Source organism: Carcharodon carcharias, chromosome 12, assembly GCF_017639515.1.
Source record: "Carcharodon carcharias isolate sCarCar2 chromosome 12, sCarCar2.pri, whole genome shotgun sequence".
NCBI classification, from domain to species: domain Eukaryota; kingdom Metazoa; phylum Chordata; class Chondrichthyes; order Lamniformes; family Lamnidae; genus Carcharodon; species Carcharodon carcharias.
The window spans coordinates 139,979,379-140,094,470 of NC_054478.1; the positions used below are offsets into that span (position 1 = coordinate 139,979,379).

The 115,092-nt window shown below is 45.3% G+C and overlaps 1 protein-coding gene across 8 annotated transcripts; it reads left to right on the forward strand.

Moving 5' to 3' along the window:
• Positions 1–15,456: 15,456 nt before the first annotated feature.
• On the forward strand, positions 15,457–100,207 carry itgb2 (integrin, beta 2). 8 transcript variants are annotated; one of them, XM_041200455.1, is made up of 16 exons: positions 15,457–15,474; positions 41,107–41,170; positions 49,524–49,609; positions 56,330–56,525; positions 58,483–58,653; positions 63,391–63,632; positions 64,811–64,969; positions 68,627–68,722; positions 70,178–70,267; positions 70,868–71,005; positions 72,217–72,407; positions 75,451–75,683; positions 77,277–77,499; positions 82,637–82,845; positions 84,319–84,485; positions 96,688–100,207. In XM_041200455.1, exons 2-16 carry the CDS (start codon positions 41,110–41,112, stop codon positions 96,751–96,753), a joined length of 2,328 nt encoding a protein of 775 aa, XP_041056389.1. In that variant the 5' UTR covers positions 15,457–15,474; positions 41,107–41,109; the 3' UTR covers positions 96,754–100,207. The 8 variants fall into 8 exon arrangements, with proteins under 8 accessions (XP_041056389.1, XP_041056386.1, XP_041056390.1 ...); XM_041200452.1 differs by lacking the exon at positions 15,457–15,474 and adding an exon at positions 15,572–15,798; XM_041200456.1 differs by lacking the exon at positions 15,457–15,474 and adding an exon at positions 31,681–31,713.
• The last annotated feature ends 14,885 nt before the right edge of the window (positions 100,208–115,092 follow it).

Consider the following 115,092-nt stretch of genomic DNA (forward strand, 5'->3'; position numbering starts at 1 on the left):
GCTCGGGCAGGTCCGTCAGCATCTGTGGAGAGAGAAAGAGAGGTAACGTTTTGAGTCTATATGACCCTTCTTCAGGGGGTTCAGAGTAAACCCAGGGGTGGATGAGAAAACAATTGAAGGATGGCAAATAAATATTTGGAGGGGTTATGCAAATGTGGAAGAAATCATGCCTCAAGCTTCAGTGCAGGATTGATTATAATTATACTTCAGCCATACAGGGCCTTGGTGAGACCACATCTGGAAATGCTAGTTTTAGTCTCCTTATTTGAAAAAAAAGATATAATTGCGTTAGAAGCAGTTCAGAGAAGGTTGATTCAAAAAATTTTTATCTTATGAAGAGAAACTGAAGAGGTTGGGCCTCTACCCATTGGAGTTTAGAAGAATGAGAGGTGATGTAAGATCCTGAGGGGACTTGATAGGGTGGATAGCCGAAGGAAGTTTTCTCTTTTGGGGAAGACTAAAACTAGGGGACACAGGACTCCATTTTAAGATGGAGATGAGGAGAATTTTTTCCTCTCAGGGGGTCGTTAGTATGTGGAATTCTCTTCCCCAGAAAGCACTGGAGGCTGGGTCATTGAATATATTCAAGGCCGAGTTAGATTTTTGATTAACAAGGGAGTCAAGGGTTATTGGGGGGGAGGTGTGGGTGTGGGCGGGTAGGGAAGTGGTGTTGAGGTCACAACCAAATCAGCCATGATCTTATCAAATGATGGAGTAGGCTCGAGGGGCCGAATGGCCTCCTCATGATCCTAAATCCAATATTCCAATTAGCTGGGCTCAGCAACTCAAAGTAGTCCAATTTTATTGCGTTCTGGTCAAACTGCACTTCGAACAATGCATCCAATTCTGGTCACCAAGCTACCAGGGACAGAAAAGCAGTGGAGATAGTGTAGAGACCTCCTGTGTCGGTGTCTTGAGTCATGAGAAAGAACCGGGGAAACTTTTTTCACCAAGGAAGGAAGTGTGACCATGTAGTTGGTAAAGCTGAGTTATTTAAAAATCCCAGAGCAAAACTTTGAATAAACTGTCATAACCTATAATTTTAAGTGTTATGTTTGGGATGCAACTTGAAATTCAGGAATCAGACCATCAGTTCTTGAGGTTTTACATTAAACTAAATGAAACATTTTATTAATTTACACAGGTTAAACTATATGTACACATGACTACAAACTACTACTATCATAACTTTGGACAAATTCCCAAACTAATCTCTATTAAGACAACAGCAACCCTGTTGGGGCAGAATTTTACGAGTCGGTGAGCGGGGGCAGGGCCCACTTGCCGACGCGTAGAATGACACGCAGTGACTTTGGGGCGAACTCCCGATGTCACTGCGCCTGATTTAAATTTTCAGGAAGGCAGGGGCACAGTAAAATCAGCTGCGTGCCTGCCGACCTGTCAATGGCCAATTGAGGCAATTAAGTCATTAAATGACCTGCCTCTTCGAACTCCTCCTTTTAACAATAAAACTCCTTTCATTGTACCAATTTTATTAGTAATAGAAATATATTGCTTGGTCTCTGCTAGCTAGGTGATAGTTTTCACCCCACCTCTTGAGTGCTCTATTCAAAAATGGCAAATGCACACTATCTCTCTCACATATCAAAACTATTACACATCAAAGCACCCAGACCAGCTGGCTTTAATCCAATTAAGACACACCAATAGACTAAACCTCTATTTCGAAGAAAAGCATTTTCCAATAATATTATATACATTAATAGCTTCATGACAGAAAGCATCTGAGAGCTGATCCTGTCGAAACATATAATATTGTTCAGGGCGTAAAGAAAGATCAGGGTATTAAGAAAAATGTGCAGAAGTAGAACTAGAAACAAGGCAACAAACAAGCAAAAGGTAATTTCTTATTAAGTTATTTGTTCATGAGATGTAGGCGTTGATGACTAGGCCAACGTTTATTGCCCATCCCTCATTTCCCTTGAGGGTGGTGGTGAGTCACTTTCTTGAACTGCTGCAGTCCATGCGGTCTGGGTACACCCACAGTGCTGGACTGATATCAGTCAGGAAATTCTTCTTCATAGAAAGATCACGCAGAATAGAACTTCCAGATATAGGATTGCAGCCAAAAACACTGCCTTTGGTTGAGAAACAATGGATGATACACTGGGAAGAGGGATGAGCGGCAGGTGCTGGGGCTTTAAGATCTCCCTGGGTGTATCCCTTAGATGGGCCAAATGGGCTTCTAATTTATCAGTGCCTTGTGATAAATCTGCTCCATCATCTTGTCTATGCAATTCCTGTTATCAGGTGAGGAAGGGCTTTCTCCTATTCCTAAAGTGTGTGTATTATACATTATAGATCAACTGCCTTCCTAATTGTGGTTTATCATGGCCCCCAGTGGACCAGGAAGCACAAGATTTCTCATTCAGTCTTTCTACACTGTGGAGCATTTATGTAATCATTTCCTCTTTCAGTGGTTTTACAGCTACTTTTCTGTAAGTTGATGAAGACACGGCAAGCTGGAAATTGCAAAGTTCCATTCTTCCTCTCCAGGGTTGACTAATCTTGAGAGACTCCCTGCAGGCAACCATCTCACAAGCAGTTCAGTGAAAACACTACGCTAGACAGAATGTAGTCTTTGAGCTCGTAACAGACAAATGACTGGAAGCTCAGGCTGGCCCAAGTAGACATGTTCCGCAGAGCGATCGCCCGATGTGCGTTTGGTCTTCCCAATGTAAAGGGCACTCCATAGTGAGCAGCAAATACTGTATACCAACTTGAAAGATCACCTCTGTTCAGTCTGCAAGCATTGGCTTGAGTTTCTAGTGGCTTGACATTTTAATTCACTGCTTCACTCCTGCTCTGACCTCTCTGTCCTTGACTTCCTACCCTATCCCAGGAACGGTGGACCTACAGAACAAGGAAATGCACCGCATCTTTCAATTAGGAAACCCTGCCAGACACATCCTTTGTCTCCTTCCTTCTCCCTTTGCCACTCGCTATTGCCTAGCAATGTGGTCGCTTTTGTCATTTCATTGCTTCTTGCCCTTCACCCAATCACAGGCCTGTGCTTTAACCTTTCCCCCTCGCCCTTTTTCCCAAGGCCAATACTTGCTTAAAACCTCTCATGCTTTATGGATAGAGGCGACGTGGGTTTGTGGAGAGATTAGGCAATGCAAGAGCTAAATGTGCTGTTCTTCAAAATGACCTGCTTTCGGCTTTCAGCTCAACTGGTGGCTGGTGTCGAGTGATGATGTTCTGAGTGCAGGCAGAGTGAGGGAGGATCAGTTTCAGACTTGAAGCCGCCTGCATGGTTATCTGTCAAAACCCTGAGCCGTAGTCACGTGTATCAGAAAGCCCCTGTTATTTGTTAAAATGTAATCTCCTTGTATTCTTTTCCAGTATTAAACCTCTGCTAGTTTGCTGTTTAATATTAAGTTTGCGAGATTGCAGTTTTAATTCTCCTGCATTGGAATTAATAAAGGGAATGATGTTCAATTTCGGGTTTCTTTGCAGCTGGTATGGTCATTCGTTTCAAGCTCTCCATTCACTGTAGAAAACTTATAGACAGTCAGAAAACAAAGGCATGTTGTTACGAATTATGGTCTGGGCCTGAATATGTAGTTGCATGGTTGGGTAGAATAGAGGGAGGGAGTATGGAAGATGTGTTTGGATGGATTTCTCCGCAGCTTGGGTATTTCTGAGAAATTTTGGGTGCCTCTCAGTGTAGAAGGGCCAAGGAGGACATGAGACAGGTGCACAAATGTATGCATAGAGGAGATAGGGATTTGGGTTGTGCTTTCTGCCTAATGATCAACTGGGTAATGTAATTCTCAATTGTTCCTTGTAAACTGCAGGTCTGGACACCAAGTGTCACTACGTGCTGAGGTTCTACCTGTCTCCAGTGTTGCGAAGGATGGGTCTGGCCACGCTGCCGTGGAACGCTCCAAGTAGTTGGACCATGCTGTATCACCTGTCCCTCGTGGAAAAATTTATGCAGAGAAACACCTTTGACCACAAGTCCATCAGGCAGTGGTTGGCACGTAATGTCTAGAGGCCCTGAGGGAAAAGGAGATGGTGGATCCTGTGGGATGGTTCCCCGAGCAGACTGTCAAAGTCATTTGGCAGAAGGCCTCATCGCCAGAACTTTCCAACAAGCACCAAGACATAGCTTGGCTGGTGGTGAGAAAGGTCCTCCCCGTCAGATCCTTCTTACACGCCAGGAGTCTCACCCCCTCCGCATGCTGCCCTCGAGGTGGCTGTGGTGGGGAAGAGACCGTTGTTCACCTCCTTGTGGATTGTGCCTTTGTAAAGAAGGTCTGGAGAGAGATGCAGTGGTTTTTGTCGATGTTCATCCCGAGCAGTGCTGTGACACAGGACTCTGTGCTCTACGGGCTGTTCCCAGGGACACACACCGAGACAAACATCAACTGCAGCTGGAGGATCATCAACTCGGTGAAAGATGCTCTTTGGTCTGCCCGAAACTTGTTGGTCTTCCAGTGCAAAGAGTTGTCCCCGACCGAGTGTTGCAGACTGGCACATTCCAAGGTCTAGGACTACGTGCTGAGGGACGCACTAAAGCTTGGGGCAGCCGCCACAAAGGCACAATGGGGAAAGGTCATTGTCTAAGACCTTTCTGCCATAGTGCACCGAGGGGCTGGGAATTGTATAGACCCCTCGGGTTGTACGGCTCACAGTAAATGTATTCAGTGAATATTATATGAACCACAATCATATTGAAGCACCTCAGAGTGCAACCAGATCTATTTTGGAAACCTTTTTGTAATGTGCTTTCAGATATTTTATGTATGAAGTATAGTTTTTGCAAAAGAAAACTGCTCGTCTTTATGCCGGACATTGAATGTACTTTGAGAATATCAAGAGTATTGAAATTGTATCGAGGCACCTCAGAAAGAAATATGAAGGAAAGCTGACTTCTATTGCACTTGCTGTGACTTTTGAATTTGAAATGTTTTGTTCCCAGGCTGCATGCCTGACATGCAGTTTATATTATAAATATTAAGAGAATTAAATTGTATCGAGGCACCTAGAAGTGGAAACACTTTGAATTTTATTGCACCTTCTCTAATTTTCATGTTGAAATGTTTTGTAATGTATTTTTACAAATTTTATGAATAAAGTATGTTTTTGGGACAAAAAACTGCTGATCAAACACATTGTGTATTAATTTTCACTTATGGTTAGCTAAAAAAATTGCACCAATATGGAGCCAGCTTTGACCACAGTCTAAAGTGACTATAAATCTTTTGCAACATCTCTTAATTTTTCCAGCTCTGATGAAAGTTCATCGACCTTAAACTCTAACTCTGTTTCTGTTCCTGTGCAAACTGCCTGACTCATTTCAGAGCACTCCGCATGTTTGGTTTCACATGAATGCCATCCAAACCTATCTTCAGGAACATAAGATAGCTGTTTAAGGGTACCGCTGAGACTGGGGCTGGAATTGTCCCCTCCTGTTAGCGGCGGGGGTCATCCGAGGTGAAATCCCAGCCGGATCATCCGAGGTGCCCGCCGTGGCGGACTGCAGATCCCGCTGGAGGCTGGAGTGAGCCCCGTTTGCATTCCGCTAATGGGGTGCAAAGTAAGGCCCGACCCGAATCGTTCCCCCTCCATTCCCCCTCCCTCCCACGCCGGATTTAACGTTACACTGGCGGGAAAACACGCTGGCTCTGGGCACAACTGGGCGAGTGTGACGTGCAGAAGTCGGGACTCACCGTTAGGGCCTTGCTCAGATCGTGGACATCCGAGGGGAAGGAGATGCTGGAGGGACACGGGCATCGCATGCTGGGTGGATTCTCATGCGCATGGCTCAGTCATAAAGCAGTTCCCTGAAGGTGGGAGGTCTACACGCAGCAGCTTTGACTCCACTGAGGCTTCACTACTTCGTGGACTTCCCCATGGGCTCGCACTATCTTCCATGGCCTCCGTCGATGCTTCGGACCTGCTTCGGGACTTTACAGATCTCGCCATGGGCTGGTACAGATGATTGGCATTGGGGAGGCGCAGTGAGACAGGAAGGTCTAGGTGTGAGTGGGAGAGGAAGGCATACGAAGGTGTACGGGGGAGGGTTGAGGTAGGAAGTGTGGGCAGGAGGAGGCAAGGGTGTCGGGGGGCTGAGGTTGGGAGGGGGAAGGACGGTGCCTTGGGGGAGGAAGGACTATGGGGGGAGGAAGGAGCATGGGAGGGTGAGGTGTAATGGGGAGAATGGTGCATGTGGGGAGGTAGGTGTAAGGGGGAAGGGAGGTGTAAGGGAGGAAGTTCAGAGGGGGAAGGTGTCGGGGGGAGGAGGGAGTACAGGGAGAGGAGGGATTTCAGAGGGGAGAGGGAGGAGGGAGTAAGGGCGGAGGAAGCAGTAAGGATGGAGAAGGGAATGAGGGAGGGGATGTCCAAGGATGCACAAGGGAGGGGTCTGTGGAGTTGATGAGTGCCTCATGGGGACCGAACCCAGGGTGGGAGTGGTAGGAGGGAATGGTGAGTGGTAGGGGGGCAGAGGGAACCAGTAGGGTGGGAGGGTGAGGGTGGTTGGTGGGGACATGGAGACAGGCACAGACCCTGGGAGTGGGAAGGAGGAGGCTAGGGAGGTCAATGTGGATGGGGGTGGTGTTCTCAGGAAGGTAGGGAACATGTACATTCACCTGGACATCCTGGAATGACAAGGCTAGGGTAATGGTGGGGAGGGGGAAGGGAACGTCGGCAGGGGGATGAACTGTGATGGGAGAAAGGAAATGGGTGAGTGGGGGAGGGGAAAGGATGGGGGAGCTAATCAAAAACTTTACTATGGCCATTTCACACAAATGGAAAGTGAGCGGAGCCTCGTGTTGGACACAGGGAGTGCGGTCAGTGGGTGGGCGGAGATGCAGGGCAGCTCAGATGGACAACTGAAAGAGGACTCTAGCAGGCAGCACTGAAACTGCTCAGGACAGTGAGATGAGTGTGATGGAGGAAGGCTCTGCGTGCCTGGGAGAGTGCTTGCATGAGGCTCCAAAAGGCCCTGCCCCCCCCCCCCACACACACACACACACACACTTCTCCCTCCAGGATCACTCGTGGTCTGGCTGCGTGAAGCTGAACTGCTGGTGGCAGGGGGCTGGATGGTGGATGTTGGGGGAGGACTCCCGAAACCTGTCAGTGAAAGTGAAAGACAATATTCCACATTATTCAGTGAAAGTGGGTATATTTTCACATTATAAAATGACAAAATGTGCTCACCCGTGCAACCACATAATCAGAACTTTTTAACTGTTCTAGGCCGACCACTTCTTCCAACATCTGCAGCAGAGGTGGAGACAGCCTGCGTAATGGTTGGCCCTGTTGCCTCTGGTCACTTAGGCATGGGTCACCTAGAGACCGAGGCCTAGACGGCCCCAGCTTGCTTTGGCTGTCCTCCTGAGGATCAGCTGCTCCCTCTGCGGTGACAGAGGGCAAGGTTGAAGGGGTCACAGGCAAGAGAGAGGACCACCTCTGAGATTCCTGAGTGGATGACCCAGGGGTGTCCAGTTGCCGCTCCTCCTCCCTTTGGGTGCCCGGGAGCCCTGGCCTGACTCCCTGAGGGGAAGGAACACCCTTGGGGAGATGTCGAGGTGCCTCGTTTCCCTCTCAGGTTGCCACTGTAGGAACTGACACATGGCTCCTGTGATGGAGGTGCAGGTCTGCGCATATCTCCATGTCCTGTTGGACCAGCGTCACCAAGGTGTCCACCATCCTTCACTTAGAGACCTCCTCACATTCACATGTGGGCACCATGTCATCAGAGACCAGGCGGACACACTCCTCCAACTCACGTGCAACTCTCTTGAGGGTTTCCAAAGCTTTGTGTGATGCTCCCCTGCTAGAGGTGTAGGAACAGAGGGACCTCAGTGTATATGTACATCATTGATTCATAAAGCCATAGTGGTCCACAGCACAGAAAAAGGCCCTTCAGCCCATCAAGTCTGCGCCGGTCAAACAAGTACCCAACTATTCTAATCCCACTTTCCAGCACTAGGCCCATAACCTTGTATGCCATGGCCTCACAAGTGCACATCCAAATACTTCTTAAATGTCATGAGGATTTCTGCCTCTACCACCCTTTCACGCAGTGAGTTCCAGATTCCCACATCCCCTCTAAACGTCCTGCCCCTTATCTTAAATCTATGCCTCCAGGTTATCGATCCCTCCACCAAGGGGAAAAGTTCCTTCCTGTCTACCCTATCTATGCCCCTCATAATTTTATACACCTCAATCAGGTCCCCCCTCAATCTCCTCTGCTCCAAGGAAAATAACCCCAGTCTATCCAATCTCTCCTCATAACTAAAACTCTCCAGCCCAGGCAACATCCTGGTAAATCTCCTCTACAAGTCATTGAAGGTGGCAGGGCATATTGAGAGAGCAGTTAATAAAGCATATAGTATCTTGGTCTTTATTAATATGGGCATTGAAAACAAGATTTAGGAGGTCATCTTGAACTTGTATAAGACACTAGTTAGGCCTCATCTGGAGTACTGCGTCTAGTTTTGGGCGCTATACTTGAAGAAGGATGTGAAGGGATTGGAGAGAGTACAGAGGAGATTCACAAGAAAGATTCCAGGGATGAGGAGCTGTAACTATGAGGGTAGATTGGAGAGATTGGGACTGCTTTCCTTGGAGAAAAGAAGGCTGAGAGGAGACTCTATAGAGGTATTCAAGATCCTGAGGGTATGGAGAGATTAAATAGTGAGAAACTGTTCCCACTCAAGAGAACATCAAGAACTAGAGGGCACAGATTCAAAATAATTGGCAAAAGGATTAAATGTGATGTGAGGAAAAAAATTTTTCACCCAGATGGTGGTTGGAGTCTGGAACAAACTTCCTGAAAGGGCGGTGGAGGCAGATTCGATCGAGGTATCGAAAAGGGAATTGGATTGCTATCTGAAAAGAGAGAATGTGCAAGGTTACAGCGATAAGGCAGGGGAGTGGGGCTAGGTGGAATGCTCTTTCAGAGAGCCAGTGCAGACTCAATGGGCCGAATGGCCTCCTTCTGCACTGTAAAGATTCTGTGATACTGTGATTCTGTTGACTCTGCACAATGAGTTGGGAGACCAAATCCAGAGACTCGTCATCCGACTCGGGCCTGACTGATGTCTCCTCCTCAGCAGCCCTACGAGTGCTAGGGAGCTGGGCTGAACCTGCCTCCCCCTGCTGTGGGCACACGTCCATGTGGTGACCATCAGGGACTGCTCTAGATCTAGGCGCCACCGAAGTGTGTGTCTCTGCCCTGGTGCAGGGTGTGGGTAAGTGCAGTGACGGGTCTTCCAAGCTGCTTATTTCCAACTCTTCAGTGGAGGAGGTTTCCTCTTGGCTGGAGGTGAGGACCTGGTTGGAGCTGAGGGACTGGCTGGCTGAGGGTGTTGGTCGCTTTGCAGAGCTCCCTGTGAGCCAAAGTACAGAGAACGAGTGCATGTCAGTAGGGACAAAAGCAGGAGAGAGAGAGCACTCACAGCTGTGCTGAGAGAGGGGTGATATGGTGCAGGATCCTCACGTGCATGTTCACCACTGACCTCACCGTCACCCCAGGCATGGTTCATGTCCTCATCAGTCAGCGCAAGGGCACGGTCCCCAAAGTGAGTGAGGGGCCTAATGTGGACCACTCCACCCCCAGTCTGGGACCTCTCCTTGCTGTTGTGAGCCAGCTTCTCCTGCATGGAAACAGGTGGAGAGAGAGTGTGAGCAGGACACATGGCACTGTGTGGAATGTCTGTGTGGTGAACGGAGCCATGGACAGGATGAGGGTGTGAGCTCCAGAGGATATAAGGATGGTGATGCTAGGGTGTGTATTTTCCCTTGAGGTGTGAGATCCCTGTGGGTGTGTGATGTGTTTGGGAGTGTGTGTGTGTGTTCAGAGTGATGAGGTGGTTGACTTACCCTGGTGGAACAGATGAGAGCATTCACCCTCACCCTGCACTGGGTGGCTGACCTCTGACCTCTGTGCTCCGGTGGTGCTGACAGCCGCTGCCACTGCCTCCCAGGCCGGATTGGTGATTCTGGTGGATCTCCTGTGGCCAGACCAGGGGTAGAGGTGTTCATGGAAGCCTTCCTCTACATCCAGCAGGCGCCTCAGAGAGAGGGCCGCCATCACCTTTGCATTTGGGGCCGTCTGTCGTCTGGAGCAGTCCTGGTCTATAGACGTGAAGTAGGCTGCGCTCTGGCACGTTTTCAACATGACGCCCGGAGCGAGGGAGAGCTGAGGTCATGGCGTGGCGGACAAGTCCGAGCCTGTCCGCCAGCGATCCAGAGTGTTTCCCGTGAATGCATCATTAATGACGTACTGGGAAGGGGACGATGCAGCAAAAATCCGCTATCACGGCCGGCAGCTCAAACGTCGTTTTTCTCACCTGTAACAGCACTCGGTGCAAATCTGGGGCGATTCTGCCCTGTATCTTCAAACATTTCAGTGGTTTTAAATGAGAATTGCCTGAAGGCAACTCTTGAGAATGAGGGTGAATCCGTCCAGAGGAGGATTTGCCAAACTATGGGTCGTGACTGTACCCCCTCCCCCACCCAGTGGGGTCACGGGACAAAGCCTCGGGGTCACAAGCTCCGAGGCAGCGATGGCTGCTGTGGAACTCAGACTGAGTGCTAACAGCCGCAAGGCCTCTTTAAATCCCCGGGCATTTTCTATGAGTGGGCGTGGCCTAATGGACAGATCTCTGAGGCATCATTGCTGTTGCAAAAAAAGCCGCTGACACTGTTTTCAGATTTTATCTACACTCTTGAGTGTTGTGTGGCACGACTGCACCAATTGGGCAAGGTGTTGTGCCCACCTGGCCACGAATGAGCAGAAGTTTGGGTCAAAGTGTATCTCCAGCAGTCCGACCTAACTGGGCATGAATAGCGTCAACTGCACACAGATGACCTTTCTATCTTCTGCCTTGGTGACCATAAAATAATAAACAATCAACTTCCCTACAAGATATGATCAGCGAAACTGTGTTGCAGACAAAAAGAATACTGTCACCGTATTTTCCCTCATGCGTGGCAATTAACTTTCCACAAATTATACCACAACATCAATGTCCAAACATCCCTTCCCCCCTCCCCTTCTGGATCATTCTTCCACCAACCTGCCTTTGAGCTGCTCTCCTAAGCCTAATCCCGGCTATCACTAATTTTTGTAATTTTATTTCTGCTTCACTTTTGATTTTTAAGTGGGTCTTTATTGAATCTTACTTTGATTTAAACCTGGGTGTGATTGTGCTTTGTTCATTGATCAGTTATACTCCTTTTTTTGTTAAACAAAAGGCTCAATAGCTTAAGGAAAAATCAAGAGAGAGGGTGGTAGCCCCTGACGGGGCTCTGTTACTAAAGCAAAAATGTGAAAGGCAACTTAACTAATTAAACCACTGGGGGTGATGATGTACTCCAGCCCCTGCAGTGCCCACCAGTTGTGGAAGTCCTCTAGTGTACTGTTGGGCGTCACGTGCTCCCTCTCTAAGGCCAGTTGGTCATTTATATAATCGGTAATATTATTAGCTGTGGACCTGGACCTTTTACCAAGGATTTTTCTTGCACTTCATGTTCATAGCTGCTGCTTTGACTGAACATTTGCTTTTATTTTCCAGGCGCATGGCTATAAAACAAATTTGTCTTTCCTTTGCTTAAAAAGGGGGAAGGTTCTTACTCTATTGACCCCGATGACCTTTGAACTACAAGCCAGGGCTGACGCTTGGGTTGGTGAATGAGATGGAATTTGACTGACGGACAGTGTATATGTGGGAGTCACCATCAAGGATGTGCAAAGCGCTTGAGTTCCATGAAGTCTGCAGATTTCGTCAAGTCTAAGAGGACAGTTGATAAAGACTCATGGTTCTATTTTTCATACTGGGTTGACAATCTATCCGAATAATGAGTGACTAATGTTTTTCAGCCTGATGCTTCCCACTGGAGAATTTTGCATCAAGTTTTAGTTTGAAAGGGCAAGGTTATTGCTTTGGACAACATGAAAAGGTCATGAGCTTGTTCAGTTTTCACCGTGTGAGTAAGATATTGTACATTGGTGGTGTTGAAGCATTAATTGTACTGGCTGTAATGTTGTTTATAAAATTGGAATTGTTATTGGCTCCACTAATGTTATGATGTGGCAGGTGATGTGTGTCAGGCAGACCAAACCCACGGTCACACTATCACAACGGTTTTGCAATTTGTATTTATTTTGAGATGCATGCACCGATTTCAGAAGTAATAAGTCCACCAAGACTTCTGGAGATTTTTTAAAAATTAAAATAAAAATATTTATTAATAAAACAAAAAGATTCCAAGCACATACATAGGACGACAAATTACGACTATAATAATTCTTAAAATTCCTAATTAACCTGACTCCCAGTTACACATCTTTTAAGGCAATGCTCCAAAAATAGATTTTAGATTTTAAACAGGCACAGCAAATTAACACAATACCCTGGACAGTGGAATTCAAAATGGCTTTTTCCCCAGCTTCAGTTTCTGTAGACAGCAGGCTTATGCGCAAAAGCTGGAGGCTTCATTAAGGTTATTTCACACACTTCTGTTGGATCTCACAGGGCCTTCTAATGACACATTGCCTCATTCTCTTTTATGTATGTTTCTCTCTTTTAATATGTAAATTCTATCATTTCATATGTCTTTGAAACTGTATCTTCCTCAAAATATAAAAACTTTCATGTTGCTATTTATTGTCAGTAACCTTTGGGAAAAATAAACACATTCCATAGCCTTGCTTATCTGGATAGCTGTAAACGGACTAAAATCCCTTTGAAATCCAAATCTCCCTTCACCTTCCTAAAAATGAAAATCCCTTTCGCACATTACATGCTAAGCCATCATCCATGTTTACTCATTAGCAAGTCAAGCACCTAGCTTCTTTTGATGAGTTAAAGCTTGCAGTCTACTTGACTCCAAATGTGATTAAATCACACACAGACAGACCCAACTATACTTACCCCATAAACCTACATCACAATAAACCAGAAAAATATTATGAAAATTATTATACTTTCATGACACTAATAATTGTGCCTTTTGTTTTAGTTATCTTGCTGGTGTTAATGCTACTGATATTAGCAATGGTATTAATAATGACTATTGTTATGACACAGCAGTTGATAAAAGCTGAGTTGTTTAAATCCCAGAGGGAAACTTGAACAACTGTCATAAACTATATTATCAATTGGTATGTTTGAGATGCAACTCTGAATTCAGGAATAAAACCACCAAGCCTCAAGACGTTCTTTATATAAATTAAATTAAACATTTATTAATTTAACAAGAAATTAAACATATACACATGTCTACAAATTACTACCATAATAACCTTTAAACAAATCCCCAAATTACTCACTCCCAGGTAAATCTTCCCAAGGCAACAATAATCCATAGACTTGAACAGACACCAGGCAAAGCACATTTTATCTTATCAATTCAAAATAAGGTTCCTTTCAAGTTGGTTCCTTTACACAGTTGTAAGGCTTAGAGGCTGCTTAGATTTTACATGTCTCTGACCTGTACATATAAAACTCCTTTCTGTTTGTACCTAACCTTTCCTTTGAATGCAAATTCTCATTGTATTACCAAGCACTTTGAATTCCACCTCTTCTAACTTTCATAGTACCAATTTTATCAGTAATATAAACACATTGCTTGGTATCCCTAGCTAGGTGCAAGATTTTACTCCCTTCTTTTGAATGGTTTATTCAACAAATGCAAATGTCCTCTTTACCTTCAAGCCTTACGTTTATCTAATTAACATTTCAAACTACTTTACATCAAAGCACCCAGACTGGCTGGCTTTAATCCAATTAAGCCACACACAGACACAGACCCTGCTACAAGTCCAATTTTAAAATAATTTCCAATAACATTATACACATTAATATCTCTTCATGACACTGTACTGATGATATTGATAATGATGGAGTGTTGAACTACACTGCTTAAATTAACCAATGCTGAGTTAGTTCCTAATGCTGAAGCCTTGCAGTGCTCTGGTTGTCCACTTCTCCAGTACTATGTCCAGTAAGACATTCAAGCCATGGAGATTGTGCAGGGAACCAAATGTCAGGGAATTGGGCAAAGTCAGGAGAAACTTGGGCCCGTCAACCTGGGAAGTTGGTGACTGAGAGGGGACTTTGTGAGTAAAGTGGAATATAAGATAGTAAATGTTACAGAGGAGGAGAATCTTCAGTAGCACTTGAAGTTAAACATGGACAGGCAGTCAAGGGGACACAGGTCCAAACTGGTGAAAGGCAAACTTAAGGTTGACATCAGGGAGTTTTTCACATTGGCTATTGGAATAGAGGATTGTGGAGGGAAAACCTTGTGGCCACTTACGTTGGCCAGTGGGCACTGGAGGTTTTCTTTAAAAAGTATGAATTAGCTAAGATAGTGCAATGGCCCTTCTCACCCCTATTTACATTGTGATCTTGGGAAACCATATTGGAAGTTCTCCACTGGGGAACAGCTTGATGTTTATACAAGTTAATCTTGACCATCATCACAACTGGAAACAGCTCCCCGAATAGAGAATCCTGCCAACTTGGGAACGTTTCTTGGGATTTGGGAGTGACGATTGCCAAGCCGGGATTGGTTAATACAACTGATGGTGTCGGTAATTTTTTTCTCCCCCCAGGTGGCACAGAGTTAGAATTTGAATATACTGAGGTCGATTATCAGCAAGAGGTGTAAGTGTTGGCAGTGGGAATGGTATGGCTTGTGGCTTTGGCGCTGGCATTCGTACTGTCAGTTGGGGCTGTTGGACTGCCACCCTTGCTACCGGATTTGGAGAATCTTGCAAAGGCACTACTAGTGGTACTTCTCCAGTTCTTTGAGGTGACCACTGTAGGTTGTCCATGTCTCCGAAGCACACAGGAACAGGGAAAAGGTGGTCCAGCAGCATTGCCCTCTCCCAAGCCAACATGCCCAGCATCCAGCCCTAGTCACTCAAAACCAGCTCCACAGGGCAGGACATGTCATTCCTAGGCCTGACGCCAGACTTCCAAAGCAACTGCTCGACACAGAACTCCGTCGTGGCAGGATTCTCCCAGAAGGACAGTGGAAATACGTTTGGGATGCCCTCAAGGAATCCCTGAAGAGATCAACCATTCCCGGCGACTCACGGGAGACCCTAGTTGGTGGCCGATCAAAATGGAGGTTTCTTCAGAAAACCACCAAACACATCGCACGCCTTCATTGGGAAGATGCCGAGGGCAAAGGTGAGGCATGGGAGGAAGCGCAAAAAGCTCCCATCAAACTCATCTCCCCGACCCTTCAGGCACCACCCTCTCCTGCGTGGGGCAGAGCTTACAGATGGTGCATTGGGCACATTGCCCTTTCTCAGAACCCATGAGGGCAGCGTGGAAGCAAGTCACCCCCAATCCCGAGGAACTGCCTATGAGGGAAGGTGCTGAAGGGCGTTATCTCTGTCTAAATAGTGCCATGTCATGGATGTAAACAAAACAATTAAGAAATGCTCTGTCAAATGAAGTTCTGCCAAGATAGGTAGGTAGCCACTCGGGATGTTGGAAAGGAATAGAAAGATCCCACTGATCCTATTCCTGATCCAACACACACCAAAACCATTCGGCGCCCACACGGAGAGACCGTCACTTCTCTTTGGCTTCTTGCCATGGACGGGTTCCTCTCCGTTTTCCAACATGTTCATATCTGCAAGTGGAGCGGGTGTTCTCCACACTTCACTTCCTCTCGGCAGGGGGAAGTGGTTGCTTTCAGGCTGAAAGCGGAGTCAAAGAGAGAGAGAAAGAGAGAGAGAGGGTTGTGTTGGGGCTCAGCGTTTGCGATCACAGGGCGAAGAGTTCCAGTATAGTAAGTAACTCGATCTTCATTGCAGTGAATACAGCCCATCGCTTGTGTGTGTGTGTGTGTGTGTGTATATATGTGTGTGTGTGTGTGACCAAATGTTTGCACTGACTCTCATGGTGGTACTAGCTTCACTTGCTGTCAGTCCCCACTCTCTGCTCTTGGGGTGGGTGCTGTCTAACTTCTACCCTCTCAACGCCACGAGTGATCTGGCATCGTTTCGTACCTTTCCTGCTGCCTATTCAGTTTCTGTGAACCCCTTCCTAACCTCCCCCCAACCCCCCAACATTTTCATCTTCTGCCTTCTGTCAGGTGCAATCCATATGTACTCCAACTGCGCGTTAGTCAGGTCTCAAACATTGAGCACGAAGCAACTTATTGGTTCAAAAACATGCACCATTTCTGATGCACCTTGCTCGGAAATGAAGACTGTATCCGAAAGAGCCTGAGGCGCGTCTCATCACCTTGCTTGATCCTAAGATAATCACTCGTACAATTTCCCTCACTGACTTAGTGCAGGTGCTGGATCTTATTTGTGATAACTCCAATCGCCAGTGTCTGTGTGGAAACTTTGGCGCAGTTTGGGTGCCAGCTTCACAGTGGGGCACAGCTCAAGGGACGGGTGAATTGGGCAGTAGTGTGCCACGCCCTCCCATTGAGCTCTCAGTTATTCTTGGCACCCAAATGACAGCAAACTGTTTCAATGTCTCGCCTCGCCTCCAGCCCCTCTGTAAACTTGAGCTCATCCAAAACTCCGCTGCCTGGACCCTAGCTTGCCCCAAGGTCTGTCCGTCCCCGTGTCCACTGACTATCTCTGTCCAGCAATGCCTCACTTCTAAATTCTCAGCTCGGTGCTCACATCTGCCCAGGGTCTTGCCTCTCCCTATCTCCTAGAGCCCTACAGCCTCCTGAGATCTCTGCACTCCTCCAATTCTCGCCTCTTGCACATCCTCAATTTTAATCACTGACAGTGAGGCTCTAAGCTCTGGGTCCCTCTCTCCGCTGCCTCATCCTCCTCCTTCAAATTCCTCCTTAAAACCTACCTTGTCAACCAGGCTTTTGGTCATTTGTCTTAACATCTTCATGTGTTGCACAGTATGCTCCTGTGAAGAGGCTTGGGACGTTAAAGGCAATATATAAAGAGCCTTTAGTTAAGAGCCATTTATCTTGTAATATTTCTAATGAACATTATTATGAATTTTAAGAGAAACATTCAATGATCAACCTGGGGTTTAATTTTTAAGCAGTGCACGACTGTGCTCACCAGATACAGAATGTCACGTGCAGATTCAATTGAAGTTATCCTGCATGGTTTCCATTTTTAATATTGCAAACTTGAAGTTGCTTGAGAACGAACCAAAATCTGTGATGTAACTATTCAAAATTTCTTGGCTCGTATCTCTGGGAGTGAACATACGAACATTTGAAAAGGAGCAGTAGGCCATTCGGCCCCTTGAGCCTGTTCCACCATTCAATAAGATCACGGCTGATCTGTTTGTGTTTTGAGTTCTACATTCCCATCTACTCCAAGTAACATAGAGTCATAAAGTTATTCGGCACAGAAACAGGCCCTTCGGTCCATCATGTCCATGCCGGCCATCAAGCACCTGTCTATTCTAAACCCATTTTTCAGCACTTGACCCGTAGCCCTGTATGCTATGGCATTTCAAGTGCTCATCAAAATGCTTCTTAAATGTTGTGAGGGTTCCTGCCTCTACCACCCTCTCAGGCAGTGCGTTCCAGGTTCCAACCACCCTCTGGGTTAAAAGATTTTTCCTCAAATCCCCTTTAAACCTCCTGCCCCTTTCCTTAAATCTATATGCCCTGGTTATTGACATCTCCGCTAAGGGGAAAAGTGTCTTCCTATCTACCCTGTCTATGCCCCTCATAATTTTGTATACCTGCATCAGGTCCCTCCTTAGCCTTCTCTGCTCTAAGGAAAACAGCCCTAGTCTATCCAGTCCCCCTTCATAGCTGAAACGCTCCAGCCCAGGCAACATCCTGATGAATCTTCTTTGATTCCCTTGCCTAGCAAGAATCTATCTATCTCTGCCTTAAAAATATTCAGTGACCCCGCCTTCATTGCCTCCTGAGGCAGAGAGTTCCAAAGTCCCCAACCCTCTGAGAGAAAAAAATTCTCCTCATCTCTGTCCTAAAAGGGCGACCCCTAATTTTAAAACAGTGCCCCCTAGTTCTGGACTCATCCACAAGAGGAAGTATCCTTTCCACATCCACCTTGTCAATACCATTCAGGATCTTATATACCTCAATCAAGTCACCCTTCACTCTTCTAAACTCCAGTAGAAACAAGCCCCTTCTGTCCAACCTTTCCTCACAAGACAAGTGCTTTTTGGCAAGCCGGTTTCCATCTTTGTGAATATTTGGTTCTGGCTCAGAAATCCAAGGTACTCTGTCCGTGCTGTCTCTTAGTCTTGGTGGTATATGGTGCCTCAAACATAGAAGGACCTCCTAAAGCACCTCATCAAAACATGAGGAAAATGGTCATTGAGCTAAAAGACTGATTAGGAGGGGTGACCTAAAGCTTGGTAAATGAGTTGAGTTTTGTGGAGGGTTTTAAAGCAGGAGGGAGGTGTAGAGGCAAAAGGGATTAGTGAGGGGAATTCCAGGGAGTAGGAGCTAAGTGGCTGAAGGTAAGGTCGCCAAGGCAAGTGTGAGAAGGAAGCCTCAACTAAGAGACCTGAGTCAGAGAAGCAGAGAGTTCTGCAAAGGGAGGGGTTTTGTTGAGCTGGAAGTGGTTAGTGAGAAAGAGAAGAATGCTAGCATGGTTGTACTTTTAAACAGGGGTGAGAATTGTTTATTTGAGGTGCTGGGTGTTAGGAATCAATGTACATCTGTGGTAGTGGATACGAATGGTGAGCGCTAATCGATGTGAAACAGGATATGGGCTGCAGAGTTTTGGATGCATTTAAATTTGCCAACATTGAGAAAAGGGAGACGGTCCAAGAGAGAAATGGAGTATTTGATTCTGGAGGTGAAGAAAAGCTCCAACGAGGGTTTAGGCTGCTTAAAACAGAGATAGACGCAGCTAATGTGATGGAGGGAGTAGACAGTTTTGGGGATAGAGAGCATATAAGGCAGGAACTTCAGCTTGGCTTCAAACACAGCTCCAAGATTCTGAATGATCTGAATCAGCCTGAAACATTGGCCAGGGATTTGAAGGTTCAGAGTCTGTGCGGGGCTGGGGGGGGAATGGTGGTTGGGGGCAGAAATCAATGGTTTCAGTCTTTGTCCTGTTTTTTACAGAAAGCTTTGTCTCATCCAAGACTGGCTGTCAGTCAAGCAGTTTGACATAGGGGCAATAGAAGAGTTCAGAAGTAGGTTAGAGAGGTCAAGCTGGGTGTCATCATTTGCATGTAGATGAGCAAAAGCGGGAGGAGAGGATCGATCGTTGCGGGTTTCAGGTGATGATACTCTGGTGGCAAGAGAAGGAATTGCTGTAACTGTTCTGGTTACAGTTGGATACTGATCAAGAGACTAGGGGTTCTGGGCACTTTCTGAAAAATGTGCTATGAGAATTTTTTTATGCCCGTTTCAACTGGCCTCAGTTTAGCGTTTGATCCAAAGTATGGTATTTTCCATAACATAGCACCCCCAACGACAACTGGGCCAGAGTGTTAACATTAATTAAATGTTGAAGTCCTGGAATGGACCCAAAATCCACTGATTCAGACAAGAGCACCATCACGGAACTATGCAGGCAACGAAAGCACAAAGATTGATGGAAATTAACATTATTATTCCAAATGTACTGAAATTAACATGAGAAAACATTGAATAATTGATCTTGTTTGATAATTTTCGGCGGTGAGTAGATTTTTATCACATGAAGTAACAGCTTATGGTGACAAACTGCAACAGCAGCTCTTCATCAGCATGAATTGGTTTTGCAAAGGCTCCCATGATCAGTGGCAAAAGGAGTGAGTGTAAGGCATCAGGACAGGTTATCACTGTCATGTTGGAGGATACTTGAACTGCAGAGGGTGTGAGGTGATGCGTTAAAAATTAGCTGTGGGACAGAATCTCTGTAAAATGCCATCATCGCTGATGTTAAACTATGTGAGAAGCTTTAGGAATTCCGATGGAATACTTTGCCAGCCAGGAAGTGGGTTCACTTAGGAACAGAATACCTGTGAGCTTTATGATTTGACAATGGCATATCTTCAACTATTATTTTTAAAAGGTTACTTTTTCAACAGTTAAGCAAATGTCTCAAGGAGATTGTGTTCAGCAATAGGCTTATCAATGTGGCTGATCAATGGAAGCACTCTGGGGTGAATTTGCACTTATGATAGCATTTTTGATTCTCAAGATGTGTAAGTGTGTTTCACAGCTTATTAATCACTTCTGAATTGTATGCGCATGGTAGCCAATTTGCAAACAGCGAGACTGCACAAATGATAAGTTAATTGGCTCAAAATTGGCTCTTCAAGTTGTGTGAGCTTTCATATCACTGAAACAGGCCACTGGGCACTCAGGTTAACCCCATTATATTGAAAAGAGAGCACCACTAAGAGAACAGCAAAGGTACGGTATCTCAAATCCTGCTATCCGAAAACGGGAGAGGTCCAAAAACCGGGCATTGCCACAAGCTGCCATGCATGAATTTTAACGCTGATTAAATGAGTAAAATAACTTACTGGCTTGTTTGGCTAGGTGCCGCATTGGTGCAACGGTGGGCCAGACTAGTTATCGGCTACGCGCGCTGGTCTTTTCCCATGCCCCCGAGCGGTCCTACCTGTCAATGTGTAAATAATCGCACTGCACGGCAGACACTTTGTTAAAGACAGTTGCTAGTTAAACAGGCGATGGGTATTGATTGTCCCACCTAAATGGAATAGGAAAGTACAGCTGGAACATTTCTTTATGGAAGCTACTTGGAAGTCAGTAGCACTGAGGAGTTGTCTTAAATAAACAACCAAGAGACCAGCCTGGATTCATTCTTCCACCACACCCTCTTGTTGTGAGTAATGCTACCGACCCTTGAGCCGAACCACCCAAGCCAACCCGATCTAAACTGAACCGCCCGAGACAAAGAACCGGCAAGGTCCGAAATCTGGCACGGGCTGGGCCCCGTGGTTGCTGGTTTTGAGACACCATGCCTCTACTGTCTCGGAGAGGCAATGAATTGCAACCTAGGCTATGACTCCCATCTTTGAGCTGGGCTTAAACTCACAACTTACTGACACCGGGACCCCAAGCTGAGAAACACTGACATCCGAGTGCTGTGCCTGCTTGGCAGAAAGCTCCTTTTTTTTCCCCATTTGGAAAATTTGATTTAACAGCTAACGCCATTTACAACTGAAAATTATGAGCGAGCAAACTGATTTAGGAACTTGGTATAAAAATGACTGGTTTTGAATTCCTGTATATCATCGCTGTCAGAGCTATATCCTCTTTCACTGCTGATTGAAAATAATGCAAGTCAATGTTGATTTCAGCAACATTGTTTGTTGGCATAAAAGCAAAATACTGCGGATGCTGGAAATGTGAAACCCAAACAGAAAAAGCTGAAAAAACTCAGCAGGTGTAGCAGCATCTGTGGAGAGAGAAACAGAGTTAACGTTTCTTCAGAGCCCTGAAGGAGGGTCATATGGACTCAAACCGTTAACTCTGCTTCTCTCTCCACCGATGCTGACCAGACCTGCTGAGTTTTTCCAGCATTTTCTGTTATTGTTTGTTGCAACATGTGGTACAAAACCAAATAGGGAGGGCAATGTTAGGGAGAGGCAGGGACCAACCAAGCATAGATCGAGAGTTAAGGGAACAGAGTTGGAGGTTGACAGAGAGAAAGTAAGAGAGAAAGACTTGTATTTCAAAAGCTCCTTTCATGACTTCCCAAAGCGTTTTCCATTCCCAAATGGAGTGCTTCTGAAGCACAGGTTCTGTTGCTTAGGAAATGTGGCAGCCAATTTATACACAGCAAGGCCCCACAAGCAGCAATGTGATAATGAGCAAATAATCTATTTTAGTTATGGGGCAGAACGTTGCCGTCAGTGAGCAGGGGGCGGGGCCTGCTCGCCGACGCATAAAGTGATGTGGGATGATGTTGGGCGGAACCCCTGATATCACCCCGCCCCATTTAAATTTTCAGGAAGGTGGGGGCGCAGCAAAATCAGCTGTAGGCCTGCCGACCTGTCAATGGCCAATTGAGGCTATTGACACGATCACTGAAACAATTAAAGGACCTGCCCGTCCAACCTTAAGGTTGGTGGGTCGGCCAGGAGCCCCGGCGGGGAATAGAGAAAATGTGAAACCTCATCCAGTGGCTGGATGAGGTTTCGTGCAGGGTTTTAAAAATTGTAATAAAGTTATTGTGTAAATTATGAACACATCCCAACTCATGTGACATTGTCACATGACAGGGACATGTTAGGGAATTTTTTTTTCTATTTTTCAACGTGGAAGCGATCTCCCTGAGGCAGCACTTAGCCTCAGGGAGATGAGTGTGCTCTTTCGTGCGCACGTGTGAAAGAGCGCATTCTTGCTTTTAGGGAACCACCCCACCCCCCGCATAGCGCTTCCTGCCGGACGTCATGCTGGGTGGGCCTTAGTTGCCCGCCCAAGCAAAATGGCGGCACGGCTCACTTGCCCGGCGGGGATTGGCTCCCTGCCCGACAGAGATTGGGTCAGCCCACCCGCCCGACAGGCAGAAAATTCTGCCGGTGGTGACCAGGACAAGGGGAAGAAGACCTCAATTCTTCTTCAACATGGTGTCAGGAGATCTTTTAAGTGGGGGGAGGTGGAGGTGCAGTGGTATTGTCATGGCACTAGTAATCCAGAGGCCCAGGGTAATGCTCTGGGGACCTGGATTTGAAACCCACCAGGGCAGCTGGTGAAATTTGAATTCAATTGAAATAAGGCCTGGACTTCCAAGTCTGATGATGACTGAAACCATTGCCGATTGTCATAAAAACCCATCTGGTTCACTAATGCCCTTCGGGGAAGGCAATCTGCTGTCCTTACCTGGTCTGGCCTACATGTGACTCCAGACCCACAGCAATGTGGTTGACTCTTAAAAGCCCTCTGAAATGGCCTAGCAGGCCACTCAGTTCTCATGGGCAATTAGGGATGGGCAATAAATGCCAGCCTAGCCAGTGATGCCCACATCCCGTGAACGAATTTAAAAGAAAACCTGAAAAGGGCCAATGTATCCTCAGCTTAACGGCTCATCTGAAAGATGGCACCTCTGACAGTGCAGCACTCCCTCAATGCTGCACTGGACTGCCAGCCTAGACTTTTGTGCCCAAAATCGAATGGGACTTGAACCCACAATCTTTTAGCTCAGGTGTCACTGCTGAGCCAGGGCTGACACTGCTACACGAAGACTGAGAAGAAGCAGAACTGGGAAGAAATAGGCGAAATATTGGCCTGTGTTACATAGTTAGGGGGAAAGCTTTAAATGCATGAAACAATACATGGTTTTGTTGTGACAAAGGTTACAGAAAGAAGTGTATGCTGGGAGCAGCCAGCCAACCAGTTTTAGAGCACAGGAGTCTGTTTCTTCACTGGGCCATCTGGAAACATATGGAAACATCTGGGATGGAAAATCATAGCCATGGAAAGAAACACGAGCCACTCGGATTACTTCCACTGCGGCAGAGGTGGTCATAACTGGAGTTAATAGACACTTTTGAAAGCATGAAGGTCTCAGAAGGATAAATAAGGAAAGACTATTTCCTCTGGTTGAGAAATCATTAATGAGTGATTATCTGTTTAAACTTTTCATAAAGAGAATGAGGATAGAGCGAGGAGAAATTCCTTTGTACAGAGTTGATGGAACATTGAATACTTTACTGCAGGAAGCAGTTGAGGGAAAGTGTTCCATCCTTTAAGGGGATAATGGATTAATACCCGAAGCAGAGGAGGATACAGGGCCACAGGAATAGAGCAGGGCACTGGGATTAGTTTTAGGTTGCCCGAGCAAAGTGTCAGTGGAGACATGGTCAGCCATGATCTTATTGAATGGCGGAGCAGGCTCGAGGGGCCTACTCCTGCTCCTAATTCATGTGTTCGTATGATAGATCGAATGGCATCCTTTGGCATTGTTAAGGGCTCATGATTCTAAATCATACACTAAAGGGGAACTTTAACTTTCCCTGATTCATGGGAAAGGAGTGGAGGAGCAATCAAAGTGAAGCAGTTTCATTTCCTTCTGATTTTTCCATTATAACACCAATGGTTTTGGCAGCAGATGAGTCTGGAGTGAGGCAGGAGCCTCATGAATAAACGCAAATGTGGGTTCCATGACATGGGAGTCCTGAGGGAATTTTAACCTGCTTCTGAGGACACACCTCCGGGTGAAACTGTTGGGAAGCCAGCAGAAAGGCTCAGTCCTCAGCCCTTTGGTTTTTCTAAAAGGAAGGCTTTGGACTCAGCCAAGCTGGGCTCCCTCAACCCCACCAGCCAAGGGAACCTCGCAACACTGCCACTCCATGCCACCTCCTCCAGGGGCACAGATTTAAGGTTTTAGGCAAGAGGTGCAGGGTGGATGCAAGGAAGAACTTTTTTTACACAACATGTGGTAATAGCCTGGTAATGTGGGTGATGCCTATGAGGGTGGTGGAAGTGGACAGGATCACTCATTCCAGCAGGAAATTGGATGGGCGCTTGAGGGAAACAAACTTACAGGAGTGAACGGGGTGATTGGGGACGGTGTGGATTTTTCTACAGAGAGCTGGCATCGACTCGATGGGCTGAATGGCCTCCCTCTGGGCCACAATGACCCCATGACTTGATGACTCATGTTGTGCTGTGGCTTCTACATGCACCAGCAGTTCTCCGGTAGCTCTTGCAAAAATGGTCACTCTTCATGTGTGAAACTTGGCAGTAGGTGTTTAACCATCATAGCTGAACCTCATCCTGCACTCGCTTGATATTCACACTTGTAAGATCTCCACCAGGCATTTTTGGGTCAACTTCACCTTCTTAGCCTCTGGGTGCTTAATCTAATTGTAGCCCCATACAGCTGTTCCAGCTGAGATGGAAATACCCTGAGTTGCCCTGGTCCATATACCTCAGTGCCACAGCAGGGTGATGCATTTAGCATAGAACTATGAAAGTAACTTCGATTGTTTTGAACACTTAGGTATTGCAACATTTAAAATGGTTACAATGTGTTTAGTTGTGTTCCGTCTCACTTTACTATGTAACAACCATGTGATTTTCCGGTAACTGAGTGTACAAGAGTACTTTACAAGGGTACAACTTTGAATATTGGAATGACTCCACGAAATATTGATAATGGTCCCTGCTAATGAGTCTGAGACTTGTTGCACTGTCGCATTTGTTTGTCCAGGATATTTGCAGGTTAAATATTACTTCTATAACATGCCCAATCGTTCCACGAGGCTCTTTTCCAACTCTAATTCAGACAAATCTGTTTTCGTTCCCAAATGCTTCCTGATAAAAACTGGAAGATATCACTGTTACTGCCTGTCATGGGGAGGTTTTGCAAGTTGCTAGGCAACCTGTTTGGCCACGTTATGAATGCACTTTCCACGACCATCAAGTCTTAGAGTGGGATTTAAACCCAGAGCATCTGCCTCAGAGGCAGGGACACTACCCAAAAGGCCACAAGACCTTCTCCCACCATTGTTTGGATTAATTAGAAATAATTTAAGGCATAGTTTCACCTGTAATTCTAATTGACAGAAGAAGGAAGCATCATCTTTCACGCACTGTAACTGGTGTTTGTCATGCAATGACATTCCTTCCCCCGTTTAGGAAACTGTATTAGCTGTATTGGTTGGATTTGTTAGCACAGTGGTGCCAGGCAGTGGTGGATGCCAGGCATATTCCTGAAGGGAAATACAAGGTGGAGATTTGGGTCAACCAGCAACCTTCTGATCCACTGTATCACGTCATGGGGTGCAATACATGGTGAGCCTCTGGCCCGACTGTCCCAGCGCGTAGAGTCGCAAAGATTTTGTTCAATTCTTTTGTAGGGTGCGGGCATCGCTGGCAAAGCCGAGCATTTATTGCCCATCCCTAATTGCCCTTGAACTGAGCGGCTTGCTGGGCCATTGCAGAGGGCAGCCAAGAGTCAACCACGTTGCTGTGGATCTGGAGTCACCTGTAGGCCTTGCCCAGCAAGGGCGGCCAATTTCCTTCCCTAAAGGACATTAGTGAACCGGTTGGGCTTTTACAACAATCAATGCTGGTTGTCATGGTCACCACCACTGAAAATTTTATTGATTTAAGTTAAATTTCACCAGCAGCTATGGTGGGATTTGAACCCATGCACCCAGAGGATTAGCCTGGATGATAAGCACAGCAATATGACCATGAAACCACCAGCACCTCACAAGGGTTAGGATAGGTTCAGGTTCCCTGTCATCCTCTCAGAGAGATCAGGCCTGTGGCTGGGAGATGGAGAACAGGAACATAACTTACTGTGAGGGTGGGCCAAGAAAAGAGTAAAGTCTCTCTCTTTCTGTTTTAGGATAAAATTCCTCTCCCTCGCGGAGAATATGTTAATAACAGGGGAAGGATAGATATGGGGCAGGTGATTGTTTGAATTCTGATGTTTTCTTTCATGTTGATGAAACCAATAACTTTAATAATTAAATCCTTCATATAACGAGACCACAGAACCATACAAAAGGAAACTGACTTTGTTTGAACGGATTGGCTTTTGCTGCAGGGTTTCCATTTTTTGAAATTGTTGGGCAGCCCACACAAAAAGTGTACCGTTTACTCCAAAACAGGAAGGGCAGATCTTCAGGTTCCCACATTCCCATGTATCACCTTATTATAGTCTTTATTTCTTTTCTGATGCCTTTCGTTCTTTGTAACTGTCCTCTGCACTTCTCTTTTCCAATCGACTGTTTTCAGTATCCAATTTCCTGGCCTCTCTGAGTCAAACCCTCAGTTCCTGCATATACCGACCCCCACCCAGGCCTCAAACACTTGCAACAATTAGGACTCCAATCAGCTCTGAGATAAGGCTGCCAAATCCAGGTCTTCCTCTTGTCACCTCTAAACTAAGATAGTTCCCAAGTGCAAGCTTCTTTGATCCTGATGTGGTGAGGGTTCCGTCCAACCTCCCACTGCAACCCTATGCTCAACAATTTAAAGGGATGTCTGATTCACTGGTGGACTGCTTTCAATGGCTGGAGGGCTGAGAACCAGGGGACACAGTCTCAGGACAAGGGGCAGGCCATTTAGGACTGAGATGAGGAGGAATTTCTTCACTCAGAGGGTGGTGAATTTTTGGAATTCTCTGCCCCAGTTGACAGTGGAGACTCAGTCACTGAGTATGTTCAAGACAGAAATAGATAGATTTCTGGAAATTGAAGACATCAAAGGTATGGGGTTAGTGTAGGAAAATAGTGCTAAGAATGAATATCAGCCATGATCTAGTTGAATGGCAGAGTAGGCTTGAGGGGCAGAATGGCCTACTCCTCCTGTTTTCTTGTTCCTATATAAAGACTGGGCACACCATTCTGACCTGCCCTTGTCCCAAGTGAAATTATATTTGGAGCCCCCGAGGGGATTTCAGATCATTGAACAACTCTTTGAACTGCTCCGTCCTTAGTGTTAACAAGTTTGCAATGAAAGAATCGCCAGTGCACAGAATCAATGAGAGGCATGGGCTGCATTTCCACAAATACTATGCCACTGATGGGTTTGATCCATACTTCATCTTAATCAATGAAATGAACAGCAAAACCAAACCTAAAAATTGAGTTGCGTCTGGCAAATGCTTGTGTTAGTTTCCATTGTGCTTCAGGCTGCTTATGTGACCAGCGTGTGTTACCTGAGCCACACAAGATGTCTGCCATCATTCATTGGAAAGGGTTTTTCATCCTGTGGATCCCTGCGCCATACGCGTGAACAGACTGTTAACACCTAACTAATTGGCGATGAGTATAAATGCACATGTTCACAAATTGTTGCTAATTATTACCGTTCTTGTTTGTGTCTCACCTTTGGTCAGGTAGGCCATGGCAGTTTAGTTGATCAGAATGTTCCATGGGGACCAGCTCTTCATACTTCACCACAAAGTGCTCACAAACTTAGCAGTGACCTTAAAATGACAGCTGAACTAAGCTTAGACAAAGCTTTCAGAAAGAACATTGACAAGACCTCCATCAAAGTGGTGGTTGCTTTAGGCTTTCACACATTAACTTTTGATAATTTGTATGTGAGCCTCTCTTTCCCTGTGCTGGTGCGTATGTCTGTACATAACTGTACAGGCTGCAGATCCCATGCCTTCAATAGGACAGGGGACATTTCTGAACTTGCTTTATCTCCTGCAGTTGTGTGAAGGTGAACTAACCGTCTGACTCTGGCCATTCTGTTCTCTTGTTGAATCCTGCTGGATTGCCAAGTGCTGGTGTGCAGGGTCAGGCCTAAGCTTGCAGCAGGTCGGGTATTTAGAGCAGCAGTGAGAGTAAATGGGAAGCTATTGCCACATTTCCAGCCGTCAGAATGAAGTTGAGTAAGTGGTGAAATGCGTATTGTGTCATTGTATGTCCAATAAGATAACATCGATTGCTGCATAAATCCATCCAGTTCACTAATGTCCCTCCAGGGAAGGAAATCTGCCATCCTTACACGGTCTGGCCTACATGTGACTCCAGACCCACTTCAAGTGGCTGACTCTTAACTGCCCTCTGAAATGGCCGAGCAAGCCACTCAGCTCAGGGGCAGTTAGGGGTGGGCAGCAAATGTTGGCCTTGCCAGTGACGCCTGCGTCCCATGAAAGAATGAAAAAAGATACGGCTGACTTTTTCCAATCGACTGGATTTTTATTTTCAGGCAAGGAAGTGATGGAGATAATAGTGACAATTAGTCTTTTATTTACTGTTATTGGTAAATTAACAAATGTTAATACATGGCACAATGTTAAATGATATCTTGCAGTTTCTTTCTTGTACTGAAGCCAATGATTTACAGGAAATTATAATTTCACAAGTACTTAGCATGCTTCTGACAGCCTGACCCAAGTGACAGTTTTCAGTTTTCAGTCACACACACAGTGAGTGTGAGTACTGGAGTATATTTTACTTTGGAATTGAATTCTGCCCTTGCTTTATATCTATGCATGTACCATCGAGCAGATCTCATTGAATTACTACCAGGACAGAAAGAGCAGCTTGCCTTTATGTTGCATCCTCCTTGACCTCAGGCTGTGCCAAAATGCATCACAGCTAATGAGGCCAATTAGCAATCGGCAACAAATGCTTGGTCTTGCCAGTGGCATTCACATCCGATGGATGAATAAAAGAAAAATGTACTTTTGAAGTGTTGACAATGTAGGAAACCCCGAAACCAAGTTGCACAAAGGATGATCCCACAAACTGCAGTGAATTAAATGACCAGATGATGTGCTTTTTTTTTAGTGATCTTGGTTTTAAGGGTTAAATGGTTAGACAGGAAACCAGGGTGAACTCCTAGGAATACAGGAGTATGAATAGGCCATTTGACCCTTCAAGCTTTCTCCACCATTCAGTAAGATCATGGCTGATCTGGTTGTGGTCTCAGCTCCTCTGTTTTTCTTCAGATAGTGCCAAGGCAGACAGAGCTTTGGTTTAACCTCGAATCTGAAAGACAGCACCTCCAACTGTGCAACACACCCTCGGCACTACACTGAAGCTTCAGCTTAGGTCATACGCTCAAGTCTCTGAAGTGGGACTCAAACCTATGGCTACCTGCCTCAGAGACAAGGTGCTAGCTTTAAGCCAAAATGCTCAGAGGTTAGCACATTGGGTTCCCCTGCGGCCTAACTCAAGTACATGCAACCATATTGTAATATTCCAATCAGTGCCCTAACCTAGATCCCCACCGACCAGGAATCAAACCTGGGACAATCCCTAACACACCCTGTGATGCATCCACACAGGAAACTTTCGGTGAACCTGTTGAGACTATTTTTAAGTGGAGCTGTTGCAGACCGTATGATTATCGCCACATTAGTGGTAAGGCCCTGAGGCATTTTCATCACAGTATGATTAACACAGCCTGTTTTAAGTCAGAAGAAATGCAAAATAAGATACCTTTGAAACATTGCCCAACCTAGTGGAATTGTGAAAGGCTGCATAAGAATGTAGGAATCGATTGTTGAGCCTCTCGAGCCTGTTCCACCAATGAGTTCATGGTTGACCTGCGACCTTACCCATATACCCACCTTCACCTCATATCCCTTAATACTTCTGGGGAACAAAAATCTATCGATCTCTGATTTAAAATGAGAGCCAGGGCTTTTGGGAGTGAAATTAGGAAGTGCTGCTTCATGCAAATGGGAAGGAGATGCTTGGAATTCTCTTTGGCAAAACGTAATAAATGCTAGATCCCAATGTTGGGCTGTGTATGGGTTCAAATGCTAGGTCTAAACTTCTACCACCCTTTGCATGAAGCAGCACTTCCTAATTTCACTCCTGAAAGGTCTGGCTCTAATTTTTAGCCTATGTCCACTCATCCGAGACCCCCCCCCCCCCGCCACCCCCAACCAGTGGAAATAGTTTCTCCCTATCTATTCCCCTTAATATCTTGAAAATGTCAGTCAAATTACCCCTTAATCTCTTGTTATCTTATCTAATGTAGATCAAATGATAATATCTTACCTATGATATTGTTAAGGGTTGTTTATCTCGTTGTTAAGGTTAGGAGAAACAGGTGATGGATATTAGTTGTCTTTGAGCACATATAAATAGGGGGCAGTTAGGGGCTGTGCCTGATTTATCCCAATTTTGTTAATTTAGCTTAATTGTTTTGACTCTATAAGAGTTATAAATAGGGGGCAGCATGGACACTGGGTTGTGTGGGAGGATAGCTGTGAGTCGGAACAAGTCAATGAACTCTCTCATTGAAGAAAAGCTCTGTGTCTTGGTTTTGGCTTCACCAATCAGCTTGAGTCCTGTTAACGTCAAAGTTTTCTGATTCTTGTCAAATTGCATTTCTTCTGTCCTTTGTCTCCAGTTTATACAGCCCAGTTTAAATGTCAGTAATGTGCCAAGAAAGGAACTTTTTGTAACACATTGTTTGTGGTGGTCTCCAATCTCTGAAATTCCACACCTATGATGTGTCATTACCTATCCTATCCTCATTGGTGTTTACATTTTAAACCCATACACAGCCATTGCTCAACATTGGGAATTCTGAAATAGATACAAAGGGGAAGTAATTGGGTTCACTGCAATGCTGAATAATGAGATGCAGCTGCTCCATTGGAAAAATATAGTGTTTCACTCTGTGTAAGGTTTGAAGAGGTTATGGAACTGCATTTAATTTGTAATCAATGATAGTCTAATAAAATATTTTAAGCAACAAAGTAAAAAGATATCTCAATGTATTGGCAGTGACCTAAAGACGCAACATCATATTGGACTTCTCTGTGCTAGAAATTGTACTATTTGGGATTCCATATCCTGACAATTCTAGTGAGGAAGTGACTGGGACGGAACTTAACTCAATAAAAATCCCACCATGTTGAGTTCTATTTTTAAGTTTGACTGCCTTCGCTATTTATCAATAAAGCTTGAACACCAATGCAGACACCGCGTTCTTCCCTCACATTCTCAAACCCTGTTGATTCTGAAGCTAATGAGGTTTGCTCTTGTGCCTTTAAAACAACACCGAATGAAATCATGGAGCACGAGACAAACTGAGACTCATTTCATGAGAACTTGGGTTAAAAGGACATTAGGTGAAGTTGTTCAAAGTTCTGAAAAGTTTTAATGAGGTTAATAGGGAATAGACTAATTCCATTGGTCAATGTTTGAATAGCTAGAGGGTATAATTTTAAGATCATAATCAAACGAATGGAGGAAGAGGGTTTTTTAATTTGTTCACAGAATGTGGGTGTCGCTGGCTAGGCCAGCATTTATTGTCCATCTCCACTTGCCTTTGAGAAGGTGGTGGTGAACTGCCTTCTTGAACTGCTGCAGTCCATATGGTGTAGGTACACCCACAGTGCCGTTAGGGAGGGGGTTCCAGGATTTTGACTCAGCGACAGTGAAGGAACGGCGATATATTTCTAAGTCAGGATGTTGAGTGACTTGGAGGAGAACTTCCAGGTGGTGGTGTTCCCATGTATCTGCTGCCCTTGTCCTTCTAGATGGTAGAGGTCGTGGGTTTGGAAGGTGCTGTCGAAGGAGCCTTGGTGAGTTGCTGCAGTGCATCTTGTAGATGGTACACACTGCTGCTATTGTACATTGGTGGAGTGAGTGAGAAGTTAAGGTGGCGGAAGGGGTGCCAGTCAAGCGGGCTGCTTTGTCCTGGATGGTGTCAAGCTTCTTGAATGTTGTGGGAGCTGCACTCAACCAGGCAAGTGGAGAGTATTCCATCACACTCCTGACTTGTGCCTTGTAGATGGACAGGCTCTGGGAAGTCAGGAGATGAGTTACTCTCTGCAGAATTCTTAGCCTTTGACCTGCTCCTGTAGCCACAGTATTTATATGGCTAGTCCAGTTCAGTTTCTGGTCAATGGTAACCCCCAGGATGTTGTTAGTGGGGGATTCAGTGATGGTAATGCCACTGAATGTCAAGGGGTGATGGTTAGATTCTCTCTTGTTGGAGGTGGTCATTGCCTGGCGCTTGTGTGGCACGAATGTGACTTGCCGCTTATCAGTCCAGGGTTGATTCAAATTGTGTTAAATGCAAAGGGCTGTTAGGACACACCTGCCAACAACTGCATTGGAAGTGATAGCTTTTGGAATACATACTTTTTAAAAAGGCAAGTGACTGAATACTTTGGAATAATTTTTGTAGACTGTGAGAAACAGAACTAAGTGGGAACTGTTTGGCTCAAGCCTTTGCTGAATTACCTCCTTTGGGGCTCTGAAATTCTCTGATTCCAGAAAGAGGAATTGACCTTATTTAAGTCTGGGTAAAAATGTGTGATGCTGTGGCTCACTCCAGTGCTGCTTGTTTGCTTATCAATTGGTTATGAAAGCAAAATGCGTGAAGCTTTTCTGCAAATGAAGTAACCCATGTACATTTTAAGTGAAAACAGGAAATGAGCAGTTCGTGATGTGTTTGTATTGCAGTTTATATTAAAACCCTCGTCCATATGACTCGGTGCATAAAGTACACTATTTTTAAAGTGAAAATCCTGCCCGTGAGAAACGTTAAAGCTACTTCTCAAATTTTGTGGTTATTGGGCACAATATACAGAAAGAAAGAGAAGCTTGCATTCATATCTTGCCTCTCAGATGTCACAAAGTACTCTGCAGCTAATCAAGTATTTTGAAACCTACTCGCTTTGGTCATGTGGAAAACGCTGCAGCTAATCTGCACACAGCAAGATTTCACGAACAGAAATGAAATACTGACCAGTGATTTGAGTCATTTTCTTTGCGATAAGTCACCTGTTCCTGTTTGAAATAGCACTGGATTTTGTTCCCCATTCACCAAAAGGGCAGATGGGGCCTTGTTTTAATGTCTCATCCAATAAACAGAGGCAACCTGACAAAGTGGGAACTGTCCAGTTAGACCCTGTCCATAAAAGGCAAGGCAAATTCAATTCGTCTAAAAACCACCCTGTCAGCTTGCTCTCAATCATCAGCTGAGTGAAGATAGGTATTGTTTCTATCAAGCGGGACTTACTCACCAGTAACCCGTTCATTGATGCTCAGTTTGGGTTCCGCCAGGGCCACTCAGCTCTAGACCTCATTGCAGCCTTGGTTCAAACAAGGACAAAATAGTTGAATCCCAGAGGTGAGGTGGGAGTGACTGCTCCTGACATCAAGGCAGGATTTGACCGAGTAAGGGGCCCCAGTAAAATTTGAAGCCAATGGAATCAGGGGAAACACTCTCCATTGGTTGAAGTCATACTTAGCACACAGGCTGTGATTGCTGAAGGTCAGTCATCTCAGCCCCAGGACACTGTTGCAGGAGTTCCTCAGGGTAGGCTCCTAGGTCCAACCATCTTTAGCTGCTTCATCAAAGATCTTCTCTCCATCATAAAAGAGGATGTTCACTGATTATTGCACTGTGTTCAGTTCCATTTGCTACAACTCAGATAACGAAGCAGTCTGTGCCACCCACATCAAAATCTGGACAACATTCAAGCTCAGGCTGATAAAGGGCAAGTAACAATCATGCCACACAAGTGTTATTCTTGAGTGTTGTGGGAGCTGCACTCATCCAGGCAAGTGGGGAGTATTCCATCACACTCCTGACTTGTGCCTTGTAGATGGTGGACTGGCTTTGGAGGAGTCGGGAGGTGAGTTACTCACCGCAGGATTCCCAGCCTCTGACCTGTTCTTGTTGCCACAGTATTTATGTGGCTGATCCAGTTCAGTTTTTTTCAATTGTATCTCCCAAGATGTTAATAGCGGATGGTTCAGTGATGGTAATGCCATTGAATGTCAAGGTGGGGGGGGATGGATTGATTCTCTCTTGTTGGAGATGGTCAGTGCCTGACGCTTATGTGGCATGAATACCACTTATCATCCCAAGTCTGCATGTTGTCCGGGAGTTGCTGCATATGGGCACAGGCTATTTCCGTCAATATCTGAGGCGTTGCAAATCTGTAGCTGCTACCATGTTGAAGGATATGAGCGGCAGGTGCATGGTATCGTCAGCGCCTGCAAATCACACACCACCCTGACTTGGAACTAAACCATTCCTTCACTGTCACTGGGTCAAAAACCCGGAACTCCCTCCCTAACAGCAGTGTGGGAGTACCTGCACCAGATGGACTGCAACGGTTCAAGAAAGTGGCTCACCAGCAGCTTCTGGTGGGCTATTAGGGGTGGGCAAATAAATGCTGGAGCTGCATTTATTACGTGAATGAATTTAAGAAAAACCCTCTGACAGTGCAGCACTCCCTCAGTACTTTGGTGTCAGCTTGGAGTTTGTGCTCGAGTCCTTGAAGTGGAACTGGAACCCACAGCCTTTCTGGCTCAGAAAAGCTAATATCCTGTGTTAAAACATTGGCCTTCTGTGACACCTCCAGTACTTCAGAGGATAAATGAACCACTTAGATCAGGGATTTTATTTCTGGTGTGTGTGTGTGTGCAGAGATGGTCTTTGTTGTAGGGTATCATTGTTGTGGTCACTTTTCTGAATCAAATGTATGATATACAGTATCCTGGGCTTCATTAATAAGGGCATAGAGTTACAAGAGCAAGGAGGTTATGTTGAACATGTATAAGTCACTAGTTCGGCCTCAGCTGGACTGTTGCATTCAGTTCTGGAGGGATCTGAAGGCATTAGAAAGGGTGCAGAAAAGATTCACAAGAATAGTTCCAGGGATGAGGAACTTCAGTTATGAAGACAGTTATTACTGTTTTCTTTGAAGAAAATGAAGTTGAGAGGAGATTTGATAGAAGTATTCAACATCAGAGTAGATAGGGAGAAAGTGTTCCCACTCGTGAAAGGATTAAGAATGAGAGGACACAGATTTAAAGTAATTAGTCAAAAGAAGCAAAAGTGATGTGAGGAGAAGCTTTTCCACACAGCGAGTGGCTAGGACTTGGAATGCACTGCCTGAGAGTGAGGTGGAGGCAGGTTCAATTGAAGTATTCAAGAGGGAATAAGACTCTTATCTGAAAAGGAAGATTGCGCAGGGGTTACGGGGAGAATGGCACCAGGTTAATTGCTCATTTGGGAGAGCTGGTGCAGATCCAATGGACCGAATGGTCTCCTTCAGCCCGCAACAAATCTGTAAAAGGGAAAATGGGGTTTCCTCTCCTGATTGTGTGGAAAGGATTGGGCTGTAACACAGTCATTGAAACGCTTGCTGACTCTGAATCCTTACTTGTGTGCCCACATAATTAATGAGCTGCAGATCCTGGCAGAACTGTACTCCAAGGCTTTAAGTTGGCAAAGAGTAAACTTTGGGGGGGGGAGTAAAAGCCCAAACACTTCCCTTTGGGTATCTGCCTTACAACCTGGGTCAAGCGAAGCTGACATTTTCCAGGGAGGGTGGCTCGGTATGTTAACATGCACAGTTTTTCTGAACATTCAAGAACAGGCCAGCGACAGAACGTGAAGCTGGTAATGACATTGGTGCAATACTCAGTCTGTCTTAAGCAAGAGTCCAGGAGACATGAGTTTACCCCTGCAGCTGGGCTCCAGGAAACAAGTTGGTCTTGGGGAATGGCGATAGAATAAGCAATACGACGATGGAGTGAACAGAGCAAGGGACTGAAAAGACAGAATGACTGAGGAAATTACAAGAGGAGTATAAGAGGAAAAAAATGGAGACTTTACTTGTTTTATTTATTTTATTTGTCTTTAACCCGCCTTCAAATATGCCGGAGTGTAAAATTTACCCCTGCAACTCCAATCACATACTTTTCCTGATCAGCTTGGTGGTTTTTCACGATGACCTTCTGAACAGCACTGAACTGGCAAAGTTTCATGCCTGGTGTATCATGACTCACCTCCACTTGGTCTTCCATTTGTCTCTGTTATTGACGGCAGCCTGAAGCTAAATAAAACTTGTCCCAGGAGCTTGTTAAGCATTAGCTCGTAAGGTGAGCAACCTGCTGCGGACTGCGGGGTTAATCTGTGAGAGAGTGGAAAACTTATGTCTAGCTTGTGTCGAAGAGAAACACGGAAATTACTTGTCACATGGCAAGTACTTCCAAAGGCCTCGTCACAACCTGTCCACGTCTTCCTGCAGCATCATTCGATGCTGGGTGTTATGGTGGGGTATTAGAGTGTGTTTGGCTCCATTCATTCTCAGAAATATTTCAAACTCTTCTGGCACAAATGGTGGACCCTTATCTGACACCAGCATCTCCGGCAAGCCATAAATTGCGAATCCATTGTGCTTTGTGTGGATTTGAATCCCATCCTCAGGGCCATCTTTCTGACGTGTAGTGCACTGAAAAGATAGACATGTAGCCTCACGGCCGGCAGCCATCACTGAACTAAATTTATTTACCCCTCCCCGACAGAGAGGGCAACATATATTTTTAAAAAAAGCACTCAGACCTTTCAAAGTCCTATGAAACAACATTTTTACAAGATCTGTTGAAAGAACGACAAAATCCTGCTGTTTGGAACAGGATTTAATCTTGGGCATGTGAAAAGTTCACTGTTACCCGAATTATCTGGGGCAGTGATGCAGAATGTGCTCAGCTGGAGCATTTTTTTAAAAAGAAGTAAAAGCGAGAGTGTTTGCTTCAAACGAATTACAGCAGAGTCCAGAGCTCTGCAACGTTAACCCGGATGTGGGTTCCAGGAGGCACTGGGCGGGGAAATGCTGAAGTTCCTCACGTTAAACTTGAGTTGTGATATTACGCCACATCTTCTCAGTCTGGCATGAGGATGTGACATGAAGCAACTGTATATCTCAGGCAGGGGAAGCCTCGCAGCCGCTCAAAGTGCCAGCCTTAATTTACATGGCTTGTGTAAATCCAGAAAACGGCTCTGTTTTTGGCAGATGTGACTTTCTGCGGACACAGTTTATTCGCAACTGATCCCTGAATGTCTGCTAAATATTAGTGCCATGCTTCAGGATTGCAGGTTAGGCCGTCACAACAGGACATACTGGTACAATATACGAACTTAGCATTCGTTTTTACTTATTCATTGGGATGCGGGCAACACTGGCTAGGCCAGCATTTATTTCCCATCCCCGAATTGGCCATTTAACAGCTAACCACATTCCTGTGGGGTCTGGAGTCACATGTAGGCCAGACCAGGTAAGGATGGCAGATTTCCTTCCCTAAAGGGGGCATTGGTGAACCAGATGGGTTTTTACAACAATCTGGCAATGGTTTCCACCAGATTCAAAACTCTTATCGAATTCAAACTGCTGCTACGGCGTGACTGGAACCCGGGTCCCCCGGAGTGTCTCTGGAATATTAGCCCAGTGACAGTACCGCTGTGCCATTGCCTCCCCTGGACTGAGCTTAGCCCTCAGTGGATCAAAGTCACAGGACAGCAGGGCTGACGGTTCTATATTAGAACAAGGCCTCCCAAATTGCGAATCATGACCCTGCCTCCTGCCCCCACCCCCCCCCCCCCCCCCCCCCCCCCCCCCAACCCCCTACTGGTGGGCGTGGCCTAATGGACTGCTCCCTGAGACCTGATCACTGCTGCTGCTGCAAAAAAAAAGTGTTTTTTCACTCTTGTGAAAAGCTAGGCCGTGTTTTTTTGTTTGAGGAAACCCTGTCTTTTCATCGACTCCCCCCAATGCTCATCTCCTGTTCTCTCCAACAACCCCCCCCGCCCTCTCAGCAACTGAAGCCCCTACCCCCACCCACTGCCCCTGCTCACCAGTTCTCATACCTCCCCATATTTTCACTCTGGGGGAGTCACACAAGCTCCGAGGCACTAAGACGGGGGTCACGCCAGGAAAGGGTTTGGGAAGCGCCGTGTTGGAAGTAAGATGGATGGCCCCTGAGCCAGCAGCCTAACCACATAAAAAGACAACTTGACATTGCAGCAGTTGATCACACATGTGGATGCTGTTGTGACAAACTAATTCTGTCGAACTCACTGAAGGTCAGGAGCAGGTTAGGCTGGTGGGTTTCACTTTGACTGAAAGCTGACGTAGAATCAGTTTGTTTTGAGTGACGTTGCCAAGATCCCCAATGTCATTTGTTTTTTAATGCAGGCATTGCCACCGCTGGTTCCTCATCCCACCCCACAGACCCTCGGGGGAACCGAGCTGCTGGGCCAATGTTAGGCCAAGTTGCTCTCAGCTCAAAGGCTGGAAATGTTTGGTGAGGCATTTTGCTTGTATAAAAGTCCTGGCTGCTAAGGTGATTTAACATACAAACATAGACAAGAGGAGCAGGAGTGGGTCATTCAGCCCTTCCAGCCTGCTCCGCCATTCAATTTGATCATGGCTGATCTCGACACCATACTCCCACTCTCTTCCCCCGCCCCTTAACACCTTTAGAGTCCAGGAATCTATCTATTTCCTGCTTAAATATATTCAGTGACTTGGCCTCCCCAGCCTCCTGTGGTAGGGAATTCCACAGGTTCACCACCGTCTGAGTGAAGAAGTTTCTCCTCATCTCAGTCCTAAATGGCCGACCCCATATCCTGAGACTGTGACTAGATGATGGCTGATCTTCTACTGAGCACTATCTTCCCGCACTATCTCCGTTTCCCTTGATGTCTTTAACATCTAGAAATCTATCGACCTCTGCTTTGAACATGCTCAGTGATGGACCCTTCACAACCCTCTGAGGCAGAGGATTCCGAAGATTCGCCATCCTCTGAGAGAAGAAATTCACCCGCATCTCAGTCCTAAATGGCCTGCCCCTTACTCTGAGACTGTATCTCGTTGGTCTAGACTTCCCCCAGCCAGGGGAAACACCCTCCCTCCATCTACCCTGTCGAGCCCTGTAAGAATTTTGTAGGTTTCAATGAGATCACCTCCCATTCTTTGAAACTCCAGAGCATACAGGCCCAGCCTTCTCAATCCCTCCTCTTATGACAATCCTGCCATCCCAGGAATCAGTCTGGTAAATCTTCGTTGCAATCCCTCAGTGGCCAGTTTATCCTTCCTTAGGTAAGGAGACCTAGGGAAGTAAGGACATAAAAATAAGGCACAGGTGCAAAGGAATCTGGCAGTACAAATACACCAATCACGTATAGTTGTGACACAGGCGAATGCAAACCAAGTACAAAGGTTTGTTTCTGGAGGGATGGAATTGAAAAGTGGCGAAGTTATGCTCAATGTGTATCGAACCTCGGTGAGACCACACTTGGAATCCTGTGTGCAGTTCTGGTTGTGGTACTCTGAAAAGGAAGTAGAGGCATGAGAGAGGCTGCAAAAAAAGATTGACAGAAATGACACCAGAAATGTATGGGTCTACCAGTCAGGAAAGGATTGGCAGGCTGGGTTCCTTTTCTCTTGAAAAGAGAAGGCCAAGGGGGTGACCTAATGGAGTCTTTTAAAATTATAAGTATAAGCACAGGAAGGGCGTTTCTATTTGTGGGGAAGAGCAAAACTTGACACTGTCAATATAAGCTGCTCACCAAGAAATCAAATAGCCAATTGCAAAGAAAATTCCTTACCCAGAGAGTGGTGAGAGTTTGGAGTTTCCCACCTGCCACATGGGATGTAGGCATCACAAATAAAGCCAGTATTTACTGCCCATCCCTAATTGCCCTTGAGAACTGAGTGGCTTGCTAGGCCATTTCACAGGGCACTTAAAAGTCAACCACATTGCTGTGGGTCTGGAGTCACATGTAGGCCAGACTGGGTAAGTACAGCAGATTTCCTTCCTTAAAGGACATTAGTGACTCAGATGGGTTTTTGTGGGAAGTGATGATAGTTTCATGGTCACGGTTATTGAAATTAGCTTTCAATTCCAAATGTTGTTAACTGAAGTTAAATTTCGAGTTGAACCTGTGTGCCTAGAGCATTAGTCTGGGCCTCTGGATGACTAGTCTAATGACATTACCACTATGCCACCATCTCTCTAAGCAGATGAGATGAATTTAAGGGGAAGCTGGACAATCATGTGAGGGAGAAGGAAGTCGAGGGCTATGCTGATCATGGTAAATGGGGATGGCCAAAGCACAGCACAAATGTTGGCAAGGACTGGTAGGGCTGAATGGCCTGTTTCAGTGCTGTAAATTCCACGTAACTCCATGTCAAGCTCAGGAGAGGTTTGTAATGATTTTGCAACTTGCGGGGTTGAGGGAATGTTAAAAATCTAAAGTATGTGCTGCCAGGGTACATTGCGGAGCGGAAAGCACCAGAATCATCAGAAGCCACGACCTCAGTCAATAACTATTGTTGGATTTGTGCAGTGATCTCAAAGGGGAAGTGTAGTGCTGGAGGAAATGTTTAAAGGCCATAATAATGCTGACTCCCAAACCAAGACGATCAGATTTATTTCAGGCTCTGGACGCCTTAGCCTCTTCATGTAGTTTGTGTCAGGAGCGGAGCCTTCACCCTGTGAAAATTAAGACACCTTGTGCGGCAACCGTGTTAACACTCAGCAGACCTGGGAACATCTGTGGAGAGAGAAACAGAGTTAATGCTGCCAGACCTGCAAAGTGTTAGCAAAATCTGCTGGTTTTATTTCAGATTACCAGCACCCCGTGGCATTTTTACTTTTGTACCTTGTGTGTCATGTTTTCTATCTGGTTGCAGGTGGACGTGTATCAGAAATGACGAGCATTATTGGAAATCTACTTCCCTTTTTAAACTACAGGACAAAACCATTGGTAAAAATGTTGCTAGGCCAGTGTTTAGGGTTCAGGAAGGCTCATAGCGGAGACTGGAGTCCGAGGCGTGTTTTAGCAAACAGTACTTGAATAAACTGGAAGCTTTGAAAGCAGTAATGGACGATCACACTGCAAACTCAACATTCACAGTCAAATGGAGAATGTGATATGGGTCTTTTCTTCTTTTCAAAACAGGAAATGGTCAAGTGGCTTCTCTTCCAGCTGGTGTTGGCCTCCGTCTTGGGAATAGGATTAGCGGGTGAGTGAATGTGAAATGTAAATCCACCTGGAAAGGTAAATAAAGGAAAAAAGAGAGACTTGCACCTGCCCGGCATGTTTCACAACCACAGGTCGTCCTGAAATACTTCACAGCCAATTAAGTATTCTCGAAGGGTAGTCACTGTAGCTGGGAGGGCCTGTGGTGCAGTTGCTAGTGTCCTTACCTCTAAACTGGAGGTTCTAGGTTCAAGTCCCATTCCCGAGCCAAGGAAAGTGTGTTTGTAATGTAGCCAAGCAGGTTGATTATCAGCCTGTTAATCCTTTGTATATGCCTGATGGTGAGTCTCCTAGTCAGCCCTATTGCAGAAGGCAACGCTATTGTACCTTGCTTAAGGCCATGATGGCTAATCCCTCTTAGGGCACAGTGCTTGAAGTGAGAGTCAGTGCAGCAATGCAGGAAACATTTGAGCCAATTTGTGCACAGCAAGGTCCCACCAATGGCAATGAGATAAAACATGCCTTAGGGAGATCTCTCCTGCTCCCCTGCGAAAAGTACCTTGGGGATCTTTGACATGCATCTGAGGGGGCAGAAAGGGCCTTGGTTCCAAGTCGCTCAGTACTGCACTGGAGTGTCAATCTCGATTTTGTGCTCAAGTCTCTGGAGTGGAACTGGAACACATGACCTTCTGACTCCAATGAGCCCAACTCCTGTTCGCACCTGCTCCCCAGCCGCTCCCCAGCCACCCCCCATCCTCCCCACCCCGGAACAACAATCCCGTCTTTCCTGGCACTTTGTCCCAAGGCGGCTGAGAAATTCCCCAGCTCCCGCTACCCAGCTCGAAGGTAAAAATCCAGCTCAACATTTCACAACTATCTGGCTGCTCTGAACAAACTCAGTCACATAAAGTCGATATGCTTCTGATGTTGCCATTTATTTCTCTATTGCGCAAGTACAGAAGACTAAGCTATGATCAAAATAACAGCGTTTATTATCACAATCATGTTTTCTCAGACACTCTGCATTTTCCTTAGCAGTTTACCTTTATTTTGTGTCTCTTTTTACTTTATGTTGTCCCTTTCACACAAGAGAGTGTGGAAACTATTTGCTTGTTTGCGTATTTTCCTGTTGTACCGTCTTTATCTTTTGGCGGGGGGGTGGGAGGTGAAATTAATGTTCCAAATTTGTTAGACATCAATATCATTTTAGATGCAACATTTCCCCATTCATCTTCTCCCTTTCCACCCTCCACGGCCCCGAGCATTGCTTCCAGGTGAAGCCGTTACTTGTATCTCTTTCAATGTAGTAGGCGCTGCTTACGATGCAGTGTTCTTTATGTGGGGGAGCAGATCGGGTGATCGCTTTGCTAGAACGTCTCTGTTTAGCATAACCTTGAGCTTCTGGTTGCTTGCCAAGTTAACTTTTCCATCCCACTCCACTCCAACTGTGACCTCTCGCCGCCCTTGGTCTCGTACACTGTTTCAATGAATCTCAGTGTAAACTGGAGGAACAGCATCTTGCCTTTCAATTAGTCACTTTAGAGTCTTCCCAACTCAATATTGAGTTCAATAATTTCATGCTGTAGCCTCTGCACCCATTCTTTCAGCGCTGCAGTTGCTGAACACGATCCTGCTATTGTCATTACCCCTCCTCTGGACCCATCTTTTGTTTCTTCATCTGTCTCATTAGCACCCCCTTGTTTTCCTTATTCATTTACGAGATGTGGGCCGGGCCAGCATTTATTGGCCATCCCTAGTTGCCCTCGAGAAGGTGGTGGGTGAGCCGCCTTCTTGAAGCGCTGCAGTCCCTGTGGTGTAGGTACACCCGCAGTGCTGTTAGGAAGGGTGCTCCATCACCCCCTTTTTAAGCATTTAAACTCTGCCATCCTCTATCCATCGGACTTTCCCTATCTTCCTCCCCACTCCCTCCATTTTCCCCACTCCACTCTTGATTGTAAACTTTACGTCTCTTTTCCAGTTCTGATGACAGGTCAGTGACTCGTTTCTCTCTCCACAGATGCTGCCCAGCCTGCTGGGCAGTTAGGAACACAGGAACAGGAGGAGGCCACTCAGCCCCTCGAGCCTGTTCTGCCATTCACTGAGATCATGGCTGATCTGTGACCCAGCTCCACATACCCACCTTTGCCCTAGACTCCCTAGTTAACAAAAAAACTATCAATCTTAGACTTAAAATAACTGATTGAATTTGCATCAACTAACTGCTGTTTGCAGAAGAGAGTTCCAAACTTCCACCACCCTTTGTGTGTTTCCTAAGTTAACTCCAGACTAGGTAAAGACGGTAGATTTATTTCCCTAAAGGGCATTAGTGAAACAGATGGGTTTTTAAAACAATCAATGATTGGTGAGACTAGCTTTATTTTCCAGATTTTATTAATTGAATTTAAATTCCACCAACTGTTGGGGTGGGATTTGAACCCATGTCCCCAGAGCATTATCCTGGGTCTCCAGATTGCCAATCTAGTGACATTGCCACAATGTCAATTTTACCCCCTGTGTCATCTGCTATTCCCCCACCTTTCCCTGTCTGTCCCACTTTCTCTCTCTTGTGTTTCTTTATCTAGATTATTCTCCAGCTTCCTCCCCTTGCCTCATTTATCCCACATCTGTCTCTCTCTGGTTTATTTACTCATTGTTTCCTTATTGACAAGACTGTTATTAATTTGCTTTAACTCTCTCCTTTGGCCGCTTGAGAGTCACCTATTTTTCAGCTAAGTTAAAACAAAATAATGCTGTGCCCCATGATGTGCTACAGAGTACCTACAGCAGAAAAACAGGCCCTTTGGCCCAACAAGTCTATGCTGGTATTTGTGCACCACATGAGCCTTTCCCCAACCTTCTTGTGTAACCTTTTCAACATTACCTTCTATTCCTTCCTTCCTCATTCTTAGTTAACTTCCGCTTAAGTATACATCTGTACTATTCATCCCAACCACTGCATATAGTTGCAAGTTCGACATTCTAACCACTCTCTGTGTAAAGAAGTCTCTCCTGAACATCTTACTTGACTTATTAGTGACCATTTTATATTTATGACACCCAGTTCTGGACACCACAATAAGCGGAAGCATTTTCTTTGTTTTAACCCTATTAACCTTCCATAGTTTTAAAGATCTCTGCAGTTTGCCCCTCAGTCTTGATAGTGAGTCTTTCAGATAGTTGTATCTCTGTTTTGGTATAATTCTTGTAAATTTCTTTTGCACTTTCTCCAGTACCTCTCTTGGAAAATCCAAACTGTGCATGGCTATGGGAAATCACAAAATCGAGAGCCACCATTTCGTGGTTTTGCTGTTTCTGGGCTGCCAATTTTACAGCTGCCATTGCAGCAAGGCTCCAATTAATTTTATAGATATGATAATGGGTCTTGTCAAAGCATAGATTCGGCAACACTTCAGAGTACATTTGAACATAAAAGATGCCGTGGCACTATTATCAAAAGAAAGAGAGCTCTTGTCAATATCTGATCAATTACACTGTTAAGGTTAAGAGAAACAGGTAATGGGTATTAATTGTCTTTGAGCACATATAAATAGGGGGAACCCTCTTATTTATTGATTTTTGTTTAACTTATTGTCTTTTGTTTTACTAAAAGAGCATAAATAGCCGATAGCTGGGGCACTGGGTTGCATGGGAGGAGAGGTGTGAGACTGAACAAATCAATAAACTCTCAATTAAGAAAAGCTCTGTGTCTAGGTTTTGGCTTCATCCATTGGCTTGTGCCCTGTTAACTGCAGTATCCCTTTTACTAAATGGGTTGGCCATCTTGCACACAGTAGAATAAAGAAATTGCATTTCCATAGCTTTCACAACCATTGCCTTTCAAGACATTCCAATTAATACAGCCAATTAAGTACTTTTTTGAAATTGAGTCACTGTAGGAAGCATGGTAACCAGTTTCTGCACTGCAAAGTCCCACAAGCAGCAATGAGACAATCTGGTTTAGTGATGTTGACTGAGGGATAAATATTGGCCAGGACATCAAAAAGAGCTGTTAACAGGGTCCAAGCCTGTTGGTGAAGCAGAAACCCAGACACCAGAGCTTTTCTTTATTGAGACAGTTCATTGGCTTGTTCAACCTCACAGCTCCCCATAATAGAACTGACATGACGTTAACAACCACAACTATGGGAAAGCGTGACAGCTTCACTGGAATTTTACCAACAATGAGGAGATATAATTATGATGAAGGTGCTCGAAACAAAGAGCAGTATTCATTGAAACAGAGAAAGCCAAAAGGAATCTAATAAGTATTCAAATTTAGAACAGGGTCTCAGAGGTTAACTAGTGAAAGCAGGTTCTCCCCCACTGGTAAAGAAACTGATAACAAAGGGACATAATGTTAGGATTAGGGTTAGCAGCATAAAGGGATTGATTAGGAGAATGTTTTCACACTGTTTATAGAATACACAATCAAATGAGTCAAGAGAAGCTGGGGCAATTACAATAGGGAAAAGAGAATTTACCCATTGAATTTATTCAAGGCAGAGTTGGACAGATTTTTGATAGACAAGGGAGTCAAGGGTTAATGGGGGGTGCAGATGGCAAATTGGAGTTGAGACCACAACGAGATCAGCCATGATCTTTCTAAATGGCGGAGCAGGCATGAAGGGCTGAATGGCCTCCTCCTGCTCCTAATTTCCTAGAAATAGAGTAAAGGGGAGAAAAACGGGAATTGAATAGATTGTTCCCAACATGGAGTTAAGTTCAGGGCCAAGCGATCGTCTGTGGAGATTATTCTCTATAAAGTCATAATCGTCTGGTTGACTATTGGATTTCTTACCTACCACTATTTTTGGAGCACCATTTCCACAAAAATGGCAGCAATTCAGAGAAAAAGCCCATTAGCACCTTTTCAGGCCAACTAAGGATAAGCACCAGATGCAGTCCTGCCAATGTTGTTGACATTTTCAGAACAAAAGATCATAACATAAGAAAGAGGAGCAGGAGTAGGCCATTCGGCCCCTCGAGCCTGCTCCACCATTCAGAAAGATCATGGCTGATCTGACTGTGGCCTTAACTCCACTTTCCTGTCTGGACTGTGGCCTTAACTCCACTTTCCATAATCCTTGACTCTCTTGTCGATCAAAAATCTGTCTAACTCAGCCTTGTATATATTCAGTGACCCAGCTTCCACTGCTCTCTGTGGAAGATAACTCAAAAGACTAACAACCCTCTGAGCAAAAAAAAACTCCTCATCTCAGTCCTAAATGGAAAATGCCTCATTTTTAAACTGTGGCCCCTAGTTCCAGATTCCCCCACAAGGGGAAGTATTTTCCCAGCATCTACCTCTTCAAGCTCCCCCCTCAGAATCTGATATGTTTCAATAAGGCCACCTCTCATTCTTCTAAACTCCAACGAGTATAGGCCCAACCTGCTTAACCTTTCCTCATAAGACAACTCCGTCAGTCCAAAATTCAGCTTAATAAATCTTTTCTGAACTGCTTCCAATACAAGCATATCCTTCCTTAAGTAAGGTGACCAAAACTGTACACAGTACTCTAGGTGTGGTCTTGCTAATGCCCTGCATAGTTGTAGACTTGTCTGCATTTATACTCCAACCCCTCGCAATAAAGGTCAACACTTCATTTCTCTGCCTAATTACTTGCTGTCCCTGTATGCTAATTTTTGTCGTCCATGTACAAGGACACCCAGACCCCTCTGTACCACAGCGTTCTATAGTCTCTCTCCACTTATGTAATATTCTGCTTTTCTATTCTTCCTGCCAAAGTGGACAACCTCACATTTTCTCACATTATACTCCATCTGTCAAATATTTGCTGAATCCTTTAACCTATCTGTATCACTTTTCAGACTCTTTTGTATCCTCCTCACAACTTGCTTTCCTGCTTGTATTTTGCATTGTCAGCAAATTTGGCTACAATACTGTTGATCCCTTCATTTAAGTCATTTATATAGATCGTAGATGGCTGAGGCCCAAGCACTGATCCCAGTGGTACTGCACTAGTTGCAGCTGGCCAAGTTGAAAATGACCCATTTATCCTGACTCCCTGCTTCCTGTTAGTTAGCCAATCCTCTATCCATGCTAATGTATTGCCCCCAACACCATGACCTGTTATATTGCATTGTAACTCTTTACTTGGCACCTCATTGGATGCCTTTTGGAAATCTAAATACACAACATCTACTGGTTCCCCTTTATCCACCCTCCTTGTCAGACCCTCAAAGAACTCTAATAAGTTTGTCAAACACCATTTCCTTTTCGCAAAACTATGTTGACTCTGTCTGATGGTAACAAATTTAAAAAATAATAGTCTTGCAAACTTGCTCCTGATTTGTGAAAGCTTCCCCATCACCTACAAGACATGTCAGAGGTACGATGAAATATGCTCGACTTGCTTGGATGAGTGTAGCTCCAATCACACTGAAGAGTCTAAACACTGTCCAGGTCTAAGAGGTCCACTTGATTGGCACCCCGTCCACGAATGTAAAAATTCACTCCCTCTCCACTGGCACACCGCGGCTGCTATGCATATTATCTACAAGGTTCACTACAGCATTTCACCAAGGCTTTATCGGCAACACCTCCCAAATCCATGGCCTCTGTCACCAAACAGGACAAGGGCAGCTGTTGCATGGGAATACCATGACCTCAAAATCACCCACTGTTCTGACTTGCTGTTACTTCATTATCACTTAGTAAAGATCCATAAACTCCTTACATCATCTCCTCAAGGGTAAGTAGGACTGGACGATAATTGCTGGCCTTGCCAACGATGCTCCCATCCTATGAATCAACAATAGTCACGGGTGGGATGAGAAAATTTGGAGGGCCATTGAAAGTCAACAGCTCTCCAAATTTCCCCATCCTGCCTATAACAATGCCCACTGGTGTTGGGGCTGGAAAATCCCACCCCTCTCAGAGATAGTAAGTTACAAAATTCAGGTCTGTCATGGTTACCTTCTCAAGTTCAGCGGTACCAATTGCTCCCATAAGATGTTTGAGCATCATGTTGCCTTCAATCTATTGTTAGCCAGCAAAACTGAGGAATGTAATATTAATGTTCATTTTTGATCTGGACAGCAGTGTCTTCTGATGTGCATCGTTTCATATCTGTGTCTTGTTTGATTTGCTTCAACCGCTGCTTTTAGCAAAACATCCATTGCTGACAGCTGTCCTCACTCTTTTAGTATGAATTTGTTTTCAGTGACTCTCCTACAAGAGGAAGTTGTATTTTTCTTGTTAATTCCATCAGAACTGTGCAAATTTTTTGAAAGCCGCTATTAAATCTGGCTTCCCTATTCCAGTGGAAACAGTCCCAGTGTCTCAATTATCCCTTCCAAACTATGGTTTCCCATCATTGGTGAATCCATGCTGGATGCCCTCTCTGGCTTTCATGTTTTATTACACCCAAAACTACACACAATACTTCAAATGTAGCCTAACTAATGTTTTGAATTATTTCATCCTTGGTGCTATACTCTGTCTTTAAAAAACACCAAATTCTGTTGGACATCTTATGACTTTATCTCCCCATACTCACACTTTACAGGGAATTATCGGAACATTTTGAGGTAACCTTCCTTATTCCCGGGTGTAAATCATCAGTTAATACCAAGAGCAAAGATGGGCCCAGTACTAACGTGTGGGGTAATGCACTTCCAACCCTTCTCTAGTCCGAGCAACACCTATTTACCCTAACTATATCTGCTTGCCATTAATCAACATTCTGTCTATGCTTAGCGATCTATCCTTTTTTCATTCTTTCAGGGGATGTGGGTGCCGTTGACTAGGTCAGCATTATTTCCCATCCCTAATTGCCCTTGAGAAGGTGGCGGTGAGCCGCCTTCTTGAACCACCTTCTTGGGGACCACCCTTAACTTCACTCATATCGAGTGCCGGTAGCACAAGCTGCACCAAGGCTGGGAGAGGGGGTTGGGAGGGAGGGTGGCAGGATGGAGCAGAGACTGGACCTGGGAGGCAGGCTAGGTGGCAGTGGGGGTTGGGGGGGGAATGGGGAGGGAGGCTGTGCAAGCGCCCTTTAAATATGGCACCCGGACCTTTGAGCCCATGAGGCAACGGTAGGGAGAACAACCTCTGGCCCAACCCTGCCCTGAGATTCGCTGCCCTCTGCGCAGATGCGTAACTAAGGAGCTGAAGAGCGGAAGATCACGCGTGTTCAGCCAGTACGTGCCCCCACCGCGCCACCCCCACCCCCAGCGGGAATCACTCACACTCCTGCGTCTGACACTGAACTTTGACTTCAGAGTGGAAGATTCCGCCCAGCAATTCTTGTTTCTTTCAATTATGATGATACACTGCAGAGGTGGCACGATGTGCCAGTTATTCTCGACATGGGATCTTTATAATTATATTCGGTTAGAACAGAAAGTGAACCAATTTTCTATTTTTTTTTCAGGGCCTTCCTGCAATCCCACACGTGCAGAAGCAACCTGCCGGGAATGCATCAACTTAGGGCCAACTTGCGCCTGGTGTAAGGCACTGGTAAGCCTCAATGGGTATAATGGCACAGATTATATTGCCTGATATGAAATCCACATCTGAAAGTGTAATATGGCTGGCCACCAACAAAACAGAATGCTTGAGAATGGAACTACTTGTACCAGATATAAGGGATCCAGTTTTTAAACATTGGTGGAGATTATATTGGTGATGGACTGGTGAAAGATAATATTGATCACTAATTGAAAGTAGAATAGTCTGTGATGGGGGGTAGGACAAACTATATATATATTTGTTGGTCTTAAGTAATTCCTAAGTATGCAAATTATTTAGCAGTGTGCTGTTCAATTAGGCGAGAGGCAGTGTATGTTTTTAATAGTTATCTTTGGCTGGTGAGCATTTCAAATGACTAACTTTTGAGATTGTTATGGGAGTTGAAAATATCAAGAGCCCTAAGTTTCAGAAGTGTGTAATGAGGCCTCAGAGCTGTCCTTGGAGCTTAGGCTGAAATGTCAATAACTTTGGCACGCCAAGTCCATAAAGCAGTGGAATTGGCATTCCAAGGAGACCAATTCCTATGGTGGAGTCCTTTATCATGGAACAGCCCCTCTGGCATTGAAAATTAACTTTTGCAATCGTGGAGCCTCATTCCTTCAGATTTTAATTATTGTTAGAGATCTAAAAAGTATGTTTTGCTTTTTTTCTTTCTCCCTCTTTGATCTCACTCTCTCTGAACCCCACCTTTCTTTCCCTCTCTTTATTTCATTTCTGTACGTGATTTTATGTTGAATTCACTTTTCTAACTGTTACTTCCTGGTTCACACTCTGCACCTCAGTTAAAACAAAATCTGACTGGTTAAGGAGATAGGTGGTAGCTTGCCTGCTTCACACTGGTTCTAGATCCCCTGTAGAGGGACTGTAGAGGGAGTTCTACTGAAATGGCTTCCAAATCATGGCAGGTCCCAGCGCAAGAGCCCCAAGCAAAATCTAGTGTTGTTTGTTCATTGCTGACTGCAAAACCCGGGCCTTTGGGAAATTTTAAGTTATTTTTTAAAAAAACAATCAAGATACTTTGATTCTGCTGAATCTGGCCAAATAAATGTGAAGGCTTCTTATTCTCCTTACCTGCAGCACATATTTCATTTGATGAGGACTTAGTAGCCAAGCAGCTGCCCATGCAGCTATTTTTTTTCAATCCATTCACGGGATGTGGGCATTGCTGGCTGGGCCAGCATTTATTGCCCATCCCTAATTGCCCTTTGAGAAGGTGGTGGTGAGCTGCCTTCTTGAAATGCTGCAGCCCCTGTGGTGTAGGTACACCCACAGTGCTTTTAGGTGGGGGGGAGTTCCAGGGTTTTTACTCAGCGACAGTGAATATATTTCCAAGTCAGGATGGTGAGTGACTTGGAGGGGAACTGCCAGGTGGTGGTGTTCCCATGTGTCTGCTAGATAGTAGTGGTCGTGGGTTTGGAGGGTCAATTCTGGACGAATAAAACTTCATATCTGGGTTCCCAGAGTTCTCGATTCCACCACCTTGATGATCCATCATTGACCCATCATTCTTGTGGGAGAGGGCGAACAGCCAGAGGTCATGGTCCACATTGGTACTATCGACATAGGTAGGAAGGGGGAATGTGGTCCTGCAATTGGAATTTAGGGAGCTAGGTAGAAAATTAGCAAGCAGGACCTCTAAAGCAGTAATCTCTGGATTACTCCCGGTGCCACATGCAAGTGAGTACAGAAATAAGAAGATAAGACAGATGAATGTGTGGCTGGAAAGATGGCACAGGAGGGAGGGCTTTAGATTCATGGGACACTGGGACTGGCTCTGGGGAAGGTGGCACCTGCACAAGCTGGACAGGTTGCATCTGAACAGAGCTGGGCGGAGACCCTTGTGGGTCGTTTTGCTAATGCTGTTGGGGAGGGTTTAAACTAACTCAGCAGGGGTGTGGAAACCAGGCGAGAATATTAGAAAGTAACACCAGGGTGAACGAAATGCTGGGAGATGCAGATAGCACTAAAATAGAGAATAGTAAGTTAATAGATGGAGACGGAGTAAGAGAGCAAGTAATGAAGCTTAAATCAGCGTTACACTGCATGTATGTGAATGCACGGAGTGTAGTTAATAAAATTGGGGAGGTACAGGCACAGACTGCCTTGCGGGATTATGATATTGTGGCGATAATGGAGACCTGGCTTAAGGAAGGGCAGATCTGGGTGTTAAATATTCCTGGTTACAAGGTGTTCAGAAAAGATAGGAAAGGGAAAAAGGAGAAGGGTGACATTTTTGGTTAAGGAGAGTATTGCAATACTGGAAAAAGAGGATGTGTCAGAGGATTCAAGGATAGAATCAATTTGGCTAGAGCTAAGGAATAAGAAGGATGCAATTACATTGCTCAGTGTAATATATAGATCACCAGCTAGAGGGAATGCTTTAGAGGAACAAATCTGCAAAGAAATTACAGAGGTGTAAACATCATAGAGTAGTTATAATGGGGGAACTTTAATTACCCATATATGGACTGGGATAGTGGTAGTGTAAGGGGCAGTGAGGGACAAGTGTTCCCAGATTGCGTTCAGGAGAATTTCCTACAGCAGTATGTGTCCAGTCCAACAAGAAAGGAGGCACTGATAGACCTGGTTCTTGGGAATGAGGTGGGCCAAATAGATCAAGTGACAGTGGGGGAACATTTAGGGGACAGTGGTCATTGTATCATAAGGTTTAGGATGACTATGGAAAATGACATTGGTCAATCCAGAGTAAGAATAATCAATTGGCAGAGAGTGGACTTCAATGGGGCAAGAACAGAGCTGGGCTGGAACCAAAGGTTGGTGGGAAAGACAGTAGCTGAATAATGGGCTACCATCAAAAAAGAATTGGTTTGGGCTCAGTCAAGGTATGTTCCCGCAAAAGGGAAGGGTAAGACAAACAAATCCTGAGCTCTCTGGATGACAAAGGAGATAAAAATTAAGTTAAAGAAGAAAAAGTGTGTTTACGACAGCTGTCAGGTAGCAAATACAATTGAGAACCAAGCTAAATACAGAAGGTTCAGAAGAGATGTGAAAAAGCAAATACGAGAAGCAAAGAGGGATTATGAAATAAAGACTGGCAGCTAACATAAAAGGAAATCCCAAAGTATTCTATAAACACATCAATAGTAAAAGGGTGGCAAAAGGAGGAGCAGGGCTGATTAGGGACCAAAAAGGGGATTTACAAAGAGACAAGAGGCATGGCTGAGGTGTTAAATTAATACCTTGCCTTTACCTGCAAGGTAGATGCTGCCCAGGCCATGTTGACAGAGGAGGAAACTCAGTCATTAAAAGGGTTTAAAATTGATAAGGAGGTGGTATTGGACAAACTGTTGGTACTTAAAGTTGGTAAGGCATCAGGACCGGATGAGATGCATCCAAGAATATTGAAGGAAGTGAGAGTGGAAATTGTAGGGGGACTGGCAATAATCTTTCAATATTCCCTGGATTCGGGGGAGGTGCAGGAGGACTGGAGAATTGCAAACATTACGCCCTTGTTCAAAAAAGGCTGTAAAGATCTGCCCTGCAATTACAGAGCAGTCAGTTTAACTTCGGTGGTGGGGAAACTTCTAGAAACAATTATTCAGGATAGAATTAATAGCCGCATGGAAAAATATGGATTGATTCGAGAGAGTCAGCGTGGATTTGTTAAAGGAAAATCGTGTCTAGCTAATTTGCTGGAGTTTTTTGAAGAGATATCAGAGATGGTTGATGAGGGCAGGGGCGTTGATGTGGTGTATACGGACTTCCAAAAGGTGTTTGATACAGTACCACACAACAGACTTGTGAGGAAAGTTATAGGTCATGGAATAAAAGGGACAGGAGCAACATAGATACAAAATTGGCTGAGGATAGGAAACAGAGAGTAATGGTTAATGGGTATTTTTCGTCTGTAAGAGGCTTGTAGTGGAGCTCCCCAGGGGTCAGTATTAGGACCCTTGCTTTTCCCGATATATATAAATGATCTAGACCTTGGTGTGCAAGGGACAATTTCAAAGTTTGCGGACAACACAAAACTTGGGAGAATTGTAAACTGTGAGGAGGACAGTGTAGAACTTCAGAAGGACACCGACACATTGGTGGAGTGGGCAGATAGGTGGCAGATGAAGTTCGATGCGGAGAAGTGTGAGGTGATACACTTTGGTACAAAGAATATGGAGAGATGGTATAAAATAATGGATAATATTCTAGAGGGTGTATAGGAGCAGAGAGACCAAGTTGTATATGTACATAACTCATGAAAGGTGGCAGCACAGGTAGAGAGAGCTGTTACTAGACTATACAGTATTCTAGGATTCATAGAGTACGAGAAGATTATGATGAACTTATATAAGACATTGGTTAGACCTCAACTGGAGTATTGTGTACAGTTCTGGGCGCCACACTATAGGAAGGATGTGAACACATTGGAGAGAACGCAGAAGAGGTTTACGAGAATAGTTCCAGGGATGAGACACTTCAGTTATGAGGAAAGATTGAAGAAGTTGAGACTGTTTTCCTTGGAGAGGAGAAGGTTAAGAGGAAACTTGATAGAAGTTTTCAAAATAATGAGGGGTCTGGACAGAGTAGATAGGGAGAAACTGTTCCTGCTCAAAAACTAATCAAAAACCAGAGGACACAGTTTTAAAGTGTTTTGCAAAAGAAGCAAATGTGAGGTGAGAAATAACTTCTTCACACAGCGAGTGGTTAGGGTTTGGAATGCACTGCCTGGAAGTGTAGTGGAGGCAGGTTCAATCGAGGCCCTCAAGAGGGCACTGGATGATTATTTAAATAGAAACAATGTGCAGGGTTATGGGGCTAAGGCAGGAGATTGGCACTAAGTTAAAATGCTCAGAGAGCCGGTGCAGGCACAATGGGCTGAATGGCCTCCTTCCACACCGTAACAATTCTGTGTGGATGCCTCAGTCTGTTTTTCTTCAATTCAGCCACCACAGGCTAGCTTTACAGGCATAGTTCCCACTGAGGGAAGCTTTGATCAATTAATTGTAGATTCCTTCTCATTAATGCTTGCATGGGGAATATTTGGCAAGCCCCTCAACACACCCCCCCCACCTCCCCCAGAAGGAAGAGATCTCTTGAGAAGAAACCCGGGAATTAGCTAATGTGGAGTTGGACTGTTTGTCCTGGTGCAGTGTGAGGTCATTGGTTTGAAGTAAAAATGAAAATCAAAAGCAGTTCAGATTATTTTTTGAATGAAAAGCAATAATGAGCAGGTAAACATGTGTACAGCTTTATCAAATTGACTATCATGCTTCTCTATTCTGTTTATTGTTGGGATTGTTATGGAAAACAAAAGCTCATCGTGTAGTGGGTAACATATTAGCACGGATAGAAGATCGGTTGGCTGGCAGAAAACAAGAGAGTATCATAAATGGGTCTTTTTCCGATTGTCAGGGTGTGACGTGTGGAGTCCCGCACGGGTCTGTACTGGGGTCTCAACTTTTTACGAATTACATCAATGACTTAGATGAGGGGAGTGAAGACATGGTAGCTAAATTTTCAGGTGACACAAAATTAGGTAGGAAAGTATGTTGTGAAGAGGACATGAGGAGGTTGCAGATGGATATAGACAGGTTGAGTCAGTGGGCAAAAATCTGGCAAATGGAGTTTAATGTGGGAAAATGTGAATTTGTTCACTTTGGCAGGTAGAATAAAAAAGCAGAGTATGACTTAAACAGAGAACGACTGCAGAATTCCGAAGTGGGTGTTCTGGTGTATGAGTCAAAAAAAGGTAGTATGCAGGTACAGCAAGTAATTATGAAGGTTAATGGAATGCTATCCTTCATTATGAGGGGAATTGAACATAAAAGGAAGGATGTTATGCTTCAGTTATACAGGGCATTGGTGAGACCACATCTCTAATACTATGTGCAGTTTTGGTCTCCTTATTTAAGGAAGGATGTAAGTGCATTGGAGGCAGTTCAGAGGAGGTTTACTAGATTGATACCTGGAATGCTTGGGTTGTCTTATGAAGAAAGGTTGGACAGACAGGCTTGTTTCCACTGGAGTTTGGAAGAGTGAGGGGTGACTTGATTGAAGTATATAAGATCCTGAGTGGTCTTGACAAGGTAGAAAGGATGTTACTTCTGGTGGATGAGTCCAGAACGAGGGGCACTGTTTTAAAATGAGGGATTGCTCTTTTAGATCAGAGATGAGGAGAAATTTTCTCTCAGAGGGTTGTGCATCTTTGGAACTCTCTGCCTCAGAAGGGCGGTGGAGGCTGGGTCATTGAATATGTTAAGGAAGAGGTAGATAGATTCTTGTTAGGCAAGGGAATCAAAGGTTATGGAGGGTAGATGGGAATATGCAATTCGAAACGCAAGAAGATCAGCCAAGATCTTACTGAAAGGTGTAGCAGGCTCGAGGGGCCGAATGGCCTACTCCTGCTCCTATTTTATCTGTTCTTATGTTTCTTATGGGATGTAGCCACCTCCGAAAAAAGTTGTAGGAGTGTGCAAGATGGTCAAATCAGCTGGTTCTACAGACAAATGCTCTTCTTCCACATCAAGCATGGAATTGAATTCCACCTTTTAAAAATAGACAAGGTTAAGAGCCGTGCTAAAAATCCGACTGACTTGGCTTTCCAGTCCATCCTTCAATCCAGCATACCCACTTCACACACTCCCTCACGCAAATGTACTGCCTCTCGGCCCTCGAGTCCAGGCAGAAAATATTGCTGAATGTTGTGCGCTGTTGTTGTTTTCTGCATGATCTGGTTTTATTCCTGTACAGAATTTCACCAAGGCTGGAGAGCCAAATTCTGCACGCTGTGACTCTGTGGAGACCCTTAAGAGTAGAGGTTGCCAACGTGCGGACATAATTAACCCACAGAATGACATGGAGCTACAAGTGGACAAGCCACTCGTCCATTCTGGAGATAACGTGATACAGATAAAACCGCAGAAGGTTAAACTTTTTCTTCGACGAGGTAAATACTCAAGATACGTGGTACATTATATGGGGAGGTGGTGGTGTAGTAGTAATGTCACTGGACTAGTAAACCACAGGCCAGGCTAATGATCTGGGGGCATGGGTTCAAATCCCACCATGGCAGCTAGTGGAATTTAAATTCAATTAATATAATCAGGAGCTGAACATTAATCTCAGCAATAGTGACAACTGTTATAAAAACCCATCACTGTTTTCCAAGAAGGAAATCTGCTATCCTTACCTGATCTAGCCTACATGTGACTCCAGGCTCACAGTAATGTGGTTGACTCTTACCTGCCCCCCTGGAAATGGCTGAGCAAGTCACGAGAGGGTCATCCAGTCCATCTGAGCTAGTCCAGTTAGGGATGGGCAACAAATGCTGGCTTTTGCCAGAGATGCCCACATCCCAGGAAAGGATAAACAATAAAAGCCTTAACAGATATCAACAAGTTCTAAATGCTTATATTTATCAGATACATACATGTAATTAAAACCACTGCACATTCTCAGTAAAATTACAGCAAGTCAGTATCCTTCAAGCAATCTGAATAAAACGAGGAACTATCAAAAGGCCAGTGTTGGCTGGTCTGTGGTCCTTGCTCTTTTGTACGGTTTGTAAAAAGTGAGCAAAGTTTTAATTGCTCAAAATGCATTCCCTTCCACAGTGTTAAGTACCTTTCTGATTAGAAATTTCATGACAGTGTGCTATGTTGCTGAGTAAGCAGAATAGGGAATTAGGTAAGGCTGAACTGTGCAGCATGTGAGTTGATGGGCAAAGGAGAGGCTCACTAAATGTAATATATGCATTCCATTATGTTGACATATTCTTGTACCAGCCTGCCCTACTTCACACTTTTCCGCATTGAATTGCGTTTACTGTTCCTCATTACACTTGCTTGGTTGTGATCCCTTTGGCTGCCACTTGTCTGCTTCAAACCGCTTAGCTGGGTGTTCACAGGAAATTCAGTTTACTCACTGTCTGCAAATTTGTTAAATGAACACTAATTAGATTAGCCACTATTAATGCATATACTTGTGGTGAGCCTGATTAAGACATCTAGCTATTCATCCTGGATACGTGATTTGATCAGAATAGCCTTTCCTGGCACAATGTACACCCTCTTGCGCCACTAGAATGTCCATGTTGCATTCATCATGTGTGCACTGAGTGTGTGTCACACGCTTATTTCTCAAGCCTGGTTCCCCTCGGTCAGACGACTGGGAGACAGCCGTGACCTCTGGGTGGCTGACTGTCTGGAAAGGCATTGGATGAGGCAAGCAGAAACGAAGGATTCAGTTGGCCGAGCAGTGAGGCCCAGAGAAAACTGAGGCCGGTGAATCATGCACCTTCTCAGCCCACTGTCTCCCTCTGCAGCAAATGCGACAGAGACGGCCTTGCCAGAGTGGGGCTCCTGGGCCACTGTAGGCGATGCTGGACATGGAGTTGACCACTGTGGCGCAAGCCATCATCTCGCAGATCAGAAGGCTGCCAACAACCTGTGGGGAAGATATTTTTGGAGATAGGCAGTTGGTCAAACCCTTAGGGGAAGAAGTCAGATAATCAAGACCAGTAAAACAAATAACACACTAGTTTAAAAAAATCTCATTTTGGACTATGACATTAAACAACCAAGGGACCTAGATAATAGAGTCAAGTTAAATGACAATTTACCATTATTTAATAGTACAATTCTAAGGGGAGTGTAGGTGCAGGGGGACCTGGGGGTCTATGTACACAAGTCATTGAAGGTGGCAGGACAAGTTGAGACAGTGGTTAATCAAGCATATAGTATCCTAGGCTTTATCAATAGGGACATGGAGTAATTTTCAGACTATGACAATAGAGGCACGACTTGATAGATGGAGTGAAGAGAAAAGGTGAGAATTGAATTGGTAAGCTGCAGTTTTTTTTTATGTGTCCAATTCCTTCACAAATATATTGCCTTGTGTTTCAGGCAGTCCACAGAATATTGAGGTGAAGTTTAAGCGTGCAGAGGGTTACCCTGTCGACCTGTACTACCTCATGGACCTGTCCTACTCCATGAAAGATGATCTGGAGAATGTGAAGAAGCTAGGGGGGCAGCTCCTTCAAGCACTGAGGAGTGTCACAAAGTCAATCAAAATTGGTGAGCCCACCATTTCCGCCATTGCTTGTTGTGGATTAAAAAGACTTGTGGCCACATAACTTGAAAATGTGGGTATTGTTCCTTGGCCTGGGAGTGGTCAGGTCAGACCCCTGGTAGAGTGAATTGTTGTGTTTTGTTACCTCATGGAAGAGTGTGATGCCATCATTTTTTAACAGCAAATGGTGCTGGTTGAGAGCTGCAATTTTAAAAGGGGTTTAAAGAAAGGTCCATTAAGATCTTCAATGTCATTCATTTTTATACTCAGTTTAAAAAAGCTGTGCTTTCCTCAGGTTTTATTTTTAGTATTAAGAAAGGAGCTAGTCCAGGGCATCACTGCAGGATTCCCTCAGGGTAGTGTCCTCGGCCCAACCGTCTTCAGCTGCTTCATCAATGACCTTCCTTCTATCATGAGATCAGAAATGGGGATGTTCGCTGATGATTGCACAATATTTAGCACCATCTGTGACTCCTCAGATACTGAAGCAGTCCATAACCAAATGCAGCAAGACCTGGACAATATCCAGGCTTGGTCTGACAAGTGGCAAGTAACATTTGTGCTAAAAAGGTACCAGGCAATGATTGTCACCATCTCCCCTTATCATTCAATGGCATTACCATTGCGCTCAACATCCTGGACGATACCATTGACCAGAAATTGAACTGACCCAACCGTATATATACTGTGGCTACAAGAGCAGGTCAGAGGCAGAATCCTGCAGTGAGTAACTCACCTCCTGAATCTCCAAAGCCTGTCCACCATCTACAAGACACAAGTTAGGAGTGAGATAAAATACTCTCCACATGCCTGGATGAGTGCAGCTCCCACAACGCTCAAGAAGCTCAACACCATCCAGGACAAAGCAGCCCACTTGACTGGCACCCCATCCAACACCTTAAACATTCACCCTATCCACCACCGACGCACAGTAGTAGCAGTGTGTACCATCTACAAGATGCACTGCAGCAACTCACCAAGGCTCCTTTGACAACACCTTCCAAACCCGCAACCTCTCCCATCTAGAAGGACAAGGACAACAGATAGATGGGAACACCACCACCTGGAAGTTCCCCTCCAAGCCACTCACCATCCTGACTTGGAAATATATCGCCATTCCTTCACTGTCGCTGGGTCAAAATCCTGGAACTCCCTCCCTAACAGCACTGTGGGTGTACCTACACCACATGGACTGCAGCGGTTCAAGAAGGCAGCTCACCACCACCTTCTCAAGGGCAATTAGGGATGGGCAATAAATGCTGGCCCAGCCAGATATACCCACATTCCATGAAAGGATAAAAAGGAAAATGGACCCAAAACTTCTGAATAAAGATACTTTACTTGCCATATTGCTCCATACTCAAGGAAACAACCAAGGGACCTAGACACTAGAGTCAAGTTAAATGACAATTTACCATTATTTAATAGTACAATTCTAAGGGGAGTGTAGGTGCAGGGGGACCTGGGGGTCTATGTACACAAGTCATTGAAGGTGGCAGGACAAGTTGAGACAGTGGTTAATCAAGCATATAGTATCCTAGGCTTTATCAATAGGGACATGGAGTAATTTAATTGAGGGTCTGATCATCAAAATTATGCCTGTGTAAATCATTGAATCATAGAATTGGTACAGCACAGAAGGAGGCCATTCAGTCCACTGTGTCCATGCCAGCCTCTCTGCAAGAGCAACTCACCTAGTCACGCCCCCGTTTCTTTTACCTACAGATAACCATCCAATTCTCTTTTGAAGATCTCCATTGAACCTACCTCAACCACACTCTCAGGCAGTGCGTTCCAGATACCCAGCCAGTCACTGTGTGAAAAAGTGTTTCCTCATGTCACCATTCGCTCTTTCACCAACCATCTTAAATCTGCGTTCTCTGGTTCCCGATCCTTCTGCCAACAGGAACAGTTTCTCCCTATCTACTTGACCCAGTCCCCTCATGATTTTGAACAGCTCTTTCAAATCTTATATAAACCCCGTATAAAACACTCGTTGGGCCTCAACTGGAGTATTTTGTCCTGTTCTGGTCACCACACTTTAGGGAGGATGTAAAAGCATTGGAGAGAGTTCAGAAAAGATTCACGAGAATGGTTTCAGGGAAGAGGAACTTCAGTCACGTGGATAGATTGGAGAAGTTGGGATTGTTCTCCTTGGAGAAGAGAAGGCTGAGAGGAGATTTGATAGAGGTGTTCAAAATCATGAGGGGACTGGGTCGAGTAGATAAGGAGAAACTGTTCCTGCTGGCAGAAGGATTGGGAACCAGAGAACGCAGATTTAAGATGGTTGGTGAAAGAGCGAACGGTGACATGAGGAAACACTTTTTCACACAGTGACTGGCTGGGTATCTGGAACGCACTGCCTGAGAGTGTGGTGGAGGTAGGTTCAATGGAGGTCTTCAAAAGAGAATTGGATAGTTATCTGTAGAGAAGGAAAAGGGGGGTGTGACTAGGTGAGTTGGTCTTGCAGAGAGGCTGGCATGGACACAATGGACCGAATGGCCTCCTTATGTGCAGTAACCATTGTATGATTCAATGATTTACACAGGCATAATTTTGATGATCAGGCCCTCAACTGAAGTGCCCACGTGTTTATTGTTTGTCCTCTCAGTTCATTACCATGACTGGGCAGACGGATTATAAGAATTTATCTGTTAAGCACAGGAAATAGTTGCCACACTGCCTTTAGTAAACATTGGGCTGAATTTTGCTGTCGGCGAGCAGGGGGAGGGGCCTGCTCACTGATGCATAAAGTGAGGTGGGATGACATCAGGCGGAACCCCCAACATCACCGCGCCCTATTTGAATTTTCAGGAAGGTGGGGGCGCAGCAAAATCAGCTGTGCACCCGCCGACCTGTCAATGGCCAATTGAGGCCATTAACAGGATCATTAAAACAATTAAAGGACCTGCCCGTCCAACCTTAAGGTTGGTGGGTCGGCCAGGAGCCCCAGCGGACAATAGAGAAAACGTGAAACCTCATTCACTGGCGGGATGAGGTTTCATGTGGGGACTTAAAAAGTTTAATAAAGTTTTAATGTAATTTATGAACATACCCCATTTCACGTGACATTGTCACATGAGGAGGACATGTTAAGGATTTTCTTTTTCTAGTTTTAATGTTTTTAGAACAGTCAGCGATCTCCCTGAGGCTGCACTTAGCCTCAGGGAGATATGCGCTCTATTGTGTGCAGGTGTGAAAGAGCATACTCTTGCTTTTGGGAAATCCCCCCTCCCCGCCCACACAGAAAGTGCAAAGCGCTTCCCACCGGACATCACGCTGGGCGGGCCAATGTAAAATGGTGGCGGGGCCTGCTTCTCCGGTGGGGATTGGCTCCCCGCCCGCCAGAGTTGGGTCAGGACCTCCCACCCAACAGGCAGAAAATTCTGCCCATTGATTCGTCTTGTGACCTGAGTTGGTCTTTGATGGTATTTGTCTTTGAGAGTCCTGCAGTGTGATAACTGTCGGTGCCCTGCCATTCTCATCACTTAACCGAGTGAGAACTGAAGGGCCAATGCTGATTGGAATACAGAAAATATAGTCCCTCAGGAGAGGAGGGTCCCCTTCAAAAAAAAAACCCAAACCAAAAAGCCTTTGTTTCTCTTTCCTGCTGAAAACTGGTTCCATGGATGAACACGTATGGCATCTGTGTCATCGGTGTGGAATGAACAGCATACAATGTGCAAGCTCATGTCATGGATATAGTGCATGTCCATTTATGGCCCCAATCTTCTGGTCAGGAAATAATGTGAACATACGAATTAGGAGCAGGAGTAGGCCTCTCGGCCCCTCGAGCCTGCTCCGCCATTCAATAAGACCATGGCTGATCTGATTGTAACCTCCCGCCTACACCCAATAACCTTTCACCCCCTTGCTTACCAAGAATCTATCTAGCTCTGCCTTAAAAAATATTTAAAGGTGCTCCTTCCTCCGCCTTTTGAGGAGGGGAGTTCCAAAGATTCACGACCCAAAATTTCTCCTCATCTCTGTCTTAAAAGGGTGACCTCTTGTTTTGAAACAGTGACCCCTAGTTCTAGATTCTCCCCCAAGAGGAAATATCCTCCCCACATCCACCCTGTCAAGACCCCTCAGGTTCTTAAATGTTTCAATCCAGTCGCCAAGTGAAGGTTGAGCTTTTCCCCCCTCAAAAGCAATCTTCCAGCAATTCACCAGCCAAAAAAACTACAGTGGTAAAATAGGATATGAAAGGGAAAACCACACTCGGATACTCTTTTTATTCTTCCAGAGTCTTTGGAATTCTCTTCCTCGGACAGCATTGGATGCTGGGTCACTGCATATTGTCAAGGCTGAGTTCGACAGATTTTTGATTGACAAAGGAGTCAAGGGTTATGGGGGGAAGGGGACAGCAGACAGGAAAGTGGAGTTCAAATCAGCCATGATCTTATTGAGGTTTGAGGGGCTGAATGGCCAATGCTCTTATTCCTTCTGCAACATCATGAGGATGAAAGGGATAAAAGGATATATTGATAGGATTAGGTGAAGCAGGATGGGAGGAGGATTGACCAGCCAAGCCGAATGGGCCTGTTTCTGTGCTGTAAGATTCGATATTGCTGGTTTCAGCATTCCTGGATTAAGGAGGGCAAGTCTGGGGTGACTGCCCCTCATCGCTCACACTCATGGGTCTCATGGTTGGGGTCATCAATTAACAATCACAATCCAGGCTCAATATGAATAGTAACTCACTCAAATAATCACTGTTGTTTTTATTTTGTTGCTTGCAGGATTTGGTTCCTTTGTGGACAAGACGGTGCTGCCATTTGTTAATACGCACCCGGAGAAGATGAAAAACCCATGTCCCGATAAAACTGAGGCCTGTCAGCCTCCTTTTGATTTTCGGCATATCCTCAAGCTTACAGATCAAGCAGATACATTCACTCAAGAAGTCGGCAAGCAGTCTATTTCCGGGAACCTGGATCCTCCAGAGGCAGGCCTGGATGCCATGATGCAGGCAGCAGTTTGTGGGGTGAGGCAGTATTTGACAGGCTTATTTTAGAGACAAGCTTACCTTACACTTCTCACATTGGTGGCTGCGTAGTGCAGAGAACCAAGGTTCCCTTCATTCATCAATCTCCCCAGTCAGCTTCCCAGGATGCTTGCACCTGCCTTTCAACAGCATCTTGATAGCACCTTCTAAACCTGAGACCTCTACCACTGAGAAGGACAAGGGCAGCAGATACATGGGAACACCACCGCCTGGAAGTTCCCCTCCAAGTCACCCACTATCCTGACTTGGAAATATATCATCGTTCCATCACTGTCGCTGGGTCAAAATCCTGGAACTCCCTCCCTAACAGCACTGTGGGTGTACCTACACCACATGGACTGCAGCGGTTCAAGAAGGCAGCTCACCACCACCTTCTCAAGGGCAACTAGGGATGGGCAATAAATGCTGGCCCAGCCAGTGACACCCACATCCCGTGAAAGAATACATTTTTTTTTTTAAATTGCCAGCATAACTAGTGTCTCTACCACTTGACACAGTTCCTCCAACTTTCCTTCATATCCTGTACTTTGAAGGCACAAAATGAACCACACTGGAATCAACTTTAATAATAATCAACGTTTTTATTTACTGTTTCCTTGCAAACATGCGCGTTATTATAAAACAACATCTTGCATTTATATAATGCCCCCTGGCAGTGCTTGGACAAGTCTCCCCTCGAAAGAACCCCCAAGGCCCCTCTGCAGCTGTGAAATGTTTGATACCAGAGCTGACAGGCGAGCTCTGGTATCCGGACATCCAATTGTGGAAAATGGGCCTTGCCATACTTCCCACCTTGGTTTAATTTGCGCCCGGCCACTTGGATGCACCATTACCCAGCCACTGGGTTGCACCATTGAGAATCAGGGAAGGAAGTTGGGGGCAAGGTGGGCACATCAGTGGGAATGTTTTCACCCCGGCCTGCTGTTGAAATCCACTAACAGAGGGAATATCTCCCACCTGGTGCCCGTCTCCGAATTGGTTTGAACTAGAAGTTGAACAGCGGCATAATTTAAAACTTGACCTGAAATATTGACTCTGGAAATCATTTGCAAATAATTTAGTGAAACTCAGAAGTCTTTGAAAGGCATGAACAAATGCTACAGTTTTTATCTATTACCCGTGCGTCTGCCTAAAAATGGCGATGTTGTTTCTCACAGGAGGCGATAGGGTGGCGTAATGTCACACGTCTTCTTGTGTACACTTCAGATGATGGATTTCATTTTGCTGGTGATGGGAAACTTGGAGCAATTCTGACCCCCAATGATGGCCAATGCCATCTTAATAAAAATGGCATTTATGAAGATAACACTGTATATGTGAGTATAACTTTCCTATTTGCTGTCTGAGTGCGCATAATCGGCCAGCTCAACAGGAGAGTGCGACCTTAAATACCCCCCCTCCCCCACCCCCCAGAAAATGTCCTGCCAGATTGATGACAGAGCAGGATTTGTGTTCATCTGTCTCTCCTTGCCTTGTGCCAAGTGGATCTTTTGAGAGGGAGGGCTCATCAGTATGCTGCTCCTTGGCTTTTGGCCCTATTTCCACTGTCGCTACTTTACTCATCCCTATTGTGTGATGGTAGGGGGAGAATGGAGCAAGGGGAGCAAGATTCAAACATTCACTCCCTCTACCACCGATGCACATTAGCAGCAGTGTGTGTACCATCTACAAGATGCGCTGCAGGAATTCACCAAGGCTCCTTCAACAGCACCTTCCAAACCCATGACCACTACCACCTAGAAGGACAAGAGCAGCAGATAGATGGGAACACCATCACCTGGAAGTTCCCCTACAAGCCACTCACCATCCTGATTTGGAAATATATCGGCCATTCGTTTACTGTCGCTGGGTCAAAATCCTGGAACGCCCTCCCTGACAGCACTGTGGGTGTACCTATACACCACAGGGACTGCAGCGGTTCAAGAAGGCAGCTCACCACCACCTTCTCAAAGGGCAACTAGGGATGGGCAATAAATGCTGACCCAGCCAGCGACATCCACATCCCGTGAATGAATAAAAAAAATGACTGTGGCTTCTGTCACACTGCGGCATAACCAATAGTTCCAGTTTAAGAACAGTATTGTTCTCAAATCTCTTGCTCTGCTGGGTACTTATTGCTGTAGGTAATGTGGCTCTTTTGAATTTTTAATGATCCCCTCCAGTGCCTGAGTCTTGTGAGTACCAGAATGCAATGGTAGACTAAGGGGTTTTACAAAGGGGCAATATCTTTAATGACACCTGCTTAACATGTCTGCCCAAATAGGAGTCAACAGTAACAACAACTTGTATTTATATAGCGCCTTTTACATAATGAAACATCCCAGGGTGCTTCACAGGAGCATTATAAACAAAGTGTGACACCAAGCCACATCAGAAGAATTAGGTCAGGTGACCATAAGCTTGGTCGGAGAGGTAGGTTTTAAGGAGCATCTTAAAGGGGGAAAGTGAGGTGCAGTGGTGTAGAGAGGGAATTCCAGAGCTTGGGGCCCAGGTAACTGAAGGCACGGCCACCGACAGTGGGGCGATTAAATCCGGGATTCACAGGAGGTCAGAACTGGAGGAGCAAGGCAATGTCGGAGGGCGGTGGGGCTTGAGGAGATATGGAGGGGCGTGATCATGGAGGGGGTTTGAAAACAAGGATGAGAATTTAAGACGCTGCTGGACTGGGAGTCAATGCAGGTCAGCGAACACAGGGGTAAGAGGGGAACAGAACCTGCTGCGAGTTAAGACACGGGCAGCTGAGTTTTGGATGACTTCAAGTTTGCGGGAGGTAGATTGAGGGAGTGCGTTGGAATGGTCAAGTCTCGAGGCAATGAAGGCATGGATGAGGGTTTCAGCAACCGATGAGCTGAGACGGGGGTGAAATGGTGCGATGTTACAGAGATGGGAATAGGCAGTCTTAGCGATGTCACAAATATGAGGTTGGACTCTCACCTCGGGATCCAATGTGACCCCAATGTTAAGAACAGACTGGCTTAATCTCGGACCCAGAGAGAGGGATGGAGTCGGTTGCTTGGGAGAAGAGTTTGGAGCAGGGGCCAAAATCAATGGCTTCAGTCTTCCCAATAATTAATTAGAGTTAACTTCTGATTACCCAGTACTGGATGTCAGATACGCAGTCTGATAATTTGGCAACAGTGAAGGGGTCGAGAGAGGTGGTGGTGAGGTAGGGCTGGGCATTGTCAGTGTACATGTGAAAACTAACACTCTGCTTTTAAGATGATGTCACCGAGGGGCAACATGGAGATGAGAAATAGGAGTGGGGGCCAAGGATAGATCATTGACGGGGTGTGGGGGCAACAAGAGAAATCATAGCAAGTGATTGTCTGGCTATGATTAGGAGTTAATGGAGTATATGAACACTATCACTTTTGATTTTAAAAAAATCCCAGATGCTGGAGAACCACTGAAACATCCCCAGTGACTCGTGCAGCTGAATGAGCTATGGACCTGAGAAAGCGGGCCAAAAGTGCACTCGATGCTAATCAGAGGCCTCGAGTGAGAGAAGACAGTGCTTATATTCGTATGGTCACAGCAAAAGCCTTTCCACATCTGGTCCCAAAGGAGCTGCAGCCTTAAAATCGATTCAGGACATGCTCCTGTGTCAGTGGGGAAGACATTTTAAACAGGCTGTTCATTGATTTTAAAGGCAATTCCACAAATGAAGAAGGGAAGGTCACTGATAGGATTAAGGCTATTTGAGCATGCATTGTCTTAATTTCTCACCTCTGTCCATTGGATAGGGAGGAACAGGATGAAAATTTTAAAATCAGGACGTTGCTAGACTGGGAGCCAATGTAGGTCAGAGAGCACAGGGGTGATAGGGGAACAGGAGGGGAGCAGTGGGAAGGTCTCTTGGCAGCATATTACTTGACCACCTTTGAGTTAAGACATCTGGAATGATGGACAGTGCAGTGTCGAGCTGCGAATCAGTCCATGTGAAGCTGGTGCAGCACCAGCCACTTTGCCGGCTGGTCTTCAAATCGGCAGCTTAAATTTTCAAATATAAAAACAGAAGAGGCTCAGCAGGTCTGGCAACATCTGGTAGGGAGAGAAACAGAGTTAACGTTTCGAGTCCGTATGAACGCTTCTCCAGAGCTGAGGCGAGGTAGAAATGTGATGGGTATTATGCTGTTGAAAAGAGGGGTGAAGCAGGCGGAACAAAACAGAAGGTCTGGATGGGTCGGAGGGTAGGCGGATTAAATGACAAAGATGTCAAGGGCACAAGATGAAAGGAGTGGTAATAATAGTGTTAAAGACTAAAGCAGGTGTCAATAGAGGCATAAAGGAAATGTTCAACTTGAATTCAATGGCAACGAAAGTCTGATTATCCACAAAGTTGGCTTTACGCCTGAATAGTAAGTTGAGCACGGCCAGCCAGCGTGAAACGCACGCTGAGAGGCTCAGCGCCGCCAGCACAGGGGTGGGGGTGCAGCAGGAGGGGGGGGTTGCGGGAGGAGGGCGAGCGCTGAGGTCTGCGCAGGCGCTTGGGGGGGGGGGGGCGGGGAGCGTGCACTGAAAGCTCCCCGAAGGCAGAGAGCTGCCTGAAGGAGCTGAAGAATTTAAGAACCAAAAACAAGAGATTGTGAAAATCTGGAAAAAAATTGTCCCCACGTAGGACTCCGCCCATGGGTGAGGTTTCCTCAAAAATGCACAAGGGCTGCCCGGCCAATTCGTCTGCCCACCAAGCGTAAGGTTGGACGGGCAGCGAACAGCCTCTCTCAGTAAATACTTTGATGGCCTTAAAGAGGCTTCCTAACAGTCGGCGGGCGGGCTGCTGACACTCATGCTCACCCAATGTCATCACCCGCTTCTTTACGCCCGATCAGGTCAGGGGGGCGTGACCGCCCGTGGGACATGAAACTCTGCCCGTGATCTTATACTGATAACAGCCTCAGTGTTGCTTGGGTGGGTGCTGCAGAAATATGCTGTCCATTTGTCCTGATGCCTTGCTTCTGTTGTCTCTTTGCCAGGATTACCCCTCCATCGCTGAACTGGCTTCGAAGTTGGCTGAGAATAACATTCAGCCCATTTTTGCCGTCACAACAAAAATAATGCCGATCTACCAGGTAATCGCTTATGATTAATGTCAACGTGCCCGATAACTATTCTCAAAGCAAGGCCAACGTGGCCGGAAAAGTGGTCGATGAGCCAGCTAACCATGCGCAGAACTATCTTACTATCTACGAACTGACAGCATTTCACAGAAGTGTGACAACGCGGCAAGCGACCCTCCATGAAACAATGACCGTCCGCTGATCACTCACACAATGATACCAGTTCTGCCCGGCAGTTAGCTGCAGAATTTCAGCCCAGCCGTATGGAATGATCACTTTTAATTATGCGCAATTTGTGCTTTCCAACTTTAGGGTCGAGATTTTGCTCCCGATTTTGGAGAAAGTGCCCCCGAGCTGGGGGATCTTTGTTCTGGGGGTGGGGGTGAGGGTGGGGGTGGGGGTGAGGGTGGGTGTGGTGAGTGCTGTCTGGAGTCGGACCAGCTGAGCCTGGGAACAGAGGTGAGGAGGCAGCCACGGGGGCTGCTGGGTGATGGGGCAGGTTGGTTAACAGGCCAGGCTCGGCACCCTGGGACTCGGTCCCAGTTGTAAGGAAAGCAGAAAAACAAGAAAACAGCCCTCAACCCCTCACGCCCCCTCACCCCTCACGCCCCCTCAACCCCTCACGCCCCCTCAAACCCCCATGCCCCCTCCACCCCTCACGCCCCATCAACCCCCCATGCCCCCTCAACCCCGCATGCCCCCTCAACCCCCCACGCCCCCTCAACCCCCCACGCCCCCTCAACCCCTCACGCCCCCTCAACCCCACACGCCCCCTCAACCCCACACGCCCCCTCAACCCCTCACGCCCCCTCAACCCCCCACGCCCCCTCAACCCCGCACGCCCCCTCAACCCCGCACGCCCCCTCAACCCCGCACGCCCCCTCAACCCCGCACTCCCCCTCAACCCCTCACGCCCCCTCAACCCCTCATGCCCCCTCAAAACCTCATGCCCCCTCAACCCCTTGCACCCCCTCAACCCCACATGCCCCCCATGCCCCATGCATGCCAACTCATGCCAGCCTGTGCTCCTCTATCCAGCCCCATTGTCCTTCATATCCTCCATGCCAACCTATGCCCCCCCACCCACCCATGACCCTGGGGACCCGGGTTTGAATCCCACCACAGCAGTTGGTGAAATTTGAATTCAATAAAACTCTGGAATTAAAAGTCTAACGATGACCATGAAACCATCTGATGATGACCATGAAACCATTGCCAATTGTCGTACAAACCCATCTGGGTCACTACTGCCCCTTTAGAGAAGGAAATCTGCTGCCCTCACCTGGTCTGGCCTACATGTGACTCCAGATCCACCAGCAATGTGGTTGACCCTTAAATGCCTTCTGAACAGGGGCAATTAGGGATGGGCATTAAATGCTGGCCCAGCCAGTGACGCCCACATCCCGTGAACGAATAAATAAAGCACGATTGAGGTAACAAAAATCGTCTCTTCCTGTTTCATTCCAGGAGCTGAGCAAAATGATTCCAAAGTCTGCGGTGGGTGAGTTGAAGGAGGATTCCAGTAACGTGGTTCAGCTAATAAAAGACGCCTATAATGTAGGTTCATTCAGTGAGAAGTTCAACCCGTTTTTGTTTTTCTTGCTTCCAATACACTGTTTGTGACTGGATCGTGTCACCCTGTAATATTCTCAGTTTAGCGTGGCTGAGAAAAGACAAAGGTTGTCGAAGCTTCTCGTTGTACGTTCATCAGGACAATTCGCAGGAACACCACCTCGTAAAAAGAACAACAATTTATACTGCATGAGAAGAGAGTGCTGATTGGTGGGCAAGCAGACTCTGATTGATAGAGGCGTTGCCACAGAGGATGCATCAGTTAACTGATAATGGGCAGTTAACTGCGAAGCTTTGTTTAAATTCAAACCAGTCAGGTTGACTCTGACTGGTCAAGGCGTTGCCCTGGGGAATGAATCGCTATTTTGTTTACTCAAGAAGGTACAACATGTGTACATGCTCCTTCTGACTGAAAAGGACAGGGCCCTGTGAGTGAATATATATATTGTTGTTCCCTTTGCAATTTAGTATTCTTGAAAATTGTCCTGATGAGTGCAAGACGAGAAGCTTTGACAGCATGTCTCTTTTTTCACCTATACTCAAATTCGACTATTTTCAGTTTATTGCTTAATTTCTCTTGTCCAGAATCTGTCTGCTACGGTGATATTAGCGCACAAAAACCTGCCAGATGGGGTCCAAATCTCTTATACATCACACTGCAGCGACGGAGATACTCGTAGTGATAAGGAAGGAACCTGTTCAAATGTGAAGATTAATACTGAGGTGAGTTCATACTGAGAGTCTTGGGGCATTTTCTGAGCAGCACGGTGAGCAGCACTCACAACAAAATAATTTCCATATTGAAAGAGGCAGTTTAAAACAGAGCATCAATTCAACAAGGAGCTCATATTCTGTGGGGCTTTTGGAGCGCACCTGCCGGAGCCTCTATCCTTAAGGCCATTGGAGAAGCCTCCAGCTAATATCCTTCATTAATGTTGATGCTGAAGAATTAGCTACTGCACGTGTTGGATAAGTCACCAAGGTCATGCTCAGATCTTTTTAAGCCACTTATTAATTTCACCTCCAGAAACAGAACATCTGGATGTAGAAGCCAAATTAGTCACATCCGTTTCCAATTTATGGGCAGGATATTATGGGCTCCCCCTCCCCCCCCCCCCAATCCCCAGCAGGATTGCAGGCGGGGGCGCCTGTTAAATTCATTGGGTGGCACTTCTCACTGCCTACCTGCCTGCCCATGATCTGTAGAAATGTTATTGGGGGGGGCAGGTGAGGCCTAAGGTGAGGCCCAAGCCCCTCTTGCCCCAGTTGAGGCCCCTAAGTGGCCAATTATCATCCACTTAAGGATTGTTTCCTGCCCGGCCATAATTTTGAGGCCAGTTGGAGGTCAAGGATGGGGCTCAGTAAGCCAGCTTGGGCCTCAGGTCACAAAGGAGTGGGGCGGAGAGGCATCACTGGCCTCTTTCCTGATTAGGGCACCACCACCCCCACCTCCCCATTGGTCCTTCCCACCCTGACTTTACCAACACGACCCCCATCCGCCCATCGCACCCCCTCCCACCACACAGCTGCCCCCTCCCCCTCTCCCCACTGTGAGACCCCCCCCCCCAACATACTTAGCTTTGTGCTGAGCTCCTGTCACTTAGACTCATGAGACTAGGTGCAGTCCCAGCGGTGGCCATCTCTCAGATTGGCCACCAGCCAGAAAGACCCGCCCTATGTTCAGTACAGAAAACAGGCTTAAATGGGCAAAAAAGGAACCAGCATCTCACGCGTGAGGTAGAATACGTAGGTAGTCCACCTACAAGATGGAGTTGGAGGGGAAGTATTGAACTGAGGCCCCCCATGGGGACGCAGTGACAGGATTTATTGCATGGAATCTGGGAGCTAGCAAGAAGCATGGAAAGAACGTAATATACCAAACCTGACAGAGGCATTTGTTTTTTTCTCACCCGCCCCCCCGCAACCCCAACCAGATCAGTTTCACGATCACAGTAACTGCAGAGAAATGCCTGACCAAAACAGAGTCCTTTGAGATCCGACCTTTGGGCTTTACTGAGAAGCTGGAAGTTTCAGTGCAAATGCGGTGTGGCTGTAAATGTGATGACAAGCCCGATTTGTCGAGTCACTGCAACAACAAGGGTACAGTCAAGTGCGGTGTTTGCAGGTAAAATAATGCCTTTAAAATTCCTTAAACCTGCTTTCACCTCCCTTGAGGAGCACCTCCTTTCCTTTCAACCACTATGAAGTCGGGGTAAACCCACGGCAAGCTTTCAATCACCTGTTTTAGTATATGGCTCAATGTCAGAGTTTGTTTGACAATGCTCCTATGAAGTGCCTTGGAAGATGTTACTGCATTAAAAGGAGCTATATAAATGCAGGTCGCCGTTGTTGTTGAAAGCTCAAGCACTGCTCCCATGTCTGTGGAGGGTTTTCTTACTCTGGAGAAAAAGCTTGCTCTCTGTCGGTCTCTCTCACTTCTCTCTCTTTGTAACCTTGCTTGTCTCACAACCTCCATTTTATTGCCATGGTCATTGGGTCTTCTGAAGCTCCTTTTCAACCCAAAATAACTTGTCCGACATCATCTGCCTCCTCCCCTACATCCTTCCAAAAGTGGGGGGGGGGTGAGTAGGTGGTGGTTATGAACTTCTATTGGACTGGTCCATGATTATGCTTGTCAAAGTACTGCAGTATGACTAACTGGGAAGCTCTCTTACTCTTACTGCCTGCCATCAGGCAGGTTTAACAGATCGATGATCAACCTACTTGGCCATGTTATGAATGCACCTTCAGTGATCGTCAAGTCCTAGGGCAGGATTTTCACCCCATCGGGGGCGAAGTTGAAGTGCGGGTGCGCATAGGCGCACCTCCGATCGGTGCCCCTGATCGGTGGCGCGCCGCCATTTTATGTGGGCGGGCCAATTAAGGCCCGCCCAGCGTGACGTCCGCAGGGAAGGGCTATGAGCTCCCTGTGCGGGCAGGCGGATATTCCCCAAAACCTGAGAGTGCGCTCTTTCACGCATGCGCAGGAAAGAGCGCGCTCATTTCCCTGAGGCTAAGTGCTGCCTCAGGGAGATCGGCTGTTCTGTTAAAAATATTAAAAATAGAAAAAAAAAATTCCACTGCCACATGAGTTGGGACATATCCAAAATTTTTTAAAAATATTTAATTAATTATTTTAAAAACCTCCATGAAACCTCACCCCGCCCCTGGACGAGGTTTCATGCTTTTTCTAATTCCTGCTAGGTCTCTCAGACTTAAGGTTGGACGGGCAGGTCCATTAATTAGTTTAATGACTCTGTCAATTGGCCATTGACAGGTCGGTGGGCGCACAGCTGATTTTGCTGAGCCCCCGCCTACCTGAAAATTTAAATGGGGCGTGGTGACATTGGGAGCTCCACCCAACGTCGGCAAGTGGGCCCCACCTCACACACGCCGATGGGAAAATCCTGCCCCTAGAGTGGGATTTGAACCCAGCGCTTGCAGACCTGAGGTGGAGGACACTGCACACTACACCACAAGACCTTCTCCTAACCCTGACTGTGCTTAAATCAAGAATTGCTGCGCTGACTCCTCTTACTTGTTCCTTCATACATTTTTCCTCAGGATTTCAAAATTGCAAGTCTTTAGTCTTCTTCCTTTTAATCAAAGATTTTAAAACCTAAACTCAGCACTGCCTATTTGATTTCACCTTTCCTCATGTTGTCGCCCAGTCTTGCTGCTGGAGCAGATTCCGACCATTCAGCTGCTTTTAAATGCAGAACCAAAATTAAACTTAAAGTTCATACCAAGGTCAGGCACCACCCTGGCCCCTTCAAACCTTTCTGTGCAGGCTTTGGCCATTGTTCTGATTGCTCTGTAAAAACACACATTTGAGATTTGGAAGTCAGTGTGTGGTTGATAAAACTATCTGGTGCCTTCCCCAAATGGCCTCCCTTAATATGGAGCCGAGACAATAATCATATGGTTTGATTGCTCTCGTTCTGCTCTTGAAGATCATCAAACCCAATCCTTTCCTCAGCCAATGTCTACACACATCCATTTCCCAAATGCTAACAATCCAAAGCAAAAGCACTGCCTGGTTTTTTATATAAAAACAAAAAAACTGCGGATGCTGGAAATCCAAAACAAAAACAGAATTACCTGGAAAAACTTAGCAGGTCTGGCAGCATCAGCAGAGAAGAAAAGAGTTGACGTTTCGAGTCCTCATGACCCTTCGACAGAACTGTCGAAGGGTCATGAGGACTCGAAACGTCAACTCTTTTCTTCTCTGCTGATGTTGCCAGACTTGCCTGGTTTTTTATCTTGCGCCTAAAAGTTGTGTGCCAGCTTGGCTCAGTGGACACGGGATCAAAATTTGGTGGGTGAAGTCCTTTGCTCCGATTTGGTTAATCTGGGTTGATATTCCAATGAGGAAGATTGCAGTAACATTACCATTGCTCTGACTTGCGCTGGTCAGCTCCTTAAATATGTATACCCAAGGAGCTTGGCAAATCTCTCAGTGGGGTGGGCAGGAAGTTACAAGCCCCTCCGTTGCCACAAGGGGTTGAAGGTCTGAGCGCCATATTTAAAGGGCACCGGGACAGCCTGCACAATCCCTCCCCGGACAGCCCGCACTCCCCCCCCCCCCCCCACCTCCACCCCCCCCCCCCCCCCCCCACCCGCTGTGTATTTCCCCACATCATTTTGTTTGTTTTTTTAATTCACTCACAGGACATGGGCATCGCTGGCTAGGTCAGCAATTTATTGCCCATCCCTAATTGCCCTCATGGAACTGAGTGGCTACGTCGGCCATTTAAGAGCCAACCACATTGCTGTGGATTTGGATCACATGTAGGCCAGACCAGGTGAGGGCAGCAGATTTTCATTTCTAAAGGGATAGATTTTTTACAACAATTGACAATGGTTAAATTCCAGGTTTTTATTGAATTCAAATTCCACCATCTGCTGTGGTGGGATTTGAACCTGGGCTCCCAGAGCATGCCCCTGGGTCTCTGGATTAGTAGCCCAGTGACAATACCACTAAAGCCACCTTTCATTCCAAACTTCAATCTCAGCACCCCTGGTACTTTGCTGCTGAATGAGCTTCGAAGGCCAGTCGCTGTTGTTACGCGGGTAAAGAAGGAACGGGTTTGAGGGGCGCTTGCACTGTGTCAACAACCACTTACCCCATTGGAGGACTTGAGCCCAATCCCCGTCCCTCTTTCCAGTTGCACCGAGGATCGAATTGGCAAGTTTTGCGAGTGTGACCCTGGTAAGCGCTCCACCCAAGATCTGGATGCGGCCTGCCGCAAGGACAACACATCAGCGACCTGCAGTAACCAGGGAGACTGCGTATGCGGTGCCTGCATTTGCCACACTAACCCCAATAAGAAAATCTATGGCCAGTACTGTGAGTGCGACGACCAGAACTGTGAGCGAAACTTGGGTAAATTGTGCGCTGGTGAGTATTATCCTGTCCGTTACATTTTTTTTTTAAAAAAAAAAGTTTCCCTTTTAATTAACGTGTGTTTTTATTCTTTACCAGCACCTCCCCCGCACATGGGGGCAGGCTTTTTTTTTTTTCCCCCCCTTGTCGGGCGAGCTGTCGGGGAGCCGACTGCCGCTCGCGCTTGGGGCCGGACCGCAATCTCACGCTGGCGGGCCAATGGAGGCCTGCGGGGGAAGGGAGAGGAGAGCGAGCTGGTTGGCGGGGGGGGTGGGGGGGGGGGAAGCGCGCGCGTGCGTGCGTGCGTGCACGCACATGGGGTGCGCGAGGGAACAGCTCCCTGAAGGCACAGAAGGAGACGGAGGGGTTTAAGATTTAAGAATAAAGAGTTTTAAATTGTTAAAAAAAAAAAGTGTCCTCTCATGTGAGTCTGTCGGGTGAGCAGGGACACGTTACTCGTGAAATGTTTACATTTTTAAGTTAATTTTTCAGAGCTGTTGGAAACCTCATCCTGCCCGTGGCAGTGAAAAGTTTAATTCAATTCCCTTTCTAGTGGCCTTCATAGGCCTCTTAATTGTCGGCGGGCACGCTGCCGACTCCGGTGCGTGTCCGCCGGCCGAGCTATCGCCCGAGTGCGCGATGAGGTCGGGACGCTCGCCCTGATGTCATCGCGCGTCATTGTACGCTCGAGCGGATCGGGCGCGTCTTGGCCTGCTCAGCGAGAAACCCTGCCCACGGAACCTTGGTGTTATATCTCCCACTCAGCTCCAGAGGGAAAGGCCACATGAATCTCCATAACTCAATGACGTATCAAGATCTTACAATGGTAGCAAAGCGTTTCGATCCATTTTAAGGAGCTAGTCTGTGACTAGGTGTCAAGCGTGTGGACCAGACTTCCTGCTCCCTTTCTTCCCCAGCCCTGCACTGATGGACAGAGTACGTGCCATTTACCAGTGCCTAAACATTTGTGCTTCTCCATGTTTGGCTGATAGAAAATGCAGGGACTGTTTGGAAGCTCCAAATTTGCCTGCAGCATCAACCGAGATGTGATGGTGCAAGACTCAAGATGGCCAATATTTGTCTGAGGTAACAGAGGGTAGAAGCCATTCAGCCATTTATCTTGGCTTGCATCAGGTGCCCAGGACTCTGTGATGACTGTCACTTTAAGATCAGTTCAACTGAGTAGGGGGAGTCGCGTGATTTGTTCAACCAATGTGCGGCTAGCTTGCGGGGGGAATAGATTCTAGTGAGGGGTTTCTTGGGAAAAAGATAGCTGCATGAGGGCTGGCTGGATTCAAGCAACCACGGAAGCTCTTGTGTAAATAAAGTTTGTTTTATTTGGCTAGGAAGCCTCCCAGAGCATGTTTCTGCAGCCTCACTCCTGTAAAGCAGGGTGCTGAGAACACAAGGCTGGTACTTGCACAGCTTTGTTTTTTCGGTTGGTTCGCTGGTAGATTATGTTTGCTCCCTGTGGCTGATGTTTGTACCAAGTGGTTTAGACCATGTTTCACATGGGTACAATTGTGGCAAATGAATATAATTGGGAAGGAGGCTGTAAAGGGACATAGCAGTGATTGTGTCACTTATGTCTCTCATGTTATCCATCAGGTCATGGGAAGTGCGATTGTGGAAAATGTCAGTGCGATAAAGGCTTTGGTGGAACGGCCTGCGAGTGTGCGGATGCCAAAGGGCAATGTGCGGAGGGGGTGAACGGTACCACTTGCAGCAAAAGAGGGACATGCACGTGTAACGAGTGTAAATGTCTAGCAGGTTATCAGCCTCCATACTGCAAGGAATGCCCGGGTTGTCCATCTCCATGCCCGATCTACGTGTAAGTACCCAGCTGAGAGCTGCCGGTTAAGACGTTGTCCGTCAGGAATCAAAGACCAATAATCTTAAAGATAGAGCCTCCAACATGGAGATGAACAAAAAAACAGAATCTGTGGCTGCTGCTGCTTGAGGTTTTGACTAATTCTGGTCGGAACCTACATTTTTAGAACAAGGAGCTCTGATTTACTTTTCTTTACCTCCCATATCCGGAGAGCTCAGCAAATTAAATATAATTTCACTGCTTCTGCAAAATGCTGGACATCTAAAAATAAAACCGAAAAAGCTATGATTGCACTGCAGATTTGAAAGAAAATGTTAATCTTTCAGATGGTGTCCTCTATTGCAAGTGTTTACTTAACCTTCTGGTTCAGGTGCTGATCAGTCTACCTTGGTACCCTTATGAGTATTTCTGATTTTAACTTTCTTTTAAAATATGGAGCAATGCAAACATATTTACTGTAAAGCAAACACGTAACACCGAAACGATTTTTAAATCGAGGCAGGATAACCTGCTGGCTATCAGGAAGTGCAGTCGCTGAGTGAATCTGACATTGTTTGGCAAACTCCAAATGAAAATGCCTCTGGATAGATGGGTTATCATAATTTCATATCTAAATGAAGAGGGAACAGTTGTGATCAGTTCATTGTGGCTGTAGCACCATATTCAGCATATCGCAAACCCTAAAACTGTTTCCAGCCATCAGTATAGATGTTGGGTCAAAGACAGTGTGAAAGATGGTTGAAATTTCCTGAAACCTGAAGATTTCAACAGCAACAACAATTTGCTATTAAAGAGCACCTTCCGTGCAATAGAACTTCCCTAACTACTTCATCGAGAGTCATGTCAGAACTAAATGTTCATGGGTGTTTGATGGGAACCGAATATTCAAGGGCATTTGATACTTCGGAAGGATGGGAAGAAAGGACAAGAAGGTAGGGTAGCTCTGTTCATAAAGGATGAAATCAGTACATTTGTTCAACCAATGTGTGGCTAGCTTGCAGGGGGAATAAATTCTAGAGAGGGGTTTCTTGGGAAAAAGATAGCTGCATGAGGGGCTGGCTGGATTCAAGCAGCCACGGAAGCTCTTGTGTAAATTAAGTTTGTTTTATTTGGCTAGGAAGCCTCCCAGAGCATGTTTCTCGCAAGATCATGATGTAAAATCAGTTTAGGTGGAGATAAGAAAAAGCAAGGGGAAAAGTCACTGGTGGGGATAGTTTATAGGTCCCTTAATAGTAGCTACACTGTAGGACAGACTATATATCAATAAGTAATGGGGGCTTGTAAGAAAGGAGCTGCAATAATTGAGGGCATTTTTAATCTTGTAGATTGGGCAAATCAAATTGGCAAAGGTAACCTTGAGGATGAGTTCAAAAAGAGTATTCAGGCCAGTTTCTTTAAACAATATGTTCTGGAACCAACCAGAGAACATGCTTTTTTAGACCTGGTAATGTGTAATGAGACAGGATTAATTAATTATCACACAGTAAAGGATCCTATAGGCATGAGTGATCATAACATGATGGAATTTCACATTCAGTTTGAGGATGAGAAACTTGGATCTGAAACAAGTGCCTTAAACTTAAATAAATCACAAAGGTTTGAAAACAGAGGTCTTCAGGCTATTACAAAGGTTTGAAGACAGAGTTGGCTACAGTAGATTGGGATAATAGGTTAAAAGGTAAGATGGTAGAGAAACAGTGGTAGACATTTAAGGGGATATTTCATAACTTTCAATTAAGATATATTCCATTGAGAAAGAAAGACTACCTGAGCAGATTCCACCATCCGTGGCAAACTAAGGAAATTAAGAATGGAGTCAAATTGAAAAGGGGGTACAATGCTGTGAAGATTAATGGTAGGCTAGAACATTGGGAAAATTTTAGAAATCAGCAAAATATGACTAAAAATATAATAAAGAGGGAGAAATTAGATAGTGAGAGTAAACTAGCAAGAAATATAAAATCAGACAATAAGAGCTTCTACAAGTAAATAAAAAGGAAGAGAGTAGTTCAAGTAAATGTTAGTCCCATAGAGGATGAGACTGAGAGACCAGAAAATGACAGAGACTATGAACAAATATTTTGAATCTGTCTTCACAGTAGAAGACACAAAAAGCATCCCAAGAATAGCACAAAATCAAGGGGTAAAAGGGAGGAAGAACCATAAAACAACCACGATTGTTAGAGAAAAAAGACTAGGTAAACTAGTTGAACTAAGGGCTGATGAGTCCCCTGGACTTAATGGATGGCATCCTAGGGTCTTCAAAGAAGTGGCTGCAGAGATAGTGGATGCATTGGTTGTAATCTTCCAAAATTCCTTAGAATCTGGAAAGGTCCCAGTGGACTGGAAAACTGCAAATGTCACATCTCCATTCAAGAAAGGAGGGAAACAGAAAGTAGGAAACTATATGCCAGTTAGCCTAGCAACTTTAATTGGGAAAATGCAGGAATTCATTATGAAGGATGTAGTAGCAAGACATTTCAAAAATCATAATATAATCAAGCAGAGTCAACATGGTTTTATGAAAGAGAAATTGTGTTTGCAAATTTATTAGGGCTCTTTGAGGATGTAGCAAACACGGTTGATAAGGGGAACCTGTAGATGGAGTGTATTGGATTTCCAAAAAGCACTCAATAGGGAGCCACACAAAAAGTTACAATACAGGATATGAGCTCAGGGTGCTAGGTGTCATTTTTTTAAAAATTCATTCATGGGATGTGGGCGCCACTGGCTAAGCCAGCATTTATTGCCCATCCCTACTCAGCCTTGAGTTGCTAGATCTGTTCGAAATCTATCTCATTTAGCACGGTGATAGTGCCACACAACATGATGGAGGCTATCCTGAATGTGAAGATGGGATTTTGTCTCCACAAGGACTGTGAGGTGGTCGTTTCTACCGATGCAATCATAAACAGATGCATCTGCGGCAGGCAGGTTGGTGAGGATGAGGTCAAGTATGTTTTTCCCTCTTGTTGGTTCCCTTGCCACCTGCCACAGACCCAGTCTAGCAGCTATGTCATTTAAGACTCGGCCAGCTTGGTCAGTAGTGGTGCTATCGAGCTACTCTTGGTGATGGACATTGAAGTCCCCCACCCCAGAATACACTCTGTATCCTTGCCGCCCTCAATGCTTCCTCCAAGTGCTATTCAACATGGAGGAGTTCTGATTCATCAGCTGAGGGGAGGGGGGAGTATGATAATATATTAGCATGGATAGAGCATTGGCGAATGAACAGGAAACAGAGTTGGGATAAATGGGTCATTTTCAGGTTGGCAAGCTGTAAATAGGGGAGAACCACAGGGATCAGTGCTGGGTCCTCAACTATTTACAATCTATATTAATGCCTTGGATGAAGGGACTGAGTGTATTGTAGCCAAATTTGCTGATGAATCAAAGATAGGTAAGAAAGCAAGTCATGCGGATGATAGAAAGAGCCTGCAAAGGGATATATGGGCAAATATTTGGCATATTTAGTATCATGTGAGGAAATGTGAGGTTGTCCACTTATTTGGGAAGAATAGAAAGCCAGAATGTCATTTAAATGGAGAGAGACTATGTAATGCTAAGGTACAAAGGGACCTGGGTATCCTCATACGCAAGTCACAAAAAGCTACATGTAGGTCCAGCAAGTAATTAGAATGTCAAATGGAATGTTGACCTTTAGTGCAAATGTGATAGAGGGAAGTTTTGTTACAACTGCATATGGTATTGGTGAGACCACACCTCAAGTACTGTGTACAGTTTTGGTCTCCTTATTTAAGAAAGGATGCACTTGGATTGGAGGCAGTTCAGAGCAGGCTCACTGGACTGATTCCTGGGATGAAGGGGCTGTCGTATGAGGGAAGGTTGAGTAGGGTGGGCCTGTACTCATTGGAGTTTAGAAGAATGAGAGGCGATCTTATTGAAAAGTAAGATACTGATGGGGCTTTGACAGGGTAGACGCTGAGAGGTTATTTTCCTCATGGGGAATCTTGAATTAGGAGCCATAGTTTCAATATAAGAGATATCCCATTTAAGATGGAAATGAGGAGGAATTTCTTCTCTCAGAGAGTTGTTAATCTTTGGAATTCTCTACCCTGAAGGGGAGTGGAGCTGGGTCTTTGAATATATTCAAGGCTGAGTTAGACAGTTGATCTACAATGGAGTAAAGGGTTATGTGCAGGTTGGAGGTGGGGGCTGTGGTGCAGGTAGGAAAGTGAAATAAAGGCCACAATCAGATCAGCCGTGATCCTATAGAATGGTGGAGAAGACAGAGGGGCCAAATGATCTTCCGCTGCCACCATTTCTTATGTTCTTTGGTTCGAAGGGGATATTAAGACAGGTGACTAAAAGCTTGGTCAAAAAGATAGGTTTTAAAGAGTGTCTTAAAGGAGGAGAGAGAGCTGGAGAGACAAAGAAGTTTAGAGAGGGAATTCCAGAGCTTGGGGTCTGAACAGTTGATGGGCTGACCTGCTAAGCGGGGGAACAATTAAAATCGGGGCTGCACAAGAGACCAGAATTGACAAGTACAGAGCTGTTTGAGAGTTGTAGAGCTGCCGGAGGTCACAGGGCGAGGGAAGGGACGAGACCAAGGATGAGCTTGAAAAAAAGGATGAGAATTTTAAAATTGCGGCAAGGCCGGACTGGGAGCCAATGAAGGTAAATAAGTACAGGGTGATAGATGAATGGGCCTTCGTGCCTGTTAGGATAGGGGCAGCAACATTTTGGATGAACACATTTATGGAAGTGGTAAACGGAGTGGCTGTTCCTGTGGAATTGAGCCACTAGCACCTTGTTGGGATAGTCCCATTCCCCCAAAATTAACTATTTCTTACTGAGAGAACAGGAGTTGACAGTGTGGGAACTTGAGGCAGGAAAATGCCAATTTTGCAGGCTTTGAGTTAAATTTGAACGTCTTGGTTTATTCATGACACACTTCATGGTCCCACATCTTTGGCTTCTCCTGCCCTTTCAAGGCGTTGGGCTGAGCAAATATAATGAAGCCCGTAAGACCGATAGGTTTGAGTATTTCAAACACTTCAGAGGTAACGAGCAGACACAAATCAGTGAGCCATCTTAGACTGGAAGGGAGGAATGGGTGGTACAGTGTTTAGAGTGCAGTTTGTGACCTCAGCATTTCTCTACTTATTTAACACAGACATTGTATTGAGTGCCTTGGATTTTCAAGTGGTCCATTCGAGAAAAACTGCACTAAATCCTGTAAGAATATACAACACAGGCTCGTGGACGATCTGAATGACCAGAATGCATGTAAAGAGAAAGACTCCAAGAACTGCTGGATGAACTTCTTGATGAAGGAGTTAGATGGGGTTTCACAGTATGAAGTGATGATCAAGAAGAAGGCAGGTTTGTATCAATGTCTTTCCTTGTATAGACAAACTGCAACAGAGGCACACACGCACACACGTGCACACACAGACACAGACTCACACACACACACACACACACACACCAGCACACACACAAACACACACTCAAACACACAGACACGCGCATACAGATCTGCTCAATATACCATTACAAGATGAGAGTTTTGCATCTTTTTTTATACCAACATTTGAGACTTTATTGGGTCATGGTTAACCTTGATCTCCAGTAGCTCTATAAATATATTATGTGGTAGACATGGTAAAAATAGATTGGAACACTAGATGGTCCCTGGTTCAACCCTAGTGAGTAATTCAATTTATTTTCTATCAAATTATGCAGAACTTATTGATCCTATTGAGCTCTTCAAATATACCTTGTGGTATATTCCAAGCAAAAAATTTCACGGGCAGTGGAAGACTAATGTACAACACATTTTGAATGTGTTTGAGTACTCAAGGATAAATCCATGCTTTCCCCAATATTACACCATTGCATGCAAACCTCTAACCGCATCACTTTGAAAATAGAATCGGCACTATATTCGTTAGTGCGGTGCTAAAATGATTAACATTTGCTCTTGTCTTTCTCATCTTCATGGTTCCTTTTTATCTTTACTTAGTCTTTCTCCACAGCCCATTTTGATTTTGGAATTCTCCCTGCTGCAGTTATTTAACAGCTGCTGTTACGGAGATGGTGCCATTACGTATCCCTCACGTTGGTGTAAATACTCTTAGATTATGGGCACGCTGTGCAAATACCGTATTGGTAGATGCCTGTGCATTATTTTTTCTTATTCTTTAATGGGGCGTGGGTGTCACCAGCTAGGCCAGCACTTTTATTACCCGTCCCTATTTGCCCTTTAGAAATGGAAGCAGGAAGTGCCAATTTGGGAAGCTTTGAATTAAATCTGAATGTCTTAGTTTGGCGGTGAGCTGCCTTCTTGAACCGCTGCAGTCCATGCGGTGTGGGTACACCTGCTGTGCTGTTAGTGGGGGGAGCTCCAGGGTTTTGACCCAAAAGCCTCAGATTCAGACTTCGGCTCTCAGATTAAAAGTCTGTCAGGATGCTGCAGAGTACCGCACTGTGACTTGCAGTGCCAGAGCCAACTTATTTGGTGCAGCATCATTACTCCTCACCTGGACAAGGATGCAGGCACCAAAGTAAAAGGGAGTGAATGTTACACATTATGTCCAGACGTGGAAGACATCAAATCAATGGTGACATCAGCCAAATACTATATAGAAAACATATTAATGAAAATAGCGCCGGATGCTACAGCAGTTATAAAATGTTCACTTCTCACCAGTAGTCATGACGTGCTGGCGCAAGGCGTCTGTTGGAGGAATTGCATTGGGATAAAATTGTGACCAATCATAGATTCCATTGACACATGCACAAGGACTGCCCAAAGACATGACTCACCTCTTTGACCATATGTTTCCATTTCAGAATGTCCTGAGCCTCCAAATGTCATTGCTATTGTTGCTGGAGGAGTTGCTGGTGTGCTTCTGATTGGACTCCTCATTCTTATGGTCTGGAAACTGCTGACCGAACTCTACGACAGAAGGGAGTACAAGAAATTTGAAAAGGAGAAAGCAAGGTCAAAGTGGAATGACGTACGTAGAAATGTTTAGTTGCACTTTGTGACAAACGTTAGTCATTGTCAAAACTGGTATGTCAGTCATGATCACCCATTGAAATGATTCTATGTAAACGGTACTTTGGGACTCTTGCACAGTAAGTGTGTTCACATCTGTCAATGTGCTATGTTTGTACATAACACTTTTTCTGCAACACATACCACATTCTTTAAGCTGGATCTTTCTATTCATCTGACACTGGAATACATTAGAACAGCTGTTTTGAGTCTGGACGTAGTTGCAGGCTCTGTGCAACAATATTTGTTTTCTCACGCTGCTTTCTGGCAGCTTTTTTTCTCACCTTAAGTGGTGAACAGGGTAGCGTTTTGAAAATTGTAGTGATTTTGTTGTACTTCAAACTTATTTTCTCCCAACGGGTAATAAATGCGACGCAGCTGGCTCTGAGAGAGCGGGGGCAGACACAATGGGCTGAATGGCCTCCTTCTGCACTGTAGCAATTCTGTTTCTCCCCCAATCGAAGAAAGACCGCTGGATGCCCCATAGCGATTTGTAGCCAGCAAATTACTTTCGAAAGTGTCGTTGTTGTTGTCACGTAGGAACCGTGGCAGTCAGTTTTTTGCACAGAAAGATCCCACAGACAGTAGTGTGTCAGCAAGCAGATAATTGCTTTTTTGATCATGTTGGTTGAGGGATAAACACTATCCAGGGCGCTGTAGAGATTTTCCCTGCTCTTCTTTGAAATGTTGCCATGGGATCATTTATATTCACCTGAGCAGGCTGACAAGACCTTGTTTTTATCCGAAAGGCAGCACCTTCAACCATGCAGCGCTCCCTCGGTACTTCACTTGAGTATCAACCTAAATTATGTGCTGAAGCCTTGAGGGGGAAATGTAGACGCACAGCCCATTGGCAAGGCCGCTAGCACTGAGCTAGCCATGGCTTTTTTTTAATACTTGTTCATGAGATGTGGGTGTCTCTGGCCAGGCCCAGCATTTACTGCCCAACACTAGTTGCCCTAGTTCAGGGGGCATTTAAGAGTCAACCATATTGCTGGGGCCCTGGAGTCAGTAAGGACAGCAGATTTCTTTCCCTAAAGGATGTTAGTGAACCAGGTGGGTTTTTACAACAATCGACAATGGTTTCATGGTCATCATTAGACTTTTAATTCCAGATTTTTACTGAATTCAAATTTCACCATCTGCTTTGGTGGGATTTGAACCCAGGTCCCTAGAGCATTAGCCTGTGTGATGCCAATATCAGAGACAGTACCGCTATGCCATCACCTCCCTGTACCTTGCACTTTGTTGGCCGTGGTTCCTGTCCCAAAGTGGCAGCAATGATCAATATCTGCTCTCCCTTGGGGCCCGAGCATTGACAGGGCCAACCTGTTCAATGTTGCTTTCACATAATTTCCTGTGCCCATACTTATAATTGAAAATATCCTCATCGGATAAGAAAGGGAAACTACATACCTACTAGTTTAACATCTGTTGTGGGGAAGCTATTGGAATCTATAATTAAGAACAGAGAAGGTTCACTCGATTCCCTTCTGGGATTAAGGGCTTATCTTATGAGAAAAGGTTGAACAGGTTGGTCCTATACTCATTGGGGTTTAGAAGAATGAGAGGTCATCATATTGAAACAAATAAGATCCTGAGGGGACTTGATAGGGTGGATACCTGGAGGATGTTTCCAGTTGTGGAGGAGACTAGAACTAGGGGACACAGTTTAAGAATAAGAGGACTCCCTTTTAAGACAGAGGTAAGGAGAATTTTTTTTTCTCTCTGAGAGTTATTGGAGTGTGGAATTCTCTTCCTCAGAAGGTAATGGAGGCTGGGTCATTAAATTCATGTGAGACTGAGTTAGATAGATTTTTGTTAGACAAGGGAGTCAGGGGGTATGGGGTGCAGACAGGAAAGTGGAGCTGAGACCTTAACCAGATCAGCCACGATCTTATTGAATGATGGAGCAGGCCTGAAGGGCTGAAAGGCCTACTCCTGCTCCTAAGTCCCATGTTCCTATGTTCCTAACAGAGTGACTGAACACTTAGATAAACTTGATTTACAGAAGAGCAACAAGAATTTGTAAAGGGTGAGTCATGTCCAGTGAATAAAATTCCATCTTTTGAGCAAGTAACTAAAGTAACTAGACTGGCTAATGCTTATGGGATGTCATTTATATGGTTGATTTACTAGTTTATTTCCAAAAAGCATTCAATAACTCTCAAAGAGACTTATTGTAGCAATCTCTATCACAAGGGACAAGATATTTAAGAAACTAATGGGACTAAAGGCAGACAAGTCGCCAGGACCTGATGACCTGCATTCAAGGATTTTAAAGGAAGTGGCTGCAGAGATAGTGGAGGCATTGGTCAAAATATTCCAGAACACACTGGATTCCGGGAGGGTTCCAGCAGATTGGAAAACTGCTAACGTGAAGCCCCTATTCAAGAAGGGAGGGAGACAAAAAGCAGGAAACTATAGGCCAGTCAGCCTAACATCTGTCATTGGGAAAATGCTAGAGTCCATTATTAAGGAAGAAATAGCAGGACATTTAGAAAAGCTTAATGCAATCAAACAGGGTCAACATGGTTTTGTGAAAGTAAAATCATGTTTAACAAATTTACTCAAGTTCTTTGAGGATATAACAAGCAGAGTTGATAAAGGGGAACCAGTAGATGTAGTGTAATTGGATTTCTAGAAGGCATTCGATAAGGTGCCACATAAAAGGTTATTGCACAAGATAAGAGCTCATGTTATTCGGGGTAATGTATTAGCATGGATTGAGGATTGGTTAACACACAAAGACAGTCAGGATTAATGGGTCTTTTCCAGGTTGGAAAGACGTAACTAGTGGAGTGCCACAAGGAGACCCAGGGCCTCAATTATTTACTATCCATATTAATGATTTGAAGGAGGGGGCAGAGTGTAATGTATCCAAATTTGCACCTGGAGTACTGGGTACAATTTTAGTCCCTGTATTTAAGAAAGGATATACTGGCATTGGAGGCAGTTCAAAAGAGATTCACGAGGTTGATTCCTGGAATGAAGAGGCTGACTTAGCAAGAAAGACTAAACAGGTTAGGCTTTTATTCATTAGAGTTTAGAAGAATGAGGGGTGATCTTATTGAAATGTACAAGATTCTGAGGGGGCTTGACAGGGTAGATGTTGGGTGGATATTGAGAAGATGTTTCCACTAGTGGGGGGCTCTCAAACTAGGGGACATAGTTACAGAATAAGGGGACACTCATTTAAAATCAAGATGAGAAGGAATTTCTTCTCTCAGAGGGTAATGAATGTCAGGAATTCTCTACCCCAGAGAGTTGTGGAGGCTAGATCACTGAAAGTATTTAAAGAGGAGGTAGATAGATTTTTTGAAATATCGGGGAGTTAAGGGCTATGAGGAGCTGGCACGAAAGAAGAGCTGAGGCCTGGGCAAATCAGCCGTGATCTTATTGACTGGTGGGGTATGCTCGAGGGGCCGAATGGTCTACTCCTGCTCCTATTTCTTATGTTCTTAAAATTAAAGCTCCAGGCAAATTATTGGCCATGTCAAGTGATTAGTTAGGCGATGGAAGACAGAAAGCAGGGATAATGGATATCCACTCAAATTGGGAGGAAATGACTCATGGTGACCCACAAGGAATACTGTGCCGGGGGCTCAATTATTCATCAACGACTTAGATAACACAATAGAGGGTCATTTATTCAAGTTTGCTGATGATACAAAGATTGGTGGCATGGTAATTAGTGTGCACAGCAGCAAAAAAAATGCAAAGAGACAATTGATAAAGTGACTCGGAAGATGGATTTCAATGCAGGTAAGTGTGAGATCATCAATTTTGGACCAAAAGGGGATCGATGCAAGTATTATTTAAATGGTGGAGGACAAAAGAGATTAAGGGTGTGAATTATGTGAAACAAATCATTAAAACGTAGGCCGGGATTTCCTGGTCCCATCAGCGATGCCTCGATTTGCTAACCAATCAGCACCCTTTGCTCCTATGGTATAAATTGTTGTGATTGTTTGAAATTTGGCATTCTTGTGTTTGTCCTGATGAGCACGTGCAAGGCAAGAAGCTTCAGCAACATGTCTCTCTTTTTCAGCAATATTCAAGTCTCGATCTTATTGAATGACAGGAACAGGTACAAGGGGCTTGACTGCTCTTCTCTTGATCCTCTGTTCCTATAAAGTCTGCCACCTTATTCAGACTAAAATTCCAAAACTACCAGTTCACTTTTGACTGGGTGAGCATATTTTCAGGGCCTCAATTTTAACCCCAGGCCAATTTCAGCTGGTGAGCAGCAAGTGTGAGTTAGAAATTTACTTGCTGCACCAGGATTGAGGCCTGGGCAGGGCCTAATTGAAATTTCATTGGTTGAACTTCCACATATCCGGGCAAGAAGCTTCAGAAAAACATAACATCATAGAATGATACAGCACAGAAAGAGCTTATTTGATCAGTTGTGCTTGTGCTGACTCTTTCAAAGAGTTAACCAATTAATCCCACTCTCCTGAACTTTGTTCAGTAGTGCTGCAAATGTTGCTCCTTCAAGTATTTTTCCAATTTCCTTTTGAAAGTTATTATTGAATCTACTTTCACCACCCTTTCAGACAGTGTGTTCCAGATCTCAATAACTCGTTGGGCAAATATTTTTCCTTGTTGCCCTTTTTTGGCCAATTTTTTTAACCCTGCGTTTTCTGGTTACTGACCCTTTGCCACTGGAAACTGTTTCTCCTCAATTAGTCTACAGACAATCATCATATAATCCTAGACCTGGCTGTCTGCATCTACAACTCACCAATTTTATTTACCACAGTCCACGTATTCACATACATGCATGGTAATCCTCTAATTTAGACTTTATTATTTTCGCTCTTACACTGAACCCACTATTAGTACTATCAGCCTCTCTCAATATTTTTCATACCTTGGTATCCCTCTCTGGTATCACATCCTATACCCAAGTTTGTTTAATACTTTTCCCAATAGCACTTGCAAATCACCCCACAAAGAAATTGGGCCCCAGCTCTGTTTAGGTGCAACTTGTCTGTCCCGTACAGATTCCATCTCTCCCAGAACTGACCCCAATGTCCCAAGAGTATAAAGTCCTCCCTCCTGCACCATGTTTCCAGCCAAGCCTTCATCTGCTTTATCCTCCACTTCCTACACTCAGTTGCACTCGGTACCAAGAGTGAGGTCCCGCTTACTAAATTCTGACCTAGCTACCTCAGTTCTGACTGCAGGACCACATAGCCTCTTTATACCTGTGTTGTTGGTACTGATGTGGGCCATGATTGCTGGGTGCTCTGCGGCTATTCAGTGCCATCCTTGATCCTGGCACCAGGGAGGCAACATGCCATCCTGGATTCACATCTACGGCAGCAGAAGTGCCTGTCTGTTCCCCAAATATTGAATCTCCTATTGCTCTTCCAGTCTTTTTGTACCCGCCTGTACAGCTAAGCCAGCTGTGGCGCCGTGGGCTTAGCTTTGGCTGCATTCCCCAGACAAGCCATCCCTTTTGTCCGTATTTAGAACTGAATACTGTTTGGACAGTGAGATACGCTCAGGGGACTCCTGCATTACTTGCCTATTTCTTCTTGACTGCCTGGTGGTCACCCATTCCCTCTCTTCCTGCACACAGCTTAAGCTGTGGAGTAACATCTATAAAAGTGCTATCCACAAAACTCTCTGCCTCACAGACGCGCAGCAGTGACTGTGGCCGCTGTTCAAGCTCCGATACCCAAAGCTCGAGCAGCTGTAGCTGACAGCACTTCCTGCACAGATGGTTACCCAAGACACAAGAAATGTCCTGGAGTTCCCACATGGAACAGGATGTGCACTTCAGGGGTCAGAGTTGCCCTGCCATTCCTCTATCTATGAGATAATAAAACTTACTACAGTTATGACCACAACCAATGTTAATTGCTGCACAAACCAAATCCCAGAGGGAAACTTGGCTTATGGGCCATACCCTTTTTTTTTTGTATTCTGAAAACAAGAAGATCTTAGCAGCAAGAAGTCCAGTAATGCTTTTCGGCTTTTAAAAATAAAAAAATCTAAGTTTTATTAAGAATAAAATCTAAGAATAAAAGAAACCTTAAGCACACATGATTACAGTGGCACAGTTAAACTTAGTCTTACAAAACATTTCCCCAAAAGACTCGCTACTTGGTCACAAGTAAACACCTTTCAAGCAACACTCCCTTTTGGATGTTTTACTATAAAAATCCAGTAATAATACCCAGGCAAGCTGCTGTAGCTTTAATAAAGGCACACCAGATGACCTCATATCTCTTCCACTCTGCTGTAAAAAACCAAAACCCCAGAACAAGACTACTTGTTGTAGCCCAAGACCTCCCTGGCTTGACTGGATGGCTGATTCAAACTGCATCTTCTCCTGGGCTGGAGCTATAGCTAACAGCTCCCAGCTCAGCTCCATTTCACAGCTACCTTAAGCTTTCCACAGTAACTCTAAAATACCTTTTTTCCCACGTTCATCTCAGGTTCCGTTGTTCTCACCCCTCTTTGAAACTTAAATCCTACCAAATATAAAATAGTTCATGTTTCTATCTTGTCTTTGCTTTCAGTTCAATAAAATATAATATACCCTTTTTATCAATGGAACTCCTGCAAGATACAAAGATGTTTCTTGTTACCTCTGACTTCCCATTGATAGTCACGAACAAACTCTCAACCTATCTAAAAATACAAATGTTAGATCCAACCTATTCGCTTGTACCTCAGACCTAACGTCTCTATCCTTTCACGTTTTAAACCCCCCAAACAACCTGCCTCCTTGTAACCTTTGCCCAGGTTAATTAAATCATTTACACACACTCACACACAGACACATGGCCTTCTTTACAAAATAACACAACTTTCCCCAAAAATATTAAAAAGAATAACCTCCATTTCTCACACTACTTAAAAAAAAGACTCACCAGGTACTCATGACTCCTCTGGTGTCATTTAAATATAGGAAGGTTAATTGAAATGATTTACGTATCCCTTTTAAAAAATCAAAACTTTTAATTTCCCAGCTATTTAGACTAACTTCCTAACTTTTGAGAATGAAAAGCAAAACTACAATGCTCACTAGCCAATCAACTTACAGCCATCCTGTGATCTCACTGTTTGTTCTTTTTCCTGTCTTGCCCTTCAGTGATCCTGACCTTCTGGTCTCTTCACAGTGATCCTGACCTTTGGCACATTCATCCCAGTCTGCTTCACACTGATCCTGACCTGCTGCACACTCCTCCCAGTCTGCTTCACACTGATTCTGACCTGCTCTGCAGTGATCCTGACCTTCTGCACCTCCCAGTCTGCTTCACAGTGATCCTGACCTGCTGCACACTTCTCTTGATCTGCTTCACAGTGATCCTGACCAGCTGCACACTCCTCCTGATCTGCTCTGCAGTGATCCTGACCTTCTGCACCTCCCAGTCTGCTTCACAGTGTTCCTGACCTGCTGCACACTCCTCCTGGTCTGCTTCACAGTGATCCTGACCGGCTGCACACTCCTCCTGGTCTGCTTCACAGTGTTCCTGACCGGCTGCACACTCCTCCTGGTCTGCTTCACAGTGTTCATGACCTGCTGCACACTCCTCCTGGTCTGCTTCACAGTGATCCTGACCTGTTGCACACTCCTCCTGATCTGCTTCACAGTGATCCTGACCGGCTGCACACTCCTCCTGGTCTGCTTCACAGTGTTCCTGACTTGTTGCACACTCCTCCTGGTCTGCTTCACAGTGTTCCTGACCGGCTGCACACTCCTCCTGATCTGCTTCACAGTGATCCTGACCGGCTGCACACTCCTCCTGGTCTGCTTCACAGTGTTCCTGACTTGTTGCACACTCCTCCTGGTCTGCTTCACAGTGATCCTGACCGGCTGCACACTCCTCCTGATCTGCTTCACAGTGTTCCTGACCTGCTGCACACTCCTCCTGGTCTGCTTCACAGTGATCCTGACCTGCTGCACACTCCTCCTGGTCTGCTTCACAGTGTTCCTGAGCTGCTGCACACTCCTTCTGATCTGCTTCACAGTGATCCTGACCGGCTGCACACTCCTCCTGGTCTGCTTCACAGTGATCCTGAGCTGCTGCACACTCCTTCTGATCTGCTTCACAGTGATCCTGACCGGCTGCACACTCCTCCTGGTCTGCTTCACAGTGATCCTGACCTGTTGCACACTCCTCCTGGTCTGCTTCACAGTGATCCTGACCGGCTGCACACTCCTCCTGGTCTGCTTCACAGTGATCCTGACCTGCTGCACACTCCTCCTGGTCTGCCTCACAGTGATCCTGACCTGCTGCACACTCCTCCTGGTCTGCTTCACAGTGATCCTGACCGGCTGCACACTCCTCCTGGTCTGCTTCACAGTGATCCTGACCGGCTGCACACTCCTCCTGGTCTGCTTCACAGTGATCCTGACCTGCTGCACACTCCTTCTGATCTGCTTCACAGTGATCCTGACCGGCTGCACACTCCTCCTGGTCTGCTTCACAGTGATCCTGAGCTGCTGCACACTCCTTCTGATCTGCTTCACAGTGATCCTGACCGGCTGCACACTCCTCCTGGTCTGCTTCACAGTGATCCTGACCTGTTGCACACTCCTCCTGGTCTGCTTCACAGTGATCCTGACCGGCTGCACACTCCTCCTGGTCTGCTTCACAGTGATCCTGACCTGCTGCACACTCCTGGTCTGCTTCACAGTGATCCTGACCGGCTGCACACTCCTCCTGATCTGCTTCACAGTGATCCTGACCTGCTGCACACTCCTCCTGGTCTGCCTCACAGTGATCCTGACCTGCTGCACACTCCTCCTGGTCTGCTTCACAGTGATCCTGACCTGCTGCACACTCCTTCTGATCTGCTTCACAGTGATCCTGACCGGCTGCACACTCCTCCTGGTCTGCTTCACAGTGATCCTGACCTGCTGCACACTCCTCCTGGTCTGCTTCACAGTGATCCTGACCTGCTGCACACTCCTCCTGGTCTGCTTCACAGTGTTCCTGAGCTGCTGCACACTCCTCCTGGTCTGCTTCACAGTGTTCCTGACCGGCTGCACACTCCTCCTGGTCTGCTTCACAGTGTTCCTGACTTGTTGCACACTCCTTCTGATCTGCCTCACAGTGATCCTGACCGGCTGCACACTCCTCCTGATCTGCCTCACAGTGATCCTGACCTGCTGCACACTCCTCCTGATCTGCCTCACAGTGATCCTGACCTGCTGCACACTCCTCCTGGTCTGCCTCACAGTGATCCTGACCTGCTGCACACTCCTCCTGGTCTGCTTCACAGTGATCCTGACCTGCTGCACACTCCTGGTCTGCTTCACAGTGATCCTGACCTGCTGCACACTCCTGGTCTGCTTCACAGTGATCCTGACCTGCTTCACACTCTTGCCATTTATTTTTAAATTCTATTACCTGCTGTGATGGGATTTGAACCCCCTTTTTCCCAGGGAATTAGTTTGGGACTCTGGATTATTAGTCTAGTGACATTACATTGTGCCACTATCTCCCCTGAGAAATTGTTATTCCCTGAATGGGAACTGAACTCGGGCCACAGCGGTGAAAGCGCTGAATCCTACCCACTACACCAGGGAAGCTAAAGAACCTGTCCCCGTGCCCCATGCCCCTCCCTCCAAACTCCTCAGCACAACTCATGTCCTCCTGTCCAAGGGCCAGTGACTTCAGGATTAGCCAGTGGGGTCATCCTTGTTTCAAGGGTCTGATGATGATTTCTTATATTCCACTTTAAACTCGATAGGAAGACAGAATGGAGATGCCATCACAATGGCCTCCCCAAAGAGGGAGCTCCACCGTCTCCACAACCCAAATATTGGCGTGACGTATAAATGCGTTTACGTGCATGATTTTGAACACCACGTACAAATTTCATCTGGACCTTCTCTGCTCTAAGTAGAATAGCCCCAATTTCTCCATTCTCTCGTCATAATTGATGTCTCTCAATCCCACCACCATTCAAGTAAAACCACCACTGTACCCTCTCTACTAAGGCTTGAGACATCCCAGCCATAGTGTGGTGGCCAGAATTCTCCAGCTGGGGCCTTAGCAGTGACTTATAAAGATTCAGCATAACTTCCTTACCTCAGTATTCTATGACCATGTTAATAAAGCCAAGAATCTTGTATGTTTTCTCAACAGCCCTCTGAACCTCTGCCACCTTCAACTCCAGGGGCATGCACACACCCTCGTCTCTGTTTCTACATTTCCTTTTGAATTGTACCAACTAGTTTACATTGCTTGTCCTCATTCTTCCTACCAACATGCATCACTTCACACCACAGGATGCTAAATTTCAACTTCTGTTTTTTTTAGTCTTTCTGGAATGTGGGTATTGCTGGCAAGGCCAGCATGTATTGCCCATCCTAGTTGCCCTTCATCTGAGTGGGTTGCCAGGCCATTTCAGAGGGTAGTAAAAAGTCAAGCCCATTGCAGTGAATCTAGAGTAGGCCAGACCAGGTGGTGGCTTCCCTTCCCTAAAGTGAACTAATTGGGTTTGTATGACAATGGGGGTTCATGGGCACCATTCCTGAAACTAGCCTTCCCTGTTCATTCCAGATTTTATTAATTGAATTTAAATTCCACCATTTGAAGCCGAGGGTTAACCTGGGTTTCTGGATTATGAGTCAAGTGACATTACAACTATGTCACGGTCTCCCCCCCACCCCTCCCTCTCCCTTCTGCATGCGACTGCCCATTTCAACAGTCTTGCTCTGCCCTCCCGAAGCCCATGGTTGTCATCGTCACCATTTACTGCATTTCAGAATTTCGTGTCATCTGCAAACTTGGACGTTATGTGATGTGTACCAAAGTCCAGGTCGTTAATATAGATGAAAAGGAGCAGTGCATGACTGCACAAGTACCTCCACCCTGAAAATCCGGACAACACAACTGCCTGCTTTCTGTCTCCTATCTGTACCTGTGCACCTGGTGATGTCCCTTTGACCCTGTGCGTTTTCAGTTTTGCTAACACATCTAATATGCGGTACTTCCGTCGACTCTTCACTAAAGAACTTTTGCAGACTGTTGGAGATTATGCAAATCTAGAAATGGAAAATTCATTTGACTTAACGTAACTACAGAACACTATTGGTTTCCATGCCGATCATTGTGTGCATCTGAATTTGCTAATATACACTTGAACGCAAGTGGACATAATCACCGAGACAGTTGAGCAACCTTAGATACTAAATGTTAAAAGTTTTAATGACCACAGTTATTTTCTGTCTGGGAAACCTTGCTTCCAGTTGCCATGATTTTGTCACACCTTTTTAGGCAAGTTATCACACTTTAATTATACCTGCTGGTAATGACAGCATTTCAGAACTTCAGTTTTGTATCCCCCCCCCCCCCCCCCCCCCCCCCCCCCCCATGACTCAGCTACTCTTCTTCCTGAACTGCTTCAAATTTTCAGCTGGTGGGTGTGTGTTACAGTCCATTCAGGGAGTCCAAGTTGCTGTGGCAACACACACTTTTCCATGCATGCTGTAGTCCGGAGCTGTGGATAGTGATGACAGAGGCTCCAATGTTCTTTCCATCATATGCTCCAACAGGAATCTCTCCTGCTCTCAACACCTGCTGTTGGCGTGTGTTGGAAGGATTTGCCAGTTGTTAATCAACCTGTTTGGCCGCATTATGAACACATCTTCCTTAGCCATGAAGTCCTGGGGTAGAACTCGAACCAGAACTTCTGGCTGCGAGGCAGGAGTGCTACCCACTGCACCACAAGTCCTCCAAATATTTGACTATAACTTGCTATACTTCAATTTGATGTTCTGGCAGAATGTATGACTTTAAAGTGAGGGCTGAAGGCTATATACGTCATGCTTTACATCTATTATCTTATTGAATTCCGTGGGAAACTCCTAGTTTTTAAAGCAAACCGGATTTGCATGATTAGCTGGAGGTGACCAAATTGGTCCAAAATGGGAGAGCAAATAAGATAGAACTGTTCCATATCCAGCATCGTTTCAACTGGCACAGGATTAAACGCTGTCCAACAAAACTGTCAGGTTAGTTTTGCAGGTTATTCTCTTGGGTCTGGCAATAGACAGTGAGTACAGCACAAACACCAGCCAGGTTCGGCTGTTTGGCTTGTTCCTATGCTATATGCTCCACGTAATTCCGTATTATCTTCATTCAGTAACGTTTTAATTCTTTTCCTGTATTGTTTGTCTCCACCAGGCCGATAACCCACTGTTTAAGAAGGCGACCACCACTGTTCTCAACCCCAACTTCAACGAGGACTGAAGATTTGGATGGAGCTCGGAACAATTTAGCATGTTTTGTGTCAACCATGCCTGTGTTTCTTTAGGACTAACTTTACTGCTTATCTTACATATATTTTGTAATCCATGAACGTCACTCGTTTTGACTTGACAAAGAAGAGACGATGTTAGGGGGGCCGGGTCGGTGACATTTCAACCCTCAAAACTTTCCCCTGTTCCAGGCTCGGATCTTCCTCTCACAACTCCCAGCCTCCCTTGGCTCTTCCCAAACTAGCAACCCACCCCCCCCAACCCCCACCCCGCTGCCCTTCCCTCCCACCGAATTAATATCCACCCAATAAAACTTTACAGAAAAGCAAAGCGCAGAAGAAAATGATTCTTCTGAAGGTGCACACGCTGTATGAGAGCTAGTTCATTATTATTGTCTCTAGCCAATGGCTGCGGCAACAGGGGAGGGAGGCCTGATCTTAAAAGTAAAAAATTGGAGCAAAGTTCAAGCAATTAAAATCGCTATTGAATTCCAACGTGAAATCTCAGTCAGGATTGTGAATGCTAAATATTAACGTTTTTGCCAAAATGTCAAGACCCAGACCCACAGGACCAGCCATTAATGCAAAATGACAGCATTTGTACCCAGTTGCTGTTGCCGATACTTGAGAACCCAGCGTCCAAGTATGGACACTGGTCTCAGATGCCACTTCCAGCTTCCCATACCCAGTCTGGCTGCCAGAGCCTGATACCAGCATCAAAGCAATTGCCTCAGGATCCTGTTTGCAGACTTGCCGCAGTTTTGTGACAATTGTGCTTTTCTCTCCTGGCGTAGCTTGATGGCTGTTTTGTGATGGAATATAAATCAGTCAAGGAAAGTACGATTGAATTAATTCTATATTGTTGAAAAATAATACATCTGGATGAGTAAATCACTTAAAAAGCAGTTCTCTGCAGCCCTGTTCATCTCATCCCAGGTGCTTTCAACCACTTTTCTTTGAGAACCAATATCCCTCCCAGGTGAGTGAACAAATAGCTCACCTTAGGATTGTTCCAAATCACAACGATTTTAATCGATGGACACCAGTCAAAAATAAAAAAGGGGTCTTGCTTGAAATAAATGGGGATAGAAATGTAGTTTATCATTGGCCTCAAGCAAGTATAGTGGTTTTCTTCCGCTGAAGATAACCATTGGCTATTATGGGTACTTCTGTTCATATAATAAAGCACTTGTTCTGGTATTTTTAATCGGTTCATCAATAATAGAAGCACAGCTGTCCCAGTTCCTGTATAATATGTTTTCAGTTGCATCTTTACACAAGCTGTGGCAATCTAATTTAATTTTTTTTTAACTTTTTTTGTTTGTGAGATTAACATTTGCATGTAAGCAATTCCAGGTTAATGGCAATGACTGGTTGTCACTGCCACAAAACTGCTTCCATTGGTGCCACGCTAACTGTGATTTACAACTTGCACTCCTGTGCTGTGACAAGAATGTGGAGGTGCATTGGACACAACTCAACTCCTGCTGTTCAACTTATGGGAACAGTTTATGGTCGCCAAATGTTTTTGGGTATTTAAGGTAGCATGCATCATAGGCTTTAAATTATTAAATTGAGATATAATATGATAGGAGAAACCTCAGAATTTTGAGAGTTGGTGTCCACATTTAATCAGTCCGGAGTTACAGACGCAGCAGGGAAAAGAGGTGTCGTAATTTATGTCCTCCATTGTGAAGTTTATAATTGCACTTTTGTACAGAAGCATGTGTACCTAGACTATTAGAGTCTGTGTGAAACTTCTCCTAATGACTGTAGTACAGGGTTCACAGCAGAGGCAACGCCTCGCTAAACTTGTGAGCTCAGGCATGCTTTATCTGATCTCCTCGATAAGTAAACTGCTGTACTATGATACTGAGAGAAAGAGAGGCTCAGAGCAGCAAAGATAAGCTCCACTCCTTCATCACCGACGACATCCACAACCTTGTCACTGCTGCAGGCTTAAGTGCGGTGTTCAACCCACTGAGGCCCAGGATGTGTCTGACCCCACAAAAAATAGCCCACTTCAACCTCCATAACATTGTGCATCTTCACCCATCCAGCGCACTGTAATACAAATGTCCGTGTCTTCACACCTCCATTATGCAGTGCTGTCCTTGCCAGCCTTCACACCAATACCCACCCACCGCGCCCCCCCACCCCAAATAAACATAAATTCATCTAAAACTCTTCTGTTCAAATCCTAAACTGAACTAAGTTATGCTGATCTATTAGATCACCCTCACTAACTTAAATTGAGTCCTGGGCCTCAACCCCTGAAATTTAATCATTAATTATATTTCACACCATTTCTCCCATTTCTTTAACATGCTGCTGCCTCACTCTGTTCTTACCACTCCCCTTGACTGCAGACTCATGTAAATACCCCGCTCCACTCTCCCCAGTTTTGGTGGCTGTGACCTCAGCCAGCTTGGTCCAATTCTCTTTAATTAGCTCCTTAATTCCTTCTGCCACTGCATTCTTTCTTGCTTTAAGGTCCTCCTCTAAACCTTTTGGCTGTCCTTCTCAATCCTTTGGCTTAGCTTTTTTATGTCTACCTTATTGCCTTGTGTCACACCTTGCTGTGTCCCTCCACGTTAAAGGCAAGTTGTCCTGCTTCTATATGACGATGGCATCCACCCATCTCTGTGCCTAGGATGTATGTAACATGACTCCTATATGACTATTTGCTATTCCTCTTAAGTTTTATTTGTTAGCTTGTTGTGGAAATGGTGACAGCTCTACTTTAATGAATTCCTGAAATGGTCAGCTTTTGTGGTTTGGTGTGGGAAATCATTAAAAGTGGATTCTTGAAGTGGGTTGAAGTAGAATCTCTGTTGAATTCCTCATTTAACTCTGACTGCTTGCTGACCACGCTTCATGTAAACTGTTATAATGGAATATAAATCCCCAGCAATATGATGACTTGAATTTGCTGAATAAAAAGGATTGAGGAAATGAGAAACATTACTTTTCCACCCGTTCTGTTGACAGTAATCCTCAAGATTTTATCTTGCATTGGAGCCTCCATTGTCAAGGGCAGATTTGACATCTCCAGCATCTGCACTCCAAGTTGGAGAAATCCAAATGCCACTGAAATCGAACATTTACCCTGGCGTATGCTACACAAAGGGCTTCGGGACATTGTTGGGCAATTAAAGCATTGAAACTTTGCTCAACACTTTATAATAATCAGACACAAGAGGCTTTGAGATTTACAGAGTCGTGGAGGAATTTGTAACAAATAGTGTTTAAAAAAAAAAGCAAAGAGCTTTGAGAACTTATTTTGTTGTTGATTAAATCATTGCGAGCTTTAAAAATATTCTTGTTGATTGTATAATATTGATTTAAAATTATTTTGTTTTTTTTTAAAACTAAAGCTAGTTTTTTAATGGAAAAAAAAATGGATGGACTGTAACTCACTGTCTCCTACAATAAAGAAAAACATTGTAACTTGCTTCTCTTTATTTATCTGGTCCCGTTGTCAACATTCAATCAGCTGAAACAGAACAAGGAAGTGATTTTGTAAACACAGAACCCGATCCAAGATGATACATTCCAAGAGGGCAATGAGAAAGAGATGATATCACCTTCAGAAATGGACATTGTTGTGACCGGTCCCCGGGCGTGGTTAACTTCCCGAACAGGGCCCCAGTTTTGTTATGCTCCCAGCTGAGGAGGAATGAGTTGGCTCCCCTTCTTTATTCAACCCTGCACCGCACCCCCCGCACCGCCCCCTCCCCCCGCCTCAGTTGGCCGCAACAAGGTTAATTTCAAAGGGATCCCTTACCGTTGCTTGTGGATACCTCTTCTCAGTCCAAATATATTTGTTTTACAGGGGGCCATTTCAACCTGGAAAGAATAAGTTTATTAGTCACTGAAAGCCCGAGGACAAATAATAAAAATGCGATACGCATACACACACATCAGAAATGAGAAGTTGAGTCCAAATAAAAGTCCAAAACGATATACGTATCAGTCCTTGACTTGTCTGTGAGGCATAGATGGTGAAATGTTGTGGCCATTAGGTTGGGTGATTCTAGTAGAGCTGACTTTATCAGTTTAGCAGTTGGTTTGGAGACACTTGGTTCTGCAGGTTGGCTGAAGAAGCTGTCCTATTTCCTTTTTGATTGTGGCTTTGCTAACTTGCCTCCAGCAACAGAGAGAGGGGGGAGAGACTGCAAGGGTGACTAGTTCATCTTCCTGTGCTGTCATTCTTGCAGCACACTAGCATACAGATCAGATCTACAGCTAGCTTTTTTACCCATTTCCTTGTATATTCCTGGAAGGGAAGAAACAAAGGTGTCTTTCGCCCAGAGTCCATTTTCTTTCAACTGGGACCACTTACACATTCTGAGATGTAAATCAACAGTAGATGGGTTTTGGATGGCTGCCGAGATGTGGCAGTCTCCATTACCTCCTCAAGCACAGGAGATTAAAGTTCAGTATTTTGCATTTTATTTTTTTCCTTTCAAGTGTCTCTGTCTGAAATAGGCCTTGACACCTTTTTAGGTGCAACTTTTCATGTTGTCTTGGGACTAGTCGGTCAAGTATAATCCATATAGGAATTTTTCAGCAAGTGGTTACTTTACATTCTCAGCCATCTTTTGCTCAGTGTCTTTGCTTGCTTGTCTTTTTTAAAGTCTTCTTTAAAAAGTTCAATATGCCCAAAAGTAATTCAGGGCTGTAATCCACTGTCATGACAACATGGAGATACTTTGAAGTGTGTCTCCCCTTGACAATGCTTTAAAGAAGAGAATCATCAAAAGTAGAGGCCACAGAAATCATTGCGAACCGTGGAAATTAGATAAATAAATATTGACTGTAGTTAGTTATTTTGTTCTTGAAGAAGTGCTGCAGGTAGAGCCCAAAATATCCTTACAAGGGTATTCTGACTTGCCAGAAAATAATCCAAATGGTTCCTTGTACTGACCCCCAAGGAAGGAAATAAACTGTAACCTCTCCAGTCCAGAATGCTTGGGACTAAATCTACTCTAATCTTTGGAATTTCCTGGATCATAGGATGATGTTAGAGTGCTTAACCACAAGTGAGTGAACAGCTTGGATATTTAACTGAAACATTGCTAACAGAGATAACTGTATCAGAGATAAAACATTAAAAATCAGTAGTAAAAATCGTTTTACTTATCCAAATATTGCACATTCCATGTTTCCACTCACAAAGTACTATCCTAAAATAATGACAGAAAATGCCGGAAAAACTCACTAGGTCTGGAGAGAGAAACAGAGTTGATGTTTCGAGTCCATGCGACTCTTCTTTAGAGCTACAGAGAAGTAGAAATGTGATGAAATTTGTACTGTATAAGGTGGGTGGAGCAGGTGAAGCCTGCTCCATTATTCATTGTTTTATCCCCTTTTTTTATCACCCCTTTTTATCCCATTTTTGATTCTTTTTTTCCGCACCACCACTCACTTCCCCATACCCCACCCCCACAAGGGCAATCTGTTACTTGTTCATGTTTTTTTTTAAGAGTGCTGGCCCTTGTTCTGCTATTACCATGTTCTGCTTTCTTACCTTGGCCACTATCAGCACCTTTTTTTAAAAACCTTTTTCTGATTTCCGGCATCTGCAGTATTTTGCTTTTGTACTGAAATAATATTTAGCTCTGCTCAAATTTCCAGACCACTGGTGTTTGGGGACAATAGATTTCCAAACTGGAGAGGTAACAGTGTGTTCCCCATCAGGCACCATAGAGAAAGGAACTTGTTCTGTGGATAAGTGCGTTTTTCAGTTTCTATTTATGGCTGTCTTTACTGTGCTTTTGGTAGTAAGAGCTCTGTGTGGTCTAGGCGCCTGCTATGGACTCATATCCTGCTCACTTGTGAGTGGATGAGCATGCAATGATTGACTAAGAGAAAACCTAGTTAAGACATTGATTGTGACGATTAACCAACCTTGATGAGGGTACCTGTGGTAATTATGGGTTATTTAGTGCTTAACATACCTTTTAAGAATAATGCTTGTTAAGGAAGATCACATGATCTTGAGTACCCAATAGGAGAGTAGCGTGGGCTACCTCTGTAGTTAGTAGTGTAGAGATGGGGTTTGAAGTGAAAGGACACATATAGTTGCTGCTGAGTACCTTTGTTAATAAACTGAAAGTTTCTACCTAAGAAGTGTCTGCTGATCAACTCTATCAATAGCACCAACTCGACCGCCTCTTACAACAAACTGGAGATAAGGATCCACAGGATCCAACAGTACCAGAGTGAAGGAGTTAGAAATAATTCACTTTAGAAACCTAATTAAATCAGCAACTGGGAATGTGTTAGAAATAGAGTGCAGCCAGAGCTAATTCTTGTTTAATTCCTGCAAGAGAGAAATAAGGTCAGGTCAGAATACAGGTTTAAATCCAATTTAAGAATGAACCTGTATTGGAAACGAAAGAATCCCAATTGTTTGGAGAGGAGCATCCTCTCAGGACTGAGAGCTCTACTTCTGCACAGAACACAGGGCAGGAATGTTTCAGCTTTACTGGACTGTGGATAGTCTGAGACTTCAACTGAAGTAAAGCAGAAAATGTGTTACTATTTTTGTAACAGGGAAGGAGCAGAAATACTAGTCTGTGTAGACTTGGAAGCGAAACAACTTAAATTTTAAAGAATGGGCTCAAATTGCTTAATTATCGCCATTTGCAGGCTAAATTTCACCCCCCCACCCCCCCCCCCACCCCCCTCCCCACACCCCACTGTGGAATAAAGCAGGATTAAGGCAGAACATGTCAAACTTAAGAACAAATTTAGCCAGTTCTGGAAGATCGAGTGAGAGGTCCCTTAGATAAACAAGACAGGACCAGGATCATGGCAAACTTGAGGATATCAATCTTAATCGTCCAATTCAAGATATGATTATTCTATAAAGTGACACTGTTATGAATATGTGCTTTCATGATCCATTTTTTAGGAATATAACTTTTAGTTCGGGGATTGAAATTTTTAAATGTACTATAAATGAAGAATCCCGGTTTGAGATGCTGGTAAAACAGACCTTTCTGAGTCTTGGAGAGGATGAGAAGTCTACATTTGTCTCCATAAGGATTTAAATTATTCATTTGGGTCCCAAAATCAAAGAGATGGAAAATAATTATTTTAAATCTCTGCCTGGGATGTGCCAGGTGTGCTCTGAGGTTATGGGAATAAATTGTAGGTTCTTTTTTAAATTTTGGGTTTATCTGTATAAGTTCTCTCAGAAACAGGCAGGTGGAACCTGGAAGCAGCTTTGGTACAAGCAGAGAGGGAGAACCTGCCAGAGGCTGTAGACCAGTGGCAGAGTACCGTCAGAAAATAAGAACGTTTTCTGATTTTGGAGTCAATGGGCAAGAAAGTAGTGAAGCTCATGCTCGAGTTGGGGTGTCTACAATTGTGAAGTGTTGAAGGAGAGTTGGAGGGTCATCTAGCTAGATGCTGGTGGAAGGACTCCAGGAAATCTCATACCTCATAGGTGAGCAGGAACAGTGCGGAGAATCAAAATCAATTCCTGAGAGCTGTGGCATACCTTGGAGAAGTGAAAGTGTGACAGGGTTAACAAACTTGATGGTCAACTTAAGATGTTAATTGTTAATGTTAATTAGCATTAATAGGCAAGCATAAGTAAGAATACAGTTTAACATACAAAAGTCAAAAATGTGGCTGTAGTATTGGAATCATTTCCAGGATGCCAAGTGTAAACAACACAACCTTGAGTCACTGTGCTATTGGAAGCATGCCACACTGCTGCTCTCTCTCTAGATACTCAGACACTCAAACAACATAGTCCGAAAACTTTCTAAGATTTGATAAGTTGTTTTTCTGAAGAATGATGACAGCCTGTTTTGGTCTCTGCTGAATATTCTTTAAGTTGCTGACTATTAGCTCAAGCAGTAAGGCTGAGTCCTGGCTTGGTCTGGGATCCCCTATTTTTTTGGGACAAAGACACTTCCAATTAAGGAGAAATCATACTGGATTGTGAATATAATTATCTTTGATCAGTATTTGAAACAAAAACAGAAAATGCTGGAAAAACTCAGCAGGTCAAACAGCATCTGTGGAGAGGAACACAGAGCTAACGTTTTGAGTCTGTATGACTCTTCTAGAGCTCTGCTTTTCTCTGGCACCTCTGGAATATGGACAGAAACAGACAGTTACTGAGAGACTTTGTTATTTGTCACATGAGATTGGCTGAATTATGACATTTTTATTACATGGTTTAATGATTCTGTCACCACAAGACAGCAAACCCTGTGATTCATAATGAATTGAGTTTGCATTTCTTTCAAAGGGATCAATTGACAGTAATTTCAACCTAACAGTAGAAACTCTTCTCAATATAGCGTAAGGGCTCTTTAACTTGGCCTGCCAATTCAAAATGCTGACAGTTCCAGTGACTTAACCTTGCAGTTACGCATTAAAGTTCTCTTTAACAAAGGAGTAGGACCTAGTTGTTCTTAATTTAAAACTGTGAAACAGTATACTTGAACTAATAGCACAAACCCTTTGCCTGATCATGGCCTGAATTCAGATATATTGATGCACACATGACACCGAAACCCATCATCCTGTACAAGAGGAACATTCTCTTACATTCCTGTCTTGTGTATATGCTGACCTAACCAAATGACTAATACAAACTAATGCTACTCCTATTGGAGACCATGAAGGCAATGAACATAGATGAACATGTACCTTTGCTTATTTCACCTGTTGCCTATCAAGATACCAGCCAGCTGATTTTATGACCTGAACAGCCACATCTCCAAAACCCCTTCAGCAGGCAAGAGGGTGTGGGACACTTCACCTGCCCTTGAGCTCCCAAAAGAAGAGGGGGAAACTCAGCTTCTCAAATTTCAGACATCACCACTTGGCAGCCAAGTCTGGACCCACACCCCAGGAAAACCAATTTCTCTACGTGCCTGAATATTTCCCACCCTCAATCAACCTTTCCTTGCAATCTCTGCCCCACCCCCAGCCCCAATCTCCATCTTTCTTTCTCTCAAGTCATTGAACGTGTTGTTGCCTTCCAAATCCATGCCCAGCTTACCCACAATTCCACGTCTGAACCTCCCCAATCAGGTTCCCCTTCCTCCACACCTCCTGCCACAGCGCTAAAAGGGCCCTTGGTCAGTGTTACAAATGACCTCCTCTATGACTGTGACTGTGTTGTGCTATTCCTTTTCAACATCTTTGCAGCCTTTGACAGAATCACCCATACCACCCTCACCCAACATTGTTCTTCAGTTGACTAGCTGAATAGGAATTCTGTCATGTGGCTCCATACTTACCTATCCACTCACAACTGAAGCATCTTTGGCTATCCTTTCTCTTTCCCAACCCTGCACTATTACCCCTGTAGTTCCCCAAGGACTTATGCATGGACCTCTTCCTCACCTATGACCTGGTCCTCAGCAACATCATCCAGCTACATGCTGCCAGTATCCAGATGTAGGCTTACAATACCTAGTTCTATTTCTTCACCACTTACATCAACCCCTCTACGCAACCGCAGGTCTGTCGTCCAGTTCAACTTCCTCCAGTTAAATATTGGGGAGTTCAAAGCAAGCGTCTTTGATCCCAGTGCAAACTCAAAATGAAGGACTACATTGTTCCACTGTGCACAATCTCCACACATTTAATTCCTGTGTACCAGGTGATGTGGCCAAAGGAATATCCTCTTCCGCATAATCACCATAAATAGCGTCTTTTCTCTTCAGACGCTAACTCAAGACTACTGACTAGAGGTAGCTCGCGCTACTCTGCTATTGGGTATCAAGGTGATACGACTTTACATTTCAACACTTGTCTTCAGAATTAACATGAGGCCCATATAAATTAACAGACAAACTACAGTCGAACACCCAACAGGAAACATGAAAAGGCAGACGCGGTCCAGACAGATCCCATGGATTTCTCAGCAATCCACCCAAACATCAGAGACACTGTTAGTCAGCAAATCTAATTAAAACTCTTTCTCTTTCACAAGGTATTCCAATTCTGCACTTTCAAAGATCTAGCCTCAGAGCTCCCTCAAAGCCACTCCGAACCGACTGTCTCAGCGACTGTTCACCTCCCAGGGTTTCAATCTCGTCTATAATAATAAAAATAAAAAACTGCAGATGCTGGAAATACAAAACAAAAATAGAAGTTCTGTTGAAGGGTCATGGGGACTCGAAATGTCAACTTTGCTCTTCTCCGCCGATCCTGCCAGACCTGCTGAGTTTTTCCAGGTATTTCTGTTTTTGTTTTCAATCTCGTCTCCTGAGGCAATGTTCCCTGGATTCCCGAGTCTGCACTCCAACCTTAATCACTGGCGCAATTTCAGCTGTCCATGGCTTCTCCCAGGCCCTCTCTACCTGGTACCTGCCAACTCGGCTCCTGAGAGCTAAAGCACTTCAGCTGTGCTGAACTAGCCACGTCTTTTTTACGACTGCTCCTGGCTAACTCCGCCTGACTAAAACCTGACTCACCATTGAACCCTCATTGACCCTTGAACTGATCTGGGTGACCTATCAAAATGCTCCAAGAGGGTCCCGCCCTTGTTACTAGGCAGGAACAAATGTAACAAGCATTGGAAAATCCTGTACTTTAAATGTTACAGTCTCCACAGGCTTATACAGCACACATGGACACAGAAAAATGGATTTTGTCGCTCACCTTAAATAGGTTAAGTGATTCCTCAACCTTGACCTATCATTGCCCCACAGAGCTTCCTCCTGCACTTTATGCACAGGGAAGTGTGACTGGATGACAAGAGACAAGTTGGTGAGAGAGGACCTAGAACAGAGAACTTACATATGAACAAGGAGCAGGAGTAGGCATTCAGCCCCTCGAGCCTGCTACACCACTTAATAGAATCATGGCTGATCTAACAGTAACCTGAAATCTGCATCCCACCCATGGCCGATAACCTATCAACCCCTTGCTTACCAAGAATCTATCCACCTCTGCCTTAAAAATATTCAAAGACGCTGCTTCCACCGCCTTTTCAGGAAGAGAATTCCAAAGACTCACAACCCTCAGAGAGAAAAAATTTCATCTCATTTGTTTTAAATGGGTGACCCCTTATTTTTAAACAGTGACCCCTAGTTCTAGATTTTTCCACAAGAAGAAATATCCTCTTCACATCCACCCTGTCAAAACCCCTCAGGATTTTATATCTTTCATCAAGTCGCCCCTTACTCTTCTAAACTCCAGTGGATATAAACCTAGTCTGTCCAAACTTTCCTCATAAGACAACCCACCCATTCCAGGTATTAGTCTGGTAAACTTTCTCTGAACTGCTTCCAATGCATTTACATCCTTCCTTAAATAAGGAGACCAATACGGTACACAGTGCTCTAGATGTGGTCTCACTAATGCCCTGTACCACTGAAGCATAACCTCCCTACTTTTGTATTCAATTAGCCTTGCAATAAGTGGTAACATTCTAATAGCTTTCCTAATTACTTGCTGTACCTGCATACTAGACTTTTGCGATTCATGCACTAGAACACCCAGATCCCTCTGCACCGCAGAGGTCTGCAATCTCTCACCATTCAGATAATATGCTTCTCTTTTATTCTTCCTGCCAAAATGGACAATTTCACATTTCCCCACATTATAGTCCCCTTGGTTCAAATCACTTCCACTCCTCACTCATTCTGTCCCCTCTGCCAGTCAGGGCTATACATGCTGTCTTGCAACACAAAGGTAGAATTACACCTGCCATGATACAGCTGGTGCAGCCTTTGGTGGGTCCCTCATGGGCTTCAAAGCTCTGAGGATGCCAGACAAGGGCAACTCAACCATCAGGATCTGGGCAACCTTGACTTAACTTCTTCTGAAGCCCTAGGGATTTGCACAATGCGGAAGTTGCGCCATCTAACACGATAACTCCAAGCCCAATGAGACACGGCTTGGCACGTTGAGGAAGCTTCCCATCTACGTTGGAGATCCCGTGTGCCGTGAGGGGCCTCCTGCGAGCTGCACTTTCCTGCTGTTCCCCTCCATTCTGTGGAGCTGCAGGACAATGAGCAGCAGGCTCCTGCTCCTGGTACTGCTCACTTTGGTTCTAACCTCAGGTCCAATGTCACCCAGCGCAGACTGACCAAAAAGATCAGTGCTCTGAGTACTGTGAGCAAACCCCTTTCTCGCAAGAGCAGCGAGTTCTGAGCGTGATGAACACCTTTTCCCCAGCATGGCTTAACATCCCCCCTCATTTGCTGTTGTATTTTCCCTTGCTTTCATTGGTGAGTTCCTGGATGACTAGGAAATCCGTGGACCCAAAGTTAAAGTAGAAATCCCACACCAATATTGCCCTAAGTGAAGGATTAAGATACCGAAATTGACAACCTGCTACTGCTGAGGGAGTTGTATGCAAGTAGCCGAAACCCATTGGAATGAAATGCAGAAATCAATAGGATGGGCCTGGCTTTCCAACATGCTCTCATTTCTCCCTTATCTAACCACCCTAACCTGTGCCCACCCCCGCTGTGATCTGTCAGGTTAAAATTCCTCCTAATGTTTCTGTTCATTCATTTTTATAAAGGTGAGGCTCAGTAGGTCTGCTTACAGACTTGGTTATCCAACCACATTGCTTCTGAAACAAAAACAGAAAATGCTGGAAAAACTCAGCAGGCCCCTGGCAGCATCTGTGGAGAGAAAAATAAAGCTAACGATTTGAGTCCGTATGACTCTTCTTCAGAGCTAAAGAGAAGTAGAAATGTGATGGCTTTTAGACTGTTGAAGAGGGGGCGGAGCAGGTGGGGGAGGATAGAAGGTCAGGGAAAGATGACGGCTAAGGAGAGGTTGACAATGATGTTATGGACACAAGACAGAGGAAGTGCTAATGGTAGCGTTAAAGACTAAAGAAGGTGCTGATAGTGGCATAGAGGTAAGAAAGCACAATGTGTTAATAGCAGAACAAGGGTCAGTGCTCTGTGAATGCAAAACATAAGAACAAGTAACAGATGACTCTGTGGGGAGGTTGGTGAGGGGTTGGGGGGGTTGGAAAAAAAATTGGATTAAAAAAGGGGTAAAGATGGAAGAGACAGTTCATGGGCTGAAGTTGTTGAACTCACTGTTAAGTCTGAAAGGCTGTAAAATGCCTAATCAGAAGACAAGGGTCTGTTCCTCCAGTTTGTGTTGAGCTTCACTGGAACATTGCAGCAGGCTAAGGATGGATAATTGGGCATGAGAGCAGGGGGTGTGTTGAAATAGCAAGCGACAGGGAGGGCTGGGTCTTGCTTGCGGACAGACCAAAGGTGTTCCGCAAAGCGGTCACCCAGTCTGCATTTGGCCTCTCCGATATAGAGGAAACCGCATTGGGAGCGCTGCTTCACCTGAAAGGAGTGTTTGGGCCCTTGGACGGTGAGGAGGGAGGAGGTAAAGGTGTTGCACCTTCTGCGATTGCATAGGAAGGTGCTGTGGGAAGGGGATGAAAAGTTGGAGGAGTGAACCAGAGTATCATGGAGAGAACAACTTCGACTGAATGCTGATGGGGGGCATGGGGGTAAGATGTGTTTGGTGCTGGCATCATGCTGGAGTTGGCGGAAATGGCAGAGGATGATCCTTTGAATGCGGAGGCTGGTGGGGTGAAAAGTGAGGACAAGGGGGGCCCAATCATGGTTCTGGGAGGGAGGGGAAGGGGTGAGGGCAGAGGGGCTGGAGATGGGTCAGACACGGTTGAGGTCCTGTCAACCACAGTAGGAGGGAACCCTCGGTTAAGGAAGAAGGAAGACATGTCAGAAGCACCATTTTGGAAGGTAGCATCATCAGAACAGATGCGTGGAGGCAGAGGAACTGAGAGAATGGGATGGAGGAGGGTGTGAGGAGCTGTAGTCGAGGTAGCTGTGGGAGTCGGTGGGCTTGTAATGGATATTGGTACACAGTCTATCACCAGAAATGGAGACAGAGGTCAAAGGAGGGAAGGAAAGTGTTGGAGATGGACCATGCAAAAGTGATAAAGGGGTGGAAATTGGAAGTAAAATCGATAAATTTTTGCGGGTCCAAATGAGAGCATGAAGCGGCACCAATACAGTCATCGGTGTACTGGAAAAAGAATTGTGGGAAGGGGCCTGAGGAGGGCTAGAACAAGGAATGTTCCATATACACTTAAAAAAAAGACAGGCATAGCTGGGGCCCATGCGGGTACCTGTAGCCACACCTTTTACTTGGAGGAAGTGAGTTAAGTTTAAGGGGAAATTGTTCAGTGAGAGAACAAGTTCAGCCAGACAGAGGAGAGTGGTGGTGGATGGGGATTGTTCGGGCCTCTGTTCAAGGAGAAAGCGGAGAGCCCTTAGACCATCCCGGTGGAGGTGTAGAGGGATTGGACATCCACGGTGAAGAGGAGGTGGTTAGGGCCAGGGAACTGGAAATTGTTGATATGATGTAGGGCATCAGGGGAATTGCAGATGTAGGTTGGAAGAGGCTGGACAAAGGGAGAGAGAACGGAGTCAAGATAGGAAGAAATCAGTTCCATGGGGCAGGAACAGGCTGACATGATGGGTTTACCAGGACAATCCTATAGGACCATAATAAGACCATTAGACATAGGAGTAGAAATTAGACCATTTGGCCCATCGAGTCCACTCCGCCATTCAATCATGGCTGATAAGTTTCTCAATCCCATTCTCCCGCCTTCTCCCCATAACCTTTGATCCCCTTACCAATCAAGAACCTATCTATCTCGGTCTTAAATACACTCAATGACCTGGCCTCTACAGCCTTCTGTGGCAATGAATTCCATAGATTCACCACTCTCTGCCTAAAGAAGTTTCTCCTCATCTCTGTTCTAAAAGGTCTTCCCTTTACTCTGAGGCTGTGCCCTCGGGTCCTAGTCTCTCCTACTAATGGAAACATCTTCCCCACGTCCACTCTATCCAGGCCTTTCAGTATTCTGTAAGTTTCAATCAGATCCCCCCTCATCCTTCTAAACTCTATCGAGTATAGACCCAGAGTCCTCAAACGTTCCTCATATGTTAAGCCTTTCATTCCTGGGATCATTCTTGTGAACCTCCTCTGGACACTCTCCAGGGCCAGAACATCCTTCCTGAAATATGGGGCCCAAAATTGCTCACAATATTCTAAATGTGGTCTGACCAGAGCCTTATAAAGCTTCAGCAGCACATCCCTGCTTTTATATTCTAGTCCTCTCAAAATAAATGCCAACATTGCATTTGCCTTCCTAACTACCGACTCAACCTGCAAGTTAACCTTAAGAGAATCCTGGACTAGGACTCCCAAGTCCCTTTGCACTCTAGATTTCTGAATTCTCTCCCCATTTAGAAAATAGTCTATGCCTCTATTCTTCCTACCAAAGTGCATGACCTCACACTTCCCCACGTTGTATTCCATCTGCCACTTCTTTGCCCATTCTCCTAACCTGTCCAAATCCTTCTGCAGCCTCCCTGCCTCTTCAATACTACCTGTCCCTCCACCTATCTTTGTATCATCTGCAAACTTAGCCAGGATGCCCTCAGTTCCTTCATCTAGATCATTAATGTATAAAGTGAAAAGTTGTGGTCCCAACACTGACCCCTGCGGAACTCCACCCGTCACCGGTCGCCATCCTGAGAAGGACCCCCTTATCCCCACTCTCTGCCTCCTGCCAGACAGCCAATCTTTCATCCATGCTAGTACCTTGCCTCTAACACCATGGGCTCTTATCTTACTGAGCAGCGTCCTGTGAAGCACCTTGTCAAAGACCTTCTGGAAGTCCAAGTAGATAACATCCATTGGCTCTCCTTTGTCTAAACTACTCGTTACCTCCTCAAAGAATTTTAACAGATTTGTCAGGCATGACCTCCGCTTGATGAAACCATGCTGACTTTGCCCTATTTTACCATGCACTTCCAAGTATTCTGAAATCTCATCCTTAATAATGGACTCTAAAATCTTACCAACGACCGAGGTCAGGCTAATCAGCCTGTAATTTCCCGTCTTTTGCCTCACTCCCTTCTTAAACAGGGGAGTTACCTTAGTCCTCTGGGACCCTCCCTGACTCCAGTGATTCCTGAAAGATCACCACTAACGCCTCCACTATCTCTTCAGCTATCTCCTTCAGAACTCTGGGGTGTAATCCATCTGGTCCAGGTGATTTATCCACCTTCAGACCTTTCAGTTTTCCTAGCACCTTCTCCTTGGTAATGGCCACCATACTCACCTCTGCCCCCCAACTTTCTTGATCTTTGGGGATGCCACTCGTGTCTTCCACCGTGAAGACTGACGCAAAGTACCTGTTTAATTCCTCTGCCATTTCTTTGTTCCCCACTACTACTTCTCCAGCGTCATTTTCCAGCGGCCCAATGTCCACTTTTGCCTCTCTCTTACCCTTTATATATCTAAAAAAACTCTTGCAATCTTCTTTTATATTACTGGCTAGTTTACCCTCATATTTAATCTTCTCCCTCCTTATTTCTTTTTTAGTTGTCCTCTGTTGGTCTTTGTAGGCTTCCCAATCCCCTGGTTTCCCACTGCTCTTCGCCGCATTGTATGCTTTCTCTTTAGCTTTTATGCTGTCCCTGACTTCCCTTGTCAGCCATGGTTGCCTCGTCCTCCCTTTAGTATGCTTCTTCTTCCAAGGGATGAATTTTTGCTGTGTCTCCCAAATTACTCTCAGAAACTCCTGCCATTGCTGTTCCACTGTCTTTCCTGATAGGCTCATCTCCCTGTCAATTCTGGCCAGCTCCTCCCTTATGCATCTGTTGTTGCCTTTATTCAACTGTAATACCATTACATCTGATTCCAGCTTTTCCTCTCAAATTGCAGGGTAAATTCTATCATATTATGGTCACTTCCTCCTAAGGGTTCCTTCACCTTAAGCTCCCTTATCAAATCTGCCTCATTACACATCACTAAATCTAGAATTACTTGTTCCCTAGCGGGCTCCACCACAAGCTGTTCCAAAAAGCCATCTCGTAGATATTCCACAAATTCCTTTTCTTGGGATCCACTACCAACCTGATTTTCCCAGTCTACCTGCATATTGAGATCCCCCATGATCACTGTAACCTTGCCTTTCTTACACACCTTTTCTATCTCCTGGTGTGTCTTGTGCCACACATCCTGACTACTGTTTGGAGGCCTGTACATAACTCCCATTATGGTTTTTTTACTTTTGCGGTTCCTCAACTCTACTCACACAGATTCTACATCATCTGACCCCACGTCATTTCTTGCTATCGATTTAATTTCATTTCTTACTAACAAAGCAACCCCACCCCCTCTGCCAACCTGCCTATCTTTTCAATAGGATGTATATCCTTTGATATTTATATATCCTGTATTTTGGACATCCTGTTTGTGGATTTTGGGAAGGAGGTAGAAGTGGGCTGTCCGGGGTTTGGAGACCGAAGTTGGAAGCTGTGGAGGGAAGATCTCCAGAGGAGATGAGGTCAGTAACAGTCCTGGAAACAATGGCTTTATGGTTGGTGTTGGGGTCATGGTCCAAGGGGAGGTAGGAGGAAGTGTCTGCGAGTTGACGCTCAGCCTCTGCGAGGTAGAGGCCAGTACGCTAGACAACAACAGCACCACCCTTGTTGGCAGGGTTGGACCTGAGGGAACGGAGTGCGGCACGTTCAGAGATAGACAGATTGGAGTAGGCAAGAGGAGCAGAGAAATTGAGACGGCCGACATCACGCCGACAGTTCTCAATGAAAAGATCAAGAGCAAGTCAGAGGCCAGAGGGAGGGGTCCAGGTGGAGGGAGAATATTGGAGGCAGGTGAAAGGATCCGTTGAACGGGGAGAGGACTCCTGCCCAAAGAAGTGAGCACGGAGATGAAGGCAGTGCAAGAAGAGTTCAGCATCATGCCGAGCCCGATATTCACTGAGGTGAGGGCGTAAGGGTATGAAACTGAGACCTTTGTTGAATACAAAATGCTCAGCATCAGAGAGGGGAAGGTCAGAGGGTATGGTGAATACACAGCAAGGGCTGGGGTTATAAGATGGGATGGGGTCAGAGGGACGGGAAGGGGTGGAGGGTCCTGGGATGGGCATTGGTATCAATAAGTTGTTGGAACTTCTGCTAATTGTCACTGGTTTGTGGTATTTCTGATGACACTTCACTAGAGGTTGAAATTGCAAAGGGTCTAATCAGAGTAGATGGGGAGAAACCGTTCCCACTCATGAAATCGAGAGGGCACGGATTTAAAGTAATTGGCAGAAGAAGCAAAAGCGGTATGAGAAAAAAGCTTTTTCAAGCAGTGACTGGTTAAGGTCTGGAATGCGCTGCCTGAGACTGTGCTGGAGGCAGGTTCAATCGAGGCACTCAAAAGAGACTGTCCTATGAAGAAGGAAGAATGTGCAGGGTCACCGGGAGGAGGTGGGAGAATGGCACAGGGCGAGTTGCTCATTCGGAGAGCTG

Coding starts and splice junctions, on each gene's coding strand:
- itgb2 (XM_041200450.1), top strand. CDS start 40,855: ATGACGAGCATTATTGGAAATCTACTTCCCTTTTTAAACTACAGGACA. Junction 63,633..64,810: donor TGCAGGCAGCAGTTTGTGGG/GTGAGGCAGTAT, acceptor TGTTTCTCACAG/GAGGCGATAGGGTGGCGTAA. Junction 84,486..96,687: donor CAAGGTCAAAGTGGAATGAC/GTACGTAGAAAT, acceptor TGTCTCCACCAG/GCCGATAACCCACTGTTTAA.